Source organism: Callospermophilus lateralis, unplaced genomic scaffold (assembly GCF_048772815.1).
Source record: "Callospermophilus lateralis isolate mCalLat2 unplaced genomic scaffold, mCalLat2.hap1 Scaffold_63, whole genome shotgun sequence".
Taxonomy (NCBI): domain Eukaryota; kingdom Metazoa; phylum Chordata; class Mammalia; order Rodentia; family Sciuridae; genus Callospermophilus; species Callospermophilus lateralis.
Genome location: NW_027514713.1, coordinates 8,195,452 through 8,339,630, shown reverse-complemented (window position 1 = coordinate 8,339,630; position 144,179 = coordinate 8,195,452). Strand labels below are relative to the sequence as shown.

Here is a 144,179-nt window from a genome sequence, read left to right as displayed (position 1 = left end):
CAGAAGAATGGATGGATGACTATGTTAAAAACATCTTTAGCTGGTTTCTTTATGTCCAGTGGCTCCAATCCTGTGCCTACACACCGTGATGAAAACGTACTTTGCATTTTTGCAGTGCTGTCACTGTAACTGTCATATTCCTATTTTACCTATTTTGAAAACATGATATAAACAGAGAATCAAGCATTAACTTTAACTTCATGAACAAGATGTTTTCAAAATGGTAAATATAACCATAGCAGACCAAGAATGCATGTTGGGTCATACTTTGGGATAATTTTGTCAATGAGTCATATTTTAAGAAAAGATATTTGATTAAGACTTTTAATCCCCAAAGATTATGTATTTGATTTAATTCTCTTCAAGGAAAAAAATAGATTTTTGTAATTCCTTCCCTGAAGATGGTTTCATTTAAACTGGACTGTCCTAACATAGAATTACCAGTATTCATAAAGCGCAGTTAAGTGCTCATTTTCCTTTAATTCTGCATCTTTAATTCCTTTAAGATTTACTGCACATTTTACTAGTAGAGAAACTGCACTACTTTGATTATTTCACAAACAAGTGAGTTTTCATACCATTCTCCTGCTTTCCACACAGGCCTTTGCTGCTGCGAGGACCAAGCTGCCTGAATCCACCTCCTATCCCACAGCCCATGGCAACTGCGTGGGGGTCTACAAAAATGTCTGAAAAATTCCTCTTCAGGGAAAAAAAAAGTTGCAAGTGTCTTAAACATTGTATCAGTTCTTAGGAACCATGACCTAGATATCAAGCAAATGGGAGAGCTTTTTCTTACATAAAGGCAGATTTACCAAGATGGACTCACGGCATGATCAGTATTCAGTTTCAAATTGTGATTTGCAGTTTGTTCGTTGTTTAAGTGTTTTCCTCTACATAGTCAAAACACATTAAGTACCATTTTTTCAGTATCTTGGAATTATTTCATATTCTCTTATGGGAAAGAGAAATAGAATTAAAACCCCTTCGCTAGTGTGAATCTAGCAACAGTTTGCTCTGTGAAGGGAATAGTGCTTGGTGATGACTCTCCTCATGACAATAACTGGATGAAACAAAATTGCAGCAACATTAGCATATCTACATCTTCTGGGTTGAATTTTTAAGTAGTAGTAATAATATCCTTGCCCTGAATTTCTCTACTTAAGGATACCAGGGAACTACAGCAAGCCTTTGAACTCCTTGCCATCTTCATGACCATTTTACCTATTAAGAGCCCCCTTCAATACCAGCATAGACATCAGAGGACACTAAGCAGGACCAGCATGCACAAATTATTCCTCTCCATTGCTTATTTAGGACTTTCAAAACCAGTTAATCCTCAGTCTATTCCTAGGATTCTCCCTCCTGTCACAAAGAAATCTGAGTAACAGATTAAGTAACAGAGCTTTGGGGGGAAAATATGGTACCCATTAGGAATTTTTGTTTCCTACTCTAGACAGAGCAATAGAAACTATTTAGTCCTGTTAGAATGCTCATCTTTTTTTCTAAGGAAAGAGTCAGAGGAGAAAAACTAGACCACCCTAAATATGGCTCGATGAGGTTTCTTCCCTCTCCACCCACTGGGGGGTTCTCGCCAAAGCAGCTGGGACTTAGGGTGACTGAGGCAGCAGGGGCTACAGCTGGAGGAAGCACAGAGGCAGGAGTGCAGAACACTCTTTGCACAGCAAGAACATTTCCAATAATTAGGTTGGTTCTTCTCAGAGTCTTGAATCCATGTCACACCAGAACAACATGAAAAAAGGGTGTGGTCTTCAGCATAGTTCATTTATAGCCAGTGAAAGAACATGGTCACGGACAGCCACAGTGGCTGGTCCACTACAGCTGTCCACGCTTCATACCTTCGTTGGAGGCAGCTTGCCACCATTTGGTTAATGCTGTGATAGCTGGCTCAGAGTGACACGTTGCAGAGCAAATAAAATAATGAACACACCCACCATGTCTTTGCCTCTCTGTGCCCCCTCATGGCCCTCAGATAGATCATTTGATTTCTCTTGGACTAGGACAGTTGCCTATCAGTGGAATGGATGGACCATATGATAGGTATGTTTACCGTTTGTGTGTGTGTGTGTGTGTGTGTGTGTGTGTGTGTGTGTATGTGTGTGTGTGTGGGGGGGGTTAACCGAGGATTGAACTGAGCCCAAGGATGCTTTACCAACTGAGTTGCATCCCCAGCCCTATGTGTTTTGAGACAGGGTCTTGCTAAATTGCTGAGGCTGGCCTCAAACTTGTGATCCTACTCCCTTGACCTCCCTAGTAGGTGGGCTTACACACACCACCTCTAGCAATGTTTAACTTTTTAAGAAACTGCCAAATTCTTTTCCAAGGTAGTCTTCCTCATTTTATATTTCTATCTACCAACAGTGCATGAGAGGTGCTCTCCAGAATCACCAATACTTAGCATGTTCAGTCTTTAATTTTAGCAGTTTTCACAGGTATGTGGTGGTGCTTCATTGTAGTTATGAAATGCATGCTTCGTATGACCAATGATATCAAGCAGCTTGTCATGTATTTATTTACCATTTTTATTTCTTCTTTATTAGGTTGTCTGGTCAACTCTTTTGCCCACTTTTAAAACTGGGGTTGTTCATTTTTTTATTGTTGAATTTAAGAGTTATTCATATATTATGGGTAGAGATACTTTAAATGTTTTGTGAACACTTTTTTTTCTTTGCTAGGAATCAAACCCAGAGGCTCATGCATGCTACACAGGCACTCTCCTAGTGAGCTCTCTGTGCTTTATATATTTTGAATGTAAGTCCTTCTTGGAAGGAATTCACAAGCTGACTCAAAAATTCATATGAAAATGCAATATACCCAGAATAGTCAAAAAGAGGAACACAGCAGGAAGCTCAATGGGGAACATTATCTGCTTTCAAGACTTATGAAGCTATAGTAATAAACACAATACGGCTATGCATAAAACCTAGTAAGTAGAAGAATAGAGCAGAAATTAGAGGACAGATAGAAGGACACCTATATACAATGACTTTTGACAAAACTGCAAAGGCAATTTAACGCAAAAAGAAGTTTTTCAACAAAAGTTTCATGAACAACTGAATTAAAATATGCAAAAGTATAAATATCCACCCATATCTTGCACCACATACAAAAAAAACTCCAGAATAAATCATAGACCTAAAAATAATACAGAAAACAAGGATCAGATACCCAAACATAGGAGAAATCTATGTCACCCTGAATTATAAAAAATCCGTTAGATATAATACCAAATGCCTGATCTATAAAGGACACACTGACAAAGTGGACTTCACCAAAATTTAAAACTTCTGCTCTTGAAAGAGATGAAGTGAATATAAAGACAAGCCACAGACTGTGAGATAATATTTACCAAAAGCAACAAAAATTTTAACATTGCCCACTTACTATGTGACATTCACTTAACACACTTTCTTGCACAGAGGCCAATTAAGTGTGTGTGTGTGTGTTTATTGAATAAGCACCTTATGAAGTACATATAATTTTTATTGTAATTGAATATATGAAAGGTACAGGTGTTTAGGAAGCTAGTTTAATGATATAAACGTAGCTAGCAAGGAAGCCAAAATTGGAGCACAGACTATCTATCAAATTCAGAATCTAAACTCTTCATATCTCCAAGGTAAAACAAATGCCATTTTTCCTTCCTTTTTTTCCAGCTTGAGGAGGACTTTTTAAAACATAGCTACATCCTATTAAACCAGACTATCTTTGAAACCTCCTGGGATAGGTATTTTGCGGGGCCATGTCTAGTAGGCCACACTGAATTTACAACATCCTTTTTCTGTAAGCCTTTTTTGCAAGACTGAGCAAACCAAGAGGTTATCAGTGTTTCCAGCCTGGCATCAGCAACCTAAGGGCAACAGGAGTAAGTTTGTATCAGCACTAGTGCTTAGTACAGCAGCCTTGAGTTCCAGTTCCCACATTGTCCAACTTACTCTTTTGGAGCAAGGGACATTCCTGCTGTAGAGTACAGAGTGGTTTCTTATGCCCCCAAAGAATGTGTGTACCTCCTTTAGTAACCATTTACACCTGGAGAGTGACCAAGGTATGGAAACACATGTTTTTCTGTAGGTCTGAGCCAACCCACTATTCCCCACCAGTCCTTGAAGAAGAAAGTATCCATTGCTAGAGACATCAGGCTGAATAGCCCCATATGCTTGGGTATCCCTGTTTAGGGTAAACAGGGTGACTGTGAAATCTCAGAGCCTGGGTGTCGAAGATCTGCAGGGGTCTGATTGGCATTTAGAATGCTCCCCAGGTAACACTGCAGATCTGTTTGTCCTGGGAGGGGTGTGTATACGACCCTGGTCACAAGGTTTTCTAGTGCTCCTTCTATGCATGTTTTACCCCAGGCCCACTGAGGTGAATGTGAGGGGACCTAGAATGTCCATTATAATGAGCTCTGGGCCAGCCCACCACATTTTCACAAGCGCAAGTAAAAGACTTTGATATTAAAGCAAGAGCCACAGGTAAACTAAATGTCTTTCTCTGAGCAGTAGAAATAATGTGGCGTGCACAGTTTATTCAAAACCTGGTAACTGCTGAATGAACTCTGTTTTGAACTCTCAGTGCCAGGAGTTTTATGATTTCAGGTTTTTGACATTATGTCAGTGCCTATGTCTAAGAAAACGAAAACATTCAGCACGTAGCCTCTACTATTCTCTAGTTTCATGGGACAAAAAGGACAGGATCATATTCTTATTCTTATTATATAAAGTTTTCTGTTTTTTTCAAAGTCTTCATGTTTTCCCACCTTCAAAACCAGGAATACTGTTAACTACTCCTGCCTACTCTGCTAGCAGGATTTGGAGATCACAGTTTTTCTGGATGTTCTTGATCAAGTGGCTAAGATACATCCTTTGTACTCCCTTCTTCCAAAGAAAATCACCCTTTCTAACTTTAAGCCAGACACAAAAACCACCTCCAACAAAACTTGAAACTGTGGTATTTGGCATTTGCCACATCCAAGGTGTGGCTCTCTTTGAGATCTAGCAAAATCCAAAATGATAAATATGCTTGTTCCTTTGTGTCACATACTTAAAACTTGAATTTTAATCAAGTTAGGATATATAAAATTTTTAAACATGGGTGTGCCCTGGACACATTCACATACTTCAGTTTTGAAAAATCTTGGGTTTTTCATTTGAAAGCAAATTTTAAATTCTATATACAAGAAAAATCATGGAACAAAACATCTGTACATATATCCATTTATCATTATAATCTATGCTGATATGATAGATTCCAAGAAAATAGCTTCCACCCACTGGGGCTCCCTCCCCCAGCTATCTGTCTAAAATCACAGTATTCTCTCTGTGTATATTTATATTACTTTACAAATGTGTAAGTTTAGCCTTGGTTTGAGAAGAAAATCCTTCTTTAGGCTTGTATAATTCTGATTTTCTTGATAAATGGAGACTATCCTACACAGGCACATATGTAAATGAGAGTGTCATTTGCTTCTAAACAAATATTAGAGGCAGCAACGAATGAGGTTTAGGGGACAGGAGGTTATTGCATCTACCTGTGAAGCCAGTATTAAATAGTTGCTCTTCCTTCATCAGGAAAAAGAAATATGCTCTGGGGAAATAGTACAATTGTCATAAAGTAGCCACATGGTGAAACAAAATACTTGTCTTCTGCAAGTATTTCAGTTCTGGGAAGGGAGGCAGACAGGAAGAAAACCAAGTCCACACAGGGGTAGACCCTAAGAAATGAGGTCCACATCTCTTTCTCTTAATTTTCAATGAAAATAAGACAGCAATCCATGCCATGTACATGAAGGAAGAAAATTCTTTGGATAATTCATCTACAAGCATGTCTAAAGGTGGGAGGGTTCACAGGGTGAAGCCACTCAAAATTCATTTCCCCACTAAGAGTATTTATGCTCATTTGTCATCTGAAGGGCTTAATTATTTCTTGAAGGGTACACACAATGCCCCACCAGAGTTCATTGTGCAGTTTAATTTTGAACCCTTGAAGGACAGCTTTTCCGTTAGAAATCTAACACAAAACGTCCTTAATGAACAGGCGTTTTTGCAGGGTGGGGCCCAAGCAGGATCTCTGGACTAGAAGTGTGAATTTTATGCTTTGTTGCCAAAGGAGACTGTGGACATTCTCACCACCTTATTTAAAGCAGGATACGCTGATGTGTGAAGTGGTGCATTAATGGCCTAAATTAAGTTACAAGTATGAATTTTACATAAAACGGATTAATATTATACGTCATAGCAGAATTTGAAATACTCCTTGTCCATGCATTTTTTATCTTTACACACTCTAATTTATGTAGAAGGCAGTTGCATTTCCTTAGCCCACTTATGCATCTAGATGAGAAAAAAACAAAACAAACAAACAAACAAACAAAAAACCCTGACGGTGGTTTTGTTTTATTTATATTTTCCTTCACCAAAAAACCTGCATTCAATTTGGCTGTCTATTTTCTTTTGCTAACTTTAGCGTTAAATAAAAGAAAGAAAGAAAGAAAACGGAAGGCTCCACATTCCATTCCATCATTAGGGTTTCAGCAACTGTGAAAAGGCGAATAATGAAACGGAGGGGAAAATACGGAACAGAATGAACGTGCCTTCTTGAACAGCGCGTCTTTCTTAAGGCACTGGAAGCCCAGGGATGGAGTGATGGGTCGCCAAGGGACCCTGGGCCGCGCTGTTGGGAGTGGCAGGGAATCCTCAAGAAGGGCCCAGAGCTCCCTCAGCAGCCTAGGCGAGAGGAGAGTGAATTCCAGCCACACCTTCCCGCAGTTCTTCGCAGGAACTTCTCTCGCGTTTCCCCTCCCTTGGGCACACACCAGCCTGGCCCGACTCCCACCCTGCTTTCTTTTCTCACAGCGCCGACCCACAGCGTTGACAGAATGGAGTGCCCTTCCCATTGGCCCGAGCGTCATTCCCTGAGGTGGCACTGCCCTCCTGATTGGCTGGCCACTCCCGACTCCGCACCCCTCCCGCGGCTCGGGTTGCCTGGCTCCCCGCCTCCCAGCACCGCCTTGCCCACCCTCGCCACCTCTCTCCGCGCACCCGCCTGCGCGCGGGGCCCAGCTCAGCTAAGCTCGTGCAGCGACCTGGCCGGCGCGCTGGCCCCGCCCCCGGGGCACGCGGCTCTATAAATACAGCTGCGCTGAGGACTGGAGGAGAGCCCAGTGGAGGACGCTCGGTAGTGAGTTGGTGCTAGGAGTGGGGAGCTCTTGAGCTAGGGGAGTGCGGCGGCGGTGATGGCGGTCCGCCTTAGTCGCAGCTCCGAAGGGAGTAACAGGGGGCACAGGTGAGCTACTTTTCGACCGGTACTTCCGACTTTTCTCGTCTTTTGGTTCCGGCCGAGTGTCGCCCACTGAGCAGAGATTCCCCTCGCAAAACCTGAGCGACCTTTCCATCAATTGTTGGGCTCGGGATCGCCGGGAGCCCCGAACGCGCCGGGCGTGAAGGCAAGGGAGCCGGCCGCAGGCGGGGGCCAAGTGGAGCTTGCCTATCTCCCTCGCTCGCCCCAGCAAGTCCTTTAGCGCAGGGCGCAGGGCGCGCGCGATGAAGGCGGTGAGCCCGGAGCGCCCTTCGGGCCACAAGGCGCGATCGGGCTGCGGCAGCGGTCTGGCCCAACATGGCCACAGGGCGGCGGCAGCGCGTTGCGAGGCAGCTGAGGCGGCGGCCGAGGAGCCGGCGCTGTGCCTGCAGTGTGATATGAACGACTGCTACAGTCGCCTGTGGAGGCTGGTGCCCACCATTCCGCCCAACAAGAAAGTCAGGAAAGTGGAGATCTTGCAGCAAGTTATCGACTACATCCTGGACCTGCAGCTGGCGCTGGAGACGCACCCGGCTCTGCTGAGACAGCCACACCACCCTGCCGGATCTTGTCCAGCAGCGCCGCGGCGGACCCCGCTCACTGCACTCAATACCGACCCGGTGAGAGGCCCGGTGACGGCTGGGGTCAACGACACTTGGGGTGCAGGAGGGTGGTAGCAGGGTGGCGGGAAGCGGGCGTTCCCTCTTTTTTCGGATGGGGGCCTACCGAGAATGACAGCCCCCAGCCCCTTCTCCAGGCACCTGGGGCCGCCTGCTGCTGGCTGGCCCGATAAGCGCAGATCAGGGAGAATGCGCGTGGCAGGACTCAGGGCTGCGCGACCCCTGTGCTGTCAACTCCAGCGGAGGGGTCTCCCTGGGCTGCAGACTGGGGTGGGGGCTCAGCGCGCTACCTCGGTGTCCGAGGACTCCCAGGACCATGAGAGTTTGTGCCTGCTGCCTTTCCCTTGGTGTTCCCTTGCTGTTCCAGGCCGGATGGGCGACAGCACTTCTACAGAAGGCACCCTCAGGGGCGAACGCCTGTCAGGCTCCCCCGTGCAGCCTGACACCCGTAAAGAGGGGCGCAGGCAGGTCAGCGCTCCAGGCTTCCCAGAGGCCCCTGCTACCTCCTGGGCGCCACACTGGCCAAGGGCTGCGGGTGTTGTCTGACCTGGCGGTTTGTTTGGGTTATTGATCCAGCACATCTTGAGTTTGGTCGGTGGCGCCAGCAAGTCTGCAGCGGGAAGGTTCCCACAAAGGAAAAACTCCTGACTTTTCTTAATTTGTAGACTTTCACTGTATAGGCACAACCAAAGAGTAAGAGTCATTTGAAACCCTGGAAAGAAAGTAAATACCCCACACAGTGGACATTTCTTCTAAGGTTGTTATAAAATCCTCACATCTCAAACATTTTATGGTAAAGCTGGAAAGAAAAAAAAAATACCTTTTCATTTCAAAGAACTCATGTACTCTGCTATTGTATAAATCCTACTCAATTTTATTGTCAAGCTTTAACTACATTTTTAGAACTTTTAAGAATTTTGACTCCCCAATACCTATTGTATTAGATGCCTTCTATGACAATAAATCTTCACTGAGCAAAAGGTTCTTAAGTCTATGGTTTTTAATTGACTTTTACTGAGTTATGTGAGTTTTCATTATCAAGAATGGGTCTCTTGATGGATCACCTCAATTATTTACAGGGTTTCTTACCATATGATGAAAAATGGGGCTCAGAAAGGAAAAAAATGGCTTTGAAAGAAAAAAGCTGCTCTACTCTTCAGTGTCTGTGAGGGCAGGAAGCAGTAGCCTCAAGAAAGCGCAGGACACTGTCCAGGGGAAACTAAGCCAAAACCCAAAAAGGTACATAAGGGAGACGAGAAGGAACTGTTTCATAGCAGTGCACAGCCAAATAAAACTGGCCTTGCCTTTCTAGTTGGCACACTTGAATTACATACATGTTAATCAGCACAGTTAGCCCTGGGGTCTCAGCAGGGCCCCACCCACACCCTGCAGCCTGCTGAAGAAGGAAGCCCTTCCACTGCTCTTCCTAAGCCCAGTGTCATTGGCTGGCTCCAGAGCAAATCCTTCTAGGGCTGCCCTCAGTCTGTGTTCTTCAGACCCAATGGTTTCTTGCAATTATAAACCATGACATTTCGCTAAAATGTTATTAGCTTTATTGATTAGAACCATAGCCCATTAGATTTTAGAACTGTGATTTTACTTTCTCTACCTGGAGCCCTGACTCAATCCATCCTTTAAAAGATTAAACCAACCAACCAACCGACAGACACAAACAACTTGACCAAAGGGAACCCATTTCCTTAGGGGAAACAACCTGTAGTCTTTAGACTTAATTGAAAATGCTCGGAATTTTCAGTGAAGTTTCACAAAGGTTTTGTGTTTGAGGGCCTCCTTTACACTGATTCCCGTGTTCTGGCTCTTTCTACAGTTTCCCCTAAGCGCTTAAACCCAGGTAACCCACATCACCAAGGGTTTTCTAACACACCCAAGCAAAGCAAGCCAGCAGTGGGGCTGAAGTCAGTCCCTCATTCTGAGGCACCACACGAGTGCTGTGAAAACCTGAGTTAATTTGAAAAGTCCCTCTGAGTCCATAAAAGGGGACACACCTCAGGATCCAGGAAAGAGGAACAAAGTGTGTTGCCTGTGTTTCTCTTGCTGGAAGATGGCTAAAGAGGAACTGAACTTAAAATGTTTAAATAAAGAGAACCAAGACATATTTTCTACATGAATCCACTGGTATCTTCTTTTTTTCTGGAGAAGAAAGCTCATACTATAAATAGGAACTTTCTAAGAGATTATGTAAATATTGGTAAAATATTCAAATTCATGGGTAAATGAGAGGCCATTATAGGCTTTTGATGACTATTTCTCAATTGTTTATGACATTAAATACTTACCTGCACTTTTGAAATACATGTAATAAAATTGATTTTTCAAAATTCTATCTTTTTCTCCAAAGTTTAAGTTCCAAGAGAAAGAACTGTGGTCTTACTGTTCTTCGTGCAAATTCATGTTTCTTAAATATTTACATAAGTATTTTCAATATTTCTTAAATATTTTGAACATTTGCTTACCTATTTAAAAGATTTTCTTAAATATTTCCTATTCCCTTCTCAAGTTTTAACATCAACTGAGAGACTGTACTTGTGGGTATGCAAACAAAAAATAGCCATGTGCAGGAAATTATCTTTCAAAAGGGCTTTTCACCCTAATAAAATAAATACACTATGTTAATTTTCCCCAATTACCCTAAGGTTTTATTTTCAAAGGTGGGGATTTCCACAAAGATGCATCTTCCATTTGTGGGGGGGTGGAACTATTACAACCAACAGTGTTGCGTTATAGCTCAAGGCAGGATAAAAAGCAATGCACTGGTAAATCAATTGTTATGCCTCACATTTCCTAAAATACAGTCTTAACTTCTCAGGTATTTTAAGAAAAAGAGAGAGAGAGAGAGAGAGAGAGAGAGAGAGAGAGAGAGAGAGAGAGAGAAAGGGGGAAGTTCTTATTTGTATGTCCAGCTTAGAGAAGACCTGGGAGATGGTAGAGATAAAAGCCTTACACCTTACAACAGCATCATTCTGGAAGACACTTCTCACTCTCAGGTGTTGAACCTGAGTTTATGGCCATGGTTAAACCCAAGCAGCCTTCTTAAGGTGGAATTTTTCTTTCTGTGCCCCACAGTGCATTGTAAATGGGATGTTGAGCTGCGTGAAGAATGTCCTAAAGATGGTCTTTTCCAGCCTTCTCCACTACTCCTTTCCCTTTCATCTGCATTGAGTCACAGTTGAGCTTCAAACCAATGCATTTGACTGCCCTCTTGTCCTCTGCACCTCTGAAAAGCCACAGATTCGAAACAGGCTTTGATGTTCTTCCCCCAAACCCTCCCTTCCTGGGCTACCCATCTTGGCTAGTGGAACCTGTTGTCAAGGCAGAGACCGGGGACAAGTGCTCACCCTGAGTCTTTATCCACACCTTCAGTTGGGCTGAAGCTCATTGGAACCTCCCAGCCTCCCAGTCCTCATGGCTTCTCCAGCTCAGTCCCCTCTGTTTCACATCTGGGCTCTAGGTCATCTCTGGCTTCCTATCCCATCTTTCCTCCTCTTTTCTATATTCCATGTTAATCTAACCACATTACTTCACAGTTGCCCACTGCTCACGGGGAGACTCCAAATCCTTAGACCAGCATACAGGGCCCCCATGAGCAGGTCTTTCAAGAATCATTTCCTTCAGTTCTTTCCCTCCTCCACTCCTGGCTGCCTCCACGCACACATTTTATGCTTCAGCTGTACCTGGGATCTTATCCTATATGTGCTGGACAGAAAAGCATGCTGGCTTTTATGTCTTGACAGAGTAGATGATTTCCTGAGTGTCAAGAAGGGAGCAGCTTCAGGAAGGGCATGTATGGAATGTGGACCAAGGAGGGTGGGGGACAGAGGAAACCTGCCTGGCCAGCCTAACCACCTAAGTCAACCTCACACACCCGTGGGTAGGAGCTGACCTCCCCACATCTGAAATGTCCTGCTCTTCCATGGTGGCTCCCTCTGCAGTGGTGGTCCCCCTGCCTTAACCCCAGCTCCCCTGCCTCTTTCTGGGTTGCTATTACTTCAAGGCTCAGTTGCTACTTCTTTTGCAAAAGTTATTGGACCTTCTTATCACCCAAAATAAAGGCCCCTCCCCATGCAATAATCTAATCATTGTCGTACGACTATGCTTCTGGTGAATCCCCAACCCCCAAGAATTCCCGACCACAAGTACTAGAAGAACATTCCTGTAACTCTTTGTACTGGCAAATCTAGCAAATTATTTTCAGCTCAAAACTGCAGTTGAGAGATTTGCATTATCTTTAAAAGCCTTTGGCTGCCTCGAACATGGAAAATAGATAATCTGTGTGCTCTTGACAATGAAGGAGTGTGGTCAGCCTTGGGGAAGAGAGCTGGAAGGAGAGACTGAGAAGGGACAAGAAGAGCTGATCCCATATCCACAGGAAAGAAACCATCCCTGCTGACCCAAGTTGAGATCAGTGAACAAAGACACTTAGTGCCTGAGTTGGGTTGGGCCAGGGGACACCATAAAAGACCAGCACAGAGCCCTCTGGAAGCAGGGGGAGGGCACTGGGTGATTGCGTCTCTGTGCATGTGTCTGAGCTTCTATTCTCGTGGATTGGTGAATTGTCGTGGGACAGATTGAGGCACAGTCCCTGTAACAGATCCTCGTGAGTCAGGCCTGAAGGACAAGCTTCCACACATGAGGGAAAGCAGTTACAGATTGGAGTCTTCATTACCCCCACCTCTGTTCTAGGGCCCCAGAGGTGGAGTTGTATGGTAAGGAACCTCAACTGGGTCTTGGGTCATTCCCCACATTTCCAGTAAAGAGAATAGAGCATAAGAGGTGAGGGGAAGAATCAGCTCTGGAAACTGGTTGATTTTCTAAGCCAGGATCACAAAGCCTTGTGTGGATGGACTTCACCCGTCTGACTCTTTCTCACACTCTCTTGTTCTGTGGTCTCACCTGCAGCTTGCCCTGTGTCCTAAGAAGGCGGGGTTCAAATCTTGAACAAATAACTATGAAATGCTGAATTGATCTTGCTGCTTTAGAAAAAAAGAACAGAGGTCGGGTTCTCTTATAACAAGAATCAAGAAATGTAAAACTTTTGACAAAGGAACAGAAGCAACACGGTGAAGAAGGGATGCTCTTTTCAGCAAATGATGTTGGAGAGACTGAATGTGCATGTGCAAAAACATAAAATAATGCTGACTCAGTCTTCTGCCTTCTGCTTTTCACAAAGTTATCTCAACATGGATTGTAGACCTAAAAGTGAAGTGTGTAATTATAAAACAGCTACAAGAAAACAGGAGAGCTCCTCTGTTTGGTGACGACGTTTTAGGTACAACACCAAAAGCATGATCCGTAGAGGAAGCCCAGGCTAGATGGTTCTTATGATTAAATTCACCACATCTGTGGGTTCAGACTCACCCTCCAGTCTGAAAATGTGTGGGGCGGAGAAGGGGTACAGACGGTCCGGTCCGGCCCATAGTCAGAGCTAACCAATTTTTAGCTGTGTTCCTTCAGGCAACTGACTTTTCCACATTTCAATTGCCTTATTTGTAAAATGAGTATAATATCATAATAACCTAGCTTTGGCATGTTCTCTAAAGGTAAAATAAAGTAACATACATGAAAAAATTTTTCCAGACAATAGTTATAATTCTGGTGTATATAAAAATAATCTGGAGAGATTTTAAAATTGTCGATTCCTGAGTTCCATTCATTCTCTTGTCACCACCACTGAGACCCTGATTCATCAGGCCTAGGGTGGTCTGCATTTACCTTTTCATAGGAACCCCTGTTTGAGAAATTGCAAAAAGTCATAAAATAAGATGTCAGCTTCAGCCATTTCCAAGATATTTATCCTCTTTGACATCAACTTCCAACTCCACAGGAGCTCTAATCAAGTAAACAGGAAAGGTTAATGTGACACAGACAGAGGGGTCACCTGGGAGGCAGCTGCTTCAAGAGCAAGACACTGGAGGGGTCCTGGGACAGGTGAGCACCAAGTTCTGGCTTCTCACTAGCCCTGGCTTTCATCCCGACTTGATTTGACTCCAATTTTCATGATAACCTACTTTGTTTTCATATTAAATCACATTCTTTTCCAAGGTAAAACTCAAAAGAAAGAAAATGTCCCCCTTCTTATGTGTCCTTCTCCACCAACACCTTCCCTCATTACCTCTGTGATGACCTGAAAAGTGATTGGAGAAGGTGCCTCTATGGAGCCGGGGCAGGATGGCTTTCATGGTAAAGGGACTCTCTGGGAAATACACGATTTCCCTGCTGTGTTAAGCCCTACTGAGAGGCCACCAGGGCCCAATGGAGGCCAACAGCTCAACAGTCTCACCCGACATGATTGTTGCATATGGAAATTGGTAAATGGTACAATTGTACCTTAATTTCATGTAATAGATTTCTTTTTTTTGGTAGAATAACACCTAATTTTTATGAATCAAAAAGCAATGGGGAAAATAATAGCTTTAACTTTTCCAAAATTGAATAAGACTTTTTATAAAAGAAAATAGTCAGTAAGTCTGTGGAATTTGATTGATTGCAATGTGGCCCCAGGCAAGTTACTTAACCTCTCAGAGACTTGCTTAAACTTCTAAAGGGGACTCTGGTGGCAATGAGAGTCAAAATCCAACACACTGCCAGGTGCCTAAACTTGAGTGTCTTCCTTTCCTATAAGCTTTGTATCTATCTTCCTGTTTCATGGAGGTAGGTTTCAGCAGGCCACATGCTTGCTGAATAGGGACAGGAATGACTGAAGGACACTTGACTCCTTCCAGTATGAAAATGGGGTTAAGAAAAGGGGAGGAACATGGTGTGTGTGTGTGTGTGTGTGTGTGTGTGTGTGTGTTTTCACTCAGTATGGAACACAAAGATTTTACAAAGGCACAACCTTTTCAAGGAGGCAAAAGGCTTCAAACCTTCTCACTGCAGAAACTATTTTCCATTGCACCTCTTTATTTCCAAGGCAAAAGGGAGGAACCCAGGTGAGGGCTCACAGAAAGCTGAGCAGGGCTGCTACCTGCTGGTCTTGCATACAGAACAGCCAGGTCCAGAGCCTGTGTGTCCTTGGTCTGTTTTCTGATACGTGGCTGAGTGCTCCAGGACTGAGACAGAGGCTAACCTCCACTTTCTAAATGTAGCCATAATGTACCCTAGCAACATTCCCCAGGTACAGAAACCCCTGACTAGAGTGGTGCTCAGTGCAGCAAGTGGTGCTTCAGAAACAGGCTAAGGTTGAGAGCTGCATAAAATTTGAATCTTTCTTCATGGCTTAGGAAAGTGAGCCTTTCATAATTTATGTTGAAAATATTTTCTGGTAGTTGTACATCCCCATGAGGCTAAAGTGGAGGCTAATTCAACAGGGTGGGAAACCTATTCTCTGAGGGTCCATGTGTCCATTGCTGTATTTAAGTGAAACATAAAATAGTAGAATTTCCAAGAAAGTCAAGTTCCCCAATTTTTCTGATAAGGAAACTGAGGCTCTGAAATTTTAAAATGTGCCTTTTTTAAGGGACTTGAGGCCAAGGCAGAGCTGCCAGTGGAACTCAGACCTCTGACCTGCAGTGACAGGGACTTTACATAGTTCAATATGTGGCATAATCATTTGTTCTAGTGGGCTGTTCTCTCTCCAGCATTTACCTTGAGTCATTTTTTTAATTACCATTATCTGATGCATGTATTTATTTCTGCAAATAATTCTCTTCTTATAAAAATTCTGTAAACATAGCCATCTTTTCTGTATATGTAATTTGAGAACTGACTGGGGTCATTCCTAAGAGAACTATTTTTTTTTTTAATTCTAGAGATGGCTGCTCCAGAAAAGAAACATGTATCTTTTTGTCTAGAGTTATTTGAAATGAAAAACTTCATGATCACTCTGGACTATTTCACACTATCTTAGACTCCAAGGGTCCCTTTAAAGACCCCAGGAATTCTTAATGATCCCAGAAGGCACTGGAGACCCTATTTATTAATTTTCAGTTCAAATTTCATGACATGAAACACACTAAAAAACAATCTTCTGCTTCAGGATTGTAGAGATTACCAAGAAACACAGGGGGATCATGTGGACCTGTGTGCTCTTGCCAAGCCTGGTGTTATAATTATACATAGGAAGGGAATGCTCTGCTCACTGACATCCATAAAGGGGCTGATTAACTCAGCTCTATAGGAACTCTTTAATATTAAATAAGCCCAAACTTTAAGAGCACATTTCTTAGAAACCCTTTATCTAGCATCAGGTTTGTATCTAGACAGTACACATCTGGTAATTTTGAGGTTATAAGAGAAAAAAGACCAAAAAAAAAAAAAGGAGAATGTGCATTTTCCCAAGACAGTTTAAATAGTCCAACTTGTTGATGGAGTAAAAAAAATCATCAATTCTTTTTATCTTTTTTAAAAAATAAAAAAATATGCTCAAACAGAGGGCTCAACTTTTAGAGGCACCTTCTGGATTGCTATGTCATTTGACGTTTTCTTGGTAAGTCAAAACAATTCTAAAATGCTTTTCATAAAAATTGAAGAAAGAAAATGATAACTTAAAACCAGGTCAAGTGCTGGGGATGTAGTTCTGTTGGGAGAGTGCTTGCCTCACATGCACAAGGCCCTGGGATCAATTTTCAGCACCACAAAACAAACAAACAAACAAACAAGACTACCACCTCCTGAGCCCGGCAACATCATTTGAAGATGTATTTTAAGAATAAGTTTTATTTTCTTTACTCTTCCTCTCCTGCCAAAATATACAGAGATTCTCTGTGAAGCTGCACTTGGGATCCACACTCCAGTATCCCCTTTTTCAGGAAACTGGGTCATAACAATGACTACTGTATGATCCTAAGGATGAAAACCCGCCACATCAACTATGCAAGTTTGCTTCAGATTGTGTCTTTGATGGAGAACTTTCGAGTTCCTGATCCTCAGCCTCCCTGAAATCCTAATCCCAGGAACATGAAGAAAGTTTCTCCTGGAAGCACTGGAAAATCCCGAAGAGAGTTGCTATCCTGCAGCCCATGCAAACTCCCAGGTAGGAGGAGTGTGCACACTAGGTGAAGAGGGTCTGCTCATCGCAAATGCAGCAGGAGCAGTTACAAGGCAGGAAAAGTGCCCAGGCAGCCATTCTGCTGTGCAATTCGTGGCCATTTCTCCTGCACTTGGGCCTTAACTTTGCTGACACCGCTGGGGCAGCTTCTGCATTGCTCACAGGGCAAGAGGCTGCCGTAGTTGGCAATGTGCCTCACTTGCACCTCAACATTGCCACAGATCATCAAAGGCCATTAATCAAGCATTTACTTTTAAATCTAAACAGTTCTAGAAACACAAATATCTGGCACAGTGGGCTTTAGCATCCCTAGGGTTGTGAAAATCCAGCAAATTTCCTGCTGACATTTCTCAGGTTACAAGCCTCCTGGCCCTGCTGGCAGTGCGAGTTATCTGCTGCCCTCGTTTGAATCTTAGGGCACACTGCACCCTAAGAAGGGCCAATGGCTTGAAGAAGGTCTCTTCCCGCTGTCAGGGGGCACCTTCAACCTTGCTGGTCCATGCTGGCACAGGGCTCTAACTCTCCCTGGGAGTACTACTTTCTCTGCAGATGTGCCTCTGCGGTGAAAGCAAACTGGAGTCTCTAAAGCAGTAAAGGAATTAAAAGACATGAGGTTATGTTTTTTTTTTTTAATTTTTAAATTTATTGATATATAATTGACTGATAAAATTGTACATATTAAGGTACGGAATTTGGTGTTTTGCTATGTATATACAAAGTGAAAGGGTCACTGCAATCCAATTAAGTGACACATCCCACACCTTAACGTCCTTACTCTTTTTGTATGTGTGCTGAGACACTCAGAAAATATTCAGTACCTGACACAGTACTGTCAATGCCAGTCACCTTGCCATGCGTTAGAGCTCTAGAACTTCATCCTGCAGGACTGGGACTTGGAACCCTTGGGCCAGCATCTTCTTATTCCCTGACCCTTTCTCACCAACCAACTTTTAGAAGTATATGCTCTACTTTTATGAGTCTTGATATTCTCAACGTTTTATGAGTCTTGATATTCTCAATGCCATGTCCAGGTGAAGGAGGCATCTCTCTGGGCCTAGCTCACTTCACTTCACACTGTCCTTCAGGTTCATTCCTGTTGTCACAAATGGCAGCATGTCCTTCCTTTTTTGGAGGTCAAATAATATTCCATTGTGTGTTTGTGTGTGTGTGTGTGTGTGTGTGTGTGTGTGTATGCATGCCACATTTTACTTATCCAATCCTCCACCAGAGAACATTTAGTTTGTTGTTCCACATTAGATATTATTAATAATTTCTTTTCTTAATCCATTTTTTCACCAGAAGGCTTCCCCTCTGACCTAATTTATTTAATGTCCTAAAGTGCCCACAGCATTGCAGAACACATTTCCTGAGCCTCTCCAGTGGGTCTTGTCTGTGCAGGACAACAGTGAGGTGAGGTCCTCACAGGTCCTCACTTGCTGCACTCATGTAGCTCCTCCACACAGCACCCTGCAACCTGCTGCCTGCCTCTCCACCAGCTGTGTCTGCTGTCATTCCCACCACCACCACCCCCATGCTCCTGCTGCCATCCCCCCCACCCCCACTGGGCCCCACTTCCCAGTCCTTCCCTGATCACATCTCCTCACTCGGCCTTCATGCCCCTAGTCAACCCATTACTCCCAAAGAATGCACAAAGGAGCAGGTCAGAACGTGTTCCTGAGAAACAGAATGAAAGAAGGGATTGCCACCTTCTTCTCAGGGTCAGGGGGTTATGTGGAGGACAAGAAAATGGCATCAATGTAGTGCCGGGAAAATCAGGAGGCAACTTGTCTAAGATCTTGGCCATGGCAGTCTAATTTTAAGAGTGGCCACACCACAACCATGGAAATGCAGATCCTGGTGGGAAAAATGATGATGGCACACTCCTCTTCCTGGGGGAAGTAATGCTGGAATTTTCTGATCTCCCAATCAGACCATTAGGAAGTTAAAATGCACCCCAGAATGCAGACACCCTCCCTGTCCCTGGGCAAATGTCCCTCTGCATCATGGCCCATTCCCTGGGCACAAATCTCGTAAACTGAACAGGGTCCTGAACATAGGCGGGCATGTACAGTGTGGCTTTGCTACCTACCACTCTCTTGGAATTCTTAATAATTTCTGAACAAAGAGCTCCTCTTTCCTGTTTATGTTGGCCCCACAGAATATGTAACTGGTCCTGCCCAGCACTCAGGGATGGCTGGTCCTGTGGCACCCTGTCCCTTCTGAGATGGATGTCTTCTCTGCAATTCCCAGATCTCTCTGGTCACTTCCTACATTCAAGGCAGGAAAAAAAGGAGAGTTCAACATTTGTATAGCGGTACCTCTTTTCCTGGAGGAAGCAAAAGCTTTCTTAGAAGTACTCTAACCAGACTTATATATAGCTTATATACCTTGTGTTCCCAACCCTTAAGAAAATGACACCTTGTAAGTGACCATTAAATGCTACAAAATGTTTTTACATTAGGAATCTGGTCAACAAAACTCTGGCCTTAGAAATTCAGACCAGAGGGGAAATAAATGTAAAATTAAAATACAAAGAAATCAAAAACCTCTCATTGCAGTCAGGAAGGAGGCTTATGCCTGTAATCCTAACAGCTCAGAAGACTGAGATAGGAGGAGCACGAGTTAAAGCCAGCCTCAGCAACTGTGAGGCACTAACCAACTCAGTGAGACCCTGTCTCTAATAAAATACAAAATTAGGCTGGGGGTGTAGCTCAGTTGTTGAGTGCCACTGGTACCACCCTCCCCAACCAAAAAAAAAAAAATCTTGTTCCTCTTTGAAAGAAAACCATAAGTAACTAAAGTGAGACATATTTCAATATTCTTTCTTGCTAGTAATTTAAAATGGACAAAAGAGGCTTCAATGATATACAGCTGATGATGTTTCTGTTCAAATAAAATTTTAAAAAAAAAACAAAGATAAAATAAGTGATTGATAAATTTTTGTGGTAAAGATTTTCCTGGTGAAATATCAAGATACCAAAGATAAAAAGGAAATAAATATGCAAGGTTTACAGGGAGGGAAAAGAAAGTTAAAAAAAAATCCAGAAGCTTGCTAGAAATGCAAAATCTCAGACCTCAACCCAAACCTCCTAAAAAAAAGTATATTTTAGCAAGATCCCCAGGGAATTTGTAGTGTGCCCATCTTTTTATCCTTTCTTCACACTCAATTTTTAATTATATTGTCATATAAAAAGTGTTCTATTATTTCACATAAACCTAGGAAGGATTCTCCATGTTATTATAATTATGTATATGACATTTATATAGAGCTAAGTAATATGGTGTGATCTAAGGTAAGGAAATGTATAGTCTGCCTCAATTTACATTCTATTTAGGCATCAGGGTTTCTCAATGTTGACACTATTGACATTTGGGTATCCATTTTTCTTTGTTATGAAAAGCTGTCCTGTGCAGTGTAGGCTGCTTAACAGCATTCCTGGCCTCCTCTCACTGGGTGCCACTAGCAATTGCCACTCTAGTTGTAAAAACCAAAAGTATTCCTAGATATTGCCAAATTTCCCCAGGGGACAAAATAGTCCTGATTGAGAAATAATGCTATGCATTAAAAGTTTGCCATTTGACAAAGAATCTTCCAAGTAGTGCTAATTTCTTTCTCTTCCTTCTTTTACTTCTTAGTTTATACCCAGACCTACTGTTTATATATTTCATGTCATTCTCTTAGCTTGGATTTGTTTCTTCATTTTGTTTCTATTTTTATTGAATAATTTTTTCAGTGGAGGTTGTGTGGATAGGAAACTTAACAAGTTCTTATTTGTGCAAAAATGTCTGACTTGACACTTAACGAGTTTGACTCAGTATGGAGATCAATATTCAGTAATTCTGGCGCATCCCATGTTGCTAATGTGAAGTCTGATACCAGTATTATCATTTCTCACATATCTGGGTATAAATCTGCTATCTTAGTGTGGGTTGGGTTATATGAAATTGTCAATATTTTACCATTCTTTTTACTACAACTCAACAATTTCATGTGGTTTAATCTAATTTGCCGTCTATTTTTTCTGCTTATTCTATACTTCCTTTCTCCCTTTAGTCACCTTCTTTGGGAATTTTTGTTTGTTTGCTTGCTATTTTATTTTTCTCCATCAGTTTGAATGTCTTTTATCAGAAAAATTTTTCAATAAACTTCTTTTAGAATTAATGATTTTACTAGAAATTATAACATGCATCACCGACTTGCCAAAATCTAGTGGCACATGGTATTTTTACCTTCTTCCAGACAATTCTAAGATCTGGGCATCCTTTCACTCCAATTGCTCTCTCGACTCGATGCTTTGGATGTATATGTGAACCCACAAAAAACACAGTTGTTATTATGTACCATGTTTATTTAGATTTATTCCCCTGATTTTGCATTTTGGTTGCTTTCTTCCTGTATCTCTTGACTGTCACCTGGGACTATTCCTTTAATTCAAGGAGGGGGTGTGCACATTTTAGACCAGTTCAGTCTGTGAGGTTTTGTTTACTTGAGATTGTCTTATCCCACCTTTTTTCTAGATGGATATTTGACTGGTTATAGGATTATAGTTTGTCAAGTGTTTTTTTTAACACATCACATCACTATCCTGGTTTCGATTTCTGCCCTGCAGAATTTGGTATTAGTCTTACTTTGTTACTTTCCCAATAATCCTTTTCTCTTGCTAGTATTAAGATTTTCTCCTTGTCTTTCTACAGTTTCATTACACTTGTGACTTTCTCTTCTTCCTTACCTCCTTCTCTGCCCCATCCACATTCTTTCTCCTTCTGGTAATTCAATGGACATGTGAAATCTATATGGAAGTCTTTTATCAGGAAAATTTTTCAATAACTATCTCTTAAATACAATATTTCAATCATGTTCACAACACTATCTTTTATGCTTGAACCATTAATTTATAGTACCAAGAAAATAAAAAATAATCCCACAGCCAATTAAATAAACTTTAACATATACCTCTGTCATTTAAATTTTTTCCTATATTTTATGTAGAAATTCTCTTTTATTAGAAAAATTATGCTACATACACATATTTCATTGTTCATACCTGTATTATGGTTCTCCAGATAAATATAACCACACACACATTTCATCCTCTTGAGAGAAAGAGAATGGGAACACAAATGTATTTTATGAAATGGACTTACATGGTTGTGAAAAGTTGACAAGTTCAAAATTTGACAGGGAGGAGATGAGAAGAGTTAAAATGCTATTCCAAAGGCAATCTGTTGGAGAATTCCCATTTGCTTGGGAGAAGTCAATATTTTCTTTTTTTGGACTTTCAATGGATTGAAGAGGCCTACCTAAATTGCGGGGGGAAAATTGCTCAATATCTACTGATGGAAATAAAATTCTCATCCAAAAACATCATCACAGAAACAAAATGTTTCCTCAAATATGTGGGCACTATGGCCCAGGCTAGTTGACAAATCATCACAATACCCAATAAGGAAAATATCCACAAAATAAATTGCCACATTTTGTCTACTGTCTGTGTGGGGTATTTCCTCAAAGATTCCTTGAAAGAACTAAAAACCATCAGTTATGGACTCTTAATCTGGCTTTCGACATATGTAGAAGTAGCCTATTACTGACTTCTTAGAAAACATATCTGCTTGATCCCCTTAATCTCTTTTCCATGACTATTTACTTTGTAGGGGGTGAGAAGAGTGCTTCATTATTGTATCTGGGATTTTATTCCAAACCACTGACCCCCTTTCTAGCCATGCTTACATTTTTTCCTTTTCTTTTCTTTTTGGTACAGAGGATTTAACCCAGGAGCACTCTACCACTGAGCTACATCCCCAGCCTTTTTTCTTTCTTATTTTGAGACAGGGTCTCACTAAGTTGCTTAGGGCCTCTGAGTTGCTGAGGTTGGCCTCTGACTTGAAATCCTCCTGCATCAGCTTTCAAGTCACTGGGATGACAGATGTGTACCACTGTGCCTCACCATGCTTAAAAACTTCTGATATGCATTAAGACACAGGCAATGAGCATTGACAACTGCTGCCCAGTTTTAGTAAAAATAACATTCTATCAATTTTAAGAAACATCCTGATTTCAGAAAAGGCAAAATGTGAAGAGTATATGTATCAGCAATGAGATTTTGTATAACCTTTGCCCTCTATCTTTTCATCTGAGACTTCAATTAAATGCATGCTAAACTTCCTATGTACTTAAGTACCTCCCTCCCTCCACTTATTTTTCTTTCTTTTTTTCTTTTTTCCCTAATGTAAATCTATCCTTTGGGTCTTTAATTTTCCTTATTGCAGGCCTGGGCTGTGTCTCAGTGGCAGAGAGCTCGTCTCCCATGTATGAGGCCCTGGGTTCGATCCTCAGCACACATAAATAAATTACAGTTACTGTGTCCACCTGCAACTAAAAAAATATTTAAATTTTTTTCCCTATTGCATTTTTCAGTTCTTGAATTTCCAGTTGTTTCTTTTGAATATTAGCAATATTTTAATATGGTTTCCAGTTACTTGCAGAGATTTTTATGTTTGCCTTTACCCCCAGAATTATTGTAGGTATTGTTTTACAGGTATATTTCTACAGAGGGCAAAGGTCTTTTAAAAAATAAATGAATTCACTCTGTGGAATAAAAGCCACATTATACAACATGCAACCACAAACAGTATACACAAACAGATAGTAAAGGACTGATATGATGAATTCTACTATCAGTTTTTATTTCTTTCTTGCTAAGAAAGTGGTAGAACATAGTGTTTACAAGCAAAGTTAATTAGACGAACATGTGCTTAAGTTCTGCCCATGTAATCTTGGTCAGTTACTTTATTTCACTGAATAACAGTAGTGATCACAAAGAGTCGTCTTGGACCAAACTAGAGTAAGTGTGGAGAGCATATGTAAACATAATGCTCAGCACACAGTCAACACTGAATACATGTAGTATCATCATCATTGGTAATAATCAGTCCTCATCTGGGACAGTCACGCATGCAGCACTGGTACTGGGTTATCTCATGTTTCTTCCAGGAACTTTCCACTGAGTCTAAAGCTTAGCTAATGCATTTACCCCAAAGCTTTTACTTATGGTATATATTTATTTTCTAAGATTTTATGCACGGATGTGAAACCTAGAAAGCCTGGCTTTCTTTTATTCTGTCCAGCAAAATGCTAACCATGCATCATGCTGCAGTTCTTTCTCTTTCTCTCTCTCTCTCTCTCTCTCTCTCTCTCTCTCATAGAAGGATGCTTATCTGCAGGAGCCTTGGCAATTGGAAAGTAGAGAAGAGGAAGGGAAATGTTGTTGGAGAAGTTCAAAAAGAACATCTGAAGTCCCTCTGGCAATACAAGCCACTTCATAAACAGGATCCAAATTGGAAACAGATCTTCCAGTGCTGAAAAAATGGAGGTGCTGAGAGAACTCCTGGACCAATACACACACCTGCCCCCATAGATTTGCTCGAATGTCACTTTCTGACCACTGGATAAGAGTGTACTTCCTTCAGGTCTCCTTTCCTTATTCTTCATTGTACATATTCCATTTATATTCTTTACTATATGCTTATTTATTCATTGATATGGGATGTCAGTTCCAGGACAGCAGGGACTTTGTTGTGCTCCCTGCTGTATCCTTGGCATCTAGAACAGTACCCAGACCACTCAAGGTGCACACTAAGTGTTTGTTCAATGAATGAATAAGTGTTAAATACAATAAAAAGTACTTAATAATACAATAATAATAACTAACCTCTATGAGTGATTCTATATGCCAGCCTTGTGCTAAGTATTGACATACATTATCACCTCAAATTCTTTAACAGAGAATTCTCCCCATGCAGTGGTACAGGAGGAAACCAGAGTTACTTCCCATCATTCCATTCTCCATGAGGCAGTGCTTGGCTTAGGGGTAGAATTCATAGTATCAAAGAGAAGCTCAGAATCTGACGGTTGGAGGAGAAACTCCTTTCTTCTGGATAAGAAGCAGGAAGCATGAGGTATAGGATACCACAGCAATTGTTCCACTACCACAGACTCAGCTTAAGGATGAAACCAACAAGAATGCAAAGGAAAGAGAGGGAAATAAGTTGGGTCCATGCTGACATCATACAGCTGCTCCTTTTTTAGGTGCCTTCCTTGAAAGTTAAATCTATAGCTCAATAAACTTCATGAAATCCCTTGCCATAAGCCTGGCACAATTCTGGGCATCAGGACAGATACAAAGAATACTAAGACATTGTGTTGTCTGCCAGATTCTAGAAGCTCACCATAGCTCAGGAATTTGACATGTTAACAATGTATTGAAATGCATTTCTGTGGTAATAGAGGCATCAAGTAGAGGTGGCCATGGGAGTAAGTATGGTTAGATATCTCACATCAGACATAAAGTAATTACAGTCCTTTATTCTTTCTTATCTTTCAATGCTTCTTGAAATAATATTAAATTATACATAAACTGCTTACTATATGTCAGACACTGTATGCAGTGTTTTTATCTACAGTGTCTCTTAATCCTCACAAAAAGCCAGATCTAACTTCTCACCTTCACTCTACAGATGAAGGAACAGAAGAAAAGAGAGCCTCAATAATTTGTATTAGAGCCCACAGCTACTAAATAGTACCTACCTGGGTTAGTTGAGATATTTGCAATTGCAAGTAACACACACACACACACACACACACACACACACTGGATTTAATAATCAAGGGAATTTATTAGTTTATATTAATAAAATAAATAGAACAAAGTTCAGGTAAGGTTTGGTTCAGCAACTGTATGGTGTCGGACATGAGCCCAACTTATTTCCTTCTCTTTCCTTTGCATTCTTATTAATTTCATCCTTAAGCTGAGTCTGTGGTAGTGGAACAATTGCTGTGGTATCCTGCTTCAGGATACCACATGCTTCCTGCTTCTTATTCAGAAGAAAGAAGTTTCTCCTCCAACCATCAGATTCTGAGCTTCTCTTTGACACTATGAATTCTACCCCTAAGCCAAGCACTGCCTCATGGAGAATGGAATGATGGGAAGTAACTCTGGTTTCCTCCTGTACCACTGCATGGGGAGAATTCTCTGTTGAAGAATTTGAGGTGATAATGTATGTCAATACTTAGCACAAGACTGACATATAGAACCACTCATAGAGGTTAGTTATTATTATTGTTATTATTACGTACTTTTTATTGTATTTAACACTTATTCATTCATTGAACAAACACTTAGTGTGCACCTTGAGTGGTCTGGGTACTGTTCTAGATACCACGGCTACAGCAGGGAGCACAACAAAGTCCCTGTTCTCCTGGAACTGACATCCCATATCAATGAATAAATAAGGATATAGTAAAGAATATAAATGGAATATGTACAATGAAGAATAAGGAAAGGAGACCTGAAGGAAGTACACTCTTATCCAGTGGTCAAAAAGTGACATTCAAGCAGAAGATTGAATTAAATGAGCCTGAGAGCCAAGTGGGTATCTGGGCAGCAAACATTCCCAGAAGAGTGAGCAACAAATGCTTTTAATCCAGTGTTTGCTTCTAGCTTTGGGGGATCCAGGATAATGCAAGAATCATAGGGGATTTTCTGACAGTGTGAATAATTCACAGTAGAATGCCTGTAAGTCACTATAACATTTTTTTGTGTTTTAAAGTCCACAGCCTCTATCTCTGAGGCTACTGCTTGAGAAACAAGGAGGCTTCTTCTACTTTTCTTCTTCCAACTTCACAAACCAACATTTTTAATTTAATCTATGTTAGTGCTCAGCTAGGAGGGTTTCAGAACAACATACTGCCCCCACCCCCATATTTGCAATCCCTTCACTATATGAGAGAGCTTAGGAGGGGAAAGTGGAGCTGAATTGTCAAAAAGACAAAGGCATTGATGGGCACATCAATTAATTATATATATGTATTTATATAATATATATTACATACATGCACACATTAGAGGATTAGAAGGATAATATGCTGCCTTGTACTTCTTTAATGAATACCATTTTACTCAATTCAGGTTTGGGTAGGAAACTAGGTTGCTGTCAATTTAAAAGTTAATTTCTGGCATGTTCCCAGGACTTGAATTTTGGATGATAGAAACTTCATTCATTTTCAGTCCTATCTGTGAGCATGATAAGGTCAAGGAACTCTTAAAAACTCAAAATGCATGCTCAGTTATTTTAGGTGTTGGGCCACTCCACTGACATACTATTGGTGTGCCCCAGGACTGAAGTAACACCCATTTCTTGTAAATAGTGGCAAAATATCAGGAGTTAGTCTTTCTGGGTTTTGCCTGCAAACAGGCAATACATTCTTCAGGTGTGGGAAAGCAGTAAAAAACTTGGAGATAAGACTGTGGCTGATAACAGACAGATCAGGGTCTATGTGTACACTTGAGTCAGGGTGACTACAGCTTAAAAAAAATAAAAGGAGCTACATCCCAGTAAATTCATCAGAAGTGGAAAATGCATTTAATACACTTAACCTACCAAACATCCCAGCTTAACCTAACCTTCCTTAAATGTTTTCAGAACACTTAATTATCCCACAGTTAGGGAAAAATCATCTAACACAGAGCTTATTTTATAATAAAATATTGAATGTATCATGTAATTAGTTGAATACTGTGCTAACAGTATGAAAAAAATGGGTATGCTTTGGTATCATGGTAATGTCAAAAAAATTATAAGCCAAACCATTTTAAATTGAACATTATCTGCATTGGGAAGATTGCTTAGAGCCATTGTGACACATGGCAATTTCTTTGTCAGCCTACCCAGTGTTGCTTAGAGGAAGGACTCTCCATATTGGACCCAGGTCATTTGCAGTGACATTGCATGTAAAGTGACCTTGCTCAAAGACCAGGGTGGATCCGGGTTTAGGGCAGATCAGGGTTTAGGGCTCTCCTTGGGTTTAGGGCGGTTCCAGGTTTAAGGTGTACCCTGCTGGGAATAGGGCATATCCTGCTGCCTCAGGCATGCCCGCTCCTGGAGTTCCCCTTGAGTTCTCTCAGGATTCAGAGAGTATTTGGGATTTTGCCCCAGAACGTGTTGGTAGAGGGCCGGTGTGAGTTCGGGAATAAAGAATTGCTGTTTGAATCTACAAAGCTGTGAGTGGCTCGTGATTTTGTGCCCAACCAGACAGTCACTGTCCTGTGACATCATGATTATATGATGCCCATAGAAGTTTATTCTGCTTATTTTCACTGATTACAGCTTCTTATCATTTCCTGACTTTAAAAAAATCTGATCCTTCATTTAACACAAGTTTAGTACAATTGATTGTTCTTCAAGAGTATTGATTGTTCTGTGCTAGACTTTTGACTTTACATTATCCCAATGAAATGAAGGTTAAAATATGCATAGTGCTTTTATTTTCATTGTATAAATATTGCAATTATAAGAGGAAATTTCTTTAGTTGTTTTAATAATCACTGCCATATTTCACAACCTTTGTTTGCAAAAGCAGGCAGTCAAGCCTTAATAAACCATGTAAACAAATACTCTGGGGAAAGCAATGCTAGTCTCCAACTTTATATCTGCCACCAAAGAGGGCAAGTTGTACAGTATGACATCTACCACCTGACAAACTGAAGGCCTGTTGAAATGTACCTTCTTATTGAAAGGTATTCTTGCATCTGTTCAGGCCCCAATAACTCCCTATTTATAAAATAAATCACCAAAAAAATTATGGAAAGGGTTTACATGAATTCAAATGTAGACCTGGGATGCAGATGTTCAACCTTCAACACTGCACAACTCTGTGAAGACAGGGTTAATGCCTTCTTTATTGTTAAGTATTACAAAACTACTGTACCCTCTAAGAGCTTACCTTTTCTCTTTCAATTAGAAGACAATTAATCTATACGCAGAGTTAGGATTTTGTCCTTTGTAACATTTCTAAATGTCACCAATCAAAACTTTATTTAATAACACTTAGAAACTGTAATTAAATTCTTCATGCCTCATTATCCTAATAAGTCTGTAGACTTACAAATCTGGGAAAATAGTGAAAATTTTAAAAATACATCTCTTCAATCATAGGAAATTTTTATGAATAAACTTCAATTCAGTACTCTAAGTTCAAATAAAACATTCTTAGCTTATAAAGCAGAAATAAGAATATTTGAAATTTGATTTTCACAGAACTTTTTAGGAGTCTGTGCTTATAAAATACAAACAAGCAAACAAAATAACAAATCACTATATAATGTATTAAAAGTGAAGCAATATTTCTATAATATACCACATTTCATGCTTAAGTCAACTGTCAAGGGGCAGATCATTGGAAAACTCATTTAATATAAACTATATTATACTTTATGAAAATCTCATGGAGCAAATGTCCCACATGATGAACTTAAAAAGCAGGTGAGGCAAAAAGGGATATAGCTCAGTGGTAGAGCAGTTTGCTTAGCACACACAAGACCATGGAGTCAATCCCAAGCACTGAAGGGGTAAAAAGAAAGCAAATGAAATTAACTGATTTAGTTGATTCAAGATGTGAGAAAAAAAAAAAAAAACGATAGAGCACAACATTATTTTCTACCAGTTTAAAACATACACTAATGTATGTTAAGGAACAATGTTAAGGAACAAGAATAAATTGGATTTTATGAAATATCTAATTTCCCTCACACAAAATGATACACATTTTAATAAGGAAAAAAAGTGACATTAAAGAGATGCCACTCATGAATATAATTGTTATATAATTACACAGAACCATTTAAATCAGCTATGTGATCATTAAGTGTTCCATTTCAAAACCATATCTATTGCTATGACCTTTACTGGGCAAAAAAGAGGTTTTTTACAACTCATTAAGATGACCCCAAAATGGGATCCCCTGGGATGCATACTCAGCACAGAGAGAGGGCAGTTTATCGTTCCCATTTTGACTCCAGTGAACTGGCCATTTACTGCATAGCTCTCTAATTCCTCAACACTACAGCTCAATACTACAGCGCCCAGAGGAACACGGAGCAATAAATAGTATTGTAACACTCAATTATGCTCCCAGAGGGCAGAGGACTTCTAGAGAATTCTAAAACAGAACCCCTCTCTTTTGCATGAGAAAAATTAGAAAGCTCTCTTTTCTTTCCTAAATAAACATACGAGTCCTTGAAACATACTAGCTTGTTTTCTAACATAAAGCTTCTGTTGTTAAATTTAACAGTTTTCCAGAGACCTTTGAGACCCTCAAAGAATAGACATGTAGGGTCTGGTTACACAGTATCTAATATTTGAAGACTTATAAATGTGTTTTGGACCTACATTTTATTTTCATGACACTGAGTAAAATAGAGTGCTCAGAGCTATCCTCATTCTTAAATGAAGAGACTCAAGCAGAGAGCTCAGCCCAAGGCTGCAGATCACTGACTCAAATAGGGCCAAGGCCAGCACCTGCCTTGGAGTGCTCAAGGCTGTGCATTGACCTGAGGGATCTCGATGCACTTCACAGCGATCCGGTCCCTGCTTTCAGTCTAGCTTTGAGACTGCTGCTCAACAGAGAGGGCAGACAGAAAGGGACCACAAAAACAATGGATTCTGTCTGAATTTGAAAAACTAGAACATAAGAGGAAAAAAGAGGAGTGAGGAAGACAAGGCAGAACACAATTGCTCAGACAACATTAGACTTTTTTAAATTCACCTAGAATGATGTCCACTCATCCATCTGATATAGACTAGCATTAAAGCATGGAGAACATTGCCATACCCAAGCTGCATGGAGCCCTCTGGAGGTGTGGCAGGGATCCTGGAGAAGATCCATAGACAGAAGTAGCTCAGGAATGGCTAATGAGTCTGCAGGGTCGTCCCCTTTCAATCTCTGGTTCCTCTCCCCGGGGACCCTTCTGGTCACCATGCCATTCCCTGTGTGGAGCCTGGGCAGGGAAGACAGCCCTATGCTTTTGTTTTGCTCTGAGTTGCTACGAAAAAACAGTGGACTGCAAGTCAGGAGCTGGTCCCCTGCTGGTCTGCCTTCACCAGCTCTGTGACCCATGGCCAGGTGGCTGTAGCCCTTAGGCACCCGATTCTCAATTGGGAAAGGAAAGGACTGAACTGGTTGATTCTAAGGTCATGTTTTGCCTTGAACAGTAAACCAGGCCAGACTAGAGACATGGCTAAAGCCCTAACAATTCTCCAAGATGCCAGGATCTCCAGCTTTGCTTTTCCCACCTTTTTTTCCAGAAGCATCTTTAGTGTTTTCATGTTAAAACAGGATGAGATATAATGCCATTATCTGTGCTTTGCCAGAAAGCCTTTATGCTGCCTCGTTGTCTCCATTGTAGTTACATGGAAGGCTCTGAGTCTATGTTCATCTGGTTGAATGAACAGAGTTTGAGCCAAAGATAAGAGTATGAACTTGATGTGTGCCAAGGAGGCAGAAGAACCACCTTTCAGCTCCTGCCAAGCCTTCTGCTGTGGGCGATCTGGCTGGGATCATCTCAGAAGGTCTGGGGGGCTGAGGAATCATGGAGAAGTAATGCCTTTTCTTCCCTTCCTCACTCTGCCCTTCTCTGAACCACCTTTCCTTCCAAAGAGAGAGGTGGTGGGATGTGGCAGTCCAGACCATACCGCAGTAATCCCCTGGAGCATGCTCAGTGGAGATTCAGGAGAAAGAAGCTCCTATTGCACAGAGTTAAAGCCCGTGAGCATGTTTAGGGGAGCAGAAGTGTGTGTGAGCAAGACACAGAAATTAAGTAGCTCAAGGATCAGATAAAATGGTCCACTGGAGACACGGAGCACCAGTGAAATCAAGTCAATAGCGAACGCAAGGGAACTGACAACATTCTTTGTTTATTCTTAATTATGGTGAAGCCCAAGGAACTCTTAGGTACTGTTCATCAGAATTACCTGCAAAATGTTCTATTTGCCTACAGAAGTGCATATTAGCTTAGCTGCTGCACTGCAGACAGGCCAGTGGGCTTCCAGACACCTGGACACCACACCAGGGGTGATGGACTCTGCAGGCTCAGGCTCTGACAGCAAGAAGACTCTTCACACATCCTGATTTCTGGAACTTTGTCCATATCCTCCTCCCCTTCCCGTTGGTCCTCACACCTGAAGACTCTCTGACACCACCCAGGTTGAGGGCTCCATCTCCAGCTCAGCGACTGGATAAATGCGGAAGAATCATGCTGCTCAAAGGAGGAGAGAAAGGGAGACCCTGAACCTCGTGAGGTGCAGTGTTCATTTTCTCTGATTCTTCCAAGGACACTTCACTTACCTTTATTTGACTTGTGTCTTTCATGTTTCTTCACAATGGCGGAAAGATACCTGAAGAGATTCATAAATCAGAAACACAGGAGTACATACCAAGAACATGAAATGAGATCCCAGCTCTAGAATCTTATGCATCTTGTAGACTATTATCTTCAGATCCAGTGGCTCAACACCTCTGAATGCACATGAAGGGCTCATCCACAGGGGTGGGAAGGGCTTCCTTGCAGAAGAGGGCCCAAGTTCACAGCCCAGCCAAGGTGCAGTGATCTGCAGGAAAAGCAGAATGTCAGAAAACAGATAATGAGACTGAACTCCAGGAAGTAACCCTCTTCACTTGGAAGGTGAGCCTTTGATTCTGGAAGTCCCTGTTCAGTATCATTTTGAGGCCTGCAAAAATGAGTATTCTAAAGATGCTGCAGGTTGTAACTAACAAAAATAGATAAATAGCAAAAAAGACTTGCTCTAAATATGAGTTTCTTCTCTTTGCTAGAAATAAAATTTTAGCATAACTACTCTTGTATCAGGAAGAAAGGATAAAAGAGGCAGAAAATGTGAAAAGCCAAGAAAAACAGCCCCATGCTGTGATGCTTTAAAATAAAGTGAAAATATTGACTCCCTGTATTAACCAACTGGAGGGGTAGCCACATGCAATTTCCCAAATAAGAAGTAGTTATGGTTACTGTACTTTGTAAAGCAGGCATGGAGGGGAAGTGTCACTTTGGACAACTGCAATTTAAGTAAAACAACAGCTTAATAAAGTGTCAGCAGCTCCCTCACTGTTTAAAAACAGATGGGCCTTGCTACCCAGGAAGAAGGGGAATTTTTAGATGTGCTGCGATTTAGAGAGTCTGCCTCCACCCTTTACTGAATTGTTAAAATTCTGAAAAGCATATAGATAATATCTCCAATTCACTTCAGACACTCCTGTGCTATGTGTCAGATTTGGTCAACAGCAACACCATCATCAGTTTCAAATTACAATGCAGAGAATAGGCTTTTATACATATGAGAATTTTGAAGAGACTGTTAGCCAAAGTATTTTTACAATTCTTTTCTCTTTTTACAATGGAATAATCCTAAGGCTAAAACTAACAAGGCAACAAACATTTCACAGTCAGCCCCATGAAGCATATCTGTCTGTATATATACATATGCATATGTACACATATGTATAAAGATACATACATATACATGTACATATACTGATAGATAGGAAAGTAGGTAGGTAGATAGATGATAGCTATGCAAAGTATTGATGTCCTTCTGACAAGGTGAGAGGCTCTTTCCAGTATATCCAGAACATCCCCATTTGGGATCTTAAGCAGCATTTTGGGTGGTTGGTCACCCTCAGCCTCAATGTTCCCATGAGCTGCCAAGATCAGCAGTGCCTTTCTCATAAGTGGAGGTCCTGCCTGGTGACATAAGGAAGATGGGTACCCATTTGTCCCTGACCTGACATGTCACCTGCCTTCCTGTCATGTGGAACTGGAGGCCACCCCATTGGAGATGGAACACACAGTTCATGAAACCTATCCCACAGGCAGTCTTAGGAGTTACCAAACTCTCAGTTGTTCTGTTGTCAGAGGCCCTACAGGATACTGAAAATGAGGAACGGTCCCTTTCCCTCACAAAGGCCCTGACCTGTGCTGTAGACTTCACTCTGGTTGACCAGTCAACTGGAAGGCCAGGCTCATGGCTGACATCCCAGGAGTCTGACTCTGGGTGTTCCCTGCTTGCTGCATGTTTGAATCTGCTCAAAGAATATTTAAACATGATTAGGATTACCTTATTACCTGTGTCGTTTACAATTAACTAGAAGAGTCCTACAGGCTGATAAGTATTCTTTGCTTAAATGAAAGCCAAATTAACATCAAGGCCAGGGCCACAACTAAATCCAGATAATTTAAAATGATAGATTACAGTATTACTAGTAAAATAAATTCTTCATTTTACTAAGTATCTGATCACTAGTTGATAACCTTGTGTGTCTATCTCTCTGTATTACCGTCTATTGGACAATATAAGACAACAATTTGGACATTCAATAGGAATTTTTCTCCAGGTCACTGATAAATTTCAGGGATGATAAGATTAGTGAACCACAGTGCTCTGGACTGCTGGCCTCTCTGGTGATCAGCATTAACATCTTGCAAAAAAAAAAAAAAAAAAGAACACTTCTAGAACCAATTATAATTTCTACCACATGGAAACAAGTTTCTAAATGACACTACACCTTATGTTTACTAATGAAATTGGTGCCATCTGATCAAACTTGTAGATAGGGTGGCTCTTCAAGATAGAAGAAATTGTGCTAGAGCTTTAGCCTGTCTCCTTTAAGTAGAGACATCACACAAAGTTTTATCTTGATGTTGTGTACTTTTCTCATTAAAACTTGATTCTCCTTGCTTTAGTCATTAATCCCATCTTGGCATTTTATCTAAAACATAAGCTCTTATCATGCCAAAGTAGAAATAATGGGATAATGAGATAACATTGTACCATTGTGGCTAATAACCAGTTTGCAGATCTTAACACACCAAAGCTCTATCCCAAATTGAAAGAGAACGAATCCATCTCCCTCTTTTTGACTTCAGAAGGCAGGTCTGCAAGACCAATTCTTTATCTATTCACACCTTTCATGTTGAAGGAGGAGTAGGTAGTAAAAATTAATTAAAGGAGTTAGTTAAGCAGAAAAGAGAAATTTACCAAGCAATTTCCCACTTCTTGGTTAAAAACTGTATCCCAGGCCATAGAGTCTACTGAACAAGTGGCTTTGTTTTGTGATTTAACAGTAGGATATTTCTTAGCTCATCCCATCTGCATCCATTTTCACCTTGACTGAATAAATGCAATTAGCTTGCAGTGAGTCAAGTAATGGTTTTCTTAAAGGATTGGGAACACTTTCTTAGTCTCTAATGTGTACAGATGTATGCTGTGGTTCTTCCAGTCAGGCTCCTTATAGGAACAACCACATGTCTTTTTCCAATTCATCACAGCAAAAGTTTTGCAGCAGGAAAACAACATCAAGAGACAGAAGAGCTGGCTGAGGAGTAAATGCGTAGACACTGGACCTCCCTCTCATTTCAAGGTTGTGATCTTGACCAGGAATAAAAGGAAATGAACATCTTGGCACTCCTACTGAAGGTTGATGCTGCATCAAGGAGTGGACACCCATGCCAGCATTCTAGAACCTCAGTGCACCAGAGCAGAGATTTTCACCTGCCTTGCTCACCACCGTATCCTTAGTGTACATGGTAGGCACTCAAAAGATGCTTTGGAAGAAAACCAAGACCCCGAGGAGTCATTCTCCATCCTTGGATTTAGTGGAATCCAAGGTATTTCCTCACTGTTGGGTAGTTCTAGAAATCAGTTGGCCTCGCGGGAGTCATCACACCTGGGAATGCTCTGAGAGCCCAAATATAGTTTCTCCAAGACTTTTAGATTTAATGGAAAACATTTTAGCAGATAAATTCAGTTCACCAAGACAGAGGACATAAGTACATACTACATGCATGACCATATATGGATAGAAGACTTCTGCAATCCAGACCACTAACCATATTTTATCAAACCCAGAACATACCCTGTCAACTCTAAGATGCCTGCTGATTTCCAAGATGGTAGAAGGTGAAGCTCTCTGGATTAGTTCTGCTCTGTGTGACCTCACACATGCACATACACACACACACACACACACACACACACACACATGAGATAAGAAATCTGAAATACAATGATTATGGATAGAAGTGGGGCTGTTCTCATAGGAAGAAATGCTACAGTGTAGAATCCCTGTTAAGACCTCCATCCCAAAACTTGCTACCCTTCTACTCCCATGATCCACCCCATCACCTTCATTTGGTGTTTACTTTGATCACACACAAAAATATTTAATTAAATTTGAATTGACAGAAATACATTTGAATAACAAATAAAATGAATTGATATTGAAAATTGAAAATAACTAGATTCTTATACTTGTGTACCATTTGGTAGTCCATATGTAAATTCAATTCAACATTTAAAAAATGAATTGTAAGTTTTTCAAAATCAATACAAAACTATTCACAGGCTAACTTTTGCAAATTTCAAGTGTATTTTGTTTTCAGTAGAAACTTTTGCCTAGTTAATACAGCAGTTATATCTAAAGTTTTATTTCAGAAACTGACTGATACCACTATTGCTTCTGTTTTTGTAGCCCAGAGGAACTTGTTCAAACAACTTAATTAAAAAGGAAAAAGAAGAAGGAAGGAAAGAGGAAGAGGAGGAAGAAAGAAATTAAAAGTAGCCTCATTTCTATCATTTTTGGTACCTGGGAGTGGGGGATTTCACCATTACTAAGTAGATTTTTACAGATAAATAAGTCAGGACTTCCTATTTATAATGGCTTTAAATACTGAATCTTGGAGATTTTTACGATATAGAAAATTGATCAGTAAAGAGCCCATAGTACTATGAAAGGTTTACTCTTTTGTAATATTATTACAACAAAGATATTCAAACAGGAAAGCAACAGGCATAAAGACAAACTGCCCTGAGCATCAGCCTCCAAGGGGAAGGATGGGTTCTAGATGTCAAAACACCTGGCAGCAATCAGTTCTTGACACTTATGTATTAACTGGAGGACTGAGTGAATGAATGGCTTGCATACATAGCCAGGTGAGAAGCAGTTGTGGTGAGCAAAGGTTGGCAGCTCCAGAACTGCAGAATGTGAAGAACAGCTGCCAGAAATCTGCACAGAGTTCCACTGGCTGGAGAGGAAGAACTTGGAGAACAATCTGGCTAAGTGAAGGTCATCATATACTTCTGGAAGGACCATGAGTGGGTGCTGTGGTTTGGAAATGAGGTATCCCCCAAAGAGCTCAGGTGTTAGACAGTGAAGCAATGTTCAGAATGAAGCAATTAGGTTGTGAGAGCTGAAACCCAATCAGTGGATTCATGCATTTGATGGATTGATAATCTGAATGGATTTGGGGTGGAAATTGTTGGCAGGTGGGCATGTTAGTAGGTCATTGGGGGCATAACTGTGGATTATGCTCTGCTCCTGGCTCCACCTGCACACTCTGCTTCCTGGCTGCCGTAGGTGACTGACTTCCCATAGAGTGTCCTCCTGCCTTGATGATCTGCTCATCTCAGACCTACAGCAATAGAGTTGACCAACCATGGACTGAACCTCTGAAATTGTGGGACAAAATAAACCTTTCCTCCTTAAAGTTGTTCTTGTCAGGGCTTTGGGTCACAGCAACAAAAAGCTGACTTATACAGAGGGTTTATTCTGATCTATAGAGCCAGAGGGACTGCACAGTCACATGACCACAGACGCAAACTCAGGTGAACACAGATAGGCTTTAAAACAGAAATTGTAGGAGTTGCAAAGGCCACGTATATTCCTGTTGGCTTCCCCTGTGGACTCTGCAAAACCCAAATGTGTGGAGTACACAAAATGGGTCGACTCCATGAATTGTTTCTTGGAGGGCACATATCCCATAGACAGATGGTGACCAGGGTAGACCTCAAACCTGTGATCCTCATCTGGGGCTGGTTCCCCTAAAATGTGATACTTTTCTGGCCTCCTTCAGGGGCTCCAAGGGCACAGCTCTTGGGTTCAAGTCCTCAGAATAACTGAAAGAGCATTGTAAGGGAGACAGCAGTGTCTTCTGACCCAGAACCCCACATTCAGCTGTCACATCTCCTCATCAAGGAGAGAGGAGCAAGTTCTGGTACTGAACACTTACCCGCTGCCCAGAAGCTGCAGCTCAGCTTCAGCAGAACTGCTGGGCTGGTTTCTGCTGTGCCTCAGGTGTCCCTGGCAATACTGTCAGTTAAGCAGGGATTGCCAAATCTTTATTCCTGGCAATGAGGCAAGAAATAGAATGCATGTAGCTGGATTTCCTGATCACAGGTTGGGCTTGCAAGGCTTAGGGGTGAGGAGCCAGGAAGTCATATTTTACTGTGCTAACAGAACAGTCAAGCTATAAGACAAAATCTATAAAATAAAAGAGGGAATCCCATATTTTATCTGCTTCTGGTTCTTTGATAGAGGTGTTCTTGAAAAAGAAATAGCAATTTTCTTTCAGATAATTAAATGAAACAAGCAAGAACCCCCTGCCCCCCGCCAAAAGTGGAAATCATTGGATTTAAACAATTTAAAGAAAAATTCTGTCTTCTCTTTATAGCTAGCCTCTAAATATCTTGAGAGAAAGTCCCTTGCTGTCCACCTCTTTTATCGTTCGTGGTGCAATTTATGGTGTCATGCACATGGCAGAAATGAATACGAATTTGGGGCATAAGGAAAAAAATACAGACTGAGCACAGTTTCATTCTCCACCAACCAGAAATGCACAGACCTGAAAAGGAGGTGTAAAAGAGACATAAAAAATAAAAAAAAAACTGCAACTAGTATATCAGGCAGGAAATGCTCCTCATAGGTACAGCGGGGACCTCAGCCTCATACCTGGGTTCACATGCTAGCTCCACCACCTTCTCTGTGTGACTACCAGGAAGATTTTCATGTCCTCGAGGATGAATCACTGCCTGTGCAGGGCTTTTGTGCCCTGTGAAAACACAAGTCAGATGGGTCAGCGCTCTGCTCCAGGACCTTCCTCAGTGGTTCCTCATCACCTACCAAGTCAAAGCCAGTGTCTTTCTGGGAACTTAGAAGCCCTCCACCACCACCCCTTTTCCTCTCTGAGTTCATGTGACAAGACTCACCCTCTTACAAAGTGTCCTCCCCATTGGTCACCATTGCCTCCTTTCTTCCTCTTGTTCAATGCGTCACCCCTGCCCCATCACCTTCTTAACAAAGTGGTCTGGCTTTCTGATAAGCCACCAGAAAGCATGATCTGGGAGTGTGAGGAAGTTAACTTCTGTGGGGAGAAGTTTCCCAGTAGACAGAGAAGATGGCTTCGGCCGAGGCTGAGGAACGTCTCTTGTTAATATTCCCAGACACTCGTCCTTGGGAGCCCCTTCCCCAGGACTCTGGTGCATGAGAACCTGCCACCTGCCACACCCCTTTCCAGCTCACCTTCAACCTCTGTGTCCTCATTCTACATTCTCCTTGCCCCAGCCTCGCACCTCCCAAACCTCCACTTTCTAGAAAAGGCAGAGCTGAAGAAGATCCTCTTCAGTCTGTGGATTCATTTTATAATTTTCTGTCCTCCTACTGGAAGGTAAGTTCAGTGAGGGCCGAGGTTTCCTTTTATGCACAGCAGGGTAAGCGGTATCTGGAGTGGACGAGTTTCTAGCCCCATGTCTGGCAGTGTACCTGGCGCTGAGGAGCTGCCCATGGGATGGAGATCTTCATGATCATTCTTATTACCTATTATGTTCAGGAAGAGCTGTGCTATGTGCTAGGTCCTTTGCACCAAAACAAAACAAAACAAAAACACTCTTTTTCCCCCCAGAAATAAAATAAAAAGACATGTCTGGAAAGATTTACACATATTTTTAAGACCTGCCTGCAGTGGATGTCTTTTTGTGTAGTCCTGATTAAACTCCAATGTTCTTTCCAATGGAAACATAAACAAAAAACATGGCAAAAATAAGAGAAGCAGAAACAGGAGACACAAGCAGAAGAATAAAGAGGAGCTGAAATGAGCCCTAAACAGTGGAAAGGTAGAGAATCCATGAGGAAATCAGACCCTGATGCCGCAGAGACTCTCCTAAGAAAACATAGTAAAGGAGACAGGAAGAAAGGGCTGTCAGAAGGACCAAGAAAACAGTGACATGGTTTTGTAATGCTTCTCTAGCCTTATGAGTTGGAGATTGCAAGATGAACACTTAAAAAAGCTGTCACGTCTGTTATATCACAACAAATCCCACTCTTGTAAAAATTATAATGCACTAATTAAAATAATGATGACAATAATAGAAGGGAGATCCATAGAGTAGAGCAGGCACATTGGCAGGTGGGAGGAAAGAGGCTGGGGTACGTGACTAATGGAATCACATCAGGTGCATGTACAAATACGGCCATGAATGCTGCTATTATGTGACGTAATACACCAATAAAACAACAAATCTTAAAAAGCTCTATTTTCTTTCCATGCCAATATTTTTCCTCATATACTTCCCACAAGTTTTGGCAATTGCATCGACTGCATTCACACGGTTCCTGAGAACCACTTCTTTCTTTTTTTTTTTTTTTAAATATTTATTGTTTAGGTGTAGACGGACAAAACACAATGCTTTTATTTTTATGTGGTGCTGAGGATCAAACCTGGTTCCCGCCCATGCTAGGCGAGTGCACTACGGCTGAGCCATAATCCCAGCCCCAAGAGGCACACTGTCTCAGAGATTCAGATTTCAAACATTTCTTTGAGTTGGTAATATAAAATACTTTTTTTTCACTTTTTTATTACATATGTGGAAAATTCAAAAGAATCAAAGGGAAAAACACTATGGCACTAAGAGAATTTAGTGAGGAATAAAGTTTAAAATTATCAGAGAAAAATAAGTACACATCATAAAAACCTGCCGGGCATTCTCCCTTGAAAATGTGTCCTTGCTTTACCCCACAGTTTCTCTCTTGAGAGACCCCTATGACCCTTTAAATATGTACCTACTTTCATAAACAAACCCCTGTATATGCCTTTGGTGGGAAAGGAAAGGAAGAAAAAGTTAGGTGTGGATCTTACAAAAGAGGGTCCAAACCCTATGTGAAAAAAACATAAAACACTTCATTTATTAATTATTAATCCTCCATAAAGCCACAAAACACTCATGGAAGGTACAAAAGCAGACTAGTACACAGGTGCCTAGCCAACCTGTGTTCTTTGATGGGACTCTGCATTAAAAAAGTTATTGGAAACACAAGTTATTGGATTTGTCAAATTAATAAATAAATTTAATGCAATCTAAATTTTCTTAAATCCCCAGGTTTTTTTTTTTTGCGGGGGGGGGGGGGGCGGCGCAGATAGACTGATGAAAGAGTTCATTTGGAATAACAAACAAGCAAGTATAACTAACACCCTAAGAAAGAAGCATTGTGGGGGAGAGGGAGGCTCCAGACCTCTGGGATGTCAACACACTGTGATGTGTCTATCCTTTAAGAAGCTTCGTGTGGGTGCTCAGATAGAGAGGATGCAGAAGAGAAAATCCAGAGACAGACTCACATGACTATGAAAATTTAGTATACAAGAAACAACACATCTTAAGTCAGTAGATCAAAGCTGTACAGCTTTGCATATCTGTACAGCCCCGTGGGAAACAAAGTGGAATCTACTAATGCTGTAAGCTAGGATAAGTTGTTGCATATTTAAATGGAAAACCAAAAGAAAACCATTAGGTCCTAGAAAAAAAAAAAACTGGGCAAATTCATCGTTAACCTGAGAATGAAGAAAACCTTAGTAAATATGGTTTAATGTCTAGAAGCAATAAGATTGACTAATTTTATTACTAAAAAAATTATGGAAAAAAAGCATAAGTAAAAAGGCAGATGATATACTAAGAGAAAAGTATATATATCCATCAATAGACTTAACTCATAAAAATGTTTTTATTAAAGAAAAAAAACACCTTGACTGAAAAAAAAATCTAGAAATATGAACACTTACTTTGTGGAAAAAAAAATAATCAATGCAACTGACTCTTTGAAACATGGGAAGATATTCAACTTCTTTTACCTGTCTCATAAGAGGAATGCAAATTAAAATTATAAGATACCAATGTATTGAAATACACCAAATATGGCTAAACTTATATGCTTATGATTCATACAGACAAAAATTTTCATTGTCACTTCTGGAGTGTGCCTGAGAACCTTCAATGTTGTGAACCAGCAGGTATTTGGGCTGAGAGGTAGTAAAAGGAAATCTGTCTTCATAGAACTATTCTAATCAATAAATAAAGAGTGTTGGGATTTAAGTATCATCATTTGCAACCCTAAATGAATTAATGCATTGGAAAAACATCCAGATTTGACAATATAAGGCTTTCAAGCCTAGCTAGCCCAATCCTGGGACCTAACTCACTAATATACTGGCAAAAATTTGAAAATGTAAATTTCAAAATGTAAATTCAATTCATTGCAGTTCCAATTGTGAGATACACAAGACTTAGGACAACCAGATTGTCTATCTGTGAAGTGCCCAGTGAATTAACTGGGTGCTACAGTACTGCCCAGTACTAGGGTTATGCAGCTGTCAGAAAGAATGAGAAACTTTTCCATAAATCTCTGATATTTATGGATGGTCAAGTGAACACAGCAAAATGAAAAACAGCAACTATAATAAATTAGGAAAGGAGGGGGGTGTGGATGTAGAGAGAATTTCCTTAAAATTTTTAAAAAGACCTGGGAAGATAAATGTCTGTAAGTGGTTGTCTACAGAAAGATGAGGGAATACAATAGAAGGGATAGGAAGAGAAGCTAAGCTTCTTTGGACAAATCTTATTTTGTAGATTTAACCTTATTACATAATAAAACAGTTTAAAAATCCTTAAAAATAAAAAGTAAAGTGAACCAAATGAAATTAGATAGTGTTCGGTTGAGAGCATAATCACCCAGAGGAGCTGTTCCACATGCTGTTAAAATGCATTGCAAACCAATATCCCAGCAGCACTTCTGTGAGGAAAAAGCAACCGCTAGCAAATCATAAACTCTTTTCAGTCAAAATATTGCTCCTGCAAGTGTTGGCATTGTTAATTGAAACTTGGCATTTTTAATTGAAATGTGTGTGTGTGTGTGTGTGTGTGTGTGTGTGTGTGTGTGTTGAGATAATACAAAAATGAATGGTTATGTTGGTTCACTGTGAACCTGGAATCTTAGAGTGCAAAAATAAAAACCATGGGTTTGATCTCTAGCACCACAATAAAAAAAAGGTAAGGTTGATGAGGCTAAATAAGAATACCATGGCCCTACATTTGAACTAGAAGTTCCAGGATGAACTCCACATAGTTTATTATAAATAGCAAAAAACAATCAAGTAAACAAAGCAAAAGATGTTTTTGGCTGTATCTGCTGCAAATACTGTCATCAGTGGATATCCCAGCAGCTAAGGGCTTCCCAGCACCCAGACTTTGATCCTAACAGTTCATTTCCCACTCAAGGGAACAGGTTCACCCTGGAGAATAGGCTCTTCCAGGCATGGAGCAGACATGTGCCAGGAGATTCTGGAACGTTTTATCACATCAGAAAGCAAGAATGCTGTCAAGTTGGCCAAGAGACACTGAGGCAAGATGTGCCCATGACCCAGGGGGTCAGTAAATGAAAGTGATGGTCCATAGAACACCCACAGAATGGATGTCACTCTGCAATTTTTTAAAAATGAAACCCTTATTCATGCTGCAATGTAGATTACTTTCAAAATGTTTTTCTAAGTGAAAGTGATCAGCTATAAAAGATGCCCTCTTATGTTATTCCATTTATGTAAATTTCTGGGCTAAAATTTATGTAAATTTCTGGGGTGAAGGTCTGAGACTAGCAGCTTCATCCCTTTGAGTACAATGTGGCAGATGCCATCATTGTGGGGGCACATTAGAGAGGGATCAATCACATGATGAGGCAGGAAACCAGAGTACTCCAGGGAACGTATTTGCTCTTTTACCATCTCATTCTCTCAAAAACTCACTCAGGTCCCACAAGAACTACATGTGTCCCTTCCAAGGACAGCATCCCCAGGGACCTCATTACCTTACATGCTCTCTAGGTCCCGTGGCTTAGAGCTTCCACCATCTCATCAGTGGTTTTCTAGCTGTAGGGTGCCTAGAGCTCTAGGGAAGATAAGGTAGTTAGAGAGAGACAGGGAATGAGTGCTAATGGGTACAGAGTTTCTCTGGGGGATGACAAAAGTATTCTAAAATTGATTGTGGTGATGGTTGCATGATTCTTAATGTACTAAAAACCATTTAATTGTATCCTTTAAATGAATGAACTATACTGCATGTGAACTACATATCTCAATAAAAAATGTTTTAAAAATATTCAGAGGTCAGCCTGGTTCGAGATACCAAACATGTTACATACGGTTAAATCCCTAAGTGCATAACAAAAATACTTTTGATTACCTTGGAGAATGTTTGGTAACCAACTCATTGCTATTAAAATCAGCAAATGCTATGGTTTGAATATATTTATCTTCCTCAAATTATTATGGTAGAACCTGAGATCCAAGTTGGCCATAGAAGGGTGAGGTCTTTATGTAGGGGTGAGGTGATGAGGTAAGAGTAGGGTTAGCACCCTTATCAGAGGGCTGGAGGACCTAGCTCATCCTTGCTGTTCAATCAGAAGAGAAACCTTTGTTACCCTGCAGAAAGAAAGTTCACCCAGCATGTATTATGCAATCGTGTCATGTACCCTAAATCAGAATCTGATCAGCCCTCTCTGTCCATCCACCTGCCCCTTCACAGAAAGCACAGTGGATGCCTGGGCAGCTTAAAAGCCCAATGGGGTGAAACCCGCAAAACCCGGCTCTGGAGGATAAACATGCAGCTGCTCCAGCAAACAAGAGCATGAAGACCAAGAGGTGGAAGGAACCTGAGGTTAGAAAGGCAGGAGAGGGACGCCACTCATCAACCCTCAGGGGCTTGTTTGCTTTGTGCTTGAATGAGCACATGGGGAAGAAACACAGGCACATGACACCGGTGAGGTGACAGGGAAAGAGCACCAGCATTGCTGTCTGGTGTGTGCATGATATACCTCCTTTCATCTATCTATCATCTCTCTCTATATATTTATATATCTATGTTTTATTCTACTGGATTGAACTCAGGACATCACACCTGCTAGGCAAGTGATCTGTCACTGAGCTATATCCTCAGTTCAGCACACCCCTTATTTTAAATGCCTAGTAAATAACTGAAATCGCTCTAAGCAGGTTTTGAAGACACAAAACCCTCTGTGCTGCATTATTCCATTCCAATCTCTAGCTTTCCTTTCCAGCAACTGAGCCCATGTTTCCTGTCCAATGCAGCCTCCTCTCACAACAAAGATGCCTCCAAAATATGTGTCCACCCAGTAATAGCCCACATCCAGTCCCATAATGGAAGGGTCATCCATCAGAAAAAAAAATGGTCCTACTCTTTGTTCTTAAGGGAAAGGCAAGGAGCTTCCCCCTCACCCCAACGCTTGTACAGCAACAGGTAGAAAAGAGGAGGTGCTTTAACTCCAGCTGCCCATTCCATGAAAATGAGCAAACCCAAGCTTTATGACCCCGACTGCCAGGACCTGCACCCTCGGCACTCCCTTTTCTAAGGCTGATCCTACATCTTCCACTGGTTTGTTTCCATGAAGACAGTTGCTTCTTGGTGCCCTGCAGCTTTTTGTTCCCCTCCTACCAGAGCCTGCCACTTTGCCTGCCCTGGGCCTCCTATCTGCCCAGCTGGCCTGAGGCAAACTCGGCAAGTCAGAAAAGCTTCCTCCTTTGCTCTCACTTTACCTTCACCCAGGCTTTTCACTCTGTTTCTTGGTCATGCTACGTCTTTGTGAAGAAAAAGTGATTTTCTGAAACTGTGATATGAGGTGAGTGCTGATGGCCACAAGGGCTTTTTAGAACTGTCCACCTCACCCCACAGGTGACCATATGTGACAAGATGTTGCCCGGGGAAACCAGTGGGAACCGTGAAGTGCACCCAGCACTGGTGCTTGCTCTGCAGGGTCTGCATGGAGCAGAACTGTCCGGTCCTTTGAATCACCCGGGGGGGGGGGTGGGGAACGCCCATCGCCCAGTCGCTGGTGTCACTGTCCCCCTGCCCACAACCTTCATGTATTGCAGTTCTAACCCTGGTGTTTCAGGATGGGAACTTATTGGGAAGTAGGGCCTTTACAGTGACAAATGAGTTAAAGTGAGGTCATTAGAGTCCACCCCAACCTGATCTACTTGGTGTTCCAATAAAAGGGAAAATTTGTACACACACATTATAAAGGGAGGATGTAGTGAGAACCTGCAGCACGAAGGTCATCTGCAAGCTGAAGAGGGAAGCCCCAGAAGAAACAATCCCCATCAGGACTGGACCTCAGGCTCCCAGCCTCCAGATGGTGAGAGGACACAGTCAGTTGTTGAAGCATCCAATGGCGGGTACAGGTTGACTCTTTTTAATCCCACGCAACTGGGAAATTCAGCTCCTGACCTCATGTATGGGTTTCAGTTAAAATGCCAACCTCTAGGATTTTTTTTTGTATTAAATTGCCTTCAGGCCATGCGAAGAAGGCATATATAAAAACATAAATGTGTTTTGTGTTTCATCTTGAATCTCATCCCAAGATTTCTTATGACATACATACCAGTCTTTCAAAACTTGCAAAAATATCCAAAACCCTCAACATGGTTGGTCCCATGCATGCTGAAGGAGCTTTGTGCTGACAGCCCTCGAGTAGGTGAATGCAACTGCTCCTTCACTCTGGGGGACTGTTCCTCTTGTCCTGTTGGGAAGACCTACCTGTTTACCTCCATGGCCGGTGACAAATGACCAACATGGAGATACAAGAGGGGACAATGGGTGTGGTATGGTCCATCTTGTGGTGCACCTCTGGGACCCAGCGGGGGCAGACCCAGGAAGTCCTCCTCCATTTAGCACCACCCCCAACAGTACCCTTTCCTCAGCCCCCTCCCTTCTCAGAACAATTGCTTCATCAATCCTTTGCACAGGCGGCCTGTCCCATGCTTCATCTGGGGAACCCAACTGAAGTCACTGGGCATCCATAAAAGATCTTTTGGGACCCAGTGTTTGCAGCCAGGAGGCCCCTGCCCCTGAAGATCCTGACTCCACCCTGTCCTGGCATCTCTGGCTCTCCAGAAAACTCACGACTTTGACAGCAGACACCAGGGCAGCCCCTGAAAGGAGACAGAGAACTGGACACACTGTCAGGCAGACCCCGGGGACACGACACCAAATGCTCCTCTCCACTGAGCCGCAGAATGCAGCATCCTGAGGACGCCAACCCTCCTCGTCCCCCAGTGAATGTTGATGCTGCTGCATGGCCCCTTTCCCTTCCTGCACAACTTCTCCTGCATTCTAATATGTGGTTGTGTTGGGGAGATCAGGGAACCTGAGAGAACCTGCTCAGTCCCTGACAGCAAGCCTCTCTCAGGGACAGATGAGGGAAGACAGAAAGACAAAGGAAAGAAAGGGGACAAATTCTTGCTGCCTTCAGGCTCACTTGGGGAAAAAATCGCCCCTGCTGGATTCCACGTGGCTCAGATTTTCTGATCTCATTTTTCTTTTGCAGAAATGAGAACAAAGTGTTTTTTTTCTCTTTTTCCCTGATTTTGCAAGAGTTTGGGAGAGAAGTAGCATTTTTGTGCTTCTTGTTTTTCTTATGTTTTATCTTTAATTAGGTTCCTCACCCAAATGACAGCCCAAGGAGTAAATGGGGAAGGAGATATTATATGAGCCATTTTGCTTTGATCACCTTGCAGCAGATCTGAGCGAAACCACACTTTTAATTTATTAATGATTTCTGCATAGCAGATGGTTTTTAGAAGTATGGGTTCATATTTGAAAGCCTGCTTACCTCTACCAACACTTCAAAAGCAAGTAAATTACAGAGAAAAAGAATTTCAGAAACCCCTCCATCCAGCTTTGTGTGGTGGTGCACACCTGTAATCCCATCTACTCAGGAGGTTGAGGCAGGAGGATTGCAAGGTTCGAGGGCACCCCCAACAACTTAGTGAGATGCACCTTGGGTTCAGTCTCTAGGAGCAAAAAAAAAAAAAAAAAAAAGAAAAGAAAGAAAGAAAGCATACCCCCCACACACACCCACACACACCCACCAACTTCTGTTGACCAGACAGCTTTCCAAGGTGAACCTTCTGTTGAGTTATCTCCAGGGATCAGAAAACATTCCAGAATATTCAGCCAAAATTCTACCCTAGAAAGGTATCCTCTAGATGTAGCTGCAGTGCTGGGGAGGCAGCTAAGGCTGTCTTCTCCCACCCTTTCCATCTTTCTCCAGGTCACACCAGAGGATGCCATATGAATCACTCTTTCTAGTTCCTATATTCTTTTGGATATTACTCTCCTTTGGGGCCCTATTTTGGATTCTGTGTTCCAATCCAGCCTGCCATTTCAGTTCCACACACTCTTACACTTGTGAAAATACACTGCATCTAGCCCTTTCTAGACATAGGCTAAAAGACAGAGAGGAAGAAGAACTTAGTTAGAGAATCACAGACAACAGGAAGGCTGCGAAAGTGGTACACTAGGCAGGTCCGAGGCTGTGGTGGAATTTTACAAAGTGCTTCAGAGGAGGTGAAAGAGCAATTCTGCTTGATTGTGGCTTTGGTAGAGCATATAGAGTTATAAAGGAATTGGCACCAAGGTCAGAAGGATCCATGTGATTTCAGAACATAGGAATGGGAGACCATGATTGGAAATGCAGAACTGTTTTGTGTGGAGGGAAGATCCTGTGCAAAGGCACTGAGGCAGGGAAGCACAGCTGAGTCTGCTGAACTAAGTCTGTTTGGGGGACACTAGAGAAGGGAACATGGACAAGAGGCAGAGAAGATAGAAAGGCAGGCTAGTGTTAGAGCAGCAGAACCTAGAGAGACCTTATGAGAAGTTGCCCTCCCTGTTAAGAAACAAAGGTCCTTCCAATGAGTGACTTTGTTATAGGTAGACAGTATGAGTTTAGTAGGGCTACTATAACAAAGTGACACAAATGGGAAAATTTAGACATTAGATATTTGTTTTCCCCTGTTTCTGGAGACTAGAAACATTTAACATCAGAGTGTCAGTAGGGTTGGTTTCTTTTGCAGTCTTACCTTGGCTTGCTGATGGCTATCTTCTCTCTTTGTATTTACAAGGTCTTTCCTCTGCAAATGTCTGTCCTAATCTCTTTTCAGTCCAGCCATATTGGATTAGAGTCTGCCCTAAACACCTCATTTAAACTTCATGAGCTCCATGTCCAAATACAGTCCCATTATATGATATTGGGTAGAACTTCAACACAAAGATGTGGTGGGAGGACACAGTTCAGCCCACAACATAATCTGTGCAAGAAACATTCTTACAGAAGATGGAAGAAAGACCAAGAAGGAGACAATAAAGTCAGGGAGACAAATAGAGGCTGGCACAATGGATCCAAGGATGATCAACTGTGGACAGGGAATGAAGAGGTCAAAGATTTTGTGAAGACAGCTGGTTGGCACTCAGCCGCTGGTGGTGTTGGGGGTGTGAGGTGGAAGGAAGCAGAGACAACTGCATGGTACTCCAAGAGCCAGCCTAAAACTAGCCTGCACCTTGGTATACTAATAGCTCATTAATAAACAGGAAGGGATTAATGGGTGAGTTGATCTGGGCAGGGTCCAGAGTGGAAAGCAAACTTGTGTTTCACAGAATTTCAGTATTGCTTGCAACTCTGTTGCAGAACTATGTGTTCCAATTCAAAAAATCAAAAAAATAAAAAATAACCATGAGCTTCAAAGGGTTTTCCCTCTGGGCTGGTTTTCACATCACTTGACTCCCAAGGTTCTGGGCACCTATGCTAAAGACACAATCTAAGAAACCAACCCAGGTAGAAATCATGGTGGTGATAGGTGAGGTTAACAACTAGAAGAAAAGAAAAACAGGAATTCAACAGAAACATAGCAAAACAGTTATTTATACAGAGAAGGTTGGTATAAGGAAGATTCACCTTGGACTCTTCCAAGGACATTCAGCTACTAAACTTTCCTCTCTCCTCCCTGAACAAGGAAAGGCAATGACTTGGAGCCCCAGACAGCTGAGAAGATTGAATGAGATGACAGCTCTGCAGTGTCATCTTCCTGGATGTTACCTCCACACCAAGAGTAGACATGACTGCCCAACAAGTGTCAGCTACAGCAATGGCACTAATAGCATCTGTTATGTATTGCATTTGGGGTGCCTCATCTAAGAGTCATAAGGGCCAGAGGGATGCAGCTACCCTTATTATAATAAGCAGTTCTTCCCTTCTTTACCTGACAGCAGAATCCCAGCTGTGTTCAGGGATTGGAAGGCCTGTGTTTCCAGAGGCTGGCATCCCTCTCAAGTCCCAGCATGGATCTTGACTGGTCTGACAGTCACTTGTGACTGATTTAGTCTTGTGTTATGGTTAATTTTATGCATCAACTTAAATAGGTCAAGGGGTGTTCAGATGTTTGGTTAATCATCATTTCTGGGTATGTCTACAAGGGTGTTTCTGGGTAAGGTTAACATCTGAATCTGTAGATTGATTGAAGCAGATGGCCCCTCCCAATGCAGATGGACCTCATGCAATCTGCTGATGCCTAGCTAGAACAACAGGTTGAACAAGAGAGAGTATGTTTTTAAGCTGGGATAGTGGTCTTCCCTGCCTAGAAATCACTTGCACTAGAAATCACACCATTAGCTCTCCTAGATCATAGGCCTTAGAACTGCACATCTTGGGACATCTCAGCCTCCATAATTGTGTGAGCCAATTCTTTGAGATATATATAATCTGACTAATCCAGCTTAGGAAGAGATGCAGTCATGCATAAATACAAGGGGAGGAAATCCACTGTGGAACATCAGGGAAATCATCCCTTGATCTTAAAAAGGGACTGACGTTGTTGTCATCTGCCTGGTATGCCTGGAATTGTAGCAGCCACCTATGTAGGCTGTAGCCAGCCTAAAAGGATAAACCAAATCACCCACCCAGCACCACAGAAAGGGGAGACAGAATGGATTTGGACCTAGATGATTTTGTTAAACTGATGAATTAGCAATCCTAGTGCTGCCTCAGGACTTCTCATAAGAGAAGAATGAATGACCTCATCCTGAACAGTTCTTTGTTTGCTTGTCTGATACTTGCAGCCCAAAGCATCCTAACTGCTAGAAATACTGGCTCACATGAAAATCTTGGGCTCCTCTTTGTCTGGTATATTTCTTACTGTTTTCTTCACCCAGACTTGGAGTAGAGTTTGGGGGTGCTGTGCAGGGCCCTGTGAACTTTACCCACCAGAGCATGTCACATAGTCCTGAAGCATCTTCCTTTTGGAAACGTGCTTTAGGGACAATCCTCTGTGCATGTGGGGTGTAAAGCTACTGCCCTTTTAAATGATTGTCATTGCTGTTCTAATTTGTGCTGTGTTGTGTTTCCACTAAAGCCTTCCAGAGAGAATTCCAAGGAACCAGCCAAAATCGCCTCGTCACTCTGACTCACTCTCTTCAGGTGACCAAGAGTAAAGTTTGCTCTTTATAATACAAAATCCTCCACACAGCGTTGCTTCTGCCCACCATTTATTTTTGAACGTGTGATGAGTGACCTCCACTGAGCATGATCATGACTGTGCCTGCCCTACGGGTGATGACGGTTGTCTCACATGAATATGTATGACCTCTCCAGTAAAGAGCCTCTTGCTTCCTATGAGGGGCAGTAAGTCTACCTTCACTCTGGTCTCCTGGTTGTGCTTTCAGCCTTATGCTCATCAGGATGGAACCTCGGGCATTTCGTTATAGAAGAACTTTGGCAAACAAGTGCAACATCCTGGGAGCCAGACACATATTTTGTGCTGACTCCTTTGTGAGTGGGACCTTCTGCTCTGGAGGGACTGCTGCTTCTCCTTGGACTCCATCCAATGTTGTCAGCCTCCTGGTACTCATGTTTCTAAACCCCAGTCCAAAATTCCAACTGTGGGCTTATCGGCTTTCTCTATTTTTTTTTAATGTATGCTTCTTCTTTTTTTTTAAATTTAGGCTTCTTTTTCTGGTATGAGTCAGAGTGTATTTTCCAGATAAGCAAACAAGTCAGCCTCCTGCCCCACAACCCTGAGCCATCTGCCATTTTTCCCAAGTTCAGTCTCCCACTGTGGGCTCGAAATTGTAGCAATCCTCACAGCGCTTTACGTTGCCTCACGTGGTTCTTCAGAGTGTACAAGCATTTTCACACGTGTCATCTAGTTTAATCCTTGCAATGATGTATAAGGTAAGAAGAGCACATGATTATTCCTATTTCACAGAAGAAGAAAAACATTCAGAGGGGAGGACTGGTGGGGCTGAGGTCCAACAGCAGGGAGCTCGCATGCATAGGAAGTGAGTCCAGAATTAGCAGGAGTGTCTCCTCTTCTAATCCAGCACCATTCCACAAACATTTAGCCTGTGCTCCCCTGTGCTCAGCACTTCAGGGCTTGCCTGGGACAACTGTGAGGATGAGGACTCATGTTCATGCCACACACGTTTCCTGGGGTGGAGTCACCTCTTGCGTTGTGTCTGCTGTGTGGGGTTGGTGTGGCTCTGGGAACTTGCTATGTTCCAATCTTTCTTCCACTAGGAAGACTCTCCTCAGATTTTTTTTTCTATATTGGTAATGAAGAGCAGAAAGCAGATGATGTTTGATGCTTATGAAGCCATCAATGCCATTGTTAAGCAGACAGCAGGGTCCAGCAGGGACTAGAGAGGACAGTCACACAGGAATGGACAAGGATGCACACTGGAGAAGCCCAGCCTTTCTTGAGGAGATGAATAGAAAATTCAACATACATTTACCAAATGTGTATTGTATCAATTAGTTGTTGATAACAAAATACCCCAAATCCAGTGCCTTAACAACACACCATTTGTCAGTTTTTAGGCGCGTGGCACTCTGATGGGCCAGACCCAGTGTTCTCCCTTTGGCTGGCTCAGGAGCCTGCAGTCTGCTGGCAGGGTGCTGGGGAAGGGCAGTCTCGGCTGGCCTGGGCTGGGATGGTTCGGCTCTAGTGCTCATGGTCTCTCACCTGCAACAGGCTCTCCTGGTCTTGGCCCCGTGGTGAAGTGGGGGAGCACAAGTGACAGACATCTATCTGCTGGTCTCTGCAGGCCCAGGCCCAGGCCTGCTGCACTGCACACCTGCTGCGTTCTTAGAGGCAGTGCAAGTCACAAGCCAGGCCACACCCACGATCAAGGAAACCAGATGCCACTTTCTGATAAGTAGAGCTGCAGAGTCTCAAAGGGAAAGAAGGAACGGTAGAGAATGGCTACCCATTGTCTGTGTAGAATTTTGAGCCCTGAGAGAAAACTGTGTGTAAGATTGCCCTGGTCTGATTGTGAGAAATAACTATAGGTCCTCCTACAGCGTATTAGTATGCACTGAGTAGGACCTCTAGAAAAGCACCATTGAGACTTCTTTGATGATTAAGAGATCAAGGGAATAATTTTGCATAAGAGAATATAACAGCCCTTACACCTAAAAATAATAGACCAGGGAGAAGGACTTCCCATCAAGGTCAAGGCTATTAGCACCTCCGGGGCAATGGTTTGGAACAAAACCAACAGATTATATATATTCACATATTATATATATTATATATATGTTTATGTATGTTTATATACATATGTGTGATATAATCAAATGTGTGTGTGTGTGTGTGTGTGAAAAAGGCATTCATTAGAGTGACTTTCAAAACCACAAGACAGATACTCCATAATAGGCTGGAGAGACAGAGGGACCAGTAGCTGCCCAGTCCTAGAAGCTGCAGCTCCAGAAGGAAGGAGATCAATGATGGAGCCCCGGTCTGAAGTCCAGAAACTCCCTGAAGACTCACTGGTCAGTCTGCTTTGGAAGAATCAAGGAGCCGGAGTCCCACATCCTCTGGTTGATTGCAGAAGCAACCCAAGCGCCCGCTCAGGAAGAACGGAGCTTGTGTCTGTGTGGTTTTCCTCCTTCTGCCACCTTCTTCCAATCAGGGTCCCCAGCTCATTGGATGGTGTCACCCACATTCAGGGTGGGTGTCCCACTCAGTTTGCTGTCCCATGTGCCAGTTGCCTCTGGAAACCTCCTTATCAACACACCCACAAGTCTCTGAATAGTGGCTATCTCTTAATCCAGCTAAACTGACAACCCCCATTAACCATCACTGCCTCCATGTGAAAAGGGCCCTGCACACAGTGTAATTAATGTTTGTCTCCATATTCCCTAAAAGTATGAAATATGCTGGGATTTGTTGTTGAGTTCTATTCAACATATTTTGGGGGAGGGGAGTATCAGAGACTGAACTCAGGAGCACTCAAGCCATGTCCTCAGGCCTCTGTTGTATTTTATTTAGAGACAGGGTCTCACTGAGTTGCTTAGCACCTCGCCAGTGCTGAGGCTGGCTTTGAACTTGCAGTCCTCTTGCCTCAGCCTCCTAAACTGCTGAGATTACAGTCATGCACCACCACACCCAGCTCAATATATTTTTGAGTACTCTGAAAAAAAAAAGGAGATTTCAGGTGCCCCTGAAATGTTTTTTGTAAGAACACCTCTTCTACAGATTTTTTTTTTAAATCCCCTAAACTTTGTGGTGCAGAAAAAGAACATCATCATTTCCAGCCAGGTGCTGAGCTATAGGATATTTTAAAGTTTGACATGTTCCTATTCAAAACTGAAAGAACTGTCAGCAAAACACATACAATTTGAAATAGATTATTCAAATTTATTTATAAGTATCTAATTAAAAATTTTTAATGGTCTTTGATGGAATGCTAAAGATCAGACTTGATCGAATACCTTAGCAACAGTAAATAAGTGGGAAAGAAATGGACATCCCTCAATCAATCTAATCATGTGAGTGCCTTTGTTGACTGTGAATAGCAGTTTTCTCTATTATTAAATCAGAACTTCTCCTTTCACTGGGAGGAAGGTGTGGAGTTAGCCCTAGGCACCTGTTAAAAATCAAACTCTATGAAATTCATAAACTTGTAGAATTCAAGCACATTCCCTTTCACTGCCATGCACTGAGATGACAGCCTCACTAGAACCAGCAAGTGGCTCATTAGAGTTCCATGCTTGTCTCATCAAAATGCACACTCTGGACAAAGAAGCCAACCAAGACAGCCCAAAAAGCGAGGCCTCGGCACTGCTGGTGTCGTCTCTCTGCTGATTTATTCAGCCATTAGCATACAGTTTGAGCACCCGCTTTGCACACAGCATCACCTCAGAGGTTAAGAAATAATCTTCCTCCAGGTCCATGATGTTCTTTGAGGTCAGGGTCTCAGTGGTGCAAAGAGCCCGGGCCTAGTGGTTACCTGCCTCTCCTCTCCTCATTCCTTCACACCTACATGGTATCTGCAGCCCTAATGTGCCCCCAGGATATTTTTAGATCTTTTCTGACATGCTCCTCGATTCTTGCTGCAATGTTTCCTGGTGGTCATGGCCATTACTCCTGTACCTTGTGGAGGGTCCCCCATGCACCCACCTCCACCCAGAAGCAAAGCACAGTCTGCACCCTCAGGTGGCAGGAAGAGAACAGGACAGGCCTGAGCTGGCCTGGCTGAGCTGAAGTCCAGCACTCTACCCCGGGCACACCTCTCACCCTCATGACTTTACTTTCCCTAGAGTGGAGCAAGGGCCCAGGTCAGCAGAAGGACATAGTCCTCCACCACTAACCTGTTGAGTCTGCACCAGGGACTGGCTTCTGGGTGCCACAAGTTCAGGCAGGAGCTGGGGCTGGTGTCAAAGGCCCCAGAGCAGAGCAGGCCCCACAGTAATGCATTCCATGCCAACCCTGGCCTTTTCCTGGGAAGGTAGGATTTCTGCCTGCCTAATTGGATTCATTGATGATTGAAGAGAGATCCACACTGAAGAGGACAAAAACTCCCAACTAAACTGGAAAGTCCCTTCTGTCCTTGAATAGAATTTAGCTGTGAGCCTGGAACTTAGGCCTCCCACTCTGTCTCTGCCACTTGCTGGCCATTAGATTTGGGGCAAGTTACTTTTCTTCCTGGGGCCTCAGTCTCCCAAGAGGCCTGGCTTTGTAGGTCCCTGTGAAGTTTAAAGTGGCCATTGTGTATAAAGCCTGTGCAGCAGTAAGCAGGGCAGGCAAACTGTGAGCATGTGTCAGGTCCAGCCCAGGTCAGTCTCAGGTCACAAAGAGGAAGCTAGGGCTCCAGCCCATATTCTAACTTTGGGTGGTGACTTAGGCCTCCACCCCTAAGTCTGAGCAATGGCTGCAGAGGCTACACAAAATCTACAAGCCGGACAAACTTGTAGGTCCTTGAGGTCAGACTACATTTTCACTGGTCAGAAGGCAGAGGCCCCGTGAAAGAAGCCCAGAGGATCTGACACCTCAGCCAATCCTCAGACTCTCCAGCATTTCCAGGCAAACTGGCCACATTCATCTATGATGACAGATTTACAGTGTGCACTCAGGAATCCTTCCTCATTCTCACTAGCCACCCAACTGGACATGTTTTCCTTGTTGAATGTTCCTACATATTAATTTGAGTGGTAAATAAGGAGTAATAGACAAGGGAAGAGATCTGGGGAGTTACCCCAGATCTTCATATCCTAGAGAACATCATTCCTCATCTCTCACTGCATGTTGGGTTCTGGGCACACATACATGCACACACATGAGCACACACAGCACACACAGACACATCTATTCCCACAGGCAGGGCATACCTGCATGCATGCACAGATGTACACCCATGCATACATAGGCATACACACGTGCACACAGGCATAGCCATGCATACATATGCCTGCACATAGATACACACAGGCAAATGTGCATACCCATAGGTACACAGGAGCACAAATATGTGCAAAGGAACATATGTGAATGCACAGAGAACTACAGACAGATGCACAGAGACATGCATGTATTCATATGTGTACACACAAATATACATGCTTAGAGACACATGTACATGTAAAGGTACACAGGTCGTTGCATGACTGCACACTCAAGCATGGGCACACACAAGCTCCTACATACAAAAACACACAGGCACACTCACACATGGGAGCAGCTACGATCTCAGCTGTGTGGTGGCACAGGCTGTGGCAGTAGCCACGGTCAGCTTTGGGCAATCATCCGCATCTGTCTGTGAAGCCCCAGGTCAGCTTTCTGGACAGTGGTGCAAGAATTAAAATCAAGAATCCATAAATTGGATGGTCTCAAACTAAAAAGTTTCTTCTCAGCAAAAGAAACAATATGTGATGTGAATAGAGAGCCTAATATCTTGGGAGCAAATCTTTACCCCTCACACATCAGATAGAGCACTAATCTCTTATATAAAGAACTCAAAAGCTAAGCACCAAAAAATAAACAAATAAATAAATAAATAATCCAGTCAATAAAAGGACCTGAACAGACACTTCTCAGAAGATGATAAACAATCAACAAATATATGAAAAAAATGCTCATTATCACTAGCAATTAGAGAAACGAAAATGAAAACCACTCTAAGATTTCATCTCACTCCAATCAGAATGGCAGCTATTATGCATTCAAACAACAATAAGTGTTGTCAAGAATGTGGGGAAAAAGGTACACTCATACATTGCTGGTGAGACTGCAAAGTGGTGCAGCCAATATGGAAAGCAGTATGGAGATTTCTTGGAAAATTGGGAATGGAACCACCATTTGACCCAGCTATCTCTCTCCTCAGTCTATATCCAAAGGACTTAAAAACAGCATACTACAGGGACACAGCCACATCAATGTTTATAGCAGCACAATTCACTATGGCTAAACTGTGGAGCCAACCTAGATGTCCTTCAATAGCTGAATGGACAAAAAAATGTGGCATATATACACAATGGAATATTTTTGAGCAATAAAAATAATAAAATTATGAAATTTGCAGGTAAATGGATGGAGTTGGAGATTATAATGCTAAGTGAAGTTAACCAATCCCCTCCCCAAAATGCCAAATGTTTTATTTGACATAAGGAGGTTGATTCATAGTATTATAGGGAGAAGGAGCATGGGAGGAATAGACAGACTCTATATAGGGCAGAGGGATTAGAGGGAAAGGGAAGGGGCACAGGGCTAGAAATGATGGTGGAATGTGATGGACCTTATTATCCAAAGCACATTCATGTAGACACGAATTGGTGTGAATATACTTTGTATACAACGAGATATATAAAAAAATTGTACTCTCTATGTGTAATAAGAATTATAATGCATTCCACTGTCATATATAAATTTTTTTGAAAATGAAAAAAAGAATATTATGTTTTGCACACATGTATCCCCTAAATTTTCACCCCATGTGCAATCTCTCTCCTTTGAGAATGACTGAAATAGATACAGATTTTAAAGGATATTTAAAATACTATGTGACTCAAGACAATTTAATTTGTACTCAGTGTTTCCATGAAAAACCAGCCATGAATAGGAAGTTGCACAAATATGGTATTTGATATGATATGTCTCAGTGAGGTGTCCAAACTCATGTTTGTTACAGGGTAATTCTGTCTTGTTATTTTTATATCATACTACCAGAGTCATACACCAGGAAAGTGGGACACATCTAAGCCATGCTTAATTTCTGTAATTGAAGAAAATTGTAGGCACTTTTTAAATGTGTGTAACAGGTTACTCCAATAGTGCATTCAAATAATCATTATTAACATTATTTTTCCAATATCTCTCCAATATTTTTTCTTTCTCACATTGTTTTCCTCCTATTAGCTGAAATCAACATCCCAATCAATAATTTCCTCAAGTATTCTGTATAATTTTACCCTATGTCAGTGACTTTTCCATCACTCTAACAGATACCTGAGATAAACCAACTTATTTAAGGCTTCTTTTTGGCTCACAGTGTTGGAGGTTTCAGTCCATGATCAATTAGCCCTGTTTTGGGCCTGTGGCAAAGCAACTCATGATGGCAGAAATGAGTGGCAGAGTAAAACTGCTCAACTCAGCCAGGAAGTGAAAGAAAGGAAGAAGGAAATCGGAGGTTCTAGTATCCCCCTCAAGGGCACACTCTCAGTGACCTCAGCACAACCAACTGGCCCCTCCTTAAAGGTTTCCCATGTCCAGCAACTTCACTGGGAACCAAGCCTTTACTCTGTGTACCTTTGGGAGACAGTCCAGATCCAAACTATGGCAAACCCCAAGGTCAGATTCCCTAGTCTCACAGACCAGGGCCCAGAGGAAGGACTCCTGAAAAAGCACCGATAGCTGTGTGGTTTTCTGCTTCCTGCTTCCTGCTTCCCACTTCCTGCTTCTAGCTTTTGGCTCTGAGAGTCCATAGTAACAGGAAGGATGGGCTCCTGGCCAAGGTGTGGGGTCTCTACTCAGAGTACACTGGGGGGAAAGCCAGGAAGTGGCTTGCTCCAGATGACAGGCCAAAGCACCCAGGAAGTGAGCTTTACCAACCTGGAAAATTGCACAATAGGAGAAAAAAAAAGAGAAAACAAAGGGTGAGGAAAGATGGGAAGGAAGCAGCCACCTTGCAGGGCAGAACTCTGAGGACATGGTGTACTCTGTCCTGGAGCTGCAACAGGGAGACCCTGCTTGCCTAGCTGAGCTGGGGGCCATGTGATCAGTAACCTGGCATGGCCTCTGTGGCCCACACTTCTTGTTATAATTCCCTATCCCCTTGCCACTCTGGAGTAGGCTGGCAGTATTCCTTGGGGACTTCTCTACCCTGAGTAGGATTTCAGAGTGGACCAGAGGCCAGACTGAGCAGCTCCCCCACCACACCCGACTGCTCAGAAACTAGACTGTTTAGCTGGATGTGTGAAAGATCATGTGAACTGCTGGTGGGGTGGGCCTAGTAAAACCACTATGAAAGCATAAGGGGAGGTTCCTCAAGAAGTTGAAAACAGAACAACCATATCCTACAATCCCACTGCTGGGTTTATATACAGAACCAAAATGTATCTATCCCATCACAATTTGAAATAGTTAAGACTGGAAATCAGCCTGCATGTCCATATACACACAAGGAAAAGTATAATCCCATCGTTTTCAGCAAGATGAATGAAGCTCAAGGACATTTAAGTGAAATAAGCCAGACACAGGGGACGAGCGCTGCATGCTGTCTCTCATATGTAGAAGCTGAAAAAGTCACCTTGAATATAAAATAGTAATTGACAGGGTTTGGGATGTGTCTTGGGGTGGGGAAGGGCAGACAAAGGAAGTCTGGATTTGACCAGTGCATACCGTGTGCATTTGTGAGGTGTCACATTGAGCCCCACTATTATGTACAACTAATATATGTTAATAAAAAGAAACAACAGAAAGAGAGATCATGTATAGAATCCAGAGACTTCTATTCCACATAAATTACCTACCATGTTTAAAATAAGAACAAACCAAAACAATAGCTTGCTAGAATTTTTACCTCCATTTTGGCTTAGGACAGTTGTCTGGAAGACTCTGGGGACATCTTTCCAGCTGAGCCTCAGGAAAACAGGGACCTTCTTAGAACCTCCTTTCTTTCCCAGGGTTGAGGGCCCTCTGTTCCCCACAGATGGATTTTCCCAGTGTGACAACATATACTGTGTTGTGTATCCTGATGTTAGCTGCCTCCACACCTCACTGATGTTGGGGGACTGGCCTGGAAGCTCCTCTTTCCTCATGTGGTGACCTGTCAGGATCCCAGACCTGCCACTTGGGTGGCCAGACTCAAGGTTCTAGAGGACGCTAACTGTTGAAGCTACAAAATAATGCCCCATGTTTACTTCTGGGTCAAAAATCCTAGGCCAACACTCCTGATCCTGATCTTCCTTCTAACCACATATAGATACAGAAGCTCTCTTCTTGTTTCAGTATATGGCATTTGCTTGACCTACATTCTGATACACTTCTGGAGAAGGAGAAGGACCTGCCTGTGGTCTGGCTTAAAGGGACTGGGAGGTTTCATTTACCAGGAACACAACAAGCCAGTGTGTTTGGAGCAGCTCCCGTCTGATCTGGGGACAACACTTCAAGATGTTCATCAGCAAACATGAAGGCTCTGGATAGATGGGCCCTATGATCAGAGGATGCAGGGTTATATCATCTGAGGGGAAGTCAGGCATAGGTTTCCTGGAAGAGGGAAGCTTTCAAAGGGCATGGGAACCTTTCACACACACCTGACTTTGACCAAGGAATGCAGTCAATCTGGCTGCAAAAGAAGCAGGAAAGGTTAGCTTGATAACATAGAGAAAAAAAGCATTGACTAAGCACAGTGGGTACTTGCCTAACAAGGAGAACACTCTGATATTTGAAATCGTGATATGAAAATTGTGGTCTCTGCAACCATTCCAACCTGGACTACAGTCCCACCCTGCCATCTCCAGGTTGTGAGATCTTGGATAAGTTACATAATCTCTTTAATCCTCACTTTCATCATCTCTAAATTAGAAATAATAATAACACAACTTTTTCCAAGGTTGTTGTAAAGGTTTAAATTTTAAAATGCACATAAAACACTTATCTTGACTAGTAAGCACCCCACAAATCTTAGCTATAGCCATTTAAAAATTATGGAATACTTTAATATCTTTTGGGTGAAGGCCCTGTTATACAAGTAGAACTGTGTCCTCCTCTAAAAAAGTATGTTGGAGTCCTGACTTCTTGGGCCTCATAATGTGAGCTTAATTGCAAATAGAGTCCTTACAGAGGTAATTAAGCCTGAAAGTGCGTCACTGAGGCAGAAGCCCCATTCAATATGACTGGTATCCTCATAAAACGGGAGAATTTGGATACAGACATGCATTGAAGGAAGTCAACAAGAATAAGCACAAAAAGAAGATGGACCCTGACAAGCCTTGAAGATGTCTGGAGCAGATTCTCCCTCAGAGGAAGCCGTCATGCCGCTATAGTCTTCGAATGCCCCTAAATACGTGTCCATATGCATAGAGGATCTTCGAGATCCCACATATGTACATGAGAGAAGAAAGGTAAAGAACAAATTGAGCTGGTTTGTCTTCACCAAATTAGCCTCCAGGCTGTGTCAGCAACTGGCGAGCTCTACCTGTCCTGCCTTCACAACTTGCCTGATGGCCACAGAGCTTCCCCCGCCTATGCTAGCCACCTGACATCTGTCAGGGCTCTGATGACCAGCAAAGGCCAGTAGGACATGGACTGGGGGATGCTAGGACAGTTGCAGTTGCTTAGGCCTGGCTGTTCACAGTTTCTATGCCAGGCAGCTGCAGTAGCTGGGGGATGCGGGAGCACGAGGCTGGCCCTACAGTGGAGATAGGTCAAATCTTGCATTTTACAAAGTACAGTTGTTGGCACCTGCAAGGTGCCATGGCTTCACTTTCAAAAAAATAGATAGCTCTTAAAAGTGGGCAATTTCTGGCCTTTCATTTCCCATAAAATTAGCCCACTCTTATATATATCATAGCTTGCCATTTGAGCTATGACGTAATGATTGTACATAAAGAGGAGTGGAGACCCACCGCGGAATCTGCCAATCCTAGAAAAGTGTGCAACCCTGGAGACGGGAGCGAGGCCTTGGGCATGTTGACAGTAGTTGGGGACATGTGAACCCCGTGGAATAACAGATCACTCTGACTCTCTATCTGTGAGCTCCACTTTCATGGGCTCAACCAACCACAGATATAAAATATTTAAAACTGTTTTAAATTTAAAATATATAAATTTTAAAATGTAACATCTACTTACATAGCATTTACAATTGTATTCAGTGTTATAAGTAATCTGGAGATAATTAAAAATGCAGGGAGGATGTGCATAGGCTACCTGAAAACACTATTCATTTATTTATTTGTTTTGGTACCAGGGATTGATCCCAGGAGCACTTAACTACTGAGCTACATCCCCAGCATTTTTTTTTTTTTTTAGAATCAGGGTCTCTCTAGGTTGCTTAGGTCTTCCTAAGTTTCTGCGACTGGCTTTGAACTCAGGATACTCTTGCCTCACTGTCCAGAGCCACTCTGCCCAGTTCTGTGCCATTTTACAAGTGATCAAGTACCTGGGATTTTGGTATGTCCCTGAACCTACTCCCCCTGAATACGAAGGGACAACTGCACTTAAAGAGGGTGCTGACTTACCTTCCCCTTTGCAACACTTGTCAATTACTATTAACTAATAAAGTGGACTGGGTAAGTTACATTGCCTGAAAATGGCATCATTCCCTAGTTCAGCTGAGTTTTTCCCTCTTGGGGAACAAAGGACCCTAAAATTCGGTGGCTTACAACAACCAACATTTTTAATCTCACAGTCTCTGGGTGAAGAGTGCAGGCATGGCTGGGCTGTTTCTTGTGAGGTGGCAGTCAGCTGTCAACCAGGGCTGTGGTCTCATCTGAGGCTCAGCCTAGAGTGGTGGGTGTGGATTTGCTTCCAAGACCACTTGTGTGGTCATAGGCATGGGTTGGTCTCTTGCCACATGGGCCTTTTCACAGTGTCTCAGTCTGTTTGTGCTGCTGTAACAGACTACTGCAGACTGGGCAATTGTAATGAACAAAAATGTATCAGCTCCAAGCTCTGGAAGCCGGGAAGTCCAGGAAGGAAAGGCCACATCTGGCAAGGGCCGTTTTGTTGCACCATCCAATGCTGAAAGCCAAAGGGAAGGAGAGAAAGTGGGTAGGAAACTACTAAACTCATCCTTCCACATGAAATCCATTCCTTGCTAATGAGCCCAGTCCCATGATGATATCATTGATCCATTCTCTCTACCCTGTGGCATGGACACCTCTCATTAGGCTCCAATGCCCAGCACTTTTGAACTAGGGTTTGAGTTTCCAACTCACACTTGGCAGGAGACAGACGCAAACCATAGGAGCAGGGTTGCTTTATGACTGCCCCGGCATCCCCCAAGGTGAGCAAAGGTAGAGAGAGTGGACCCAAGATGAAGTCACAGCAGTCTTTCACAGCCCACCCTCAGCTGTGATGCTGCACCACTTTTACTTTACTCTGTTTATTAGAAGCCAGATCCAGCCAGATCCAGCCCACAGGCAGGGAGATTATGTGATGATGTGAACACAGGAGCAGGGCCACTGGGGCTTATTTTAGAGGCTGCCTCCCACATTCTGGTAAGAGGAGCTTCCACACAGCATGAGCCCATTTCGCCAGGATATTCTCTTATAGAGTTTATGCTTAGGGTTCTATGACAAATAGGATAGATAGCACTCTCTGGAAGGATCCTTTTCTATCACGTTTAAATAAGAATAAGGGTTAAAAATAAATAATGGAAAACTCACCATGGCCCATTTTTCTAAACATTGAGTACCAAGTGCTCTGCCTCTGCTTCTGCACTGATACCTAAGGCAAAGCCAACACTAAGAGGAACACATCCGCCATCTGATTTAGTGTCTTCCAATAAATCTATCTCTAGCCCTGAAAAGCTGTCTTGGTTGGTGACACAGAGGAGCAGAGGCTGTCAATCTTTCCATAAGGGACATTTAAGGTGGTTTTCTTTGAAGGCCACATGGCCTCAGTCACAGTAACTCAACACAGTTATTGAGGCACAAAAAATAGTCATAAACAATTTGTAAACCATTGGGCATGGCTGAGTTCCAATAAAATTTTATTTGCACAAACAGGCAGGACTTGGACCACAGGTTGTAGTTTACCAACTCCACAGTAGAGAAGCACCTGAATCCTTCTACTGGAGAATAAAGCAAAACTGGAAACGAAGGTTAAAGTCAAACCAGTGTGCTACTATTTCAGACAAACATTAGGGTGACATGTGTGCACAACACTTTAGCGTAAATATGCAGGTTTTTTTTGGAGACTGTAACAGCCATCACCATCCAAGTATGGAAACTGTGATCTGTGAACACTCCTGCTGTCTATAATAATTTTTAAAAGTTGTGTGAAGCTGTGGAACCAGTGAGGTGAGTGTGGTCAGAGTTGAAGTCTCTCCCTGTCGTCCTAACGGTGAATCTCTACCTAAGCACCTGGAATGCGGGTGCTGTTCATTTCTTTTGGCTGATTTTATGACACCAAAATTACTGGGTGGCCCATGAAAATCCCATCTGCATGAGGGATACAGGTAAGAGAAAGAAAATCCGGGTGCTAATAATTACTAAGCCCTAAACAAAAGGCAAAGGAAGAGGCTTGGTTAAGCCTTTTCAAGTCTGAGTGCCTAGAAACAAGAGTCAGGAGGCCAAAGTCCAGAGAAGCCTGGTGGAATCTCCTCACTCCTTGTCCAGCCACAGATGGAGATGACAGCAGCTGGCGCCCAGGGCTCCCCCTCCCATGTCATCCCTCCCTTTGCTTCTCAGACATCCCAAACGTTGAAATGCAGTTCAGTGTGTGACCCTTGTGTGCACTCTCCCCAGCAGAGGAGGAACTTGCCATGGTTTGAAGGCCTCCATCAAAGTCCATGGGTTACTACTGACTTCCAAGCAAGAGGGTTGAGAGGTGGGACCTGTAAGAGGCAGCTGGGTCACCAGGCCTGAGCTCCTGGAGAGTGGACATCACTGCAGGAGTGGATTTGTTGCCCTCCCCCTGCGTGTGCCTCCCTCCCCATCACCACGTGGCACCTTCTGCCAGGTCACACAGGGAGTGGGCGCTCCCCAGACACAGGCAGGAGAATAAAGCAAAACTGGAAATAAAGGTTAAAGTCAAACCACCTTGTCTTTCCAGTCTCTGAAACTGTGAGAAATAACTGTTTGTTCTTCATGAACCACCCAGTCTGCGGCATTCCATCACAGAGCACAAAACAAACAGACAAGGGCAATCAGAGGCAGCATCGTGACACCCCGAACAGAGGGACACCCCCATAGTCATGCCTTTCTGTGCCTTTCATGGACGTGTTAAATCAGGCTCATCGGCGGCCCCTGGGACAGCGTGGGAGTTGTTCACTATCGCAGCCCACTAGTGCACATTGTCAATCAGTGTCTCATGCTCAAGTGTGATCAAAAATTAATTTAAAGAGATTTAACTTCAAGAAAGGACATCAATGCATTGTGCATAAATCAATGAACTAAATATCAGCCCTCATAAGTGTTATGAAGTCAGCTAATGATCTCTTCTGCAGGAAGCGCAATTCTTAATCATTAACGCCAATACAAACAGCCTCTTGAAATTCCTCAGCCAACACGCCACAACACACAACATTCATTTTCTAAGCAATCGTGAAAAAATAAGGACATACTAGGAATTGAAAACTGCCACAGGTTTCTAACTTCCTGGTAGGCTGGTGTTGCCTTGAAACCAGGGTCACGTGATACCCGGTGGTTCTCAACCTTCAGTGTGGGTCAGATTCACCAGCAGGGCCCACAACCCGAGTTTCTGATTTAGTGTGCCAGAGTGAGAACTTGGATTTCTTTACCAGCCTTCAGTGAAGCTGATGTTACTGTTCCAGGGATCACACTCTGGAAACCCTGCTCTACAGAGGAGTCCACAATCCTCCCATAAAAAGCCAAATGGACAAACCTGGCTGCACAGCTGCACCACCTCACTGCAAGCTCCAGCCTTGCTCCAGCTAGGGAGAGCAGCATCCTGTCACGTGCAGAGTGTGTGGCAGTGCTCTAGGAGCGAGGGACAAACACAGGCAGGCAGCTGGATTTGGTCTTGAGCCATGGTTTACTGACTCCTCTAGAGAGGATGAAGGAGTCTCTTCAAAAGGCTCGCCCTGGCTTGAGCAACTGGAAGGGATAAGGGGTGTACGTGCCAGCCCCCACAGTCCCCGCCACCCTTACTGAAGCAGAAGTGCCATGATGCCCGGCTTGGCTTTGAAAATGCGTCCCAGGAATGGGAGCCAATATTTGTCTAGAAACAATACAGCATGTTATCATTGCAGAGTCTCAGAAATCAGGGCATTATTCAGCTGTATAGCTTGTATAATGGGAAAATAACAGAGCCTGCATCTGTCACTTGTCACCAAGCACAGTGTGGGCCTCCAACAAGAAAGCTGAGATCTTATCAACTCGGTATTTTACAGGCGCAAGAAGCTGGTGGCCAGGGGCTAGGGGAGGCATGGGATTGCACAAGCGGAGGCAAAGGGTTCCCTTCTTGACCAGTAAGACAGGGTTGGAGAACAGGAGCATCCTTATCTATTGACATTAGATTCCAGGAAAACCTGATAGGCAGGATCCATGACTTAGGGGCATCTGGATAGATTCAGTGTGGCTTGAGACTTCCAGGGAGAGGGGCTCCTCTTTCTGATCCCTGGGTTCTAAGTGTTCTACCCACGTTGGCTTGTTGATCAGCACCCGGCAAGGTCATTCACAGCATGGCCTCTGTGCTCCAGCAGTCGAGGCCAGCACATGACATGTTCTCTGAATCAGAATGGCCACCCAGAGAGGAGGACAGGCACAGCAGAGTGCAGTAGCCAGGGTTCTCCAGAGAAACAACTGCTGTGGGTGTTTTTGGGTAAGGAGAGGAAGCTATGGGGACACAGATCGACAGAGAGACAGAATGATTGATTGTAAGGAATTGGTTTCGTGGAATTGTGGAAGCTGTAATTGTTACATATTTTTTAAAGCTCCTCAACTGATCAGGTGAAGCCCACTCACATTACGAAGGGTCATCTACTTTACTCAGAGGGAAAGAGAAAGGGGGAATGACAACAAGTAGCCTTTAGGGACAAAGGAATCGTAAATAAGCCCAGCCCAGCATGTTCATGAGCCAGTCCTCAGTGCTGCCGCTGAGGCCCGCCATGCCCAGGGTTCCTCTCCCACAGCCTGGGCAGAGGGCTTCAGTGTAGCCACCTTTACCCAGATATCCCATGGCTCTTGCTTAAGGTGAAGAATAGTCATGTTGTAAGTCTCCAGTGAGCTGCTGAAATTGTGTATTTTCTTTCTCACCCCCCCCCATGGACAAAGGTAGTTTATTAATTCACACCTGTGAGAAGCTCCTGGAGGTGCCCCAGAGGGTCCCTTAAAACTTAAAGGGTGGGTTTGAGATTTGTTCTTCTTTGAGATTTCTTCTCTGGATTTAATAGCAATCATATTTCCCAAGTTTGGACCTTTTCTAATATTGAAAAAGAACACAACTGATTTTTTTTTTTTTTTGCAAACACTGAGGACTGGGATTTGACAGAAGTCATTATTTACAACCTTCTCCAGCCTACAAAGTCACACACAGATACCTTCAGCCTGATTGGAATAATTAATCAATGATGGGAAAGTCCTTTCTGAGAAGAAAAATGATTTAAAAAGAAACTCAAGTAATTTCAGCTGGAAAAATAGCCTGTAAATGTGTTAGGGATATTTCCAACCATCTCTAACATAGAATAGACAGAAAGAATAAAGGAAAGAGGGGAAGAGCCTAAAAGTATCTTCCAGAATTATGCCCAGATATATGCTAGTTAATATAGACTCTTAGAAATTAAGAAACTCTAAGTTTACTAATTTAGTCCATTTGCATTGCCACAACAAAATACTTGGAGTGGGCTACTTTATAAAGAGAAAAGGTTATTTTGGCCCTAAGTTCTGGAGGTGTAACATCTAGAGGCCTCATCCCATGATGGTCTTCCTTCTGGCACAGCCTCAAAGCAACACATGGCAAGAAAGGGAGCACTCATTGTATGTGTGTCCTTTCTGGTCTCTCTCCCTCTTCTTACAAAGCCATCAGGATCAATGATGACGGCTCCACGCCAAAGACTTTAATCCCTTCCGCAAACCCCACCTCTACACACTATGGCTAGATTAAGTTTCCACCTTCTCAACACCTCCCAGTGAGATTCCATTTCAACACATGAAGTCTTGGGGGACACTTATACCATCTCAATACAAGGAATTAAGCCCGTGTTCACACTGATTCCTAATAAAGAGCTGAACTCAACAACACTCGAGCTTAAGTCTTGTACGGCTTAAGTCTTGTCCACCTTGCTGGTGGACAACCCTCCACCAGGAAGGCGATCACCAGGCCGATGACCTCTGTGACCAGCGGTGGCCCACGCAGCTGCCTCAGCCCCGCCCGGCCGGCTCCCGCGGGATCCGAGGGGGCGGCGCAGGCGGGGGCGCGGCTGGCCCCGCTGCCCCGCTGCCGGCGGGAAGGCGCTAGGCCACAAATCCTGCCGGCCGGAGTCGCGTCAGGTGGGGTCCGCAGCTGCTGTCGGCCTGAGCTCCGAGCACGGGAAGGAGGGCCCCCAGCGGCCCGGCGGCGCGACCAGCTTGGGAGCGGGCATGCGGCCGACTCTGCAGCTCCGCGCCGCGCCCCGCTCCTCCCGTGAGCCCGGAGCTCGCGCCCCGCCCACTCCCCGGCTGGCTCGCGCCGGGCCCTCCCGCGCCCTCCCGTGGCCGGGGCGGCGCGCGGCCGGCTTCCTGAGCTCCGAGGGCGCACCCGGGAGTGCGTGCGCGGGGGTCTCGGAGGACCGCAGGCGGCTGGGGGCGGTGCGGTGGGGCCCCGGCTCCGAGGGGCGGCGCCGGGCGGGCTGCACTTGGCGCCAGGCTAGGGCCATCCCCACCCCCACAGCGGTGCTGGCGGGGCGGGGCGGCGGGCGCACCTGCCAGGCAACGCGGAGTTCCAGGCGCCTGCGCTCTGTGACGTGTCTTGACTCCCGCCTCACTCTGTGTTTACATGGAGACGAAGATGGCGGTGGCGACCGCTGTACTCGTGTGGACGAGGACAATTCGCCAGTGATTGCAGCGTCTGACTGGTTTTGTTCGGGTGGGGAGGCAGCTCCCGGCTGGGCCCTGCGGCCTGGGTCGTGGAGCTAGCCGTCCCACCTTGGTCTGAACCGATTTTTCTTTTCTACCCCCGACCGCCTCCGTGTTCTTTCCCTGCCTACCCCGCAGAAGCCATGGAGGACGAAGAAAGAAGGAGAAAGATAGAAGCTGGTAAAGCGAAGGTAGGAGAGCCAGGGACCGCCGGGCCAGAGGTGGGAGGCGGTGGCCGGGAAAGGGTGGGAGGAGGCCTGGGGAATGAGTTTGTGGCAGCCATGTGCGCTGCCCTCGGAGGGAGGTACTGCAGGGTCTGGGTTTCCTCCCTTCCCTCCTGTCCCTTTTCCTAGGACATGTAAAGCCCGGTGCTGCTACCTAGCTGAGCAGACTTCGATGGTGACTGAATGGTGTGGCTCTTTTCTCACGACTGCCCCAATAAAACACCTCTCTCTCTCTTTTCTTTAAACCATATTGATAATTAGGTGGTAATTAATAGCCTTTAAACTTTCAGCCCTTCACTTTTAAAGGGAGTTTTATGGGTGGTGCAGGCGTTGTGTTTTCCAGGGCAGGGATTTAGAGCTTTCCTTTTATTCAGTGGGGAATTTGTGCGCTGATCGTCAGCTTGTCTTCTTTAGGTGGCACGCTGGCACTCGAGGACGTGTGTGAGATTGGCCTGTGACAGCTGCCTCAGCAGTGGCCTGAGTGTGCCACAAGTGCCAGCTGTGAACTTGGCTTTAGGGACGTTTTTAAAAGCGTGTCTTTGTACGTTCCTGTTTGGAGGTCTTTGTCATGGCAGTTGGTTTTGTATCCTGTGGATTGGACGTTCTGAAGACGGAAAGATTCCACAGAACAAAGCTTTAGAATTCCTGCTTTAAATAATTTGTTTTGTGTGTGTGTGTGTGTGTGTGTGTAGTGAAGTTCTGATTTTATGTGTGTGTGCGTGTGTATATGTATGGAAATTGTAACGCAAACATTTGAAAATTGTATTATGCATAGATATCCTTCTTGGGGCATCATGAAAAATTTAACGTAGACAAACTATAAATTGAATAGCATTTTTTTTAAATTACATATTTGAGCAGCTCTTTAGGCTTGCCTGAAAGGCCCCCTTCCTCCCTACAATGAGTTACTTTTTATAGGTGATACTCTTTTTAGAGCTAATGGATAACAATCATACTTGAAACACAATTAACTATTTTTCCTCTCTTCCTTTCTTTCTTCATTCTTCCACATAAACAAAGGAAACCAGGTCAGTAATTTCAGTAATCAATGAAAGAAAGGCCTTACTGCAGAGATGTTCAAGAGAAGTGTGTTAAAGGAATGTGTAGGTTAACCAGCTTTGCATTTCTAAAATATAATTGACTTTTTTATAATCTCCCCCTTTTAATGTTAAGACTTAAATGCTTGCATGTAAACAGGTAGATTTTGTTTTTTACTCTAGGATATATAAATGAAGGAACATTGGCATTTTCAGAAGCCCAAAATTGCTTACAGTTGTGCAACCCAAGGGACTAAGCAAGGGACTAAGCAAACACTCTGCATCTAAGGAATTGAAAGTAATTTTGTGTACCTTTTCAAAAGCATGGAAGTTCTGGTTAGATATCTTATTTGTTACCTAAGAATGTTTACTGCCTTCTGCCAAATGTATCTTTCTTAAATGTATGTAAAGCAGTTCTACTAAACATAGTTAATTTTGAACAGTCACATTTCATAATAATTAAATTTCTTGCTCTAAGTAGATTTGGCAAAGTAGAATTTTGATTTCTTTATGTATATATTTCTTTATCTTTCAAAAGTCTACCTATGGGGTAAAAATCTTTTTAAGTTAATTTTTATTGTAGTTTATTTTCCCCTATAAATGAACCCAGTTTCCAGTAAGAGATCCTTGAGGCCTTTAAGGCAACATATGTTTGCTGTAACATTAGCTTTCTGGTATAAAATACTTTACTGAGGTCATGATTCCTCAGCCATGTAAGTGCAATGGAATATTATACAATCATTAAAAGAATTAAGGCTGAGAGGGACATGGTAAATAGAGTGAAAACAACATTATCAGAAATAGTTTAGATGTTGCAGTGGTATACACCTGTAATCCCAGCTACTCAGGAGGCTGAGGCAAGATCCTGTCTGAGGGGAAAAAAAAAGGGGGGAGCTTACATTATAGCTCAAAGGTAGAGCACTACTGCCCTTTATCTCAACTACTGCAAGAACAAAACTAAACAAAGTATGTACATTATTTCATTTGTATAAACATGTGCTTTTAGAATGGGATTGAAAAACTATTATAAATATAGTTATTTTTGGGCTAGGATATAGCTCAATGGTAGAGCACAAGTTCCTAGGTTTAGTCCCCAACACCAAACAAAATTTATAAAGCAGTTCTACTAAACATAGTTAACTTTGAACAGACACATAATCAGCAAACTTAGATCAAGAGGTGGAAATAGAGAAATGGCAACAGTCTCTGCTTTCCAAAGTAGGAGAGACAGATGCTCCTGGGTAATAAGTACAGTGAGAGGTTGGATTTTGGATCTTACCCCCCCACAACATTTTGTTAAAATATTTAAAATGGTACTGACTCATTTTCTAGAATATTTTATAAGGAAAACTCTCAATATCAATTAAATGCAACCTAGCATAGTGCTTTTCAAATAGCAGGTATTCAATAAGTGTTTGCTTCTCTCCAGCTGTGCATGCTGGCAAGATGAGCTGGTCAAAAGAGCTGGCTGCAACGTTAAAGTAAGGAAACAGCTAAGAATCATGCAACCCATGGACACCAGTTTCTCAGGTGGAGGGTGGGCCTGCTCTGCCACCTCAAGTGTCCTCTTCCATGCTGGAAGGCAAGAGGGCAAGACAGCGAGTGCACTTGGAACCCATCTGTTTATTAGGGAAAAGACATTTGATAGAATGTTCCACCCCAATAAGGCAGGGGATAGTGTTTCAGCAGGGGTTGCCCAATCCTGTTGGGTACTGCTCAAGCCCAGAGCTGAGGCTCTTCCTTGATGAGTGGGGGTAAAGGCCACTTGCTTGGTATAACACATGGTGTGGCGTATGTTGCCAGTCCAACATCCCCTTTACTCAAGGCTTTTGGAGGGGCTTAGCTCATGCACAGGGCAGTCCCTGACATTTGCTTCTTGAATGAATGAGCAGAATGACAGAATAAGTTCTTAATGAGTGTAGTGTTACCAGCTAGGTTGGAATTTAATAAGAGTAATCCAGAATTTTCTTAATTAGAAGTCTCTTATTGCTGGTATCAGAAACCACCTAAAATGATCATTTCCCAAAATTTATTCAGAGACTTGGTTCTCCAAGTATCTCATTTATTCATAAGACTTAAGTGTTAACATTTGATAACAGTTTTACAACATACAACTTTTTAATCTTTTTCTTGGTAATTGGTCTTCTGTTTCTTTCTCTCTCGATTTCTCTAAATTTCCTTTTTCAAGACCTTTTAATAAATGATCATTTTAAAATTCTCATGTATACAGTATAGTATAATTTAAAAATTTTTTTTTAGTTGTAAATGGACACAGTACCTTTATTTTATTTATTTACTTTTATGTGGTGCTGAGGATTGAAACCAGAGCCGCACATGTTGCTAGACAAGTGCTCCACCATTGAGCCACAACCCCAACCCCTACAGTATAGAAGTGTACTTTGTAAAGTATTTTATATTAACCCAAATCTGCAGTAATAGGAGAATAAATTATTTTATGTAGCCATTAAAATAATTCTACAAACACTTTTCAAGTTGGGAAAATGCCCACAGAAAATGTCAGGTTAAAAAAAAAAAAGGTACGTGTAAGTATTTATATATGAAGACATCTGAAAAAAACATGCACCAAAATGTCAGTTGTGGTTATCTCTGGGTAGTGGGTTATAGGTATTTTAATTTTTTTATACTTTATTTTACAAATTCTCTACAACATTATTCTTTTATGATCAGGCACAATGTTCAGGTATCATTTTTTTTTTCTTTTTTCTTTTTTTATTTGGTGGGGTTCTTTTTTTTTTTTTTTTGTCTTTTTTGGAACTGGGGGTCGAACCCAGGGCTTTGCAAATGCAAGGCAGACGCTTTGCCACTGAGCTACATCCCAGCCCCAGGTATCATTTTTAAGAAAAAGATATTACATGCAGTATGATAAACAGGTTAATGTTGTATGACTCTCATCCAGAACAAGAATATGAAATGCAAAATAACTAGGTCTCCTACATTAGTGTAGTCCTGGAACTCTAATTCTTACTCCAGTACCACTCGTATTATGTAGTCAGAATTCTATATTATTGGACATTTATGGATCGCCTTTTTGTTTTTGTCATTCTTATCCATTTTCCTTGCTGTCAGTTTTTTTGGTTTTTCCTATGAACCTGCTTGTCCAGCTTTGTATTTTCTCATTTGCCTTTTTCCCTAACTTGCTGCTTTAGATTTGTTGTAACAAAAGAACCCAGAAACTGAGGTTAATGGAATGATTTGTAAGAATGAAGGGCTAATGGAACTTAGTAGAAAGGATTTCGCAGCAATTCAGTTTTTCTGATGCTAGGTAGTTCTTTGGTTTGCTGTTGGGTCCTCAACTATCTCCTCAGTATTGATGTTGCAAGAAGCCCAATACTTGGAGATGTTAACTACATTATTAAATATTTTCAGAGCTGGGCTTGACCTCATTTACAAGTTCCTGACAGAGATGGTCCCACATAGGCTATCCTTATAGTGAATCAACCAAACTATTTCAACTCCATTTTAAATGACTTCATTTTTTCCAAGTAAAATTATTTATGATTATATAAATAAAGTAGTTAATTATTAGTGGACAAAATTAAAGGACAGTTGTGTATTTAGAATGAAATTAGTCCTATAAATCACTTTTGCTATATTTTTAAAAAGTTCTTCAAATGTATTAGAATTCAGCAAAACCAAAGTATTATACTTCTATAGCATTTTATATAATTGTCATTATTTATTGAATAATTAAAATTTTTACTACATTCAGTAACTTGGAATTATATGAGTTTTTTTTTATTGTTGTTGTTGTTTAACAAGCATTTTTAGTTTGTAGAGTAATGCCAGTGTTGTGTACAATGTTCTGTGTAAGCTCTCTTATTAGGTTATTGATAGGATTTTTCAATTACTGTGCTGCTCTGATAGGCAAGCTAGTTATGGTATAAAATTGTTCCTTGCATTTTCAGATATTCTGCTCCACAGTGAAGAAAGCTATTCTCCCTCTCTGATTTCTTTTAAACTTTCTAGTTTTTTATACTTGTGACAGGTCTTACTTAATTTTCAAAGTTACATTTGATAACAGTTTTACAACGTACAATTTTTTAAGCTTTTTCTGGATATAGCAATTTGATGCCTCCATCAGAGACTGGTGCGTTCCTGTGATTTAAAACTAATTCATGACTTTTGGGCTTTGCTGAAATAAAAGAAATCATGGTGTTGAGAGGAAAGAATAGACATGACAGGCTTCTTGAAATGTATGTTAAAGAAATTTCTCTAAGGCAGGAAAACAGAGCATCAGTAAAATCCAATGAAGAGATAATTTTGTTTGAGAACAATTTTTATCCCACTCCTGTTCTCATCTAGTCCCTTGGATGTGTCTTTTATTTTACTTTCTCTTTTCACTTTTCAGTTTTATTGACAGAACACCACAGACATCCTTACTGAATGATAACCCACAGCAACGAGGAAACAAAAAAGATAGAATTCATCCAAAGGATTGGACTATGACAAGAGTGGGACAAAAATTTTTCAAACAAAAACATTTCTTATTTTTGTTAAATAAAAAGGTTTGTAGAAAGAGCAAAACTATGACTATTAAACATTTAATTTAGGCTGCTGATGATTGAAATGTGAATTAATTTCTTCTAATATGACAAATAGAAAAAAGTTCTGGTAAATTGTGAAACATTAGTGATAAGGGACATTATTTTTATTTCTTAGTAAGATTTTTATAAAATTAAAATTAGGCATTCTATTTAATTGGTTAGCATCCGTTTAATTGGGAGCCAGGCATGGTGATGTATGCCTGTAATCCAGTGATTCAGGAGACTGAGGAAGGAAGATCACAAGTTCTAGGCCAGTCTCATCGATTTAGTGAGACCCTAGGCCACGTAGTGAGACCCTGTCTCAAAATAATAAATAAGAAGGGCCACGTGCAATGGTGTTTACATGTTTGGCTGTTTTCACTTAGTATAATGTTTTGAGGTTCAGCCATGGTGTAGCATGTGGCCATGCCTCATTCCCTTTTATGACTGAATAATATTCCAGTGTGTGTATATACAGCAATGTGTTCACACTTTAATCCATTGATCGGCATTTAGATTGTTTCTCTGTATTGTCTATTGTGAATAGTGCTGCTTTGAACATTTGTATACAAGCATTTGAATACCTGTTTTCATTTTTCTTGGGCGTATATTTAGGATTAAGAATTCTGGGTCTTATAGTAATTCCATTTAACATTTTGAAGAATCTCCAAATTGCTTACCATAGTGGCTTTACCATTTTACTGTACCATTTCATTTTACATACCCACTGATAATGCATGATAATTCTAGTTTCTCTGTATCTCAACAAATTTGGTTTCTTTTTTTTAAATCATAGCCATTCTAGTGGGCATAAAGGGATTTCTCACTGTGGTTTTAATTCTTGTTTTCTTGATGACTAATGACACTGAGTGTCATTTTTGTATGCTTTTTGGCCATTTGTAGATCTTCAGACCATTCAAGTTCTTTACCTATCTTGTAATTTGGTTGTTAGGAATTTGTTTTACATATTATTTACATATCAAGGGAGAGAGCATGTATGATCATGTACAAGAGAAAAACAGACAGAAATACACATTTCCAGTGGGATTATCTTCCATCTCTTTTTTTTTTTAAAGCTTGTTTGGCTCACCAAAATTTAAACTGGTACTTCCTTTGAATAAGCTGTTGGTGAGTTGATTACAGCGTGATGGTGAAGTTTGAGTTTTTTTGTGGTGCAGTGAGTCATTCCATTCCTTGACCAGCTGGTCAAATGGGCACCTGTTGGCCTTTTGGCTTGATCATTACCAATACATATCAGTTTGGGGGGAAAAATGACTTAGTCTTCCATAACAAAAAGCCCTGTCATTTTTCTGTGTGAACATGATAGACATGTGTATGTATTCTACCTAGTACAAAGGATTTTTATTGTCATATCGACTCTCCTTTTACTTTTTGTGGTAGTTTTCACCAAAATAGAACTTAGGATATTTAATGCCCATTTTGGTACACCTCCTAAAGCTTGGTTAATTTGTTCATGGATTTTACACTGTTCAAAAGTGCTAAATGTTAAGACTGTTCATAAATTTAGCATTGTTCCAGGAGTAGTTTTGCCTAGGTTATTTATTTAAATCTATATTCTTTTGTTCTATGTAAAATTCCTTTATCTTACACGAACAATGTAATTCTTGTTTGCAGTTGCTGTCCTCTTTTGGGTTACTGTTTGCTCTGATTTTTATGTAATCTAAATTTTTTTGTGTAATTCTAAGATTTGTGTGTGTGTGTTGATGTGTTTCCCCTTTTAGAGATCATTTTTTAGAGCCTCAAGTTATTTTGATGATTCAGAACTACTCTATATATTATACAAAGTCCTATTTAAAAATTTGACTTTATAAATTGTATTGATTGACTAGATTTTCTGACTTACAGATTTCTGAAAAACTAACAAGATCTACAGTTTCTTTCTCTAGCCACTCCCTAGCCCCTCAGCAACCCTGGGATTGAGCCCAGAGGCTCATGCATGCTAGGCCTTCTATTTCTTGATATTGCATATACTATAAAATTTCTTGTTGTTTTCTAAGGATTGTTCATTGTGGGGGTTCAGTAATTAGGTTTTATTTATTCCTCAGAAGTCTCACTTTTATTCAAGTTGGTGTTTCTTTACTAGTTGTTTTCCCCAGGGAAGATAGAAAAAGGAACCAATTATAAATGAAATACTAGTTCAAGAATCAAATTTAATGTGTGAAAAGTGTGTGAGGGAGATGTGGGGGGTTGTTGTTGCCATAGGTGTGGTAAATGATCTCAGTTAGCTTCCCGCATCATTAATATTTTATTGAGTGCATGTGTATATGTTGATTCCTTGAAAGTTGAATAAATTAGTAGATGCTCTAAAGATCAAGGTATTAGAAAAGGTATAAAAACTGCATTAACAAATGTGCACTAGGAGGACATTTTTTAAATGAAATAATGGGTTTTAGCTAAAAGTCACAGAAATTCTATATTCTACTAATAGATAAATATTTTTGGTGTGAAATCTTTTATATTTGTCAAACTAATGTTTACTTTTGACTTGCATAAATTCCTTTTTAGTGAACTACATGTCTGAGTATTTCTAATGACTTTCATTTTTCTGCTTCAAACAACCAATACCAATTTTTAAAATAAAGTTTGACAGAAAAAGTTTAATTTGAGATTTATTTTTGTATATGATATTTATTTTTTGTAAATTAAAAAGATGAAATAATATTTTATATAGGCCTCAAGATTTTAATTTTTTGAAAGAAGAATCTATACTTATTTTTTTCCTAGGATATGAACTTAAATTGTTTTAATGTTCTAAGTTTTCTCTGTCTCACACACAATCATATTTTCTATGCACAGTAGTATTTATTTCGAGACGCATCTTGGTTGAAAAATCCTTTGAACATTATGGGATTATTTTTTTATACTCATAGCCAAATCCCAAACCTGATTTTTTTTAATTCAAAATCTGCCTCATTCTATTCCTATCTCACACCCTAAAAAAATCAGGCCTAACTCACCTTTTATGTGCTTTTTTTTTGACTCTGTTAATTTTCTCAAGTTGATTCTGTACATTGTCACTGTCTTGATCTTAAAATGTCCCTTTCATTTTGTTACTCAGGTATTTTCAGTCTTAATAATCTATTTAATATTTATTTGACCTCCATGCAAGTTGGTGTAGATTCAGAGATAAAAATACCCACAGGCCTGCCCCTAATATTTTCACATTCTAATAGAGTAGAAAATCAACCACAATACAGTAAGTGAAGTGCAGATAATCATTTATTTACTCATTTGATAAATACATTTGTGCACTTATTGCTTGTTATTTCCTGTGCTAGACTGTAGAATGTGAAAGACATGAAATCTGCTAAATACAAGATTCATTTAGTTAGTAGTAGGCAGAAATATAAACAGATATTTATAAATTTAGGAATGTAATATAATTCTGGCTCTATGAAAAACACAAGGGAGGAATATCTGATTCCATTTGGCAGATAGAGAAGTTTTCTTGCATGGATAAACTCTGAATGAAGCCTTGAAGTTTTGAGAAAAACTTGGTGAAAAAGAGAGAGGTATGGGTAGAAACTTCAGGAAAATGAGACAGGAAGAGTAAAGCACCGAGGTGTGGAACAGTTTGACTTCTTTGGGGGAAGGTGTACAAGAGCATTGGTATTATTGGAGTATAAAGGTATAAGCAAGATAGGGCAAGAGATGAAGCTAAAGAAGGTAGGTCTGGGCTCTATCCTGAGGGTCTTGAATTTCATGTTAAGGAGATTTTTATCCTGAAGGTTGTGGGATATGTTGATGGGTTTTAAGACAAGGACTAATATGGTTACATATACATTCATTCATTTAAATTCTTGCAATTAAAAAATTATTTTTAACTGATACTTAAAAAGATTGAGTTTCAGATTGATCCATTTTGCAGCTGTATGGAGGATAGACTTGAGGGTAAAACTATTTAGAGGCTGTTGAACTACAATTGAGACAGTGAAATAGGAGTGAAAGTGTAGGGATAATCAAGAAATATAGAGAGGATAAAATCAGAATGTGATTGGTTGGTAAAGGAGAGAACATGGATAGAAGGTTGGTGTTATCACTAAGAGAAAAAGAAGAACAGTTTCATTTGTTGACTTCAGGCAAGATTGGGAAATCAGTTTGGAATATTTTGTATTAGAAGTTTCTTATGAGACATCTGAGTGGAATTTTTCAAAAATTTTGTTGAGAAAAGTATAACCTATAGTGGCTAACCCAGATTGTCTGGGATCAAGTGTGAATTTGTCAGTTATGGCTATATGTCTTTATGAAGTTATACTTAACCTCTCTGTAACTCAGTAACTCATCTGTAAATGTTGATACTGGGGTTGATGTGAAGATTTAGCCTTTTAGTATAAAATTCTTTAGAATTTTGTCAGGCTGTAAAAAGTCTTAAAGAATTATTAGCCATTCTTAAAATCATTGTCATGTTGGGATTTAGAAGATTAGCGCTATGTAGCAGAAAACTAGAGTAGAGAAATATGCTTGGATCAGATAATGAGGGACTGTATGTATCACTTAAAAGTAGTATGAATTTTAACCTAAATATAGCAGAAAACTTTTTTTTTAAAGTGTGTTGTATCTTAACCTCTGAAAGGGTTCTTTCCAAATAATTTATTATTTTTAGGTAGGTGTGCTGCCACCAGGTGCTAGGTATGTGTTACTGTTGTACAAATGAAGCAATAAAACTATCATTTTTTTTAATGAAGTATTGATTTGATTAAGATCGCTGAATATAAACAGTCTAATTCTGGTAGGACTTCCTTGTTTCAAAACAAAAACTAAGATTAGTTAAGATGAGGTAAGAGAGGGTTGTTGTAAAAATGCAGAGATTTCAGAGGAAGGACGGAGAAGTGTAGTAGGGCCTCAGAGAATCTGAAAAGCCATGGGAAATTGATGCCATTCTTGCCACCATTTCTTATCTCATTTCCATATTTTTGTATATTAACTTCCTTTATTTACACATCAGTTTGTGTATGAACAAAAATTATAGGATGAATTTCCAAACCTATGCTATATAGTGGAATGGTTTCCCATTAAATACATTTTAAATTTTTTTTAAAAGGCAAAAAAAAAAAAAAAACAATATATAAACAGTGGAAGCAAATCTCATAAAATAAACCACTATCCGGTGGTTCCCAAATTTTGTTGTACACTCGAAGCTTCTGGTAAGCTTTTTAAAAATTCTTTTTACTGTTTAGAACACACACCATGCCAAAATCAGAAAGTCTCACTATTTTAAAAAGATTTTCAAAGAGCAGAAAAGTTTAAAATCATTGATAGAGCCACTTTGCAAGATTTTGCAATACTTGAGTGATTATATATTATGACTTCTTATAAGCCAGGTACTTTACTTGGTATGCTTCTGTAAGGATTATTTAATGCCAGAAGGAAAACTGGCTGTATTGGATATAGAGAAAAGTGTCTTGGGCTGCAATTTATCTTGTAGGATGATCATGTGTACTGTTATTTAGAGGTCATTTTAGTGGTGTGGCTGTAATTACATGAGGATCAAATTATGCACTAATTTTAGAATCCTTCATACAAGATATCTCTTCTCTATAACCTTTCTGGACAGCTCTGCTACTTCCTTGTTCCCTACTTTCAAGAGAAGAATCTAATTGATTCACTCCTCTTATCAAAAGAGGGTGAAAACAGATGTCATGGATGGTAGAAGTTGTAAGTACTGGCCAGTTCCCTCAGAATGAAGTTCTACATACTTTAAAAGTACTTCAGTGTTTCACCTACAGAAGAATGCATGGTAAATATATATAAATAATATTAAAACAAGTGAAAAAAAGACCTCTACATCTGTCACTTAGATTAAAAACATTCATCTACCAATGCAATAAAATCTTTATCTAATTCCACCCCTAGCACCTGAGCTAACTATAGTTCTGAATTTATCATCACCTTGCTTTTTATACCACATATGTGTACATAAACTATACTTAGTTTTCTGTTTTTGAACTAAGTGGTGTCATTATGTGACGTCTTCAGTGATTTTCCTTTTGTTCAATATCATTAGAGCATTTTCACTCCTGCAATAGTATTCCATTATAGAAATTTATCTCAGAGTCCATTCTCATCAGTGAGCATTTAGGTCATTTCCAGTTTTGTTACTGTTACAAATATTTCTATTGTGTTAGGTTTTGTCTGCAAGTGCCAAGGGTTTAGAGTTGGATAGAAATCATGAATCCTGTGTTCCCTTAGTCCTTGAGTACTAGAGAGTGTCTTTGAAAATGAGGTAGAAAGAGGGAGTGAAATCAAAAGCAACCTGGTGAGGCTGGGGTTGTAGCTCAGTAGTACAGCACTTGGCTAGCAGATATGAGGCACTGGGTTTAGTCCTCAGCACCATATAAAAATAATAAAATGGGAATTGAGTTTATCTACCACTAAAATATAAAAAAAATGAAAAAAGCAAAACTTGTATTTGTTAATATTATCTACATGGTTTCATTATATAAATCATCAAACAGACATCCCTGGGAACTATTGATGAACACTTGATACCCATTGACCATTAATATGGATCACTGACCTGAACAGAGGTAGCAGTTCTTTTATTTTTTTTTCTATTTTTTTTAGTTGTAGATGAACATAATATCTTTATTTATTTCCTGTGGTGCTGAGGATTAAACCCAGTGCCTCACATGTGCAAGGCAAGTGCTCTACCAGTGAACCAACCCCAGCCCAGTTCTTGTATTTTTGAGTTGATATTGCCTGCCAAAACTATATGCTTACCAGAAGGAGTCATTTATAACCTAGACTTAAAAATTAATAAATAATAAAATAGCCTGCATGACAGTGAAATGAAGCAGAGGTAGGTGGTATCTGAATAATACTCTTTTGGATGTGATTTCTAGTAGGTATATAGTTTTATTATTCTTTAAGAAAATAGTTATTATTGAAGGTGGAATGGTGGTGGAATGGTGGTGGAATGACAGTGGCGGGAGAAGACAGCCTGAGACATAAGCATACAAAGACTGAGCGTACTATCCCAAGCAGCAATTGTAAATGATATTCTTGCTAGACATTTTCTATCAAGCATCTGAAATGAAACTCTCACATTGATTTGGATTGCCCTAGAGCCAGGAGTACTGGATTCAGTTGACTTCAGGCTAAAAAGAAAACACTCTTGGTTTTCATCATAAACATAGGAACCAATGTGATAGTAAAATGAAATGAGACTCCAATATGAAACTGTAGCCACTGCTTTAGCATTTATCACTTTGTTCCTCACTCTGTCTTGGTATTCTAGTGCTAATATCATTGTATTGATTCATGGAAGAAACTAAAAAGATTGTTTAATGACCTAAATTTTTTGTTGTATATGTTTATATGTGCATATTAGATACAGAGATCTCTCTGTGTATGCACATATACTTACATGCATCTATATGTATAAAATAAGAAGATGTAAATGGAAAACATAGGCACCATAAAAAATAGTTATAGTAACACATGGAGCCATGATAATATTATCAGTGAATATTCTTTAAAGATATGTAGGGGTAGAAGGCAGTAAAGATCTTTCAAAGAAGAAAAAATTACCTGTAGTCTCATAATCTACAAGTAATTATTTTTAATAATTTGTTTTAATTTTTAATAGTTTGTTTATATGCACAAATATATTTAAAAACTCCACTTGATTCATTTTATGCAGTTTTGTGCTCTTATTTTACCCAGCTTTATACTGAGAACATTTTCCCACATTAGAATTTTTTGAAAATATTTTTTGACAGCTGCATAACATTACATTGCATTAAGTAATTATAGCCATGTGTAGCCATGGACCTGAATGTATCATTTTAGGGTTTTTTTTTGTTGTTGTTGTTTGTTTGTTTGTTTTTGGTTAAAGAAACTATGTAGGAGTTCTGAAGTTCTGAGAAATAATGCCTATTATTAATGCCTAGAGGTGCCTCTTTCACAAAAAATCAGTTTTTTAAAAATTCAGCAATTATTCAGAGCTAATATGCAGTCATTGTTCTAGACTTGGAGTGTATAATGATTGATTTTTATTAAAAATCCCCTCCTTTATGGAACTTTCTAGTAATTTGTTCTGAATGATACTTAATAACATGAGAATAAAATAATGTTTTGGTAATTTTATGTACTTAGATGTGATTCGTTCTGAACACTGAATCATTCCACTTTTTCTGTATCCTATACCATTTTTCAGTTGGGATTATTTAGTAATAGCTATATACTTTTTGTTGGCTTGTATTTTCAAGCAACAGTTTACAAATTTTCATAAGTAAAATGCTGGTTTCCTTAGAATTGCAGGTAAAGAAAGGAGAAAGGAAAGGAAATAATTGAAAAATTTTCTCAAAAAACCCCAAGACCTGGAGGAAATTTTAAATGATCCTTCTAATGTATCTCTTCATTATACAGTTGAAGAAACTGAATTCTCCTGATGTTAAGTGGCTTTTCCACTGTCACATAGCTAGTACTATATGACAGCTCAGCACTATATTATATGTAGTCCATATTGTTTTGAAATTCAAGAAATATTTGGGTTGTCTGTATACCCAGGTCATGAAGTACACAAAATTAAGATGATTCCTTAAGCTACAGAATCTGTTTTCTTTTTAAACATGAAGGTGATCAAATTGAATGAGATTATAGGCTATAAATAGGTTTGGTTGCTCAATGATTTAAAGTCTTATGGTCTTTTCCATTCTTGATTTCCTTAGTTTTATTTAGCACTATTTTTTTCTTACAGGTTTTTTTTTTTTTTTTTGAACGGGGGGTGTGTCTTGCTGATTCTGAGGCTGACCCCAAACTCCTACATTCAGGAGGTCCTTCTGCCTCATCCTCTCAAATAGCTGGGACTACAGGCATTCTACTAGGCCTGGTTTGTACCTTTTTGTTATTTTGGAAAATATGATTCAGAGCATCCTAAAATGTTGCTTTTATCTTTGCTCTCATTTCCCCTTCTTCAGCTGGTTTTTAGGTTAGTCGTTATAATCTTTTTGTTTCCATGGTTAGGCCACCAAAGTTTTTCTGTGATAGTTTATATAGCTTCTTGTTTATCATCCATAAAGAAATATTTAAAAGGCTTAATGACATCCCTGCAAAGAACAAATAGTCACCATAATTAGAATTATTTGGGATTTCTTCTATTTTCTACAGGAAAAACATAAAAATCACTTTTTATAGTTATTTTTAAATACTATAGAGATTACCAGATTACATATTTTTGTAACATTCTCTTTGTGGTATGTGCATTCTCACATTTGTTTTTCCTGTCATCAAAAAACACTTGTCAGTTTGGCAATTTCATTTGTTCATGCTTTAAAATTAATGTTCTAGGATTGTGAAATACAATGAAAAAGGACCTAAGAATACATAGAAAGCAAATTAGTATAATGAAAGGTTGGATTTGGAGTCAGATACTCTAGTTCTGTTTTGTTTTGCCACTGATTATAATATTGATCAGGTAACATTGATTTTTTAAAATATTTTTTATTTCTACATAATACATTTATTTTGTTTATTTACTTTTATGTGGTGCTGAGGGCCTCGCATGTGCTAGGTGAGCGCTCTACCGCTGAACCACAACCCCAGCCCCTAACAAATTGATTTTTATATATCAGCTTCTACATTTTTGTCTCAGTAAGATATTTTCTGACCTCTCCCTACAGTCCCACAAATTGAATTTCCATTGTATGCTGTCTTTAATGCATATACTTTCTCTTCAAAGCACTTTTTATAACTTGGATGTACGTATTTCTTTATTTGTTTAATATTATCTTTCTTACTGGATTACAATTCATGAGAGTTCATATGTGTTATTTATCACTACATGCCCTGTCATAGCTCATGATAGGCAGTCAATAAGTATTTGTTAAATAACTGAACTATATACTTACAACCTGACATAAATCCAATTTTTTATGCTTTCCAGGCATAAAACTACAACACATCTCTTTCGGAAGTCCTTTTTAAAGAAAATCAGGACAGTACAGTTTCCTATAACACAATACACCTCTTCTCTCTCTTCTCGCTGTCCATATATGTATATATGAACGATTTCCAGGCTTAAGAAATTGTGCTCTAACCCTTATTTCTCACTCCATTTAATAATAGAGTTTGGCATTATACTCTGAAGTTCTACCTTTGGGGCCATGTGTTTCATTTATGTCTAGCACAGTGCCTGGCATGTAGTAAATAGTCAATGTACACACAAAAACCTAAACAGACTTCAATTAGTCATTTATTTTTGAAGGAACATTATAAAAACTTGGCATGTTTTTATATATAACATTTTGAAAATGTATTGTTTTATTGAGAATGATCATTTATAAAATTATAAATATTGAGTTTAAGGAACTCAATATATTTATATTCAGTTGTTTATTCATGTTCTGGTCAAGATAAGACATTTACTTGTGATCTGGTCTACTTTTGAAAGACAAATATGTGAACATAATATCTTTCCAGTAAATCTTGCAACTATTTCTGTGACTACATATGTTAACACTTTTATAATTGGCTTCCAAATGACAAACACAGATGGCTGTAGTCTGAATTTTCAGCATGTTTTAGAATAAATGTTTTCTCAGTAATTTAAAGTGCATCATTTCAGTATCAGATGGTTATCTAATTGATTCAGATTTTTTTGCTTATCTGCTAGCTTGCCATTTTTCAAATTTAAAATAAAACTAAATAGTTATAAATTATTGAATACATGATACAATCTTATTCCTCTCACATTTTTATAAAACAGTAGTCTTACCAGAATGCTATTATGGATATTATTTTTTATGAGAAACTTTTTGTTCTGTTTTGGTTTTCTTGGTGGAGGAGGGAGGTTATAGTGAGAAGGATTTTTTTTTATGTTCTTATTCATTTATTAGCCATTTTTGTAGTTGGTCTATTTAATAGTTACAGTAATTCCAATCATATATTTCCTCTTTTTAAGGAACAAAGAAATTCACTTAGTCTCATTCTTTTATCTTTCACCTCTTAAGAGTGATTCAAGTAATTTGAAAATTGTTCATTTTAATTTTGAAACCATCGAACATTTTAATAAAGTAGAATTAGGTATGCCTTTTATATGATCTTGCTTAGTGTGGTGACTTGTCAATAAAAGATAAATTATCCTTTTAAAAAATTCAACATAGGGGCTGGGGATGTGGCTCAAGTGGTAGCGCGCTCGCCTGGCATGTATGCGGCCCGGGTTCAATCCTCAACACCACATACAAACAAAGATGTTGTGTCTGCTGATAACTAAAAAATAAATATTAAAATTCTCTCTCTCCATCTCTCTCTCTCTCTCTCTCTCTCTCTCTCTCTCTCTCTCTCTTTTTGCCGCAGTCCGGCTGCAGCAAACTAGCCGGGGGATGACGAACAACTTGTGTACGTTGATACAGCAGGAATGGGAGCCGTTTATTGTAGGACAGGAGCAGTATTTATACATTCCACACAGCTTATCTAATTAACATAAACTAGATACAGCAGTCAACCAATCAGGAATCTCCACATTTAATGGCTCACTGGCATTATTTCACAAACCACTCCCTCTGGCAAAATGCCAGGCACCCATCCAGACTCGTTTACAGACTCTAACATCTTTTTAAAAAAATAGATAAAAAGTTCAACATATATTTATTTAATATTGCTCTAGGCTTTTAATATATAGAAGTAGGGAGGAAAAAAAATCCTTGCCCTCATGGGGTTTACCTTCTGGTTAGTTTTTCTGAAAAAATAATATGACTCATATAATGAGTAGTATAGGCCTAGAACAGTATCTTTAATTATGTTGTAGAAGTGATTCATTCTAAATACTATAATGGAACTATTTCTACTTTTTATTCCATATCTGTGTGCTTCTTTTTTGCATTTAGTAACAGATATTAGTATTTTGGAGGGGTTTTTTTGTTATTTTGTTGTTGTTGTTGTTGTTTAAATCAAACTTTCCATTCTTTATTTATCTATCTTTCATTTTGTACTGATGGTTGAACCTGGGCCCTCTGTGCTTGCTAGGCAAGCACTCTACCACTGAGCCACATCCCCAGATCTAAGTCATTCTTTCTATAATGCAAATTTAATAATTTTTTCCTTTGTTATATATTTGATATTTGAATAAATATTAGATATAAATTATTGATATAATCTAACACTTGGAATTTTAAGCAAAATCTTCATCTTTGCCTTGATAAATTTTGCTGACTAAATATATTCTGATGCAGAAACGTGATATTTCAAGAAGTTTCTGAAATTGAGTATAAATATTATAAATGTTATTATTAGTATTTATTTTTTGGCATTGCATTCTCTCAAAGGGATGTTTTTAAATAATGCTCCTGGATTTCTGATTCTATTTATAGATAAAGTATTTGCCAATATTCTAGTTAGTTTATTTTTAAGAATGATCTGCTATGCTCCAAGTAGTTCAAGTACATTTCAGCGAGGCAACTGGTCTTGCACCTGTTCCTCAACACACTGGGTAGTTACTAAATAACTGGGAAAAATGTTAAATGTCATATATTTTTATTCTCTGTAAGTATAATCATGAGCTATTTCTGACTTATGAATTAAATATCTTTATTAAGGGAATAGAACTTGTTTATATGCTTTTCTTCATCTACAGCAGATAATTTAAGTATAAAATGTTATTTATAAATAATGTATTTGCCACATATTTTGATAGTAACATTAGCAAGATTGCTTTAATACTTTAGATAATAAGAAATTTATTTGCTGTCTTTGTAATTGGTCTGGTTAAGAGTTATGGAAATTCTAGGCATATATTTCCTCTTTCTAAAGCAGAAAGGAACTTACATGAGGTCTTCTTTTTTCTCCTCTTAAGAGTGTTCAGGAGCTCAAATTAAATTTAAGTCTTTGTCAGTAGTTGCTTTATATAAAAATCAGAATACTTACTGTATTTTAAAAAATACAGTAATAGCTTAGCAATATATCCTTTGCCTAGCACATACAAAGCTGTGGGTTTGATCCTCAGTACTACATAAAAATAAATAAAATAAAGGTATTGTGTCCATCAAAAAAAATTCGTAAGAATAAATAAATAAAATGTAAGTGAGCAATAGGAAAAATACCTGTAATCTGAACTCCAAATGTAAACAAAAGTTGTTAAGGTTGTAGTTTTCCAGAATTTACCTATGCCTATGAATATAATGATGTTTAAATTCATACTGGATATAATCATTGAAAGCTATGAGCCTGAGACTTGCCTTATCTTTTAAAAAATGAAGTGTAATTTTCCTTTCATCAAAAGAAATAGATATGCTACAATACTACTTTATACCTGCTATTATATCACAAAGTCTTTAATAGCAATTGCTTGCATTGGCATTTTTAATATAAGTTCACCATAATTAGTTCTAGTGTTACCTGGTATATAATGTGTACTTCTGATTTTAGGTGGTAAGAAAATATTTTAGGTCTTAAAAAACTTTGGATAGTATAGTAAGAAAGTTTTTACCTTTTTCAGTTTTCTTTCTGCTTATGATAACGAAAATCTGTTTGATGCTTGTCTCTCTTTAACAGTCTTTTATTTTGTCCATTTTTTTCATAGCCTTCAGCAACCTCTTACTAAAATTTCAATAATAGATTTATCATTTCTTTTATTTTCAATTTATCTCTTAAAAGAAATAACAAGTGATATTAACTTTCAATTTATGCCAGAGATTACATCTCCTTTTAAAATAAATTTAAAGAAAATACACTGTTTAAAATATGTTAAGTAAATGATAACATGTCGGCGACTAGGATTTGGTACAAATTCTGATGATGACAGACAAATGATAAAGGGTAGAAAACACTGCTGTTTAAAATTTTAAGTTACTTGTAAGGTTTTTCCCACTATAAATATGGTTGCATTGAGCATTTGTATAGCTAATAGGCTAATTATCTTTTTTGTATAAAAGATAATTATAAACAATATCTTTTGTATAAAGTAGTAGACCAGAACAAGTGTGTTTGGAGCTCCTTGTTTTTGTGTGTATTTTCATATAATCTTAAATCCAGAGATTATACTGTGAATGAGAGTCCCTCTATTCCCCTATTCTAGTTATAGAATAGTTTTTCCCCTAACTCAGCTAATTTCCTCTTCTTTAGACTTGACATGTTCATTTCTTACCCCTCAATATTTAATAAGTTCATTCACAAGTACCTAGTTTTACAACCTTTACAACCCGAATATTCAATCCAATAGTTATTCTGAAACTGTGAAGTCATCTATATTATTATCATCGTTTTAATTTGGTGATAGTTTGATCTTTTAAATAAAGTGATCCCAAAGAAAAATTATCATTGATATTAATGATACTTTTTTCCTGTAGCTTGCCCAGTTTCGACAAAGAAGAGCTCGATTGGATGGACAAAACCCTCATAAGAAGCCAAAAAAGGAGAAAACCTCAAGCAGTAAAAATGATGTTCATGGCTTGAATATTGATCAATCAAAGAGTGAGGAGAGGTTCACAAATAGTTCTCAGGGTGTTGGATCAGCCGTGATGCCTGAATCCACAATAATGAGAACTCTAAACAATGAAGAAATGCTTAAGCATGAGGAGGTCTTTTCTATTGATGTAAGTATTAATCCAGATTTTAAAACATTCTACCTTTAACTAGAAAGTAGTGGCAGTGAAAAGTCATTAACATCCACCTGAGGGAAGCTTGACAAAGTCATTGACTTTTTAGCATCAAGAACTGATGATTCTTATAAAGAACTTGAACTTTTCTGATGGCATGTTAAGGATTTACTTTTATTTAAAAGAGTTACATGAATTAGAGGAATGGTGTCTTTGATGCTTTTGGCTTACAGATGACATCTACTATATATGTAAAAGTTCTTGGTACTTTTGTATTTATAACAATGCCTTGTTATAAACTTTACATGCATTATTATAAGTCATTATAATTCATAATGAAATGAAATTTTTAAAGATTTGGATAATTTTTACTAGTTTTTTAATAGTATTTTTTTGAATTTTCTATCGTTACTAACAGCAACGTCTTAGTAAAGCAGGATTTTTTTTTTTTTTTTGTAAAGTATGATATTTAGCAGGGGAAAAATGTCATAATTGTAATCATGTTTTACTTTTGTTGTAGCCGGAAAGTGAGATTTCAACCACAGCAGAAGATTATACTTCGGAGGTAAGACTAACATATCCCAATTAAAAATGTCATAGATAAAATTGATATTTTTTTTGAAATTATTGATTTTTTGTACTTTATTTCTTATAAATTTATATGCTTCTGTATATATTTAATATAATTTAAGGTAACATAATATAATATAAATGGATTGAAAAACTGAAAATAATATTTTACTGCTGTATTTTTTTCCAGTGGTTAGCTAAAGTCTTAACTGTTTGAATTGCTTAATTCTTAATTATATAGCAGCCCTATCTTGGTTTTTAGGAAAGTGAGTCTGCATTTCTAGGATCCATGACCATTTTAAGATAGCCATTTAACACAGTAAAAATTTTATAATTAGTATGATTTTTATAGTAATGCTTTTTACAAATGTTTGAATACTAGTGTGTGTATATATATGTATGTGTGTATATATATGTATGTGTGTGTATATATATATATATATACACACACATATATACACATTTATATATATAAATGTTTATTGGAATTAATGTTGCTGTAGTGTTGTGCGTGTGCATGGGCATTGAACTCAGGGCCTTGTACATGCTAGGAAAGCACTTTGTCACCAAGCTACATTCCCAGCCCTTTTTCAGTTTTATTTTAAGATAGATTCTCACTAAGTTGCCCAGGCTATCTTTGAACTTGTGATCCTCCTGTCTCAGCTTCCTGAGAAGATGGGATTAACGGTGTGCATCACCATGCCTGACAATGATGATTTTTATTTTAGGTGATAAACTATACAATAGGCATTGGTCTCTTAAGAAATACCTGCCTTCTTTATATGTTTGCAATAAGTATCACTTTGTTATCTTATTCTTTTTAGATATGATTGTCATTTCTTTGCTTCCAAGTTTAGAGTACATGGAAAATTATTCTTTACTCTGAATGTTTAAGCAACTTAGTATATTTCATAAGTCTGAATTTATTGTAGGCTTCTAATAGAAAAACTATGTCCTTTTTTTAAGAGAGAGAGAGAGAGAGAGAGAGAGAGAGAGAGAGAGAGAATGAGAATGAATATGAATCTTTTTTGTAGATGGACACAACGTGATGCCTTTATTTTATTATTATTTTTTAATGTGGTGCTGAGAATCAAACCCAGGTCCTGCCCATGCTAGGCAAGCACTCTACCGCTGAGCCACAATCCCAGCTCAAAAAACTATGTTCTTAAATTAACATATTAGTTTTTATTTTTGTTGTTTGAGTGTGGGTGTGTGTTTGTTACTGGGGATTGAACCCAGGGTCGCTCTACCACTGAGCTACATTCCCAGCTGTTTTTATTTGAAACTTACTTGCTAAGTTGCTCAGGCTAGCCTTGTACTTGCAAACCAGAATTATCTCAACTTTTTCCATGGTGTGGTTCTCTGAGGACCTGCCTCTGAACATCTCCCAAGAAAATGCTTCAGCAGAGAAAAATCTTGAAAGTGATTCACAAAGACATTGTTAAAATTTGCCTTGAGCTTTTTTCTGAGCTGGCACAAAATAAAGAAAACTACAGGGAAAAAAATTTCAGAGGCATTCTCTTAAACTCTCTAAAACCTAGAAGCTCTGAGGACTCCCAATAACTACTGATGCCTTTCTGAGCTGCTTGACTATCATACCTCCCAGTCTGGAGGTGAGATCACTTTTCTGTCAAAAATGTCTGTTGCCTGAAGGAGACTCAGGTCTCATCACTGATGAGAGCAAAGATCAGATAGCAACTCTGCTTTTGTGGAGTGGAGAAACAGGGCTTTCAGTTTGTATATTGATGAGTATTATATGCTGTAGCTTGGGGAATTTGGTGGGAAGGCCTGCAACTAACTAAAGATGAGGATGAGAAGAATGAAATGGAGGAGAGTGAGGTGAAGTTTGAGAACTCTTCTGCAAACTTATGAAAAAAATCTTAGATAAGAAGTTGAGAATCTTAGTTATGAAGGTTGTGACAGTCCTCCAGTAGGCTGTCTTCAACCTGCTGCATTGTGACTAGCACTCAGGGCTAAACAGCGAACTCAGAGCAGATCATAACAGTCCAGGCACTTCAAGACAACTCTACAATGGGCAACATGATGGCCAGAAAGTACTTGGAGATAGATCCTAACCAACTCATTGTGGGGCAATATAAATATGTTTAAACTGAATTAGAGGAGAACTAACAATGGGCAACATGATGGCCAGAAAGTACTTGGAGATAGATCCTAACCAACTCATTGTGGGGCATTATAAATATGTTTAAACTGAATTAGAGGAGAACTAACTGAATATTTGCTATAGAGGTATTAGATATAACTATTATACTGGATAAATAATTTATGTAATACTGATAACATGGTATTTGACATGATCTTTGATGATATTTACAAATATTCATTTTATTACACTGTTACTTCAAAATAGAAATTTTAGTGTGTACTAAAATTAGAATGTGTCATTTCTGAGTCATGAAAAACTAATTGAAATTTAGAAGTATTATAATTTGAAAATTATCACAAGTGACTTTATATCTAGAAGTAGTATTCTACATTCTTGTGGTTTTTCACCAATTACAATAATGTGTTAACAAAACTTGTTTTTTTGCCTTCCCTTTAGTTTTATTTCTCAGAGATTATTCTTAGAATAAAAGTAGAGGAATCAAACTGATTTTTTAAAAGTCTCTTAGTTAGGACCCTCTCCCCCTTTTATTTGGCAGTTGTGGGTATTGGGCCTTGCACATGCTAGACAGATGCTCTACAACTGGGCTACATCTTCAGTCCTAGGATTTTTACTTTTTAATGTGTCATGGCTCATACAGACTTAATCCTAACTCTAGACATTCTGACTAGTCTGTCCTACATATTTCAATGTTAACAATTTCATTCTCCTGGGTTCTATTAACATAGAATTGTGAAGGCTTAAGATATGGGCAGGAATGTGGGCAGGAATGAAGTTGGTTTTTGTATTCTTAGTGGTAAAAAGGCAATTAAATGATTAATTGATAAGAAATTAATTTCCCACTCCTTAAACCCTATATACATATTCTATCATCCTCCTTTCTCTTACTACAAAATATCTGTTCTACAGACAAGTGGTGATATGTTAAAGAAAGCCCCCACATCTGTCTGGATATGCATGACTAGCAATAGTACTATCCCCAGAGGAAAGTTTTTAGGGGAGTGTTCTTTACCTCTTTATTTCCCTTGGCTTGCTTACTAGCCTTTAATAAAATTTATACCAGTAAATGGTTTTATTTGAAAATAAATAAGGCTTAATTTTAAAAATATATTTAGCTAATTTTAAGGAAGCATTTTGTAAAAGAAGATCTAGTAACTTGAAGCTTTTAGTTTTCTTTCTGAAGACTAAATAGGAACTGCACTTAGAACTTCAGTTAACTTAAATGAAAGTGTCTTTTGCATTGTAAGAACTTAGATGTTTGAGGAATGATTGGCATTTGATATGCCTCTTAGATACTTCAGTTAAATATAATTACCATATTTGTTTTGCTATTAAGGCATTTTCCCTAGATGTAAAAGATACACAGTTAGTAGAAATATTATTGTTAGGTAAATAAAATTTGGTCTATCATAATATATCAGGAAATTGTTTTTATACAGGTAAATGATTGCTGTAATGTGGTGAAAACAGGAAAGCCTACCAATTTATTAATGGTACAGTATATAAAACTACTCATGATACTAATATTTTTTATTATTTAAAACCATTTGACTTACTAACCAAGCTTTCTCCTGTATGTAATTCTTTCTGTATGTGATTTCTAAAAGTTACTAGATCTTCTTTACCGCTTAACAAAACAAAGTTACCTCATTTTTATTATAACATGGAATTGGAACAGAATTTGCAGATATACTGTTTAGGGGTAATATCACATTAATAGCAAACCAGATTACCATAGAAGTGAACTTCAAAGTGAAGAGTGATGTTTTAAAGTGGATTTTGCTATGGAATTCAATATTCGAATTCCTCTCTCAGGAATGTTGCTAGTACTGAATTATTAAAAATATTGGATTAATTTAGGAAGAAGAATTTGGTGTCATTGATTCTTATTCTGAACAAGGCGCACACTATAGTGAGACTCACCTAGAGTTGATAGAAAACGATTTAGTTGGAAAACCTGAACATGAGCCCGAAGAACTGAACAGAGAACTGGAAGAAATGAGGGCCACCTATGTGACTGACGAATTGCATGTGGTGCTGAGAATCAAACCCAGTGCCTCATGCATGCTAGGCGAGTGCACTACCACTTGATCCACATCCCCAGCCCTCCAGCAAATTTTAGTGATAGTTTTTTTATTTAATGAGAATTACAGGTGTTAACTTAAGATTATCTCATTCACGAGAAAAATGGGGTTCTTGCACATAGTATTAAGAATCCCATTTTACACCTAGAATTCAACTAATAGGGGTAACATGTATGTTACTTTGTTTATTTACCTTAATAAGATAGAGTAAAATAACTTCAGTGATTTCAGGACAGATGTTTTTCTAATGAGCCTGAAAGAAAATTGTGGTATAAATCATATTTTTTTTTAAATGATGACTTAAACCCATTAAGAATGTCAGCAAGTCCCTGTAAATCTGCAGTTAGAGTGAGATCTCTTGTATTAAGTAATCAGTTATGAATCAAGATGAAAATGGGATATTAATGAGGATGACAGAATAGATTTCAGTTTCATCCTCTCCAAAAACAAGTTGGTGGTGTTGCCCGGTAACAGATTGGGGGAGCTCCCCAATATAAAGGCATTTGCTTCTAGAATTAGATATATAGAAAAGCCAGAACAAGTGAAAATTTTTTGCATGTGCACATTAATTTCTTTCAGATTGATTTGGAAGTAAAACAAATTTCTTAAAGCTCATAGCTTTCAAATGTGGGAGATAGCATACAAATTGTAAGAATTCCACTGATGTGTTTTGAATCTCATATTTTTTAAAAAGTTGCTTGTAACAATGATAACCAGTTTTATGTAAAATATAAGCCTAGAATGTAATTATTTTCACTGATTTCCTTTAGTTACAAGAATTTGAAGCAGCAGTTAAACAAAGAGATAGTATTATCACACAGCTCACCGCCAATTTACAACAGACAAGAAGGGAAAGGGACGAAACGGTGACAAAATTTTTAGAGTTGACGGAGCAAAGTCAAAAATTGCAGATTCAATTCCAACAAGTAAGTATTACAAGTAGAACAAGACTTACTCGATTTTTATAATGAATTTTTAAATTTTTTCACTTTCTAGAACAAATCTGTTATAAAGCCATTTGTTTATTCGTACTGGAAAAACTAGTGAATAAGTGTTATGTTAATCAAGAATTTAATTTATACTTCTTGGGTAGTTTCTTGCTGTTGTTTTCTTTGTACTTCTTCCCTGTCTCTATTTAAAAATTCTACAAAGTCTTATCAGGTGTATTTTTGCAGAAATTTAACCTGCAGTTACACCCTACTTTTTCCAACCCTGGTATGGTTTTATGTTAATTAGGTTCTCAATTATAACTAGACTGACAACTGGATATATTCCATTTATCTTTAGTTGGAACTATAATCTAATTGCGTTAAACAAAAGGGAGGAATTTAAAGTAAGAATACAGGCTTGTTTATAGAACTTAAGGGCAGAAATACAATCAGAACTCTGAGAGAAATTGGAACTAGAGTTTGAAAAGTCATCAAGAATCCAGGAAGAACTTTCAGTCCGCATTTTTCTCTGCCTGTCTGCCTGTCTTATTTCTCCTATCTTCTCAGCTTTATAATGTGAAAGGTAAATTCTTTGGCTCATTACCCAAAGTGCACATGACCTATCAGCATGTTGACAGCATGGAAACTTGTTGACTGAGATAGTAAGCCGATGAAGTGAGCATAGTTTCCAGAGAACCCCTGTGGGCTGAGGGTACAATAAAGTGTCACTTCAAAATTTAATATTTTGAGATTTCTTTCTATTTTCAAGTTACAGGCTAGTGAAACTCTACGAAACAGCACTCGCAGTAACACAGCTGCAGATTTACTGCAAGCCAAACAACAAATTCTCACTCATCAACAACAGCTTGAAGAACAAGACCATCTATTAGAAGATTATCAAAAAAAGAAAGAAGACTTCAAAATGCAAATTAATTTCTTACAGGAGAAAATTAAAGTGTATGAAATGGTATGTGTGTCTTAAGGAAGTCAACCTACTTGTAGCAGCTTTGTAATTAACGTTAAAGTTTTTAATGGAGGTGTTTATCTTTTTTTATGCATATGCACCCAAAATTTCATAATTGAGACAAACTCTTTGAGTATATAAAATAATATATTTCAAAAACATTGAGAATTTCGTAGTAATAGTTTTAAAGATGATACTACTCATTACTCTGCTCCTTAAAAGTGATCTGCCTATGTTAAACTAAAGTCTCAGGAGAATCTATTTTTATGACTAGGATTTTTATCCTTTTTCCTCCAACTAAATGTATTTCTTCTTATTTTAGCCATGATTATAAAATTCTGAAAAAGAAAATTTGTAAATTTAAACTAGAAAAAATTGTGGTTGATTCTTTTTATTCACTTGAGTTATATTCCAGTTTGGGGGAATTATTTAGTCAATAAGTGCTCCTGGTAGGAAATGTATCACATGGATTGTAATCTTTAATCTTAAAAGCAATTCATGCTAGTAGATTCCATTTTTTTGTTTGTTTTTTTGAGAAGTTGAAGTTCAGATGTGATTTGCCTGAAGCTTCCCCATTAACAGGTGCCAGAGTTGAAATTCTGAGCTCCTTGCACTACACTGCACTCTGATCCTTGCCATCTCTGTCCTCTTTTTTGCTCTGTGAGAGCTTAAACAAGGCAGTGTGATCACCGTGTTTGAATGTAGCTGAACATCATTTTACAGTAACTCAAATTTCTTTCCATCACTCTGTGTGTGTCTTCAAATGTCTATGAAAGCACCATTGGTATGGATTTGTGGGTTTCAAATAAATTTGAGCAAGTAGGCAAATACAGAATCTGGGAACAATGAAGATGGAGAATACATATAATACAGCATATTTTATAAACCAGAAGATTCTACAGGAAGTTGAGAAATTACCAAGACAAGAATATTGTTTGGATAACAAAAGCCTTAACTAGCACTTATTAAGTACTTACTCTATAACAGGCAGTATTCAAAGCCTCTTACACATATTAATGCATTGAATCATCACTACAACCCCATGAGATAAGGGTACCTTTATCATTTACAAATGATGGTACCAAGACAATGCAAGATGAAGGAAATAATCCAGGTGCAGAAGTGATGTATTGATAGAGCCAGATTTCAAAGCTCAGTTATCTGACTCCAGAGACTCCTCTTTGAAAAATAGGAAATGTACAAATTAAAATTATGAGAAGGGCATGCTTTTCAATTAAGGTAATTTAAAGATTATGCAAGTGTTTACAGAATACCTATTCTGTAGTAACCCTTGCAAAAGATATATGACGGACCTTAAGATGTCCCCTTTCTTCACTGAACCCATGGAGAGGTGCGGCATGTACACAAGTTACCACAAAATAAAAAGTAAGTGCAGGTAACAAGTGTTATGAATGTTTTGACGAGGTCTGAATTATGAGGAAAAGATTCAGGGTAGACATCAGCAGGGAAGTAATATTTGAGATAGATCTATAAATTGGAATAATGTGTTATTTATATTTTGTTTACCCATAAATTGGTATAATATATGGAACAGCTATTCAATACCTATTTGGTAATCAAGAGAATTGTTTATGAATTCATGACAAATAGAGATAGGCAGGATATTCTTTGTGGGGTATGGAGTGGGCATAAAGACCCAGGCTGAAATGTTGAAAATGTATAGGGAGCAAAAAGTAATTTACTTAGAAAGCAATAGGCTTTGGAATTGTCTTTCTGGAGGGTAAGAGTAGAAAGACAATCGAGGCCTAAGTTGAAAGTGCCTGGATCTAGGATTTTATTATTTCTTATTGTCACTAGGCAGTATAATTTCAGATAATCTAAAATTTATGTAATTCATTTTAGTAATGAAAATAAACTGTTTATTTGAATGTTAGCAATAATACTTTTATTGTTCTTATTATTATATTTTAATTTCTCAGTTTTCAAAAAATTTAATCCCTTTGAGAAGTAGTTCTGTCAGAGCACCTGAAGTAACTATATTGATAGTCAAAGGCTCATTATCCTAATCCTCCAAACCTCCTGTGTTATAGTAGTCACAAACAGGAAGTATATTATTCCCCACTCTTTCAGGTGTAGTTCTAAAAATAGAGGTTTCCTTGACTGAAGGGCTCTCAGTTTTGTAACATAGAACAAGTGATTTAAAACCATGTAATTTGAAAAAAGCTAAACAAAGAAAACTGTGAATTTGTGGTGTTTAATAGTTGAATGAAGAATTATGGTTATCATATTAGGTGTTGGACAGTGTTGAATTAAGTTATTTTCTTTTATGAGGAGTGTTCCTTTCATCTTATAGTAAATCAGGAAATAAAATTATAACAGATTTTTATATCAATGTTAACATTTTTCAAAACTAGTTATTAACAGTTTAGCTAAAATTGACCATCATGAACTGATTTTACTTTTTAAAAAATTTTTTTAGTTGTAGATGAACAAGATATCTTTATGTATTCATTTATTTTTATGTGGTGCTGAGAATTGAACCCAGTGCCTCATGTGTGTGAGGCAAACACTCTACCTCTGAGACCCAGCCCCAGTCCTGATTTTACATTTTATATAGGTTCCAAATGATTTATAAATTTCTTTCTAGTATATGAATATATTTGTATAAAGCTCAGTAAAAATAAAATACCTTAATTATTTTATTTTAACCTCAAACACGTTCTGGGAGATAGAGGAAATTTATCTTTATTGTACAGATAGAAATACCAGGATTAATAGATTACACTAATTTACTAATGTTGCATTCTAGTGTAGAAATTAAGAAGGCTCAGCACTTGGTAATAACATATGATGTAATTGGAAAAGGAATATGTGACACTCAGACAACAGCTCATAGTCTCACTCAAGAGGCTGCACAAGATAACCTTGGTTTATGTAGTGCAAAATTTGGCCTTTATTTGTTAGGCTCAGAAGTCATATTTTTTTTTCTTGAGCTATATCAGAGGTGAATTAGTTCAAGAGGTTAATGTTTAAGTCTAAATATAAGACAGTGAATTTACAATGAGAAATAATTATCACAAACTTCAGATTTTAAGCTCATTGGATTTTATATTCTTTCTATGGACAGATGAATTTTAAAAGCCAGGTAATAATTTAAAAAGTTGTTTATTAAGTATTAGATGAAAGGGTGTTGGAGGAATCAGATGTTCAGTGGCATGAGGTTGAGATAACCTGTTACATCCATCTCAGAGTAGTAATGTTCATGTCTGTAGACTAAACTTCTTAAATGCTCCTTGCTGTAACTCCCAACATTGTTTTCTGCATTCAGTATGGTTTTTCGAGAGGGATCAGACTTCTAAAAGGTTGATGGTGCGTTGGTCTTCTTCCAAGAACTATACTCAATTGATCAATGCCTACATTTTCTTAGTACATTTATTCAAGGCGCCTAAAAGTCCTGTTTGGCAAGGACTCGTGTCTCCTTAAGATAACTTTACTTCCTTACCTATATTTTCATCAGTTATATGGATTTCACTTATTTCCTTGGCTTTGGGACTATAGCTCTTAACTGTTTAATGAATATGCGTTAATATGTCTTGTCTTAGCCTAATCTCCAGTTCCAAAGATAGGAACTGGGGACAATTATCTGATGGTCTTTTATCTTTCTGTGTGAACTGTGGGTCTAAGCCCAAGTTGGTATGCTGTAAATATACAGTAGTGGTCTTAGGTGTCACTAATTGTTCAGTCACTTAAGCATTGCATATCCCTAAATTTCTGACTCACTTAAAACCCCAGGAATAAAGTTAAGGAAGACTTTAAGGAATCCACTTTAGTTCTTGTTGTTGTTCTCATTTTATAGCACTTGTCCATGAAATACCTTCAAATCATTAGAATTCAGGGGAGGACCGGTATTTATTTATTTATTTATTTTTGTTTCTTATGGGAATCCAGGGGAGGACCGGTTTTTATATTTTTGTGTCTTCTGAGAGTGTCTAGATAGTATGTAGTACTATAACTAGCCATCAGAAATACTTATATTTAGAATATTGACCAGTTAATAAGAAAAATGAAAATGTGATAGTTTATATAGATATTTTAGTCAGACTGGTTTTTGTTTTGTTATGCTTTTTTGGTGGTGCTAGAAATCAAACCCAAGGCCTCACACATGCTAGGCAAATTAGATTGCATTTTTAAATTTAAATATTTAATCACAGCACAGTGTAAGAGAAATTTCTTCCCAAGAAGGGTAAAACTGTTATATTGTTTGCTCATATGTACTGAGTCCTAGGTCTCCTTGTACTGGGAAAAACGGGGGGGGGCAGGCCCAACAGTTGCTTTTTATAGAATTTTATAAAAAGGAGACACCCATAAGAAGTTGCCAGAAGCTAAAAATGTCATTCTTATATTTTCATTTTCTTTTCTTTCTAAAGGAACAAGATGAAGTAGAAAAGTCAAATAAAAAAGAATTACAAGAAAAGGAGGCGATCATCCAGGCATTAAATATAAGAATAACAGAAGAAGAAAAAAAGAATCTTGAGCTAAAGGATCAAGTTACAGCCACTGAAAAATTAATGAGAGAATTACAAGAACAAATTGCAAGTATGAAATTAGAGCTGGCTAATTCTAAGCAAAAAGAAAGACAATGTTCTGAAGAAATAAAACAATTAATGGGTACAGTTGAAGACCTTCAGAAAAGACGTCATTACACAGATAGCCAGTTTGAATCTGATGTGGTACAGAAAATGGTGGAACAAGAAATGCAGAAAAGATTAGAACAACTCCGAGCAGAGATGGATGAAATGTATGGGCAACAGATAGTACAGATGAAACAAGAGTTAATAAAGCAACACATGTCACAGATAGAGGAACTTAAAGCACAACATAAGGAAGAAATTGAGAGTGTTTTAAAATCACATTTAAATATTACAATTAATGAAGATCAAATAAAGTTAATGAACGTGGCAATAAATGAACTGAATATGAAATTACAAGATACTAATGTGCAAAAGGAAAAACTCCAAGAAGAACTAGGAATAGTTTCAGGAGAAAAATCTACTCTGCAGAGACAACTTGATGACCTTTTTGAAGAATTGAACTTTTTAAGGGACCAAATTCAGAGAGCTAGAATGATAATAGCTGAACAAGAAAGTCAACTGAATGAAGCACGTAAGTCCCTTAGTACAGTGGAAACTTTAAAAGCTGAGATTGTTCTGGCATCTGAATCTAGGAAAGAACTAGAGTTAAAACATGAAGCAAAAGTTACAAATTACAAGATAAAACTTGAAATGTTGGAAAAAGAAAAAAATGCTGTATTAGACAGAATGGCTGAATCACAAGAAGCTGAATTAGAGAGGCTGAGAACACAGCTCCTATTTAGTCATGAAGAAGAACTTTCGAAACTAAAAGATGATTTAGAATTTGAACATCGAATAAATATTGAAAAACTTGAAGATAGCTTAGGCATTCACTATAAACAGCAGATAGATGGCTTACAAAATTTAATGAGTCAAAAGATGGAAACAATGCAATTTGAAAAAGATAATTTGATAACTAAGCAGAATCAGTTGGTTTTGGAAATTTCAAAACTAAAAGATTTACAGAAGTCCATCATGGATTCAAAATCAGAAGAAATGACCCTTCAGATGCATGAACTCCAAGAGGAAATCGAAATATTAAGACAAGAAAAAAAAGAAAAAGGTACGCTTGAACAAGAAGTTCAGGAATTACAACTTAAAATTGAATTATTGGAGAAACAAATAAAGGAAAAAGAGGATGACCTTAAAGAAAAGTTTTCACAACTTGAAGCAGAAAATAACATACTTAAAAATGAGAAAAAAGCTTTTGAGGACATGTTGAAAATTTATGTTCCTGCTGAACAAGAAGAAAAATTGATTTTCATTGACTCCAGCAAGTCCATATCCAAAGATTGCAGCTGGCAAAAAGAAATGGAAATGCTTACAAAAGAGAATGAGGCCCTCAAGCAACAGTGTATTCAGCTAAATGAAGAAATTGAAAATCAAAGAAGTACATTTTCATTTGCTGAAAAAAATTTTGAAGCTAACTATCAAGAGTTACAGGAGGAGTATACTTGCCTTCTCAAGGTAAAAGATGATTTAGAAGACAGTAAAAACAAACAAGAATTAGAGTATAAAAGTAAACTTAAAGCACTTAATGAAGAGCTTCATTTACAAAGGATAAATCCAGCTACAATCAAAGTGAAAAGTGCCATGCTTGATACTGACAAAGCTTTTGTCGCAGAGGCATTAGAAATCTGTGAAGTTGTTGAGAAAGATACAACAGAACTTATGGAAAAACTTGAGGTAACCAAGCGAGAAAAGCTAGAATTGTCAGAGAAACTGTCTGATCTCTTTGAACAATTAAAACAGAAACATGGTGAGGTTAATTTTCTCAGTGAAGAAGTCAAATCTTTAAAGCAAGAAAAAGAGAAAATTCTATTGAAATGTCAAGAGCTAGAACTCCTAATTAACCATCATAGAGCAGAAAATATAAACATGTGTGATGTTCATTTAAGTCCTTTACAAGATGGAATAGTAACTATTATAAACAAGGATTCTCAAGGATCATTATCTAATGTAGGTGAAGATTTTGGAGAAGAATCAAAAACAGTAGTGGAAGAGAAAATTTCTTTTGAAAATGTGGCTATTAGAAGAGAAAGCAAACAAGAACAGTTATTTTCACCATCAGTAACAAATGAGTCCTCACCTGGGACAGATCAATCAAGTGAAAATGATAAACTCCATCAGGAACTTTATGTACTTAAATCAGAACAGGTATGTTTACTTATTTACATATGGTATAGCACAGTGAAAATGTACATTTCATGCTAAAAAGAGTTTTCACCTTCTTAAAACAAATTTATAAAAGAAAATGAAAGTGAATTATGTAATTCTCATTTGGATCTATCATTTATCATTTAATTTTCCTATTTTTTTCTTAAACTGTTTTTCTTTTAGCTAATCTATTATGTATTCTGCTCAGAAATTAAAGCAATATTTTCTTTGTAAAGACAATAGTTTAAATAATATTGTTTAGAATCTCAACTTTACAAAAGTTATTGATTTTATAACTTAGTATTTTGTAGCAATTTCAAAGACTTTTAGAGTTTTTATTTCATACTGGTCTTTTTCAAGGTTCCACAATTGTAAACAAACTCTTTTGAGTGTTTTAGAACCTTATGCAGTTGTTCAATAGTTATAAATTCTTTTTCCTTTGTGCAAGAAAAACACTTAAGCCCTAGAGTTTTTTGAGTCTTATACCTGAGGAGGAAAAAAATAGTATTAATTCTCTGTACAGCTAAAGAAATAAAACACATAAAATAATAGGTTATTTCCTTTTATGTCAGCTATTCATATTAGAAATAACAGAAAAGTCTGATGTGTATCTTCAGTATGATAATGCTAAATAAACTTTTTATAATTAAAAACATCTTTTAGCTGTAGATGGACATTTTACCTTTATTTTATTTTTTTATAATATGGTGCTGAGGATTTAACCCAGTGCTTCACACATGCTAGTCAAGCTCTCTACCACTGAGCCACAACTGTAGCCTGCTAAATAAACTTATGTGTTTCTAAAACTTAGGTAATAAATATCTTTTGCAGATATAAGAGTTTAGTGTTGAAAGAGAGAAGAAGTTAAGGAGTATATATTTCAGTGAGGAAGACAGGTAATAAATGAGAAAATAAGACAGAAATATTGTTAACAGTCTATGAAGAAATAAAACACGGTATCGTGATAAAATAAAACAGGGAAGCTCCCAAAAAAAATTGAGAATGATGGGTGGGGGTGGGTGGTGGTCTGGAGATTGGAGGAATTAACACTTGAACTGAGATTCAAATGAGAGGGAAGAGGCTGCATTATGGAAATTAGAGCAGTTGTACCATGAGTAAATTTGAGGAACTGAATTGAAGGCCTATGTAGTTGAGTTTGGAAAGAGTTTGAAGAAGGAAGAAACTCAATCATAGGGAGCCTTACAGACTTTGTAAGTTTAGATTTTTATCCCTAAGTACAATAGGAAGTCATCGGAAAGTTTTCTGTTTTTATTTCTAATGACATGTTCATGTTGATGATCTTATAAAATGTGGTCATACTTTACGTTTTTAATAACTTGAATAGACCCAAGAAATTCAAATTGCTTAACTACTATTGCTATGTTAAGTATTGCAAATTGTTTTTAAAACTATAAATGGTGGTAATTACTCCTAAAAAATGTCAGACATAATTTAAATTTTATTAAAAAGCATTATTCGAAGAAGTCCTGAATTTGAAGCACATTTGTCAAATTGGTGAAATTTTCTTAATAGGAATTTTGTTTCTGTATTGAAGATACTTGCAATGGTATTTAGATACTCTCTCCTTGAAATTAACTAAACAAAGTGAAGAAAAGCAAGTCTGTAAATTGCTCCCATTTATCATTATTAAAATAAACCCCATCATTGATACAGAGGGGGGGAGTAAGGTATTTATGCAGGTGGAGGGAAGCTCACAGAAGAAATTGAGCTGTGACTTACATAGTGATACTATTTACTTGTCTGAAATACTGCAGAGGCAACAAAATACTTCTACTCTCAGTATTAAACTTAGTAATTAGAGCAGATATATCTCACTGAAACCAAAATAAATGTGGCTGTTAAAAATTTTTAACTGGCCAGCTGCAGTGGCAAACGCCTATAATCCCAGCTGAGGGAGGCTGAGGCAGGAGGCTAGTGAGTTCAAAGCCATCCTCAGCAACAGTGCGGCAGTAAGCAACTCAGTGAGACCCTCTCTCTAAATAAAATACAAAATAAGGATGAGATGTGGTTCAGTGGTCGAGTGCCCTGAGTTTAATCCCCAGTACCAAAAAAGAAAAAGAAAAAAATAATTTTTTAACTGAAAAGAAAGAAATGAATAGTTTTGGAGTATAATTCCATATTATCAAAGAGTCTTTTCAACATTGGGGTGCAAGAAATAAGGAGTGGCAGGAACATTATAGATATTGGCTAGTTATTGATGCTGAGAGAAGCCATAAATTCAAGTGTGTGTGTTTAAAATTGGAGGTAATTATTGGTATTGGAAGAGATACTGAGCTTAGAAACATCTACTGGAACTTAGAAACCTCAAGAGAAACCATAATATCAGTTCTGTGAGTGAAGAGACACTACTATATAGGCTATATAGACAGCTACTATATCCCTAGTACCTAGAATAATGTTTTGCACATGATCAGCAGTTAATAATGTTTTACAAATGGATGAATGAGGGGTGAATAGGGGAAATAAACAAAGCCGCTTTATCAAGAATCAGCTGTGAATCAGGATAGGCCTTCATGTTAGAATGAAAATCAGAATAGCTTTTGTCGCTTGCTATTTAGCATTGTTCTATAAGCCCTAACCATTCCAAAGATAAAAAGATACATGGCATAAATAGAAGTAGATAATTCACAGGTGTAATTAAGAAATTGAGAAAAATAATCTAAGCAAAGAAACCAAAAAACCTAATGTAAAATAAATGTCAAAATTAGCCAAAAATGTGTAAGACCAATATAAATAAAATTAGAATACTATCAATTTAATAAATGAGATATTGAAATGAGTTAAGTATTAAACAGCATAGAAAAGTGTCAAGAATATCTACATTCAAAGGAAGTAGAAGGAAGGAAATAAAGAGCAAAAATAAGAGAACTTGTAATAAACAAGTGGGAAAATTTTTCAAGAACTTTGGAGGTTTATTATTTGAAAAGATTATTTACAGGTATTAGATCTCCGAAAATATGACCAAGGGGGGAAAAACACATAAGCAAAATCAAGAATGAAATAAGGACATAAGTACAGGTACCACAAGAAATTTTAAAAGTCATAAAAAATGCTACAAATAATCTCTGCCAATAGATTTGAAAATATAAGCAAACTCTAGATGGTGTTCTGGAAGAATATAAACTACCAGAACTAATGCAAATAGAAATGAATAAGTTCAAATAACCATTAAATAGAAATGAATAAGTCAGTAATCATTAAAGAGTTGAAGTGGTGGTCAGAAGTTTTCCCTTTTGCCTCATCTCAAACCAAAATGCTAGACTTAAGACCATTTTACAAGTAATTGTTATTAACTCTCCAAGAACAAAAGTGTAATTGTCCACTAAAGTAGGATTAAAGAGAGAATGGAAAAACAAAGGAAAGAAGAAAAACTGAAGAAAGAAAAACCACCCAGTTCACCTTAGAAGGCCAATATTAATATGAAGTCCTGATAGGAATTGTAAAGAAAATAAAATTGTAGAGTAATCTAACTTGTAAGTGTAGTTACAGAAATTCCAAATAAAATATTAGCAAGTTATACCAAGAGTGGACAAATAGTTAAACATTTGAAAAAAAAAATCTGTGACTGTAATCTCTACATTTTTATGTAGCAAGACAAAATCCATGATTATTTTAGTGCATCTCAGAAAAAAATACATAAAAAAATTGACAACCCATTTATAAGTTAAAAAAAAAGCTTTAGGAAATCAGGAATAGCACGGAAATTTTCTAGTCATGATGCTGATTTTCATCAAAATGTTGACAGATTATATTTCTGATGGTGAAATTTAGAAGCATTTCCATTAGAATCAAGTATAGGACTAGGATACATACCAATTGTCAACATTACTATTGCAACATGGTTTTGTAGTTCTTAGTGAATGCTTCTCCAGTTCTTACAATATGACAAGAATAGGAAATGAGAAAAAATATGAGCAGATCAGGCAAAACTTTAAATCCAAGATAATAAGATATTTTGAGTTTTTGTTAAGAAAGTTATAAAATATTGAAGACACAAAGACCTGACTGTGTGCTAATACATAACATATCCATAATGGAAAGATACAAAGAAAAATATCAGTTCTCTCCTAATTAATAGTTCTAGTCAAAATTACAATAAGGTTTCTTAATGAATGTGGAATACTGATTCTAAAATTGATATAGAAGAGTAAATAGCCAAGAATACTCAAGACAATCTTAAAAAGTATGTATTTGTTATCAAAACTTATTACAAAATCATTATAAACAATATGGTTTAATGCCAGGATGGTTAAGTAGATCAGTAGAATATAATGAAAAGCCCAGAACAGATCTGTATCTTGTAAAAATTTAGCAAGAAGGCCCTACAAGTCAATGAATCACTTAGTGAATCTCTACTACATTCCAGGCACTGTTCAAGTCATTCATAATTTAACAGTGAATGAAAATGGTCAAGGAAGAATAAAGTTTACTTTTTAGGGTTTAAATGAACATTAGAAAATACAGACAAATGTTTCTGGTGGTCTTAAGTGCTATGAATAAAATTACAGTATGATAAGAAGATCTCCCTAAGTGTAGGGCTTTTTTTGCATAGGGTAGGTCAAGGAAGACTACTTTGGTGAGATGATATTTGAGCAGAGACAGAGGAAATCAAAAAATAAACCAAATTAGCAGAAGCTTAGAGTATTCAAAATTGTTTGGGAGGAAAAAAACAAAATTGTTTTGAGCACAATTGACTTTTGATACTAGAGGTTAGAAGTTAGGGAATTAGATCATTGTCACTTTAGGGAAAAAAATCAGGTTGGTTAAAAATGTACACATAAGAAGAAAATAGAATCTTAAGATAGGGAAAACTTTTAATAAAGACAAAGCATGGGAAAACATTTAAAATTTTTATTGTATCTTTTAAAAACAATGATGTAAAACAGATTTGAGGACTGGGACTAGATATTTGCCATGAATGTAAGTTGCAAACAAAAGCTATCAAGAATATAGAAAGAACAATTAATGTAACAAGAGGTCCAAAAACAAAATAATAATGGGCAAAAGATGTGAAAGACATGTGCCTGAATAGCAAATCAAAGTATCTAATAAACATGAAAATATTCTTTCAACCTTACTATTCAGTGTAAAAATAAAATATCATTTTATACCCATTTAGGTTGGTGAAGTTAGTCTGATATAAAGAATGGTGAGGATGTGAGTATATAAGTACTCAACCTTCTGGTAGCATTGTAAATTAGTACTGTTATATAAAAATAATTTGATCAAATCTAGCACAGTTAAAAATGCACTATCTGTGACCTAGCAGTTATATTTCTAAGTAGTTCTCAAAGTGGGGTTCCTGACCAGAAGCCCAGCATTACTTGGTAACGGGTTAGAATTCAAAGCTCTTTGACCTCTCCTGAATCAGAAACTGTGGGGATTGGGTTAGGTTCCTAAAGTAACCTGTTTTAATAAGCATTCCAAGTGATTCTGATGCATGTTACATTTGAGAACCACTAATTAGAAAGAAATTAGCACATTTATCCAAAAATTAGGAATAAACCAATTTATCTCCTGAAAGGAAATGGACAAATTTTGGTATAGTCATAATACCACAGTTAAAATGAATTAACCTGTTGCCTTCATGCTGTTTATTTTTTTGTTTGTTTGTGGTACTGGATTTTAAACCCCCCATTACCTACATGGAATAATACCACAGACATATTGAATGAGAAAATAGATTTGTAAAATTAATATCATTTGTGTAAGTCCATAAAAATACAAAATATACAGTGCATTGAGAATGCAAAATGTATTGTAATGAGAAGTGATAATGTAAGAATTGGACTGGATTTGTACCAAACTATAATTATGGTTGCCTGTGAGAAAGGAGTGATGAGAACATAGAAGTTTATGGGGAGTACAGGGAATGAAAAATATAGAGAAAATGTTATAGTACTTGTTAATTTGGGTTTCGAGTTTATTGCTTGCATTTTTCCATATTTAAAATAATATTTTAAATCCAGGCATGGTGGTGCATGCCTGTAATTCCAGCTATTTGGGAGGCTAAGGCAGAGGAGGGTTCTAAGTTCAAGACCAACCTTGGCAACTTGTTGAGACCTTGCCTTAAAAAGGGCTGGGGTTGGGATTGTGGGTCAGTGGCAGAGCGTTTGTCTCACATATGTGAAGCACTGGGTTCAATCCTCAGTACCACATAAAAATGAAAATATTGAAAAAAAGGGGCTGGAAATGTAGCTCACAGGTAGAGAGCACCCCTGGGTTCAATTCCCAGTGCCATGAAAATAAAATATTATTTGAAAATAAAAAGAAAGATAAGGAAGAGCCAAGACAACATGAGAGAAATTGGTATGAAAATTTGTTCTCCTGGTCTCCTTGGCTAACTACTCTTACACAGCTGTAGCCGATCCATTGCTGTTAGTCCTCTTAGGGTTTTTAATTGGACCCTGCATCTTTAACTGTTTATTTAATAAGATATATAAAACAAAAAATACATTCTGTAAAACTGATGGTCCTCCATACTCACTACAGTAGCTGTAAACCAATGATGATTAATTAATGATTTGATTAGTTCCATAAAACCAGTGGGGAATGTTATAGGCCAGGCTATATAAGCAATGACCAAACAGACTTCATTTTACCCTGAGACTCCATATTACGTAAGAAGAGCTTCTCCCATAGGAAAGTCCCATCACTGTACCACATTACTAATTGCCTAGCATAGCCTACTTGCAATACAGAAAAGCAATTCTTGCACAATGTAAAATTGTTCTCTTTGGTTCCCACTTTCCTTGGGCAGTGTACCTTTGTGGGGAATAATTGATTAGATGTTAGTAGCCATTCTTTAATGTGTATTCAACTAGGGTCACTTTGATCCATTTCTCTTTTGATTATGATTATGAAAAAATCCCAGGAGAAATGAATGAAATGAAAATTTGATGAAGACATTGCATTGTTTCGCTAATGGCTTTATTCAGCTTCTGTACTACTTCTTGCTTGCTTGCTTGCTGGTTGCCAAGTCAATCTGGATGTGGTTTTCGCCTTTAAATATCCTAAAATGTTGAGGCTCTAGGCTGTTTCCTGCAGAGACAACTTGTTCCTGTAGGGAGCATTCCCAGACAGTCAGAATAAAGACTCTCCAATATGGACAAATCATAAGCTATACCAAATATCAGAATTTGCTCTAAAATTGAGGTAATGATACTACTCTCCTTGAAAAAAGAAGTAGCTAAGTATAATTGAATGAAGAATGAAGAAAAAATGTCATTGGTTCTCTTATGAAGTTTTAAACTATAAATTATTTCTCCTCTTGTTTTAGTATATGCAAAAAGCAAATTATTTTATAGTAAATTATTTTAAATTTTTCTAATATATATTCACTTTCAGAATGATTTAAGGCTACAGATGATAGCTCAGTGCATATGCCTTTCAGTGGTTTATTCAGCTGACGTGGATCAGGTTCGTGAATATATGGAAAATGAAAAAGATAAAGCTCTTTGCAATCTTAAAGAGGAGCTTATTTCTACTCAAGAGGAAAAGATCAAGGAGCTTCAGAAAATATACCAGTTAGAACTACAGAATGTAAAAACACAAACAGGTAAATAGTTTCTGACTTATAATTACCATGAAGCATCACTTAGAGTCCACCATTTCATAATTCTGTTCTTAGAACTCACAGGGGAAGGTGACTTGTGTATCTAAGCCCTAGTCTTATTTGTTCATATAAACATTGGATATTCATTCAAGTGCTAGAGAAAACTAAAATTACTGAGTCATTTTCCCATAGGAAATTATAATCCATTGGGAAAGCATATATAAAATACACTGAAAATTTCTGAAATGTAAAGAATGGAGGGAGAAAAAAGAGTTTTGTCTTTCCTGTGGAGATGAGTAGGATGAGGGTATGGGTAGGAGTAACTGGGTTGGAAATTTGGGGAAGGCTATGGAGTCTTAAGCATTGAGCTCTATCTAAGATTGCATCCTTTTGGGAGAACTGGGAGTTCAGGTTGTGTTAACTAGATAAAACTGGAGAGATTGGAAGGAGCTTGATCAGGAAATGTTTTATGTACTCTGATGAAACATGTTTATGTTTTATGCTATTGGTGATAAGACCTACAGCAGGATTTTAAATAGTGGGAGTAACAATAAGATTTTTATTTTAAGTTGATACCATTAGGATCAGTTGGAAGGGATGAAATTATTGATGGGAAGACCAGCCAGATTGAATTGAGTATGATAGAAAGTTAAGTTCAACACTTAGAGTTTGGTTCTAGTTTGTCGTTAATGTTAGCAGAAATTAAGAATGATACCCAAGTTTCTAGCTTAAGAAACTAGAGTATGGTTCTAGTCATAGAAAGGAACCAATTTGTGAAAAAAATAATAATTCAGTTTTAAATATATTGAGTTAAGAATAGAATACTTATTGACTTTGAAAAAATATATAGGAGTTAGTTGAAAATAGAAGTCTGAAACCTGGGAGAAAAATTTAATTATGAGGTAAAGATTTATAATCAGCATGAATGTCAAGGACAAGAGGTCAAGGACAAGAATGAGTTATCAGGGGAAACTAGAGAGTGAGTTAAAAGACCAAGATGTCATAATGGGAAGTAACAATGTTAAGGGACCATACAATGAACCATAAACAATTAGTCACAGTTAATGTTTTTCTTTCATGATTATTTGGCCAGTTAACTAGACTTCTTGTGTTCAAGGTATCTCTAGGCCTTCACTTTTGCTTTTAGGAATGAGTTTTATTATTGTAATTGCTTTGGTGAACAGAATAGAATTTCAAGCATATCAGATAATACCATGCTTTTTCACTTCAGGGGTTCTTTGAATATAGTAATATTTTAAGTTTATATTTTTTTAAATTGATATCTTCTTGAGGTAGTCTGTCCACTATTTCCCAAATTGCATGTTAACTAATGGCTCATTTAATTGGCAAAAAAGTTAGTTTAGTGATTAATTATCAGCATTTTTAAGAAATAAAAATAAAAGAGGAAAGTGAAAGGTGTTAACTACTCTCCTGTGGTCCCTTTTCAACACTTCTTTTGTTTCATGTTTCTGAATTGTTTTAAAGATATAAAATTGTTGAATTTAGAGATACTATACCATAAGGATAGGAGAAATGATCTTGAATCACACTGTTTTCTTGTTTTCATCAGTCAGAATGAGTCAAATTAAAACCTGAGTTTCACTCAAAACATTTTTCAAAGAATAAATATTTTTATACATTGAAATAAAATGATTGTTATTTCACTGAGAAGTTTGTATTGAAATGTGTATTGTCTTCTCTTCCTGTTATCTTCTCTGAAAGATACCAAAAAAATTAAACAACTTGAAGAACAAATTCAAGAATTAGAAAACTTCATATGCTTTTTGCGCAAACAATTGAAAGAAACTGAAGAAAATCATAGGGCAGAAATTTATTCTCTGCAGGAGAAGCTTCAAGCCATTAGTGAGACCACGGTGGACCCAAGGTATCTATTTACTTAAAACTTCATTCAGCAGTATTTGTAGCTTAGTAACAATGATAGTATCATCTGGAATGGTTATTTTAAGAATAAAATATAACTTTAACAAAGAGATAGGATGTAACATTTTTTAAGAAATAAGAGCAGGAGATAATTCTGTATTTGAAATGTGTGAAATAAATGTTGGTATAAACCAAAGACATTTTATTATAGGAATTTTACTTATACTTTTATAAAGATGTTATTATTAATCTATTTTCTGAATTAAAATATGTCAGGTAGTAGACATTTACTTGTTTATTCTATGCCTAGGCTTTGATATGTTCATGTGGTGAGTACTTAAATAGTCTAAGTATGATCATTCCACTATGACTTGAATATACTCCATTTGATTGTCTAATGCTCAAATTCATCATGTCCCAAATAGAACCCTGATCTATGAGGAGAGAAGAAATGATCTTCAATTACCACTATGTATGTTTTCTTGGATCAGGATCTTCTAAAATTTGCTCCTTCTGTAGCCATCTTCATCCATCATGACTCCTTTCTGTCATAACTCTCTGCCATTCTATGAAAAAATCTTGGTTTTTTTTTAACCTTCAAAGTACATCACAACTGTGCCACTCCTTACTGCTCCACTGGTCCCTGCCATTGTTTTGTGTTTCACCTGGATTACTCAACTTCTGTTTACAGTCTATTCTCTATATAGTCAACACAAGTGCCAGAACCTTTGCTTTTATAATTTCAGTTACATCATGTTACTCTAATCCTCTTCTGCTCTTTACAGTCTCACTAGTCCTGAGGACCATGACATCTTTGACTTTCATTTCCTACTGACTTTCTTATCACTTACTGTTCTCAAACCATATAATCCCATGGGGTTGGGGTTGGAGCTCAGCGGTAAAGCGCTTGCCTGGCTTGTGTGAGGTCCTGGGTTTAATTCTCAGCACCACATATAAATAAATAAAGTAAAGGTCCATTGACAACTAAAAACAATTTTAAAAGATTAAAAAAAAAACCTCATACATCCCCACTGTGATCCTCAATTATATCACATATCAGTACGCTTCTGCTTTAGGGATTGATTGGCTTTTTCTTCTACCTAGAATGATTATTCTGCAGGTATTTTTATGCCCATACCCTCATCTCCTTTGGTTCTTTACTTAGATGTCATGTTCTTACATAAATTAAAATCGTCCCCAAAGAATCTGTGTCTTACTTTTCTACTTCATTTTTTCTTAAAATTATTTGTTTTATATGTATGAATACATTATAATCATTGTGTGCATGTATATGTGTATATAAATAATGTATGTGTGTAATTTATGTATCCAAATATATATAAATTTAGAGGAAATATTGTTTCATTTTGTTTGTTTTCAATTAAGGAATTTAAGCCTTTTTAAAAAACATTTTTATTAGTTGTTATTTTATTTATTTATTTATTTACATGCAGTGCTAAGAATTGAACCCAGTGCCTCATACACACTAGGCAAGTACTTTACCACTGAGCCACAACCCCAGCCTAGGAATTTAAGCTTATCGTTGTCTATTTAAGTCACTGATGTATTCTAAATCCACATGATTTCTAAATACTAATCTTGCCTTATTGTTATAAGATTAGACATTTTAAGAAAACATTGTTACAAAGTAGTGAATGCTTATATAACAATACAGAATTCGGACATACATACCAAAAGATATGTGGGTAGATAAAATTAAAATTAAACTGATTGTAAGTTAAAATTAAACTAACTGTAAGTTAAGAACCTTCTCTTTCCTGTTGCCACTCTTCATTTCCAATATAAGCAATCATTGTTACTTTTGATATGTATTCTTTCAGACATTTTCCTATTTATATAGACATATATGTTAAAACAGGCTTTTAATGCAAGTGAGAATTTACAAGCTTTTTTAACTCAGTAATATATCTTAGGTATATCTTTATATATATACATACATACATGCACACACACATATATTTTTATATATATATATATATATATATATATATATATATATATATATATATATATATAATTTTTTTTTGTATCAGGGATTGAATTCAGGGGCTCTTTACCATCAAGCCACATCCTCATCCCTCTTCTTTTTTTTCAGAACTACTGTTTTTATTTTAAATAACTCATGTTCAGATCTACCACATACCAGTTGGGTAATGTTTGACAAATCAATTTTAATGAACTATTATTTCTATATATGTAGTTTCAATAACTAATTATTATTTTTTAGTTCTAACAATTTTTTTTCTTCTAACTAGTTATCTAAGACAGTAGGATGCATTTTGACATATCATACATAAATGAAGTATAACTTCTCATTCTTTGGTTGTGCATGATGTAGAATATGTGATGTAATCATGTATGTACCTGGGGTAATAATTTCTGATTCATTCTACTATCCTTTCTTCCCTCATAACCCTCCCCTCCCCTCATTGCCCTTTGTCTAATCCAAAATATGTTTATTTTTCCCTACCCCCGCCAACCCATTGTGAATTAGTATCTGCATATCAGACAAAATATCCAGTCTTTGGTTCTTTGGGATTGGCTTATTTAGCTTAGCATGATATTCTCCAGGTCCATCCATTTGCCACCAAATGCCATAATTTCATTCTTCTTTAAGGCTGAGTAATACTTCATTGGGAAGATATATATCACACTTTCTTTATCCATTCATCTGTTGAAGGACACCTGGGTTGGTTCCGTAGTTTAGCTATTGTGAATTTAGCTGCTATAAACATGATGTGGCTGCATCACTGTATTATGCTGATTTAAAGCCCTTTGAGTATAAACCTAGGAGTGGGATAACTGGGTCAAATGGTGGTTCCATTCCACATTTTCTTATGAATCTCCATGCTGCTTTCTATAGTAGTTGCATCAATTTGCAGTCCCACCAGCAATGTATGAGTGTACCTTTACCCCCACATGCTTGCCAACATTTATTGTTGCATATTTTTTCTTTTTCTTTTTTTGTGGTGCTTAGTAATGAACTAGGGCCTTGGTCATGTGAGGCAAGCAGTCTACCAAGTGAGCTATGTCCCTAGGCCTGTTGCTCGTATTCTTGATAGTTGCCATTCTAACTGGAGTGAGATAGAATCTCATTGGAGTTTTGATTTGCATTTCTCTAATTGCTAGAGATGTTGAATGTATTTTCACATATTTGTTGATCAATTGTATGTCTTCTGTGAAGTGTCTGTTCAGTTCCTTAGCCCATTTATTGATTGGTTTGTTTTTCTGGTGTTTTTATTGTTTTTTAATTTTTTTTTAGTTGTTGATGAAACTTTATTTTTTAAATTTATTTATATGTGGTGCTGAGAATCAAACCCTAGGTCCCTCACACATGCCAGGCAAGCACTCTACCACTGAGCCACAACCCCAGCCCCTGTTGTTAAGTTTCTTGAGTTTTTTATATATCCTGGGGATTAATGCTCTCAGGTGTATGTGTGGTAAAGGTTTTCTCCCATTCGGTAGGCACTCTTCATGTTATTGATTGTTTGATGTGAAGAACCATTTTAGTTTGAATCTTTTTATTGATTCTTGCTTATAGTTCTTGTGCTCTAGAAATCTTGTTAAGGAGGTCAGTTCCTAAGCTGAGGTGGTAGAGTTTGGACCTACTTTTTCTTCTGTTAAATGCATGGTCTCTGTTCTAGTGCCTAAATCCTTGATCCACTTTGAGTTGAGTTTTGTGCAAGATTAGAGATAGAGGTTTAATTTCATTTTGCTTCATGTGGATTTTCAGTTTTCCCAGCACCATTTGTTGAATAGGCTATCTTTTCTCCAGTGAGTATTTTTGTCACCTTTGTCTAGTATGAGATAACTGTATTTATATGGGTTTGTCTCTGTCTTCTATTCTGTATCATTGGTCTATATGTCTGTTTTGGTGCCAGTGTCATCCCATTGTTTTTTGTTGTTGCTGTTATGGCTCTGTAGTATAATTTAAGTTCTGGTATTATGATGCCTCTTGCTTCACTTTTCTTCCTAAGGATTGCTTTGGCTATTCTGGGTCTCTTTTTTCCAAACGAATTTCATGATTGCTTTTTCTAGTTTTACAAAGAATGTCATTGGAATTTTAATAGGAATTGCATTAAATCTATATAATGCTTTTGGTAGTATGGCCATTTTGACAATGTTAATTCTACCTATCCAAGAATATGGGAGATATTTCCATCTTCTAAGGTCTTCAATTTTTTTCTTTAGTTTTCTGTAGTTTTCACTGTAGAGGTCTTTCACCTCTTTTGTTAGATTGATTCCAAATATTCTATTTTATTTTTTTACACTATTGTGAATGGGGTAGTTTTCCTAATTTCTTTTTCAGTGGCTTTATCACTGATATATAGGAATGAATTTGATGTATAGTTGTTAATTTTATATCCTACTACTTTGCTGAATTTCATTCATTAATTCTAGAAGTTTTCTGGTGGATTTTTTAGGTCTTCTAAATATAGAATCATATTGTCGGCAAATAGTAATAATTTGAGTTCTTTTTCTATTCGTATCCCTTTAATTTCTTTCTTCTGTCTACTTGCCCTGGCTAGTTTCCAGGATTATATCAAATAAAAGTGGTAAAAAAAAGGGTATTCTTGTCTTACTACAGTTCGTAGATGGAATGCCTTCAGTTTTTCTCCATTTAGAATGATTTTGGTCTTGGGTTTAGCATGTATAGCTTTTACAGTGTTGAGATTTGTTTCTACTATCCCTAGTTTTTCTAGTGTTTTAAACATTAAAGGGTGCTTTATTTTGTCAAATGCTTTTTGTGCTCCAATTGAAATGATCATATGATTCTCCTTGAAGTCTATTGATGTGATGAATTACATTTATTTATTTCTGTATGTTGAACCAACCTTGAATCCCACTTGAATATGATGCACTATTGTTTTAGTCAGCTTTTTTATTTCTGTTACTAAAAGATCTGACCAGAACAATTTTAAGAGAGGAAAAGGACTCATGGTGTTATTTGAGGGCTCATCGTGTTTAGATGTCTTAGTCCATAGAAGGCCAGCTCCATCCCTTGGGCTTTGAGGTAAGGCAGAACATCTGGAAGAAGAGTGTGACAGAGGGAAGGAGTTCACATAGTGATCAGGAAACAGAGTCAGAGACTTCACTCTCCAGATACAAAATATATACCCCATATAGAGACTCCACTCTCCATATAAAAAATGTATACTCCATAGCCATCCCCCCAATTCCCATCTCCTCAAGCCATACCCTGCCACTTCTTTTAATTCATATCGGGGATTAATTCACTGATTAGGTTAGTCATTTCTCTTCTGAATCTTCTTGCATTGTCTTATGTGAACTTTTGGGGGATACTTCACAACCAAACCATAACAACTATATATTTAATGTTTTTATATGTGAGTTGCCAGAATTGTATACAGAAGTTTTGCATCTATGTTCATTAGGGATATTGGTCTGAAGTTATCTTTCCTTGATGTGTCTTTGATTTTGATATCAGGTGATACTAGCTTCATAGAATGAGTTTGGAAGAGTTCCCTCCTTTTCTGTTTCATGAAATAGTTTGAGGCTTATTGGTATTAATTCATCAAAGGTCTTGTAGTACTGGGTAAGAATCTTTTTCATCCTGGGCGTTACTTAAATGGTTGGCTTTTGATGCCTTCTTCTATTTTATTGCTTGAAATTGATCTGTTTAAATTGTGTATGTCCTCCTAATTCCTTTTGGGTAGCTCATTTGTCTCTAGAAATTTGTTGATGTCTTTAAATTTTTCATTTTTATTGGAGTATAAATTTTCAAAATAACTTCTGATTCTCTACTGTATTTCAACAGTATCTGTTGTAATATTTTTTGTGATTATGAATTTTAGTGATTTGAGTTTTCTGTCTTCATTAGCACGATTGAGTTTATCAATTTTATTTATTTTTTCAAAGACACAAATTTTTGTTTTGTTAATTTTTTAATTGTTCCGATTATTTCAATTTCATTTATTTCAGCTCTGATTTTAATTATTTCCTGTCTTCTACTGCTTTTGGTGTTGATTTGTTTTTCTTTTTCTAGGGCTTTGAGGTCTTATGTTAGGTCATTTACTCATTGACTTTCCATTCTTTCATGAATTTAGCTTAATAGTGTCCCAGAGATTTTGACAAGTTTTATTAGTTCTCATTTATCTCTGGTAAGTATTTTAAAAATTTCATCCCTGATTTCTTCTTATGTCCATTGGTTAGTCTCTAGGTGTTGGAGTTTTTTTATTTTTTATTGTATCAATTATTTCTAATTTCATTCCATTATGATCTGATAGAATGCAGGGTATAATCTCTTTTTTATTTCATAATTGTTGCTTTGTGGCATATTTTAGAGAAGAGTCTGTATGCTGCTGAGAAGAGCATGTATTCGTTGATGGATATAATACTCTTTATATGTCTGTTAAGTATAAATTATTGACTATATTATTAAGTTCTATAGTTTTTTTGTTTAGTTTTTGTTTGACGATCTATCCAGTAGTGAGAAAGGTTTGTTAAAGTCACTCAGTATTATTGTATTATGGTCTATGTAATTCTTGAAATTGAGGCAGGGTTTGTTTGATATATGTAGATGCTCCAATGTTTGGGGCATAAATATTTAACGTATTATGTCTTGTTGATGTATAATTCCCTTAAGCAGTATGAAATGTCTTCTTTGTCCCTTCTGATTAACTTTTGGCTTGAAGTACACTTTATCTGACATGGGGATAGAAACCCCTGTTTGTTTACTCAGTCCATGTGAGTGGTATGTTTTTTCCCGTCCTTTCATTTTCACTGTGTGGATGTCTTTGCTTATGAGGTGAGTCTCTTGGAGACAACAGATTTTTGGGTTTTGTTTTTTTAATCCAATCTGCCAATATATGTCTTTTGGGTTTATTAGTTTAGACCATTAACATTATTTTTGAGATATGATTTGTGTTCCCAGTCATTTTAGGTTATTTCTACTTTTTACTTTGAATTAATTTCTCCTTTGATTGATTATTCCTTTTGTATGGCTCCTCCCTTTGTTGATTTTTTTTGACTTTTTTTTCCATCTTCATGGAATATTTTGTTGATAATGTTTTATAGCACAGATTTTCTAGTTATGAATTCTTTAACCGTTTTTTATTACGGAAGGTTTTTATTTCATCTTTAAATCTGAAGTTTTATTTTGTTAGATATAAAATTCTTGGTTGGCATCCATCTTCTTCAGAACTAGGTATATATTATTCCAGGACCTCCTGGCTTTGAGGGTCTGGGTTGAAAAATCACCTGAGATCCTAATTAGTTTCCCTCTATATATAATCTGATATTTTTTCTCTCATAGCCTTTAAAATTCAATCCTTATTTTCTATATTTGACCTTTTTTTAATGATGTGTCTTGATGTGGGTCTGTTGTGATCTTGTACATTTGAGGTCCTCTTGTATTTGATTTTCCATTTCATTCTTCAGATTTTGGAAATTTTTTCATATTATTTCATTGAAAAACTGGGCATTCCTTTGGTTTGTATCTCTATGCCTTCACCTATCCCGATAAATCTTATTTTGGTCTTTTCTTGTTATTTCATCATTCTTGGAAGTTCTGTTCATGGTTTCTTACCATCTTCCCTGTGTAGTCAACTTTATTTTCAAAATTATATATTTTGTCTTCATTGCCTGAGGTTCTATCTTCCAAATGGTCTAGTCTATTGATAGTAATTTCCATTGAATTTTTAATTGGTTTATTGATTGTTTCATTTTGAGGATTTCTGGGGTTGTTGTTGTTGTTGTTGTAATTTTCTGAGAATCTCTGCCTCTGCAATGATCTTTTACCTCCTCAAATTTATCTCTGATTTTATTCCTTATATCATTCTTTATGTACCAGGTCAGTCTAATATGTACTTTCTAAATTCCTTTTCTACATTTCTTTTACTGTGTTGTCTATGGGTTTAATTATTGGATCATCTTGGTTTGTTTGGGCCACTTTGTTCCATTGTTTTCTCATGTTGTTCTTATGTCTGTCCTTCTAGCAGTGTGGATTTCAAGCAGTACAGTGTCTACCCTGTAGATTAATAGTGTCCCTGAAGATTTCTAGTACCTCGCCTTTAAGGAAGAGACAAATAATAACTGCACCCAATACAAATAATATACAGCCTTAAACCAAATAGCTCCTATTAAGGCATCCACAGTTTTATTCCATTAAACTGAAATGATGTGTTCAATTATTGTCTACAATATAAACATTAAGTTTGCAAAAAAGCTTACAGTTTCCATTGGTGGACAAAGAGAGAACAAAAGTCATGTAGGGTGTGATGTTTATGAGGAAGGATCAGAAAAGATAGAAGTTAAAAAATTATAGGAAGAATGAAGGGAGGACTTAATAGAGGTTGGGTGTTAGCAAGAGAAAAGTGAGAAAGAGAATACAAGGAAACAGATAAATGAGAGGGGAATATATATATATAATTTTTTAAAAGAAAATAATAACAAAACTGTAATGTACTATTCAGATATCCCAGTCCTCAATAAAATGATCCATGAAAAATACTTGGTTTCAAAAATGGTAGACATGTGAGAGAAGAAAAAAAAGGAATCTGGATGAAAAATTGAACACTTTTTTCCATTGCAGTTCAAGTTTCTCAGCTTCTCTTCTGAGCAGTTAGGTATGTTGTCTGGAATTTGATGCTAGCTCTACCCTCAGGGTAGTTAGGGTTGCTAGGGTGAGAGTGTTAGTCCTGGAAGCGGAACTACTAGAGCCAAGGTGTAGGCTTAGGTACGTTCCAATCTCTTCACTGCGTGCCTATTGGTCTGAAGATTTTAAGTCATCACACCTCCAAGGCTCAGCAATTGTCTGTCCACATTGGAAGACTGTACCTCGGGAATCTCCTTTAGGTTCTACACATGTGATGTAGGAATCTGTTCTTAGCCCACAACTTTGCCTGCAGACCCCATGAACCCTGGTCATCATTTGGTCTCCAAACTTGATCTCTTTCTTTGCCTGTCCTTTCAAATTCACAGTCAGGCACTTTTCTTCCAGCCAGTACTGCAAGCAGCTGATTGGATGGGGAGGGGAAAGCCAGGTGGGTTTCCTTGATCAGTATTCTCCTGTGTAAATGTCCCTCCATGCTTGATTTTCCCTGGTCACTTTGGAACACTCTCTATCACACAGCATGGGTTTGCCTTGCACATTTTTGGGGCCAGACTTCGATCTGCCAATAATTGACTCACCTAACTGCAGGCCCCCCAGCCACTGCTTCACAAGGGTTCTTTCTGCTGTCCTCCATGCATGCCGCCAAGAAAGCTGGTGGCTTCCCTCCTGTACACACATGCTGTGCAGCACAGCTTACTGATTTTTTTTGTTGTTGTTGTTGTTTTTTGAGCAGTATCTCTGAGCTCTTAAGCTCTCCATACCGCAGAACACCTCTGTTTTCCTAGGAATGGGGGTTCCTTTATTGCTTTACTACATTCACATAGGGATTATTCTGGTTTGTACTTCCAGCTATTTTACAGCTCTGGAGCTGGGGATCTTTCCCCCTTATTTTATTATACAAGATCTCTTGAGTCCATGATCTGTTTTGAGTATCCAGTATTAAATTCCAGTTAAGTCCTTCCTAGTTCTGGACCATTCACCCATCTTGTTGAAAAAAGTGACCTTTTTGCTTTTCTTGGTTCACTCCACAGATCTGTCAGGGAAGCAAATACTTTATTCAGCCATCTTCCTGCATTTCCAACCGTTTTTTTTTTTTTTTTTTTTGAAAGAGAGTCTCACTAAATTGCTAAGGCTCATCCTGAATTTTTGATCCTCCTGCCTCAACCTCCCAAATTTCTGGAGTTGCAAGCACACACCACTGTACCTGGCTCTTTTAATATATTTAATCCAATATAATCTATTCTATATTATTATATGTTTTGTGTCTGTGTAATTTAGATATCCATGTAATATGAATAATATGTATCATATATCTTAGGTATATAAGTAGTGTGTAGTATCAGTGTATATAGTATGTTATGTACACTGTTGCTATATAAGCATATCTAAGATGTTATTTTTAAAAGAATTATTAAAAATTTTTTTTACATAATAAATTTTTTATCATACATTTATACTGAAATTCATTAAATGACATAATATTCATTGTTACTTTTAATTGGAAAACTTAGTCAAAAATGTTTTAAGTTACAATACTTGTAACCCTGGGGGAACTATCATTTTTGTCTCCCCACTGCCTCAGTACACGTTATACATGGTAGAAACTTTGGATAAAACACACAACACTAATTTTTTTTTATATACTTTTTTATTTATATTTAGCTTCTCTGTTGATTCAGTGGTAATTAAAGAATCTGATGTACAGAAATCAGTAGTACATCCTGGAAGTTGTCTAAAAAAGAATATTGATCATGCAATAGAGGTATGTTATTTTTAATCTTCATTTTTAAACAGTTATGTACACTGATACTTTTTCTTACTATCAATTTTATGTCTTCAGTTTTGTAATTATGTAGTAAATATTTGGCTAAGATTAAGCATAAATCATGAGGATAATACCTTATGTAAAAGATCCAGAATGTCTATAGAAATATTTTTCATAGCATAGGAAAAACACAGAGAAAGTTAAATTTGAGAATTTTCCTCCCCTGTTACAGTTTAAATTTTTTCTTTGTAACATTTCTTTATGAACTGTGTAACAAATCAGCTTCAGTACCATGGCCAACATAGTCTTTTCTTCCCATTATGGAAGCGGAGGGTATCTTCAGAATGGTGTATAGGATTCCCTAAAATCCAAGGTGCTAGGGCTGGAATAATGGATCAGGCCACCTTCCAACAGAAATAATGATAGAAAAACGCTTTTTTTACCGTGCTTGCCACTGAACCACTCTCTGCCTGTCCTCGACATTGTATTATTCAAAACTTTTTTCAACCCCCAACTGCATCATCATCTTCACTAAATAATTCTAAATTCTAGTAAAAATTAAAATCACTGACTATTGCCCATTCTCATTCTGGATATTAAGAAGAGATATGAGCCACACTCATCCCTTATTAAATGTCTGTTGGATGAAATTCAAATAATTGGTAAATAAACAAATACTTTCATGTTGACTGTATATCTACATTTCTAAAAGAAGATTTATTTTTTTAATTGATAAAAATAATTTGTATGTGGAAAATTGTGTTCTTTTAATAAATACCAAGAAGAAAATTTGCTCATGATTTCATTATCAAACATAGCCACTTGTTAACATTTTACCTATGTCTTATTAATTATATTTAAGTATCTTTAACCCACCCTAGAATTTATGCTAATAATTACAGATATGTAAATATATTTCTCTCTTTGCATCTTTAAGTTTATAGTAAGTGTAATTATTTCGTAGGATTATTAGATTAAATGTTTTTAGTTAAAAGATAACTGAAATTTATTTTTATTTGAAAGTGTCCAAAAATAGTGATATTTTTGGAATATTGACTACATCCTTAAAATTAATGGTATAAAATCAGTGTAAATTGTCATATTTCACCCTTCAATTTAGTTTTCTAAGGAATGTGGAATGAAACAAGAAACAAACATGGTTAAATTTTTGGAAAAACAATACCAAGAAAGATTAGAAGAAGAAATAGCTAAGGTAAGTTTATAGTTTATCTGCAAGGTTTTCTTGGTTTATAGATTTTCTTGATCTTTGAACTGTCAAAAAAAGCATGGATTTTATTGATGGTATGTACTTTGTTTTTATTTGTAAGTTTCATATATAGTCCATCAAACAGTTGTGTAACAGCATCAACTATAATTGCTGCTTCATAGAATGTTTTGTGGTGCTTTTCATTGAAAAGAACGTTTTTTCTTGATATAGAATAGTAATTACAATTTTTCAGAATGCCACAAGTTTTTATATATGTGTTACATTGTAAATAGTTACCTTGTGAAGGAGTTTGGCATTCTAAAAATGAGGGGAAAGTTATGAAGAGAAAAAGTAGTTGTATTACCCTGATAAATTATTGTAATGTTAGATAATAACTACAGATACTGATGGAGGATTGTCACAGAACATTATCACTCATGGCCAAGTGAATTTTCTTGGAAGGAAGAAATATAAAGACTTTTATTTTTTTTTTATTTTTGTACTGAGCATTTATTGATGTTATAGTTAGAAAAGTTTTGCTTGTTTTATTTTAAAAGGCAGGCAGTAAAACACTTTGATGTTAAATTTATTGAAAAATAGCCTATCTCTGTATCATTTTATCAGAGGATTTATTTTTGTTTTTAAAACTATGAAGCCAGGCTTTTTTCTAATTCATATAATTTTGAGTAATGACCCACTTTTTAAATCCAGCTGGTATTTATAAATCTAATCCTTTTTTGTTTGTTTGATTGATTTCTTTAGGTCATTGTGTCAATGAGCATTGCATTTGCTCAACAAACTGAACTATCTAGACTATCAAAGGGAAAAGAAAATACTATGTCATCAAAACAAGCACTTACTTTCTGTCAGCAAAATGAAAAACATTATTTTAATGAAATGAAATTATCTCAGGATCAAATTAATCTTCAGACCTCTGATGCATTGGACATGAAATTTAAAGAAGAATTTAAGCCACTTAGTAAAGAGTTAGGAGAAGATGGAGAAGTTCTATTACCAAACAGTGATCATCTTGATGATATAACAGAATCAGAGGTCCACCAACTAACTATTTCAGAAGAAATGTTCTCCAAAGACAAAACATTTATAGTTAGCGAATCTGTAAGTATGCTTCTTTGAATATAAAAAAGAAAAACTTATAATAATATCTTCAGTTTAAAACAGTAGCAATAATGCTGATTAATAGAGAATGAAAGTATGAAGTCCAGTCTTGACTTTAATGTATTTTATTAATTATAAGGTATTTGATTAAGTGAAACAATATTGGTGTGAAGTATAAAATAAATCAGGTCATAGTATTCTTGGTTGTCTTATGGACATAGTACATGTTAAGTTCTCATTGTAAATTATACCTGTGTTAGTTTTATTTAAACTAATTGAAGATTAATTATATTATAACTAGGTAATACCTGTGGCCAAATGATTTTCTCAATTAAATGTAAGAACATAAAAGGAAATTGCTACGAATTCAAGAAGACAATTCAAAGTATCTTATTATCTCTATACTAATTCTTTTTTCTTGTTAGTTGAGGATCTGTTACCCCAACGAATTGCAGCCTTTATTAGAAAACAATAAATTCTATTTCTTTTAAAATTATCTGAATTTCAAATTTATTTTATGTGTTCACGATAGATATATCTTGTTCAGAGGAGTATTCAAATAAAACTGTCAGCTTTTTATGTAATGCAAAACTTGTGAAATGTTTATGAAAACTAATTTAGCTATAGCTGTTCAAGGCAGAATGATTTTAATTAGTATCTTAAGGGATTGAAGTATTCATAGAACCTATTGACTTGTCATGAGTGTGAGAAACTCATAAATGTAAAGCATTTATTTCCAAATAAAATTTATTATAATTTTTCTTTGAATAAGCAGTTTTCTATAATACGGTGATGACCAATGAATAAAAATTAAATAGGCAAAATTCCTTATATTTTGTGAACTTAATTTTTAAAAATATTTTTCTAGTTGTATATGGACATAATACCTTTATTTTGTTTATTTTTATGTGGTTCCCAGGATTGAACCCAGTGCCTCATGCATGCTAGGCAAGCGCTCTACTACTGAGGCACAACCCTGGCCCTATAAACTTTGCATGTGTGTGTGTGTATATTTGTTGTTGTTGTTTATATTATTTCCCCATTATAAAATATCAAGAGATATAAAGGAGTTATAACTTTATTAAGAGAAGGGGCTAGAGATGTAGCTTGGTGGTAGAGCACTTGCCCAGCATGTGTGAGGCCCTGGGATCAATCTCTAGTATGGGCGGAAAAAAAAGTGGATGGGGTGGGGGTTGGAGGGGGTGGATAAAGAATCTTGAGTATTTTGTTTTTCTCTGTTAGAATTAGATTTTAGCTAAACTATCTTGTAAGTAGCTGTTTCCTTTTGGAAAATAACATGTATGGTGGTAATAAATTAACTTCATGTTGTTTTGGAATTATAAATAAGAAAAATACTTTTTTAAAAAAAGTGATTTATGGGCTGGGGTTGTGGCTCAGTGGTAGAGTGCTTGCCTTGCATGGGTGAGACACTAGGTTTGATCCTCAGCACCACATAAAATAAATGAAAAAAGGTATTATGTTCATCTACAACTAAAAAATAATTTTTTTAAAAAAAGTGATTTATGCTTTTGTTTAATAATAAAACTAAAACTCAGATGCTTTATGTTGTTAATAGAATTGTTTTCATATTCAGTTAAAGTATCAGTGCTGACTAATTACCACAAAATATGTTATGATTGAGTTTTTTGCTTGTGTTTTTTCCTATCAAAGATTCATGGTAAGATGTTGACATCAAGCATGGATGCTTCTAAACAAATGATGTTAAACGAAGAACAGTTGGAAGATATGAGGCAAGAACTTGTACGACAGTATGAAGAACATCAACAGGCCACAGAACTGTTGAGGCAGGCACACATGTGGCACATGGAGCAGCTACAAGAAGAGATTAAGAGACTTAATAGACAGTTAGCCCAGGTATGGAACTTTAGAGTCTCTTTTCTCCTCAATTGAAATAATGGTATTTTTTATGTGGCTTTTTTTTAAGTCAAAATTATTTTTCCTAGATACAAATAAATTACAAATACTTAACATCAGGAAGTTCCTGGGATCAACTTTAGACCTTGTTAGGCACACCTAACTCAACTGATATAATGTGCATTATCATTTTATTTAACTGCCTTTCAGGCACTGGAAATGTGACTACAATATAAATTTTAAAATTCTATTGACCATACATAGCTAAAGCACTTTGAGAGTTTTGGAAATATTATACTGAGGTACTTGAGTATACAGTTGCTGTCATTCACTTTTTCAATGTTCATTTGTAGTTCTGTGAGTCTACCAATTACCATCTCCAAGGTTTATCTTTAGCTATCTTTAATCCATCTTTTTAATCATGAATGGAAATCTTCTGAAGTAATCTGTTTCTAGAACTCTCTCAGAGGACACATCTCTTGTTGATTAGAGAAATTCAAATTTATATAATATTCTTTTCTAAATTTAAATATCTCATGGTATTTGGGAGCTATATTCTTATCAACTGCTATATAAAATATACTCACAAAATTATTTCAGAAAAGCAAGAAATATTTGCATGAAAGTTCTTATGAAAACAAATTTATTGAATTTAATTTTGAAAACTAAAACGTGTATTTTTTAAATATAAAATAATAGGGAAATTGATATTTGAGAATAAAATATAGCATTTGAAAAATCAGTTTTGTGGGGCTGGGGATGTGGCTCAGGCGGTAGCGCGCTCGCCTGGCATGCGTGGGGCCCGGGTTCGATCCTCAGCACCACATACAAAGATGTTGGGTCCGCCGAGAACTAAAAAATAAATATTAAAAAAAAATTCTCTCTCTCTCTCTCTCTCTCCTTTAAGAAAAATCAGTTTTGCTTTTCTTCATTGCATTTTGTGAATTTATTCTTCTAAAATTTCAATGCAAAAATTGACAGAGAAAATATTACTCGAACTATACAAATTCCTGAATATTTAAGTTTAAATAACTTTTTTTCTAAAGTTGCAAATTTTGCATTGAACTTCATATGTGCCTTTTAATCCCTAATAATGAAATATGAATCATAAGGTAGAACCAAGGTCTCTTGGTCCCAAGGGGTTAAAAGAAATCTGCTTTTTACCTCTATCGCAATCAATATTCTTCCATGACCTCTTTTCTTATTTAGAGATCCTCATTAAATAACAAAAACCTGGTTTCAGAAAGAGAAAGGGTGCTTTTAGAAGAGTTGGAAGCACTAAAGCAGCTGTCTTTTGCTGGAAGAGAGAAGCTGTGTTGTGAGCTGCGCAGCAGCAGTACGCAAACACAGGTAGTATTGACTTTGGTGCATTTAGGAACAGTAGATCAACAATGCAGTAGGATTTGTTTGTCTTTATTGTTGATAGGTGACGTATTTTTATAGTTACTAAGCTTAACATATTGGTGATCACTTAGATGGAAGGTAGGTGGAGTCAAAATGCCTTGCTTTCTGTTTAAGATAATTTGAATCTGGCATTGCTGTAGGAGAAACTGTTCTACCAAGGAGCAACCTTTATTGACAACCCTTATTGCCACACTATATAGAGTATATTAGTTTGAAGCCATTAAAACATTTTTCATCTCTACACTTGAATGTTTTATCCTTTTCTTGATACTGCTGATCTCTTGATAAATTGTAGTTAAATATTATTTCAAGCACTTTCTGGTTCACATCATACCAGTACAGAAGAATGATATGCTGTTTTTAAGATGACAGGTTTTCTTTCTGTCTTGTCCTCTCTGCCGTTGCACAAACTTAAACAGAATGAAAATGAAAACCAAAGGGAAATTGAGGAACAGACATTGAAAGAAAAGGAAATGGACATAAAACCTGAAGATGTACCTCCTGATAGTCTGTCCAGTGAAAGCTATACAAAATGTGTATTTTTTCAGTGCAAAGTCAATTAAAATGGTTGTTCAAATGTAATAAACTTTATTCATCCTGATTTTTATCTTGTATATGTGTATTTTCTTAAAATGTCAATCAGTTACAAACTTGCATTGCCTCAAAGAAACTTTTTAAACCAGAAAATTAAGTATTTTATGATCCTCTTTTGAGTAGTTACTGATTCACCGGCCAAGGGAAGATTACATGATAAGGAGTCTAAATTTAGGAGACAGTCATATGTGCCCAGCCATTCTTGCTGGAGGTAAATTATTTGAATTGGCAGCAATTTTCTGGGGAATGCAATAAACAGGGTCAACTTCCTGAGAGCTCTGATGTTCTTACTGCAGCTGTCAAAGTTGGGGCCACTCCGCCCTCTTCCTTAACCAAGGTCTCAACCCCCTCGATTGAGGCAGGCCACCGAGGAGTATGGTTCTCTATTTCTTTGTCTAAGTCTTGTAGTCCTGATGTATCCAGTGCAGAAACCCCTCCCTAACCCATAGGAATTCATGTGTTTTGACTTTTCAGTTGCAGCAGGAAGTCAAAGACTGGAGTGCATCACACGCTGAGCTCAGTGAACAAATCAAATCATTTGAGAAGTTCCAGAAAGATTTACTTGTAGCTCTTAATCACAAAGATGATACTATTAATGTAAGTTTATACTCCAAATACATGTTTCATCTCATGAATTCTCCTGAAATCTTCTGAATTAAAATCGAGAGTCTTCCAACCTTTTGCTTCTTTTCTAGGCTTTGACTAATTATATCACACAGTTGAATCGGTTACAATGTGAATCTGAATCTGAGGATCAAAATAGAGAAGATGAGTCAGATGAATTAACCAACGGAGAGGTAGCAGGTAAGATCAGTCTCAGGGAGGTTGAATCCTTTTTTTGCTTTCTTGTCTTTAATTAAGTATTTATACAGATGCCACTTTTCAGCTGGCTGATTTTCTTCTTAAGCTTCAGGGTTGTAGACACATATCACTGGATCTATAGATATGTCTGTTGCATTGGCAGAGGTGGGTTGCTGGGGTATAATGTAGCAATAGGCATGTGAAGAACACTGACTTTTTCTATTCCATTGAAAACTAGTAAGTACACTGCAGCTACAATAGTCACATCCTATACAATACTTAGAGTATTGAACATTGTACAGTAAGAGAAATTTATTTCTTAACTTATGCAGATGATAGTTGATTTTGATACTCATCATCTCTATGGCTCTGTGGTTTTAAGGTCCACAGTCAGTCTTAAGAGTCCGGAGGTAGTTGGAACCATAAACTAAGGCTGTGAGAACAGAGGCTAGAGACTATCAGAAATCTAGAGAGAGGGAGTGTAACAGTGTTTACTGATGAGGAAAATATTTCCACATGTTTTCTCCCAAGTTGGATATTGCTTACATAGCAAGTATTTCAAACCACACCTGGTAGTAGATTCAGGGAGAAAATAGAGGATTGAATCTTTCTAAATAAGACACTTACTTGCCCAGGTGAAGATAGATCTGAGAGAGAAGAAAAGATTTTATCTTACAAGAATAGCATAGATAACATTTTAGTTGTGCAAACTAGAAATTCACCTTTTTTTTTTGTTTTGTTTTTAAGACAGACACAGTACTTTTATTTATTTTTATGCTGAGGATCAAACTCAGTGCCTCACACATGCTAGGTGAGCACTCTACCACTGAGCCACAACCCCAGCCTGAAATTCACCTCTCTCTCTCTTTTTTTTTTTTTAAATCTAAGCTTGCAATTCTCTTAAAAGTCATTAGTCTAATCAGTTTAGTTATTTAATTGATTTTTTTTCTTCTGGTGTTTGAACACAATCATTATTTAGTTTGGGGAAGTTAGGAGAATATAGAGTTAAAAGTAAGGAAAGAAAAAGCTAAAGTCTTTTGTTTTTTAGGTGATCGGAATGAGAAGATCAAAGATCAAATTAAGCAGATGATGGATCTCTCTCGGGTATAGTTCTTTGTTAGAGTCCCATAGTGCCTGTGAATTCTTCCTGTGCCTCACTTTTAAGAATACCTCTCTTTTCTGCAATTTTTAGACACAAACTACAATATCAGTAGTTGAAGAGGATCTAAAACTTTTACAACTTAAGCTAAGAGCCTCAATGTCCACAAAATGTAATCTAGAAGGTGGGTTCTTCTTGAGAAGAAATTGCCATGTTGGAAAGACTTAAAATTTTATTGCAAAGATAAAGAATGGCTTCTTGCTTTCATGCTTCTTACTTTTCTTGGCACTACTCCCTCAAACAAGTTCTTAAGTCCTTGTACACATATAGAGATAAGCTGTTTTATCCTTTACAGACCAAATAAATAAATTGGAAGGTGACTGCAATTCACTACAGTCTTCTAAAGTTGGACTAGAAGAGGAATGCAAAACTCTAACGCAGAAAATGGAGATTTTAAATGAACTCTACCAGAAAAATGAGATGGCACTACAAAAGTAAGATTTTCATTGTTTGTTATTGTTATCACTGTGTGAACTAACAGATAATTTTATCTTTTCTTAAGATTATTTACAATTTCTTCTAGTTGTAATAAGTAGAGATTTGTCTTTTTTCCTTTGTGTTTTGTTTCCTATAAGTTGCATTTTTCTTTTCATCGTCAGTCTTAGGAGTCCTGAGGTAGTTGGAACCATAAACTAAGGCTGTGAGGACATCATAATCAATTGTCAAATTCATATGAAGGCAGGAAGTGGTAAAAAGGTATTAACAGTCACTGTGGAAATACCTCTCAAAGTTCAAGACCCTTTCTATGATCCCCCTATTTATTTTAATTACCTTTCATTGTGATCAGTTATGTAATTCTAATGTTTTGAACTTGTATCTCTAACTCTGGACCTTTAAAAATACTGAGTGATTTGGAATGACATGTTTTAGTAGAATAAAAACTTCAAAAAGGAATAATATTTACTTATTGATGGTACAAGTTTTGGACTTGAATATCTCAGATGTTCACACAAAATTGAACTGTGGCAAGGACCTTAGGAGTTATGATTACAGAAGTACTTGTTTGGAGTATATATTTATATATTAATCTTCTTAGTGTGGAGCTAGTTATTTTTTGAAAGTTCATTTGAAGTTTTTAATCCACAAAAATACTTGAATTCTCTAAAAATAGGTTGTGTCAGATTTTATTTGTTTGCACCTGATTTTACTCTTCAGCATATATATATCTTGTAAAGCAAAGACAGACCTTCTTACAGACCTAACTATTTTTAGGTATTTTGACTTCTGTTGCCTAATTAATGCATTACATATTGAAACCTTTCCATTAACTTTTCTAAAATTCTGTGATCTCCAAGTGACCTTTTTAGAATCTCAAATTTTTGTTCAGGCCAGTTCTAAATTCCTGGCCTGTTTCAAAGAAACATTTCTCATTTTATCACTTTTTTTTTTAAAGAACACTTGTTTTCTCTGTCCCTACTAGTAATCTGAATGACCTAAAAGGCAATTAATTTTCTTTGTAATGCAATTAAATTGTAGCACTATTTTTCTCAACTCCTCCAAAATTCATTCAGTCATCATCTGTGGTTTGTACTCTTTTTACTCATCCCCAGGTACTATGTCAGTTCATGCCTCTGTCATCTTTTCTGTTTCTAACCTAGATCATCTGTCTTCATTCTCCATTTTTTTATATTTGTATATAACTTATTTCAAATTTTTAGTAGTTTTCTCTATAGCCGCTTGAGTGGACTTTCTAAAATATAAGTCTGTCCATGTCAATATGTGCCTGTGGTTTATGAAGAATTTGCTTTCTATTTGATGACCTGTTCTTTTTTTCTTCCTTGTATCTTTTTAATAGTTTATATATTTTTAATTATTTTCCTCATCCCCTGTATAAGCTTGATGTAATCATAAATTATAATGGAATTATAATTATATAATTATAATTTTATTCATCTTCTCATAATTTAAAGGCCATGGTATATATTCTGGATTTAATAAAAACCTGACATAGATTAATAGGTTTATTATTATTTTTTATGGGCTTTAAGTAGCTCCTGAATCAGATAGCTGTTGTGGCATTATATGTTAGTACTTCATATACTGTGAACTCCACAAGACATTCATTCAATTTATATACATATTTAAAGTTTCTGTAGTTCTGCATTCTACACTGTTGGTTTCTTATTTGAAATTATTTTCATTCTATTTGAACATTGTCCTTTAATGATAGATTTGATTAGTGTATCAAAGGTAGTACAAGGATAAACAGAGAATAGTATTTTATCCACTAAATATTGCTACCTTTATAATCCGTATTAGGTTGACATGAACTTCATGATTAGAGTTAAAACCAGTTTCCATTTTTAAAGGATCTTTCTTTTGGCTACTGAATTTTGACTGTTACTTAGTTTTAGCAATTTAAAAATATCCAATTAATTACCATCTGTTTTAAATTTTTTCTTTAAGGAGTCCATTATCATTGTTGTTTGGTCTTATCCCTCCCCTAGTTTCTGTAGTCCTTTCTCTGTTTTTTTAACAGTTGTATTGGGAAGTGCCTAGGTGTAGTTTTCCCCACCCCACCCACTTTTCCTCTTGCAGTTATGTTGCTTGGGACCATTAAACACTTCTTGAATTTTCGAGTCTTTTTCTAAATGTTGATTTTACCTCATTCTCTCTTCTGATTATAATAATGCATATTAGAATTTGATTTCCCCTGCCTCCTACATTCTGGATTTACTTCTTCTGGATATTTTCTTCTGACCTGTCTTAAAAGTGCTAGGATTTATTTTACTTCCCAAATCTGCTGCTAAAATCATTCATTGAGTTTAGGATTTTAAAAAATTCAGGGTTTAAAATATTATTTTAGTTGTAGATGGACACAATATTTTATTTTTTATAGGATTTTTTAAGAGAGAGAGAAAGAAAATTTTAATATTTATTTTTTAGTTTTTGGCAGACACAACATCTTTGTTTGCATGGGGTGCTGAGGATTGAACCCGGGCCGCACGCATGCCAGGCGACAACGCTACCGCTTGAGCCACATCCCCAGCCCGACACAATATTTTATTTATTTTATGTGGTGTTGAGGACTGATCCCAGTGCCCCACACGTGTGGGGCCCATGCTTCACCACTGAGCCACAACCCCAGTCCTATTTCAGTACTACAGCTCAAACCCAGGACCTTGAGCCATGTGCTCTACTATTGAGCTACCTCTCCAGACTCCTTGCTCTTTCTCATAAGGGACTAGGGTCTTACTGCTTTCCAAGCTATCTTTAATCTCATAATTCTGCCTCTGCCTCCTGAGTATCTTCCACTGTAGGAAGGTCACCACACCCAACTATTTCTTGGTTTTATAGTTTCTAATCCTTTGACAAAATTCATAATCTTTTTTTTTTCCTCTTTAGTGGTGCTGGGGTTTGAACCCAGAGCCTTGTGCATGCAAGGCAGCACTCTACCAACTAAACTATATTCCCAGCCCTGAAATTCATAATCTTGACTTTACTTTTTTGACTATATAAAGCACAGTGATTTTAAAACATGTGCAGATAACCCCATTAGCTGGTTTCCTTTTCTGTGGGATTTTTTCTCACAGAATTTTGTCTTGTGGAGTGCCTGGTCAGTTTTGATTGGCCAACATTGTTGTGATAATTATAGATGAAATTTGAGGACTAAGACGAAGTTATCTTCTTATAGAAAAGTGTTGAGGTTACTTGAGTAAGATTGTCACTTTAAACTTAGTCAACAATTAAGATAATTCAAAAATGACTTGTCTTTTCAATGTTTCAGTATTGTTCCTTTTGGATTTTTTGCCTATTCATCACTTAAGTGTGCAGTACTTTCTAATCTAAACTCAAAGACTAGGGCTTTTATTAAGGGTCCCTTTATTGGTAGCCTCTTTTTTCCTCTAAGCCCAGTAATTTAATGAAGGCTTGGTTCAGACTCATATCTTTGTGATATCTTTAATAGGAGAAAAGTACCTTAAAGTGCCAGCCTTACTTGTAATTCTGAGATTCCTTTTTCTAATGGATCTTGGCCACATACATATATCTTCACTGACTTTTTAGCTTGGATCCCTTCAAACACAATTTTATATTCTTATAAAGATGTTTTGATTGTTCTTAGTGCTCTCAGACTAACTCTTTGATAATTGGAAACAAAATTCTCTCTTTTCTTCAAGATTCAGTTTTCTCCATATTCCTTCTTATGCCAGTGGGGAAAATTATTATATTCCTTTAGGCATCATTTATACCTGAAACAGTGAGCTCTTTTATTCTTTAGCATCTTACAAGGTAACTAGTATATTATAGCCACTCATAAAATACTTGCTGAAGAATTAAATGAGAAGCTATATAAGAATATATAATCCCCTTTTTCTATTTGGTATCAGTAATCCTTTTTTACTGTAGTTCTTCTGATTTATGGAAATTAACTTTCAAGTTAATTATCTTTCGAATTGGAACTATGGCTAAAGTAGTACAAGGATAGCAGAAAATAGTATTTTTTAAATCATTAAATGTGGCTACCTTTGTGTCAGTAGATGAACATCTTGAGTTTCATGATCAGAGTTAAAACTTGTCAGTAGATAATACTCTGATAGTGGGTCAGTTTGGCTTCTTTTTCTGGTTGATAGACATTATCAAAACTCAGATTTGTCTTTTTGCTTAATTTATAATTCTAAAGTGTGAAAAATGTTCTGTGGTTAATTGCATAGCTAAAAGACATATTCTAGAAGATTTTTTCTTTGACTATATGTTTATTATGGTACCAGTCTTGGATTGAGAAAAGAGTTCCTCCATGACAAAGATATACTTAGTGTCCTACCCATGGCAGAAACGAGAAAAGAATTATCCCCTGCTTTATCCTAATATGTTTAATTATGTTAGGTTGATCAGTCCTGATCTTCCACATTGAAGTAAAGTGAGTTTTTATTATCTTACACACAGGAGACTTGCCCTTGGGGCACATGTTGTTTTCACATTTATTTTATTTACTGGTAAGTAGAGAATTAAGAGGAGAAGTTAGAAAATGTAAGTGATTTGCCAGAGTTTGATTTATGAAATTGCAGGTTTGAATTCCCATTTTATGTGCCTAAGCATTTTATAGAATTGTTGGCAGTGATATTCACAAAGAGAAACTTTTGATTTGATAACTGGCTTTATTTTAGGAAACTGAGTCAAGAAGAATGTGAGAGACTAGAAAAAGAGCAGCAGCTGTCAGCTGCAGATGAAAAGGTGGTTTCCGCTGTACAGGAAGTTAAAAATTACAAGTGAGTTCAGTTTCTAAAGGAGGGTGTCAATGTCTAATGAATTAGTGTTAGCTTTATTTTTAATCTTTTTTTACATAATGTAGATAGAAGAAAATAGTATGGAAGTATAATAACGAGAGGATATGAACACATTCAATTCACACAGGAGAAAAAATAAATTTCAACTTAACAAATAAAAAATGTTAACAAAAATTTACTTGTACCCAATGGGCAAGACCATAGGGAACTTGGTAAATGCAAACAGTTCTGGGGGTTTTGTATGTTGTAGTAATTCTTAAGAAATCAGTTTGCTGTGTGTTATATCAAGACCGACAAAAGTGTGGCATTTGATAGACCTTGGAAATCTTCTATGGATATAATTTGAAAAAGAGAAAAAAAAGTTTTAAGGAGGAAGATATTTCTAGCAGAATTACTTGAGAACACACTGATGAGCAGTTAAGGAAATTATAATTTATCAATTCAGAATCTCTAGCAATTAAATGATAAAGAAGTTATTAGTATTAGGTTTTTATTTTATTTATTTATTTATTTATTTATTTATTTATTTATTTTTGATGCTTTACTACTAAGCTACATCCTTAGACCTTTTTTTTTACTTTGAGACAGGGTCTCAGTTGCATAGGTTCCCACTTAATTGCTGAGACTGACCTCGAACTTGTGATCCTCCAGCCTCAGCTTCCCAATCTGGCATGGGATTACTGGCATGTGGCATTGCACCTGGTCTGTAGTATTAGTTTTGATCACACTGGATTCATATAACTATAGAAATGTTTTTCTTATGTATGATAAAAGTCTTTAAAAGTATAGCTGATGGAATAAAGAGAAAATGGTCAGAATGTTTCAAATTTTATTCAATTGTTGTAATTCTTAGGCGGAGAATTGAAGAGATGGAAGAAGAATTACAGAAAACCGAGCGCTCATTTAAAAACCAGGTAGTAATTAATACTGTCCTGTAGTTGTAGAATTCTTTGATATCTAATACAGACAATTATAGGCTATTATAATGAGTCCCTAAAAACATTTTTTTAATGTGTTGTCTTTTTCAGATTGCTATGCATGAGAAGAAAGCTCATGATAATTGGGTAAGATGTTTTCCCCCTTTTCTTTATTTTTTGCATAGCCTACCATAACTGAATTTGAATATTTTCTCTTTAATAGCTCAAAGCTCGTTCTGCAGAAAGAGCTATAGCTGAAGAGAAAAGGGAAGTTGCTAATTTGAGACAGAAGTATGTGATTTTTGTGTCTTACTGTATGTTTTATAGTGTTTTAAGGTTATGCTAGATATTATTTAGGATTGCTGTTTCATAATTCAGCCCATTCTTTCTCAATATTCAAGACTACTGGAAATGACCCAAAAGATGGCAATGCGGCAAGATGAACCTGTGATTGTAAAACCAATGCCGGGGAGACCAAATTTACAAAATCCTCCTCGGAGAGGTAGGGGGCACTTTGTAAAAGGAGCTATTTTATTTCTTGGTGCAGAATGTATGTAAATTACTTTTTATTTCTGTGTGTAATGGTTATGAAATAATCTGAATGATTTGCTAAAGCGGGAGGTGTGGGGGTTGGTGTCAGGGAGAAGGCTGCCTTAAAGTAGTAATACGGCATTGTTGTCTTTAGGTCCACTGAGCCATAATGGCTCTTTTGGTCTATCCCCCGTGAGTGGTGGAGAATGTTCCCCTCCATTGACAGCAGAGCCAGCTGGGAGACCTCCTTCTGCTACTCTTAATCAAAGAGATATGCCTAGAAATGGATTTGGTGAGCATTCGCATGTTGCTTTATAGTAAACTGCTTCAAGGTTTTGGGTTTTTTTTCCCTTTTGAATATTCTAATGAAAACATAGAATTTGGGCCTGCACAATATATAGAAGATAATTTCTTACTTTATCTTAGTGAATGTTTTCTGTAAAATCTGTTCTAGAATAGAAAACATTTTTTTTTTTCCTGGAGGTCCTTGTATTGTTTTTTTCTTTTAAATTTTACACTGTGAAGTGTAAACCTTTATCTTTAAATTAAATCTCTATGGTGTTCCTTTCCCAAATATTATAAAAGTAGCCTTAAACTTTATGTAGCATACATATTTCCAATATGAAATACTGAGTCTTATTTCCAATTCTAAGTAGGACTGTAGTCTTGGTAAGATTGGAAGTCAGGTTATATAGACTAAAGAAAAGCCAACCTACACATACTTCAAGTCTATAGCTTAAAGTTTAGGACCAGTACATATTAATTTGCTGTTCTATCAACCCAAGGCAGTTCTTTATTTTACTTAAGTCTCTTCATAAATTGTGATTTTCATATTGGGCAACCCATTTTTTATAAAAAATATTTTTAATTGTAGATGGTGTGGTGCTGAGAATCAAACCCAGTGCCTCACACATGCTAGGCAAACACTCTACAACTGAGCTACGACCCTAACCCCTGGGCAACCCATTTTTAATGTTGCTTTCTAGTTATTGTTGAACCCTGACCTGTCCACCAGTGGTTTATTTCTTCTGAAAAATACATACAGGGGCTCTGATCTTTCTTTCCCAAGGGTCAATGGATGGACCTTTACCTCGTACTCAATGGTCTTCTGAGGCATCTGGGAAACCCGTTGCCTCTGGTAAAGAGACCAAGTAATTTCAAAGAATCTGTAATTGTGGATGCAGGATTTTTATTCTTTTCATGTTAGCATAAGTCTGAATCCATTCTTTGATCTCTAACAGACCCAGGATGTGGTCCAGCTCACATGAACAGCAGCTCCAGAAGTTCTTCTCCAGCTAAGGTGACGGATGAGGGCAAGGTAAGTTCTGTAGTTACTGTGAATCACGTGGTCGTGCAGGAACATGTAGCTTTCTTACAGTACTTGCTCTTTGCTTTATCCTTCTTTGTGTTCTATTTGTACTATCCCATTTGTTTTTTAAAAAGCAAACTGTTCCCCAAGAACCTGAGACCCACTCAGTTTCTACCATTACTTCTTTGACTGAGCATCCAGTTGGAGTAAGTACTTAGAGGTTGAGAACTGAATTGGGTTTTATTCTGTGCATTTCTGGGAAGGATATTCAGAGCATGACACTGATCTTGTTTGCTTTAAACTGCATGCAATTTTGAGCTTACTTTTCTCCTTAACTTGGAAATGTGGCTTAAGTGTGTACAACTATAATGAACTACAGAATGTGAAAAGTTATCACTCTAACTTTATATGGTATTTTGTGTTGAATGTTCTAAGGCAAAGTAAATTCATTATAAATTATATAATTCATCATTTTTATTTTTGTTTGGAAGAATGCTATTTAAGAATTCCTCCATTTGAGCAAACCCTATTTTGAGTGATTTGAATTAGATTGGTATCAGATTTTCTGAAAGTGAAATACTGTTTCAGTGCAACAATGATAATCTGAAATGACCTCTTGAGCCAGTCCCAAGCAATGGTCTCATTTGTTCACATAAGTGCATTCTCTTGTAACTGTGTTGCTATTATATCTGGCAGGTCTTCTGAAGCTCTATAATAAAATAAATTTTTAATTGTTTAGTTTCAAACCCACTACTCATAGGAAATGATAAATCAATATCTCAAATGGTGTACAGTAAATGAAAGTAAATATTAAAGCCTTGTCTTCCTAATTTGTGTATATAGCATTGTGTTGGAAAATACTTCTCAAGTTCCAGTGTATACATATTCCAGGAACATACATCTCTGGAGCAATCTAAGGGCACCTTAGATAAGACCCCCAAACCCCTTTGTAGTAGAAGATTTAAAAGAGAGCAAAGACCTGTTGTTAGAGAGGAGTATAAGTGGGAAAGCATGACTTGGAGGCAAACCTGGGATTGAGATCCTTTAATATGCAGTGTGGCCGTCAACAAATTATGATAATCCATTTGCTTTTGTTCCCTTTTATTTAAAACAAGACAGTCTACTTAAAGATCTCAGAGGTTGAATAATATATGAAAGACGTACTGAAGATACTCTGAATTGTAGCTATTATTACATGGGTAGAGAATGGATTTTTCATTGTATTCTGTTCATTCTTAATATGGAAGTAATGAGCTACTGTGATGAAAGGGAAGTGATGGGGAGGGGGGGACTCCCTTTGAAATAGGTTGTAGTGAATACAGCAAGACATACTGGTCAGAAATCACCTCTGTTAATAACCTCTGCCAGTCCTCTTGCCTTTCCCTTTCCTGTGCAGATATAATCAGTAACAAACTGCTCCCTCTTGTGGAATCCTTATAACTTCTGTAAGCTGTCAGTGGGAATACACAGGAGGGGTGGGTAGAGTTTTGTTGCACTGATGGTGTTCTCTGGACAGGTGCCTGTTTTGGGTTTTAGCTTTTATCGGTGTTGGTACTTTGTCTTAATACATAGGAATTTTAAAACTTTTAACTGCTTTCAAATCTTAAATTGCAGGTTAATATGGCTATGAAAGAGCCCCCTCCTTTCTTAGGGGTACCCTTCATGGGCCCCCCTATGGGACCCCCGATGGGACGGCCTCCACCACCTCCCTTTTGGTATGGACCGCCATTTCAGCTCGGTGGGCCTTTTGGGCCTCGGCCAATTCCTCCACCATTTGGTATGATGATCTGAACAGTAGTGATTGACTTATAAATCACATTCATCTTTCATTTCTATTGCTTGCTAAAACAGTTGGTTGCTATCTCAGGTCTTAAAAATGAAAGGATATAGCTGAGTACATTTTAACTTTTCCTCCAGTTTTCTGGGACATATGGGACACTACATAATCTTATACTGAGATAGGCAATAGCTATCTCATTGACAAGGATAAGGGGCTATATAGAGAAAAGCCAGAAATATTACTTCTGCAGATGTTTGTTGAAAATATGTTGATATGCACTGCAATAGATGGAAAGGTGGATGAGACACATGCCATAACTTAAAATTTTGTCACAGATATGAAAATCCTATAGCATAAAGTTTGTAATCACCCATAATGGAAGCATAAGCAGTAGGTTATAGAATATAGAAAAGGAAAAGTCAAATCCTCCTTACCTTGAGAAAAGTCAGAGGGAAGTGTTAAAGAGGAGGATTTAACAGTGACCTAATAAATGTTGCTGATTTAATTAGGTGGCTGTGGAAGGCCTTTTCCAGGAGGGCATGCACCTTGATTTTGATGGCATGTGTAAAGTCCATGCTGAAATACTTCATGAATTTTTAATGGATACAGTAATAAATAGTGGGATTTCCTTTTATCAAAATTTCTTTGATGTAGCAAAGTTCTTATTTCATAATCTATTATCTTGTCATGGTAATATAGTACTTCCAAATATAAATGGAGCTCTTGTGAGATAGAAATAATTCTGCAATTATATAGTAGGGAAAGAAAAAAGATAAGCCTGGAGCTAGGTAGAGCCATGTTTAAATCCTTAATATGTTGCTTCATGGCTGGTTGGCCAGGCTATAACCTAAACTTGTTCCATTTCAGTTTGCCTCATCTGGCAAGTCAGGGTGTTCACCAGTTGATGTTCTAGGCTTGGGAGAAATTAAAGACTATATTAACATACTTGAAATCACCCAAGTTCAGAAATTTCTGGGTATTTACATAACTTCCTTATTATTTTCCAGGTCCTGATATGCATCCACCAATAGGCTTCAGAGAATATGCACCAGGTGTTCCACCTGGACAATGGGATTTGCCTTTTGACCCTCGTGATTTTTTTCCAGGACCTGCACCATTTAGACCTTTAGGCTCATTTGACCCAAGAGAGTACTTCATTCCTGGTGCCCCATTACCACCTCCAACTTATGGTCCCCAAGACTATGGGCCACCACCTGCTGCAAAAGACTTAATGTCTTCAGGCTTTAAAGATGAGCCTCCAACTACACCCGATTCTCAGAGTAGTGAGGGCTGTTCACAGGCCTTAAAACAGGGCCCATAAAATTAACCTCTGACACTTAGTCAGAAATTGGACTATGAACTATTCATTGTGTTGAAGGATTATTGGCTTCAAAATATAAAAGTTTTTTTAATTGGTTTATGTTTTTAGAATGAAGCTGCCTTGGCACAGTATACATTTGGAGCCAAAATATTTTCCCCCTAAATATCCCCCACTTAAACTAGAGTATCCTTCCAACTTTAAAATGTGCAATAAAGAATACCTTTGTTTTAGTTAATGTAGCATATACAATTGCTAAATGATTTAGAATGTCATAATTATGGACATTTCCTGTGGAAATGCTTTAAGAACATGTATTTCCATTATCCTCTTTTTAGTGTATTCCAGTTGATAACAGAGAAATGGTGTTTTATAAGCTTGATTTTCTCTTTAAATATCTGGTCGCAGAGACTGTTACGCTAAAAATGTTTACTCAAAGATCATAAACTTCATTTTCCTTCTTGCTGAAGTTCTTTGTTGTAATAGTTCATAAAAAATTGTTTATTAATATTTCCCAAGTGTCTGTTGATTCATTGGATTGTCATGAGACTTTGTGCCATTGGGGAAGCATGTAAACTCACTCTCAGAACTGAAGATGGTGACTTGGCAGCATATTTCCTGTTGCTCACTGTTAAGGAGGCTGGACCTTGGTCAACTGTGGACTTATACAGAGGAATTTATTTTACTTGTGAGAAGTCTTGTGGCTCTATTTTTGTAGCACATTCATGTACTTTTTTCTAACCACTGTCCATGTGAGAATAGTTTTCTGAGAATGAGTTTACATTAGTAGCAAGAGTTGTTTGACCTGAAGTTCTACTGCTTTTGCCATTATTGCATTATAACAGTAAAATATAGGGTGGTATGTTGTGTCTATAAAAAATAAGGAAATTTCTTTTAAAAAATGTACCTTGCCACTGATTTTCAAGAAATATGATTAAAAAAATTAGAAAAGTATAATCCTCTGAGAAAGAATGAATGAAACTCTAAGGCTTATAATGTCTTTAATCAGCAACTATGGGCTGAATTAAATTCTTTTTTTTTTTTTACAGATACTCAAATATATTTTATTTAAAAATCAATTAAAGCAAGTCCTGAATCTGTAACTACTGTCTTTAAAACAATGTTTCTAAGAACTAGCTCTCCAGAGCTGTAATTTTAATTACAGCAATTTTAACAGTACATTTTACGAGGTTTAAGATTTAAATAAAATTATAAAAGCCTGGTACTTTTGTTTACTGCTAGACCATATTCTTCCATTCTTTAAAGTTCTAGAAAGTAATAGGATTGTTGAAACCTAGAACATATCATTGTTCTTTTTATGTCCCCTAAGTATTCTCAAAATAGGGGCAAAAGCTTCAGTGTGAAACAAAATCTCTGTGAAACAACATCTCTAAACTACTGAAGATGACTCAGAATCAAAAAGAATTTGAGTCCGTTAGGAAGAATTCAATCTACATAGCCTCCATTTAATATCAGAAGCAGCAGCTGTGTGTAAGAGGAAAAACCATATAATAGCTTATGCCATTTTTAACCTTGTAAAATAAAATTTAAGTCACAAACACCAATTTTGAATGTATCTTTCAACCTCTATAGGACACAAGGCAATGCTGAAGTTACTAAAACTTCTAATTTTAAAATAGCATTTAAATAAAGGTGATGTCAGCTAGGAAGATAGATTTTCAAGGAAAGGCAGATTTATTTTTTTATTCAAAGCAACAGTAGTTTTCCCTCTAAAGCCTTTTTTGTATTTATTCTATTGGTAAGCTATAATGCGTTCTATGTAGTTTTCTGAGCAGTTCTGAACCCACCCATAGTTGCCTCTCCTTACATCCATCTGATTGTACCACTTCTGTAGCAAAGCCCAAGGTAGCTGCCCATATACCAGTTGTGAGAGAATACTGTCTCTTGATTCAATTATACTTTTGTATCTCAAAAGTTTTAGAAGTCCTCTCCAGCAAATTGTGTTTGAGTTTAGTTACTAAAATCATTTCATTTGTGAAGCAGTAGTGTTTCAACCTGAAAGTATTACTGCTATAGTTGTAATTATTGTCCAGTGACTCATCCCCTCCCACACTAGAAAGTAAATTTAAACAACTAATTTGTGAG

The 144,179-nt window shown here is 37.8% G+C and overlaps 1 protein-coding gene and 1 pseudogene across 1 annotated transcript; both read left to right on the top strand.

The window, feature by feature from the left end:
• The first annotated feature begins 7,553 nt into the window (after positions 1 to 7,553).
• On the top strand, positions 7,554 to 7,985 carry LOC143389710 (DNA-binding protein inhibitor ID-4 pseudogene; annotated as a pseudogene).
• A 61,393-nt stretch (positions 7,986 to 69,378) lies between these two features.
• Positions 69,379 to 142,076, top strand: LOC143389476 (A-kinase anchor protein 9-like). Its single transcript, XM_076842516.1, has 29 exons — positions 69,379 to 69,539; positions 71,926 to 71,977; positions 89,347 to 89,592; positions 90,116 to 90,160; positions 93,730 to 93,783; positions 94,151 to 94,324; positions 95,145 to 95,300; positions 96,073 to 96,270; positions 100,656 to 103,016; positions 110,385 to 110,595; positions 112,315 to 112,477; positions 122,732 to 122,831; positions 123,955 to 124,047; positions 124,804 to 125,160; positions 126,832 to 127,035; positions 129,508 to 129,630; positions 129,729 to 129,837; positions 130,883 to 130,938; positions 131,027 to 131,117; positions 131,289 to 131,427; positions 136,099 to 136,200; positions 137,072 to 137,132; positions 137,247 to 137,282; positions 137,359 to 137,426; positions 137,537 to 137,637; positions 137,821 to 137,958; positions 138,908 to 138,984; positions 140,590 to 140,752; positions 141,763 to 142,076. The coding sequence occupies exons 1-29, from the start codon at positions 69,379 to 69,381 to the stop codon at positions 142,074 to 142,076; spliced, it is 6,153 nt and encodes a 2,050-aa protein (XP_076698631.1).
• Positions 142,077 to 144,179: the final 2,103 nt, after the last annotated feature.

What these genes read in the sequence shown, in the direction of transcription:
- LOC143389476 (XM_076842516.1), top strand. Translation starts at nt 69,379, where the DNA reads ATGGAGGACGAAGAAAGAAGGAGAAAGATAGAAGCTGGTAAAGCGAAG. An exon ending in ATGTACTTAAATCAGAACAG is followed by an intron (nt 103,017 to 110,384) that starts GTATGTTTACTT and finishes ATTCACTTTCAG; the next exon opens with AATGATTTAAGGCTACAGAT. An exon ending in GCCAATTCCTCCACCATTTG is followed by an intron (nt 140,753 to 141,762) that starts GTATGATGATCT and finishes ATTATTTTCCAG; the next exon opens with GTCCTGATATGCATCCACCA.